The following is a 136,973-nucleotide window of genomic DNA, read 5'->3' as shown; positions in this document are numbered from 1 at the left end:
CTTCCAAAGGCCAACCCTGTGGGTCCACGAGGCACCCAAGGCCCGTTCTCCGCGGGTGGTCTCAGGACTTCTTCGCTTTGCTTCTGGGTCCCCTTCCCACCATCTGTGCCCTCCGCTTCTGTGGATTTACCAACCGGCTGTTCTTTCTCCCTGTGGCCTTCAAGTCCGGCTCAGAGAGCTCCTTCTGTGGGAAGTCCTTTCTGGTCACCCTGTCGTCGTTTCCAAGGTTTCTTTGGTTTCCCTGATGGCACGTTTCAAATGTTTATTCATTCCACAACTGTCTATCGGATGCCCACTGCACATCAGGCAGGGTTCTGGTTGCTGGAGACAAAACAATGTTTCCTCTCAACTTATACTGTAGTGAGAGGAGACGGGCAAGAAATACACAATAGGCAGGCTGTCTTTACCTGCGGGGAGGAGTATCAGTAAGGTCAAGGGCACAGGCAAGGTTGGGAGGAAACAGGGTGGTTTCCCATGAGACTGATGGGAGACAACCTTGCTGCCAGATTTTACTTGAGCAGAGTATAATTATATGAGGGAATGAGCCCAGCAGCTGTCCTGGGAAAGAAAGTTATAGGTAAAATAAACATAGGTTCAGAGGATGAGACTGGAGCTGGATCCCCATAGTCTTTAAGAATTCTCATTCTCTCTCTCTCTCTCTCTCTCTCTCTCTCTCTCTATATATATATATATATATATATATATATATATATATATATATATATGCAATAACATGTTTACTGTGTACATAGTGTGTGCCAGGGAACTGTGCATGAAGTGCCTATCTGCAGGATTTTATCTGTTTTCCAAATGCTATAATAACCCTCAATTATTACTATTCTTCATATCACTGATAGGGAAACTGAGGCTCTAGTGGATTAAGTAGCCTTAAACTAGGTTTTATTAGAAAAGCAGTACACAATCCCAGAAGCTGTCAGGCCTCCCAGAAGGGTATCCCTCCTCCTCCTGCACCAGGCCTCCTCCCTCTTGGTACTCTCCACCATTAACAATTTCTTCAGTGTCTTTTTGGTGTTTGCATTTGCAAGGATATTTATATAGGATCAAGGTCTTTTCCTTTTTATATAAATGAGACCATTCTTCAACATGTTTTATTGATTTAACAACATAGACCAAACTCCTTTGTACCACACATGTCTTGGGGCCTGGGACACAGTCATGAGGAGACAAAGCCCCTTGATTGAGGGACTTACCTGACATTGCCTCTATCAGACACAGATCCTTCTCACTCACTTTAACCCTAGGGAGTGTCCCACTGTATGAGCATCCCCCTTGATGATACAGAAAGTGATTTTCAAATTCTGCTGAGATCAGTACTCAGTAAATATCCTGTACTTTGCAACCAAGAGGCACTTTATATATGCTACCAGAATGCGAGGCAGCTTCAACATCCTCATGAGCAGCCTGCATTCTTGCTTTGCTGATTACCATTATTAAATGTTTTTTAAAACATAGGGAAGGATTCTGAGTTTGGGGGGTACCTCCCAACATATTTTGAGATAATTACATATTTTCATATGTTCGTTCTTCAACCTATCAATATGGGGTATTTTGTGACTAGATTCACAATGTGGAGCCTTGCTTGTATTTTTGTTATGAACCCCTGTGCAGATGGTGGGATCAAGGTCCTACTGAATCTGTGTCTGATTTTCTGTAGGATTTTTAAAAAGCAGACTTCTTTGCAACAGTCTCAGGTTCACAGGGAAATTGAGCAGAAGATGCAGAGACTTCCATTTGTCCTGGTCCACCCCTGACCTCCTGCATGGACACACCCTTACCTTACCGCCCATAGTTACCTTAGAGTGCACTCTTAGTACTGGGTCCATACAGTATCAAAAGAAGCTGTTTCACCACCCTATCACTCTCTGTGCTTTGCCTGTCTCCCCAGCTGCTAGCAAACTCTGATCTTGTTGCCATCTCCATAGTCCTGCCTTTTCCAGAATATTCTGTGGGATCTTCACATCGGTGTTTCTAAGGGATGTTATTTCACAGTTTTATTTGTGCTGTCTCTGTCTGGCTGGATGCCAGTGTCTTTCTGCCTTTGTGAAAAGCCTGGGAGCCTGGAGGTTCCTCTGTGCCGAGTTCTGTAAGTTCTGGACAAGTCCACCTAGAAGTCGTCTGGCCAGCGCTGCTGCTGGCTCTACGTCCTTTCTCCTTCTTCACCATCCGTGTCAGTCTTTCCCTTTCCTTACTTCTCCATCTCTGTCCCCCTCCCTTTCCCCTTCCCCTGCCTCCTTCCTTCTCTTACCCCTTTCTGTCTCTCCATCCATCCCCACCTTTGCCTTTCTCAGCCGGTCCCTCACCTCTGGACTTTCTTCTTCCCAGCCTCCTTCCCAGGGAGAGCAGGCCTGCTCCCTTGGCTACCTCCTGACCCTCTGGCACCCACAGAACCAGTGACTTCCTACCCTTGTTACCCCAGTGCAGGGTTTCAGCTCTTGCTGATCAGGGCGGTACCTTGGCCACCATATTCACCACGCTGAAAGAGGCCTGGGGACTGGGTCCCAGGAATGTGTCTGCCCACCAAGTGAGTGCTTTGGGGCAGCAAGCTGCAGCTGGGGAAGAACTTGGTAATGGGGGGGCTGGGGATGTGGCTCAAGTGGTAGCGCACTCGCCTGGCATGCGTGCGGCCCGGGTTCGATCCTCAGCACCACATACCAACAAAGATGTTGTGTCCGCTGAAAACTAAAAAACAAATATTAAAAAAAAAAAAAAAGAACCTGGTAATGGGAGCTGACCTTCCTGTTCTTCCCCCCCCCCCCCCCGCCAGTGCTTGCAGACAGCTCCTCCTGATCCTGCCTCTGGTAGTTGAAAAGGGACCACTCAGTTCACATAACTGAGAGCCAGTGGTGGACAGGGCTCTTGAATCAGCCTGGAGACTTCCTTAAAGGACCATTGGTATATTTGGGGATGCCAGGACAAAGCCAGGAGGGAGCAGTGCCTTGCCCAGTTGAACTGACTCGTGGGATGGAATGGAATAGCCACGGGGCTGGCCTTCTTCTATCTAAGGGTCTGGTGAGGACACCCAAGCCTGGAGAATTCCGCAGGAGCCAGCTGCTGTCTCCTTACCCAGAGTCCCCACAGGTCCTGAGGGCACCAGCCTCTTGCTTTATTCCTTTGGCTGTACCTTGGCTCAGACACTACCACATGGATGCCCTGAGACCTGGACTTTTAGGGCTCAGCTGTCAGTGTACTCTGTAAGAACAGAATAGGTGGGGGCCTCATTAGACCCTGCACAGCCTCTGTAGCCTTGGGAGGGGGAAGGCCAGGAAAGGAGGCACACCCTACTTAGGGACACTGAGAACAGATCCCTGCATCTTCTGTAACCAGGAGGAGTTTCAATAGGAAACACTTGGTGGAACAGAGCCTCTTTCTTTCTTTCTCTTTTTTTTTTTTTTGGGTACTGTGGATTGAACTTAGGGACATTTGACCACTGAGCCACATCCCCAGCCCTATTTTGTATTTTTTTAGAGAGAGGGTCTCACTGAGTTGTTTAGAGCATCACTGTTGCTCACGATCCTCCTGCCTCAGCCTCCCAAGCCACTGGGAGGTGCACACATTTGTGTGCACCACTGCACCCAACAGGGCCTCTCCTTTGAGAATTTAATTCCAGTTCACTCCCCAGTGCTTCAAAAACAAAATAATAGAAAATGTGAATTTAGAGAGTCCAACAGTTGCCGATCATTAGTGTATAGGGCATAAGGCTAAGACAGAAGAATGGTCAAAATGTCAGGGAGGCTGGAAAAACAGATGAGACTGAGACCCAAAGGCCCTGAGGAAGGTTTCCTGGGGAAGGTGGCATGTGAGTTCTGTAGGACAGAAGGAGCTTAGAAGGCAGGAGGGGACGTGCCTTTCAAACCCCAGAGGGTACCTGGCTCCCAACTTTGACTTGGGAATTTCCTGTAGGAATCTCTGATTAAGTAAAGTTCCTCAATACATCAGAACTGGCAGAGCCACCAGGAGGGTACAGAGGGTGTGAGTGAAGCTCAGCGTTCTCTTCCTTAGAGGGACTGGACTGTGTTTAGGGGTGGCCCTGGAGGGGAGGGGTGCTGCCCTGTGGCTCCACCTCTTTCCCTTCTCCCTCCTTCTTCCTATTGGGGGCAGAGCCTGCTCACTCTGGGTCTAGTTCCCCACCAGTTTCCTGGGTAGCAGCTTCCTAGAAATTGGAACTAGAAGGCTAATCAGACTCCATCACCCCCATCCAGACTCTGCCCTCCCTGAGCTGGGGCAGGGGGACAGTGAGAGGGGGCAAAAGGAATGGTGCCTGCATACCCTATAAAGGTGTGGCAGACCTGGCCAGCAGGGGCAACCAGGCCAGGCTCCCAAAATAGAAGAGTTAATATTGAAAATAGAGAGTTAGCTCTTGCTGACAAATAACCCCACAACCTAGCAGCTTAACACAAATGTCACTCACAGGTTCTGTGGATCAGGAATTGAGGCTGGAAGGCCCTCTGCCTCTAGGCATGGCACAGGTTCCTGAGAAGCAGAGAAGCTGTCGTGGTCTTCTCACCACAAGCTACAAGGTGGTGGGCAGGATTCAGATCCTCACAGGCAGATGGGCAGAGTGCCTCCTGTCCCTCATTCTCTTCTGCTTTATGGTTGTGATGCTGCCCGTTACCGTGACGAGTTCCGCTGCTCCCTCACATGTTGAGGTCTGAACATTAGAGAAGCATGCTGAGGCAAGCATATAAAGCAGGGTTTATTCAAAAAAGGGGCAACAAAGACTTCTCCTGGGAGAGAGAAGGGAGCCATAGCTGTTATCATGGTATTCCAAGAAGTGAGGCGTTCTGCCCTTTTTATATGTCCTAGGCTTTCTTTGTTCTTCTGCCCTCGTCCCCCTTATCTTTCTCCTTCCTGAATACTTGACTAGCCATTTGACTAGGCCTAGGAAACTGATGGGATGCCAAGAGGTGGGAAACAGGTGGGCTGAAGGGGCAAGGGCAGGATGGAGCAGCCCAGGACACACGGATTAACAACCTTATAGCTCCCAGTAGGGAGGGGCAATTCCTGGGACAGGTTACCTTGGCAACAGGTTGGAGCAGGGGCCGGTTCTTGATAAGGGTGGGAGAAGGGCTCTCAAGGAACTAACATTTCAATCCCTCAGGGGACAGTCTCCAACTTCCCTGACTCACTAAAAATTGGCCTCCTTATCCAACCTGACTCGATTTACCTATCTATACTGATGGCCTAATTTTGGCTTCATTTTCCCCAATTTTAGGAACTCCTTATTGCTATAAGGAAAAGGGGCAATGACCGCTCTGGCTGCTTCAGAGCTGAGAGGGGGCAATGTGAGGTGGGGCAAGCAGCTTTGGAGTCCCCTTTTTATTAGTCAGGTTGGAAGTATGGTTCGGGGAAAACAGGTTGTAAAGTCATGGGAGGATGGGTGATTCTAAGACAGAGAAACAAAAATATGAGTACTGAATAAATACTGGAGCATCTGGGTCATGTCAGTGTATACCATGAAGATGAGAGTAGTCAATAATCTCTCACCAGGAGGTGTGAGGGCTGAGAAGTTGTCCCCATAATAAGGCCAGAGTGAACAAGGCCTTCATTTGGGAATGTAGATCTTTAACATCCCCAGAGTTATCAGGAATGTAAACACAACATTTAACATGTTATAGATGTCCATAAGATGTAGTTAAGCTAGTTAATGTCATCTAATCTTGTAAAACCTTTCTATTGGTATGACCTCTGCGTCTAGTAGAGAACCCTTTATTTCTGTTACTAGGGGCTAGATAATCATGTTAGCAAATATTAATTCTACCTGTATAGGAGGTTAGAAAGATCTGTAGGCCTTCTGACTAAAAACTTCTGATTTTGCAGTTTCACTTGAAGTTATTGGGCATTGCTTCCTAAGAGTCTCTCTTTTGTAGCCTCCTGTCTCACTTATTTCGGGGGGCTAACACAAATGTATCCTAAGTTACATTAACTATTATTATTATTTCTAAATGCTCACGAATGGCTATGTTTTGTTTTAACTATTTTTACTAGGTGTTTCAGATGAAGCAGGTCAAGCTGACTTTTGTTTCTATTGTTAGGAGTAAGTGGAGTGTCCATGGGAGTCGCTCTTGGGGTAACTTGAGAGCAGCTTCTCAGTTCTGTTACTGCCATTTGTGCTATGATGGGTCCAGGTCTTGCTTGACCATGTGGTGTCCCTTGGAAGCATCAGGGATGTCTCCCTTCTCCAGTGACCCTCCTCTTCACAGCAAGTGCAGTGATTGGATTTCTGTTCTCAGGGGTCTCTTTAATCTCCCTGATTGGGAAGTTATGTGGCCCAGAGTTGCAAAGCTCTTTAGAGAAGTTTTCTGAAAAAAAAAAAAAGAAGAAGTTTTCTGTTCCCTAGATTCAGACTAATTCAGAGGGCAAGAGCCAAATATTGGTTTTCTTGGCCCTTTTAATAAAACTTTAATTTTTAGTCTTGATCTAAACATCTACAAATCAGTCTCACCAGTCTTGAATTAAGGAATATTGGGCTTTAAATTTTTTAATATTTATTTTTTAGTTGTAGTTGGACACAACATTTTTATTTTATTTATCTATTTCATGTGGTGCTGAGGATTGAACCCAGGGCCTTGCATGTGCTAGGCGAGCGCTCTACTGTTGAGCCACAATCCCAGCCCCATTAAACTTTAATGTCTATAACTTTATAATCATTTACCCTTTTATTAATTGGGGTTTATATTATCCTATCTGTTCTGTAGGTGATGGCTTATTATTTTAAATTAACCAGGTTGTGTGTTCTTGAAGCAATATCTCTGCAAAACATTAACAGGCAACATTTAGACAGTTTATAAGGAACATACAAAATAAAATTAACAAGAGTAAAAACGTATTTAGTTTATATAATAACTAGCTTGAATTTTTACTCAGTTATGTATTATATCCCCTGTTTGAGATCCTAGTAATCTTAACAACAAAAATCAATCTTTTGAACATAACATTTAATGAACTGCAGTCTGGCCTACATTGGAGTCATTCTGACTTGTAGAAAGGTGGCAGATAGAGCCTTATCTCAGGTAAGGTGGGGCTCTTTATAAATCTTAGGTAAAGTATTCTAGTTCTGAAGCTGATCTTTGTTCTTAAATATCATCTTACAAAATTTACTTGTATTGTTGCTTAAGGTCATATGAATATTAGCTAACACAATATGATATTACATTTAAAACATGAATTAAAGAAAGGCTGAGAGCTTTCAACCTTAAGTAGCAAAATGCTTTTGTGTTTTACAATATTTAAAAAATTTTTTTGTTGTAAATGGATCTTTTATTGTATTTATGTATTTATATGTGGTGCTGAGTATTGAACTCAGGGCCTCACACATGCCAGGCAAGTGCTCTGCCACTGAGCACAACCCCAGCCCCTGTGTTTTACAATATAAATCTTTACATAGATTAAGCTCTCTTTAACTTAAAAATGCATTTAAATTGTATCCCAGTTTAAGAAGTGACATAAAACTTTATGTATCTTATTGATAACAGGTCCCATTATAAAACATTAAATGATATAAATAAATCTTCAATATGTTATTCTTATAAGCCTAAAATTACCATACAACTTTAGTTTGGAGAACACCAGCTTAATATAATGCTCATTTAAAGCTTCTACCTTATCTATACCTGGAAGATATGAATACATTTAATATACAGAGAAGAGTAATAGCACCACAACTACATGGATGTTTTTATATTAACCAAGTTTAGCTTTTAAAGAAATAATAGTACAATGCTCTAAAATAACAGTTGCTGTTTAACCAGTTGTTGTTTAATTTTAAGATTACTTGCTCTAAAAAAACCCACAAAACTTAATAAACACAATGTTATGGGTAAATTAATGTTTCAAGAAATCTTTGTCCTTTTTACACATAGATTAAACTTCGATTTATATCAGTACATTAACATTTGACCTTAGGGATGAAACCTTAAATAGCTTTGATTGTTTCACCTACATATATAATCAACTTACAGAGGCTTTCTTTATTACTGAAACCCTCTTATTTACTTCATCACATAAAGACTTGCTTATCCAGAAACACTTTCTTTTCCTCCTATTAAATATGGTTTCCATACCTAGAGCCTTCTAATTCCTCCTTCCCATCTCTTAACCCCCTTTTCTGTTCATAGTCTGAAACAATCCTTGTAAATTTCTGAATACAGGCAAATTATTTTATTTTAATAAAAAGAAATACTTTATGTTATTTACCCTTTTGGGCCTTTGTGTATAGAAATCTTCTATAAACCTTTGAATATAGAACCACATCTCTTTACCATTTCATGAAAACACAATGTTTCAGTATATAGAATTATACCTGTTGGCACTTTAAATTCTTAGTAAACTTTTTCAGTGAAGACAAAGGAACTTTAAACCCTTTTTTCTTCACTTACCAATTTATGAAAACAATAATGTTACCCAATGGATTCAAGGACTGAAGAGTACTTGATGTTATATTTAACAGTTAGCATTTTAACCTTGTAAATTAACCAGATGTCTAACGAACAAAATTACTCATAAATATGAGTAATCCTATGTCAAATCTACTTATTTTACCAGACAAGTGTATTGAATAGTATTAGCCATTTCTTCCTTGTTGAAGAAAAGTCCTAAAACCAAGGGATCTTAGACATTTATAGTCATCAACATTTTATTAGTTCTTTGACCACCTAGAAACTTAAGTTTAATTTTAAAGACATCTTTATTTCCATGTGTTTACCCAATTTAAATTGAACCATTTTAAATCACATGAAAGGTATTTGGATATTTTTTTAATTTATGAGCACTCCCTATATATCTGCCAATTTTTATATCATGTATATGACATATGGACATATGCACATATAGACATACAACACATAACACAAGTGTGCACACATGACACAATAGCAAAGGCCTTGTAGCTTTTCGCAGGTGAATCTCCATCACAATGTTACACAAGTTTAAAACCTCCACAGTTGAATAAAAAATAGGACTGATCAGAAAAACATTAACCTAGATGCATAGGACCAAAATCATGAGCTAAATACAGAATCTAAGAAAAAGCAAGAGTCCTAGGAAAAAATGACTGGCCAGTAATTAGTAAAGTACCATACAATTTACTTTTTGGTTTAGTCTCCTTTGAGTTCCTGTGAAAGAAACTCTTACTTTTTTTTCTTGGGCAGGGGGATCAGTCTCTGGAGCTTGCAGGATTTTTTCCATTTGCATTTCAATGTAAGTCCTGGCTGAGGTGTAGAAGGAGCTGGGGAAACTGCTATTCTGAGCAGAAACCTCATGTCTAAGGTGCTTTAACCACTTTTTTTTCTAGTTGGTAATTGGACAGATTTGGATGTTGAAAATTTTGATGTTGAGAACAAAGCTACCATGTTAAGCTCCTTACTGAGATAAGCTGCTGGCTGTTGAACAGGTCCATTATCATGTATGGCCATTTCTAGGAGTACTTCTTCTCTCAGTGACAAACAGGTTAAATCATGAGGACAAGGGCTCAAAATAAGGCCCTGTTTTAATGTCTCGAAGACTTCCAAAACCTGTTCATAACTCAGAGGGGGAGTAAACTTTTTTGGTAAATTTATCCTGTAAAAGTAGGTGGCCCTTTATGGATTCAGGATTTAGGGTTGGGTTTTTATTGTCTTCCTGAATTTCTCCATGAAAATAGCAGGGCTTTCCTGGGGGCCCCGAGTAATTTCAGAGACCTTGGCGTTATGCCTGATTTTCCTAAGGGCTTCGAGGACCAACATTTGGAAATGTGTAATCTTCTAAGCATCTGTTCGTCATTGTGTCCCGGTCAGGATGGTTTCTGGGAATTGCCTGTGTTCTAGATGAATGATTAGGTTTGTTTCAGGTTTGTGATGCCGGGCATGGGCAAGATGTAGGTCCATCCCCAAATCCTGTAGCTGCTTGCTTTAGGGTGGCCTCCTTCTTATTGGAGGCTACAATTTGGCTAAGTAATAACATAATATCTTTCCAGGTGAGGCCAAACACCTGGCATAAGTTCTGAAACATCCCAATGTTTATTTAGGTCCCCTGAAAATCTTAAAACAAATAACAACAAATTCTTATTTGATTTGTTCTTATTTGTTTTAAGTTGGGGAGAGTCCCCTTGATTTCCCTTCCTCAGCAGGTGATCCCTTAAGGCCTTCTCTCCTGGTAGACACTGAGGTCAGGCTGACGACACATGAAAAGGAGGCACTTTCCTGATCATCTGTAATGTCCTGGTGTGCAGACTAGTGGTCAATCTACACACCGACTTGAGAGAGAAGCTCCCGCCTGAGTGATGGAAAAATTCAAGTTTTCTCCCTTATCAGAGAAAACTGTTTATCTGAAGTATTAGGAACGGCTCCCTAAACCTGAGCTTCATTGCAGTCCAGAAAACCCGTCTCTCATCACCTGGCTTTGCCAAAGTTACTTCTGGCCTCCTTTGGCAAAGTGCTAGCTAGGTCCCAGTTTACCCTGTGCTAGAGACCCTGGGAGGATTCAGGGCATTACTGCTCTCCTCCCTGCCACTATAACCCCTGATTATGGAAAACCCATGAAAAAGAGGATTCTTGTGTATGTCTTAACCTTTTGTGCCTGTTGTCCTGTAGACCAAAGGAATCTCCTGAGGGTAAGGGGAACAGGTACTGGCTGTTAGACACATAACACACACCCTTTTCTGGAGGAGTTTAATGGAGGGGTTAGTTAAAATAGAATGCCTCCCTCTTGCAGTATTAAATAAACATATTGAGTACATTTGAGCATAGGAACAGTAATGGGAGATTTTAAAGTGGCTTGTGGAGGCCAACTGTGCGAACAACAGGAACCCATGTCTTTCTCAGTCCTACAATCTGAATTGCTAGTGTTTCTGATCAGTGAAGGAAGGGGAGTATCCAGGAGGGAATGGATGCTGGGATGGGGAGTGTTGCGTAGCCCGCATGGAGGCAAATGTAACTGGGGCTTTCCCTCAATGCCATTCATCTACCCATCACTAGATACCCCTGAGGGTGGTCGGGAGGGGGTTCAAGAGAAGGAACTTAGGATTTTCACCTGCATGTTGCCCAGGTCAGAAATTCCAAAGTTGTTCCAAACTCCTTCTTCCATGTAAGGTCAGGCACCGGTGATCAAAAGGAGGCAGATTAAAAGCAGTTGAATAAGGCTTTATTGCAATTTGCTCCTGGGTGAGACCTTCCAGTCCAAAAGAGGGAGTCTGGGGATTCGCACCCAGGCTCAGCCGGATTGGAATTTTATTGGGCTTAGGGCGGAAAGGGAGGGCTTGGGACAGGAAAGGAGTTGATAGGGTGATTGATCTTGCTGAGATCAGTGTCCTTCCAGGATTGGTCAGGAGACCCTGCTGATTGACAGGTGGTTATGAGGTGCCTGATTGGTTGTTCTTTCACACGTGCACGAGTTGCCTGGTGCTTTGTTCCCTTAGCCACCTCAAACCTATCTAATACTCCAGCTCCTCACATCCAAGGCAGATCAGGACTAGGGACACTGTACTCACACCAATTGCTCTCTAGGCCTAGACAGAAAAGCAGGAAGCAGCTTCGGCAGAACCCAAAATGCCAGCTCTGTATTGAGCAGGTGATTGAGAGCTGCCTAGGCTGGGAAACCTCTCACCTGAGTCTTCAGGAGTGGCAGCTGCACTAACTGCATTTAAGTAGCCGACAGGTGCCCATTATCCTCCAAAATGAAAGAGACTGAAAGATGCACCTCAAACAGATGTGGGGTGCGTGGAGAGGAACTTACCTCAGTGTAGATTTTGGTGGAACCTCCAAATATGATACCTTTGGTTACCAGTGACAAGTTCTGCTCCTTCACATGTTGAAGTTGGAACATTAGAGAAGCATGCCAAGGCAGGCACATAAAGCAGGGTTTATTTTAAAGGGTGTAAGGATGGCCTGAGGCCTGAGCCTAAGCAACTCCAGTTTGAAACCTGCAGTCCCACCAGGCACACCTACGGGAGACCTCCACTGTGGCCCTCAGGCACAAGCAAGTCACCTGCCCACCACCCTGACAAGCTCAGAGTGAAGTCTCTGTCGTGTTGTCCTCACCCGATAAAGGGGGAGGCAAGAAAATCAGGGTGGGGACCACCAGACCAGATGCTTTAGCCCAGGGCAAATGACGTCACTGAGAAACCCCGTGGCAGCTGATAGGGGTTGAAAGCAGGGTCAGCAGACCCCAAATTTAGTTTAAGTGATGGAGCAGATGAACAGACCTTCAGCCAGCCGACACTGAGCCCTCACGCTGAGAGCCTGATGGGGACCTGGACTGGCCTCTGTGTCCTCCTCACCGCTCTCAAACTCTACAGCCACACCCCGACCCTGGTGAGAGCCAGGACTTCTCCCTACCTCCCTCTCCTCGGCCGGCCGTCAGCTCCACCCCAGGAGAAGCCTGCCTTGTCCCTGACCTGATCGCCGAGGTCTGGTGAGTGGGCACTGCTGGACTCAGAGCCTAAGGCTGAGACTTCTGACACTTGAGCTGAGCCTGCGGAGGGAATGTCTGAGCCTGTCATGAGGCAGGTGTTTGCAGTGCTCAGAATTAATCTAGAATTGTTTGCTGTGAGTTGATTATGTCTGTTGCAGTGCCCAGCATTAAGGATTGTCATTTTCTTGATAAGAACCTGTAGAGTGAAATTGTACTGGGCGATTTCAGTGAATAAAGCATTGACTAGGGCAGAAGCTGTGGGCATTCTTTATTTCTCCCCCTCGACTGCGTAAGTTGCACCTTTTGCCATCGTGACAAAGGGTAACATAGACTTCTCCCGGGAGGGAGAAGGAGGCCATAACTGGTGTCCTGGTATCCCGAGAAGCAAGGTGTTCAGCCCTTTTTATGTGTCCTGGCTCCCTTTGTTCTCCTCCTCTTCCCCTTACCTTTCTCCTTCCTGCGCACGTGACTAGGCCCAGGAACTGCTGGTGGGACGCCCAAAGGTGGGACACAGGTGGGCTGAAGGGGGAAGATGGGGCAGCCCAGGACACATTAACCACTTTAAAGCTCCCTGTAGGCAGGGGCAGTTCCTGGGACGGTCACCTTGGCAACAGGCTGGAGCAGGTTCTTGGTCAGGGAGGAGGAAGGGCTCTGAAGGACCTCACATTTCAGTCCCTCAGGGCACAGTCTCCAACTTCCCAGACTCACTCAAATTGGCCTCCTTAATCCACCTGACTGGATCCACCTGTCTACACTGCCTGCCTGTCTCATTCTGGCTTCAGCTGGGCCTCACTCATGGCCTGCCATGTGGGTCTTCCATAGTGCAGTTCCCAGCATGGTAGGTGGCCTCCATTTCAATGTGCAGCAAGAGAGGACAACAGTCTTTTAACCTGGTTTCAAAAATGATGTCCTGTTACTTTTTGCTAACTCTGCTTGTACAAGGAAGGGGGGACATGGAGGTCACCTCAGGCCACCTGCCCCTCTGCTCTTCCTCCTGTAGTCACCAGCCTCTCAGACCAGGCCTGCAGGGCTGCGTTCAGCATGTGTCACTCTGGGGTTCTCTGTGTAATTGTTGGACCCCAAGTTGGCCTCATTCTGAGATAGACTTACCCAGAGAGCCCCAGGCTCAGGGCAGACCATGTAGAGCACTGGCCACCTTTTCCTGTTGACCCCTTCCAGGGGCCTCTGATTATCCTGTCCCCCTACCCGAGTAACATGAGCCTCTTTTCTTAAGCTCCTGAGTTATCTTTCTTTCCCTCGGGGCTGGATTGGGCCCCAGTGTGTATTTCCAAAGTGCCTGGTGGTGTAGCCTTGGGAGAATGACACAGGAGTCGGGGAGAGCTTGCCCCTGGCACCCTCGCCTGTGTCCACATAGGCCGCACAGCCCCGGCGCAAGCCACGGTGGGATCTGCTTCTTAGCAGAGCACCCTTAGGTCCTCCCAGACAAGGCCAGTCCCACTCGCCCCCTTGTGTCCCCTCATGGCCTCCAGTCTCTGACCAGGTCCCTGGCTTCCTGCTCACCCCCTCCAGTGGCATTACTCCACTGCAGCAGGGTGCCCCGTCATGCACATGGCATAGTCTCTGGTCACTTTTTCAATGTCTCCCTGCTCAAGGTCCATGGGGAATGTAAGGTCAGGCAGTGGCAGAGTTAAAAGTCTGCTGAACGAGGCTTTATTGAGACTCAGTTCCTGGGGGAACTCCATCAGACCCACAGAGTGGACAGAGAGGGGCTGAGGAGAAACTGAGTGGGAGCTTGACCAGACTGGGATTTTACAGGGCTCACAGCAGGAAGGGAAGGGCTTGGGACGGGAAAAGGTGTTTTTAGAGTCTCTGGTCCCGCTGGAGTTGAAATCCAGGATTTGTCGGGAGACCTTGCTGATTGGCAGGCGTTTCCAATGGCGCCTGATTGATGTTTCTTTCACGCACGCTTGGTGCTTTATTCCTAAGTCACCGCCAGCGAGCTGGCCAGGGAGCTGGCCCTTTGACTACTCTTCCTGTTTGTGCAAGTAATAAACTGAATCTAAGAAGCACTTGTCTGTCTTCAGTGTGTGTGCATGCAAGAGCACTCTCTACCACTGAGCTGTGCCCAGCCCTGGACTCCTGTTTCTTTTCTGGTGAATCTGTCAGCCTCGGCCTTACCTTGCACTTGGCAGAGTGGAAGGAAAATGAGGAGAGAGGAAGAAGCCTAGGCCTCACCTGCTCTTGGTGTGTATTCTATATTCCCCTCTCCCAGTGCCAGATCTGCCCCTGATGTCCCACCTGGAGAGACTCAGCAGGCTAGTGGGAGCTGGTCCTGGACCTCACCAACTCTCAGATGGACCAGCCTTTAAGGCAGCCTGTGGAGGACCAGCACCACCCACCCCTCCGCCCCGCCCCACTCCACCACGAGAGCGTTGATGAGGAGCCCAGCCTAATTCTCTCTTAAGATTGGGAGCCATCTTGTCACAAAGTCATGAAAAGTTAATTTCTGCTTCACTATAAATTACTGCAATTTCTAAACTTGCTTGGAATGCCTGCCTGGGTGTGCCTTGAACTCCCCCATTCCTGACCAGATAACAGCCCTCTCTGAAACCTTAGTGGTGCCTCATAAATTCTGGTGTTGGGATCTAAATTAACTCCCTAACTTGAAATGTTGAATCATTTACATCATTAACATACTCTTTGCCTTTATCTGTAAGTTCTCAAGACACCCCCCTTTTTGCCACTTTTTGTGCTATAAAGCCATGCTCCTAGAGAGCCGGGGCACTGTCCTCTAACCCACGGATTTCAGGAGAGAGAATCCTAGCTGGTCAGAATTACAGTCTTGCTATAATTTGACTTATAATTGGAGTGGGTGGTCTTCTCCTGCGTTGTGGTGTAATAGGTGTGTGTACAGCAGGGTCCCCTGCCTCGCCCTTCTGTGGCTCACTTTTGGTGAGGCAGCACTTCATCACGTCATGAATCCATGTTGTTCTAAAAGCTTCCAAATATCTGTCCTTAACTGGAGGTCATTACTCCCAGTTTTTTTCTCATGTAAAATTTAACAATGAAATGCCTGGCTGGTAAGTGCACGTTGGCTGAGTTTTGACAAATGCAGACACCTTTGTGATTCAGACCTTTCTCAGGACACTGGACAGTACTGTCACCCCAAAGGTTCCCTCACTCTCCTTCCCAGTTATCTCAGTGTCACTACCCTGCTGAGCATCGCTGGGGCTTAAGCAAAGGAAAAATGTGTTTGGTTTTTTTAGCAGTACAGGGGACTGAACCCTGGGTTCTCTACCACTGAACTACATCTCCAGCTCTTCTTATTTTTCTGAAACCTCATTACCTAGGCTGGCCTAGGATGTAATCCTTCTGCCTCAGCCTCCTGATTTCCTACCTGGGATTACAGTTGTGTGCCACTGCACCTCGTAGAATTTTTTTTTTTAATTCTTTTTCTCTCTGAAGAAAAGTGGGCAAAAACCATTGGGGGAAAAGTGGAAAATTTGTGTAGGTTGGGCACGATAGCATGAATTTCCTGGGAGGCTGAGGCAGGAGGATCCAAAGTTCAAGGCAGTCCGGGAGAGCCTGTCTCTAAAAATAAAAAGAACTGGGGATGTAACTCAGTGAGCTCAGTCCCCAGGACCACCTATTTATGTTTGTTTTTAAAATTGGAATTTTATTTTCCTCACTCTAATGGAAACAAACTCATCAATTTTGGTAAAATTATTTTTGTGTGTGTGTGGATACATTTATTTTTTTTTTAATTTTTATGTGGTGCTGACGATTCAACCCAGTGCCTCACACAAGCTATGCAAGCACTCTTTTCTTTTTTCTAGTGCTGGGGATTGAAACCAGGGCCTGTGCATACTCGGCAAGTGCTCTGTCACTGAGCCACAGCCCCAGTCCTCATTTTCAACTGAGACAAATGTCATGTGAGTTTCTTTTGATCAAGGGATGATCCTGTTATGCTCGAATTCGAGACCTCCAAAAGATCACCAGAGACCAAGATCGATGTAAGCAGCAAAGAGGTGTTTATTGCGAGCTAGCTCGGTCCTCCCCACACACACAGCAACTGGTGACGCTGAGAGGCCTCGAGCCCAGGGTTTGCAGCATTTTTATACACTCTTTGGAGAAGGCAGGGATCCACATACATCATAGCATCTCTCAGCAAATCATCACACACTGCGGGAAAATCATAAAACAACATGATTAGCACATTCACTGGCAGGAACAAGTTGGGGAGGGGTGATTGGTTAGTACAAGAGGGGGATTCGTTTGAACTGATTGGTTTAAGCCATGAGGGGAGTAATGCTGAACTACATGGTTTCCCAATATGTTATCAACCACCATAAACTACTGGGGGTCACCTGGCATCCCAGGTATTTCCCTGTCTCATGCTGATTGGTGGCTGCTAGGGGGCTGCTATGGGTCCTCACCTAGCCTGACTGAGTCAGGGACACCTGGTGCAGCAGATCTCTCCTGTTATTTGTAGATAAACAACTTAGCAGGGTGGGTATGTGCCTAGGAGTGCTCTGTGGGTCTTTCCAAGGACAAGGTCACACCCCCTTCCTTGAACAGGCTTTGCTCTGAGGTAGAGGCTGGTTTCTCAATCTTAAATAATTTTCTATTAACTTCAGCTTGCTGAAATTCATTGTAAAGACGATGCTGTGACTGATAAGTGTTAAAAAAAAAAAAAGAAAAAAAACTTCTTAAGGCCATTTCTGAAGTTCAATAAGATTGCACTAGGCAAAATTTGTGAATTGGTACAAGATTCAAATAAGACATCCATTTTTTATTACAAATTACTGATTAAAACTATTTTGAATAAAATTGCTGCAGGACTTATATCATCAGAACACATGTCAAATAAGTGGTTGCCTTGTGGGAATCAGATATATTAAAAGGATATAAATTTTCCAATGAAAAATTCAAAATCTAAAGATATTCTAATTTTTTTATACCTCCATTTTAAATGTAAAATTAGGGAATTTACTTTTTAAAAAATATTTATTTTTAAGTTTTGGTTAGACATAATATCTTTATTTTACATTTATGTGGTGCTGAGGATTGAACCCAGTGCCTCATACTTGCTAGGCAAGCACTCTACCACTGAGCCACAACCCCATCCCAGGGCATCTACTTAATTGCTATTTGATAAGCACTTTTCCCATGAAATTAACATTATCATCCAATGATGGTTCACTTCCAATTTCTATACTTTTTAAATTTTAAAATTTAGGCAGCATATTAATATCTTTTGCTAAAATTTAACAGATAAACATACTTCCAAATTTACCTTTTATTTTTTTTTAGTTGTAGATGGACACAATACTTTTTATATTTTTTATGTGGTGCTGAGGGTCAAACCAGTGCCTCACACATGCTAGACAAGTGCTCCACCACTGAGCTACAGCCCCAGCCCTCAAGTTTACTTTTATTTGTTGTAAGCAAGGGGATGGGCCTACTAAGCATGCAGCTTTATAATTTTTTGCAGTATAGCTTTATTAACTTTTCTACTTTGTTCAAATCATCCTACACAGGTAGATTACATAATAATTTATTATCTGGTCACACCAAAATGCTTTCGCTATTCATGTATATTTATCCATTCTTTGTAAAGTACCTTGATTGTATTTGGCCTTGATTCCCATGGGGTCCATACGTATTTTTTGTTTTTAAAACAGAGAATAGTCTATCTGCTTACTGAATTCACATACACACAAACAAATATGTAATGTAAGAAAGATTATTCAATTTCATTTCGAAAAAGTAGCATTTGTATATATTGAGATAATGAGCTGAGGAAGGCACAAAGCTATTTCTGGGGGAAATAGCTTTCACTGGCTCAGTCATTTCAATAGCTTGAATACAGTTTTTCTAGCCAAACTGTTGTACAGCCTGTCCTGTTTGCTCCACCATCCTATACCTGGCCACAAGAAGTTTTCATGTCAGTATCTTCTCTAGCCCCTAACTTCATGTGCTAGACCTGCCTGTCTTTTCTGACATTTCGATCAAATCCATATACCTTTTATCATTATGACACCGTTCTCAGTATGAGTGTATCTTGTGTTCACATGGTCTGTACCTGGGGTACCATCAAAAAGTAATCAGGGTGGGGTTCCATGGTGCACGCCTGTAAGCCCTGCGGCTCAGGAGGCAGGAGAATCACGAGTTCAGAGCCAGCCTCAGCAACAGGGAGGTGCTAAACAACTCAGTGAGACCCTGTCTCTAAATAAAATACAAAATAGGGCTGGGGATGTGGCTCAGTGGTCGAGTGCCCCTGAGTTCAATCCCTGGTACCAAAAAAAAAATGTAATCAGAAGCATTTGTTTCTTTTTTTCTTGATAGTATTTCAGCTCTAAGGCAATTAAGTCATTTTACATTTGTTGTGAATTTTACTATACAAATAAGACATCCTCTTCTATGAATAGCTATAAAATCAGCTAAGGCTGGAAACATTGCACCACTTGGATTTCTAATGATTTCTTATGATTTCCAAGACGTTAATTATTATTTGTAACATTTAAACTACCCTCAATGGTGAACTTTTGTTTATCTAACTTTTTCATAATGCAAAGCATCATTTTTTAAACTATCAGTTGAATATTTTTAGAAAGATACTTTAATTTTAGAAAAGCATCACACCGAAACAAAGCGTTTATGGTCACAAATTCTGCTTAATTTTTCCAATCTTTGACACCTTTTTCAAATTGCAAGTAATTGATTCTGTTGTATTCCTGCAGAAAGGTATGCATGAAAAGGAAAAAAAATTACATGGAATTAATGAGTCAGTCACAATTAATTCACTCCGTCTTAAAACATTTAAAATAAATGTTGAGAAAATCTTTGCCCACCGTGGGACAGATATTCCAGAACCTGCTTCTTGCATTCACCAAGTTGCTGTTCTATCCAAGTCATTTTTACATTATCACAAAGTAGCCACAATGAAGAATCAAAAAATTAATTTCAAAGGCATTTCCTTAGGGGGCTGGGGTTGTGGCTCAGTGGTGGAGCACTTGCCTAGCATGTGTGAGGCACTGGGCTTAATCCTCAGCACCATATAAAAATAAATAATAAAGGTATTGTACCCATCTACATCTAAAAAAATATTTTCAAGAAAAATTCATTTCCTTAGTTTTTTGCTCATATTAATAATAACTTGTTTCTAAATTTTCTATTTATTTCTTTTCATTTTTTTGAAGAGGAGACTTCTTTAGCTCTGAATTGATGGCGAATTTTGCTCTAATGATTTCAGTGTCAAGAGGCTCAGTCATTTCAATAGCTAGAATACATTTTTTTCTAGCCAAACATAATTGTCTCCCACAATGGCAATTCAAGTCTGCATTGACTTTTCTTCTTTCCCTGAATATTGTACCACTTGGCTTTTTAGATACCATATTAATAACTTTTAATGAATTTTATGAATTTAACTATTTTTAATTATAGAAATTATAAAAATTGATTTACATGAATATGAATATAACCTTTAATGATTTTATATATATATACATATTTGTTACTGGGGATTGAACCCAGGGGCACTTAACAACTAAGCCACATCACCAGCTCTTTTATTTTTTATATTTTGAGACAGGGTCTTGCTAATTTGCTTAGAGGCCTTTAAGTTGCTAAGGCTGGCTTTGAACTCATGATCCTACTGCCTCAGCCTTCCAAGTAGCTGGGATAATAGGTGGGTCCCACTGTGCCCAGCAGTCATCAAAAATAAAACAATCAGTTGTTGGTGGGAACATAAAATGGTATAGTCATTGTAGAAAACAGGACAGTGGTTCTTACAAAAAACTACACATGGAATCCTCATGTGACCCAGCAATTCCACTTGTGGTTATATACCCCAAAGACTTGAAAGCAGGGATTCAAACAGATACTTGTACACCAAAATTCATAGCAACAGCCAAAAGGTGGAAACAAGTCAAGTGTTCATCAACAAATGAATGTTTAAACAAATGTGGTCTATCCATTCAATGGAATATCGTTCAGCCATTAAAAAGTAATTAAGTCCTGATACATGTGACAACATGGATGAATCTTGAAAACATTATGCTAGGAGAAAAGAACAAGTAGTGTAGGAATCCACGTTTGTGAGGTGCCTAAGACAGCAGAGGAAACAATGAAAGTTACAGGGCTGCAGGGAGGGAGAGTGAGCTTTTAATGAGGATGAAGTTTCATTAAAATCTGAGATGACAGGGCTACGTACAGCTCAGTTGGTAGGGTGCTTGCCTCACATGCACAAGGAACAATAACAACAAAAAGAGCTGATGAAAGGTTTTGGAGACAGATAGTGAAAGAAGAACTGATGAAAGGTTTTGGTAAAGCTTCTATTATGCATATTTTACCACAATAAAAACATATACTATAGAGAGCATTAAGCTGAACATAAACATACCTTATGATCCAATCATCCCACCCCTGGGCATATCCTAGCAGAAATAAGGATCTGTGCCAACCAAATTAGACAAATGTTCTTAGTAGCAGTACTTGTAACTGCCTGACTGGCCACAATTCAGATAAATGAGAATGGATAAATAAGTAGTGGTACATGCAAAAAAATGCTTATGTCATAGCAACAAGAGGGAGTGCACTATGACTCTTAACAATGAAGATCAATTTCATAAATGCAAAGTTGAGTGAAAAGATTTGAAAAGACACACTGTATGGTCTCGCTTCCATAAAGATCACACCCCAGCAAAACCCTTCTACGGCAGAGTGCTGATCTTGGGAGGTCACAACCACAAGTGGCTTCTGGGGTGCATGTTGTTTTTTAATCTAGGTCCTTGTTACACAGGTGTACTTACTTTGTGAAAATTCACCCAGGCCCAGCACAGTGGCACATACCCCTAATCCCAAATTGAGGCAAGAGGATCTCAAGTTCAAGACCAAGTTCAGCAACCTTAGCAACTTAGCCAGATGGTCTCAAAATAAAATATAAAAGGGGCTGGGGATGTAGCTCAGTGGTAAAGTGCCCTAGGTTCAATCCCTGGTACAAAAAGAAAAAAGAGAAAGAGAGGAGGGAGGGAGGGAATGAGGAAAGAAGGAAAGAAGGAAGAAAATTCATCCTTATAGGGATTCATCTCTTTTCAATAAAAAGCTAATTAATTATACACCTATTAGAATGGCCAAAATCCAGAACACTGACAACACCAAATGCTCATGAGAATATGGAACAAGAACTCTTATCCATTGCTGGTGGGAATGCAAGATGGGACAGCCACTTTGGAATGCCATCTGGTGATTCCTTGTGGCTTGGAGTGTCCTCCTTTTCCCAGGGTAAGTTCCCTTTGACCCTCAGATTTCAGCTGGGTCATCAGTTCCTCTGGACTCCTGTCCCATTGCCACTTTGTCATGGTTGCCATTTTACACTTATATGCAGTTAGTTCTATAATGACAGTCTTCGGTCAGAATGGAAGTTGCTGGAGGTCAGGAATCGTGCCTGGCTTTGCTCTGCTCGTTCTTGTACTCTCAGCACCTGACACCAAATATTGGATGAATGAACAAATAAATAAATGTCTGTTTTTGATGCTGTTATACAAGCCAAGGACCCCACAGGACAAGGGAAAGAAAGTGAAGCAGAAGGGATTGAGGGCGAGGGAGAAGGCTGAAAGGAGGCTGTTCTGTACACAGACTTGGCGGGGGTGGGCTGCAAGGCAAGGCGTTTGGGAGGTAAGCAGACAGAACCTGTGATGGAGAGTGTATTCATACTCACCGCTGCAGGGCACAGCACCACATCCCTCTGCCTGGAGTCCATGCACCAACTCCCCAATTTTCAGTCCCAGCTGAGCCCCTGCAAGGCTGCAACCAGGTCGGCTGGGACAGAAGCTTCCTCTGAGCCTCCTAGCAGGGTGGGTGTTACCAACATGGGTAAAGGAATCACACATTACCACAAACAAAGCAAGGGGTCTGCACTAAATCTGAGTATTAGGAGATGGGGGCATTGGGGGTACCTTTTAACCTGTCTTCTATGGAAGTGTCTGGAGTGGGAATTGAGGGTGGTGTCAACTCTGGAAGGGAATAGGTTGAAGGAAAGAGGGGGGAGCAGAGAAAGTGAATTCAGCTGGGGACAGGTTGAGGTACTTTTGAGTCATCCAGGAGAAATCACATGGATACTTACATGAACACAGATCTGGTATAGCAGTAAATGTAAATTAGCAAACTATGTTCATTTGGGTGGTAATTCAACCAGGCGAGCATGAGATTACCAAGGGACAGAGTATGGAATGAGGACTCAGATCAGGACTTAAAAGAATTTCATCTAATAGCAAGACAGAAGAGCCTGTAAAGGAGACAGAGATGGAGAAGCCAGAGAACAGAAATAAAAATAGAAGAGTGATGAATTCTACAAACCAAAGGGAAAGAGAGGCCAAGAGACAGACATTGCTGAGATGGGAGTAAGATGATGACCAAAAAGGTTGGTTCCACTTAGCTCAAGTGGGAAGTCCTGGTGAGTTTAGCAAGAGCCTCTTTTGGATAAGTGATGGGGAGAAACTAGATTGGGGTGGACTGAGAAGTGGGTAGGAGGCAAGGAAATGGAGACTGATTGTTGTTACTTCCAAGTATTTCTGCTGTAAGCGAGGAGGCATTTCATCTGCTGCAGGTAGATGAGCGGCATAGAAGTTTGGGGGACCCAGTCAATGTCCTACAGGCGGAGAGCAGCTGGGTCACATCTGGTCTTCTCACTCATTGCATCGGGGGAGAATACCTAACTGGGAAACTCAGATAAGAGGTTGTTGGGGGGCTACAGTTGTGGCTCAGTGGTTGAGTGCTCACCTAGCACATGCAAGGCCCTGGGTTCGATCCTCACTATTACATAAAAATAAAGTATATCTACAACTAAAATAAATAAATGTTTTTTTAAAAATGAGGTTGTTGGAAAGGACTTGTAAGGTTTGGGTCTGTGTCGGTTTGTTTGGGGTGGCCTTTAAGGACGTGGAGCTTTGCTCTGGACGGTGTCAGGAAGAGGTTACTTCCATGGGTATGGTAGTCTAATTGGAAGACCAGACAGAAGAACTGCCTCTCATCCGCCCAGGAGGGGGACACTGGGTCATTTTTGCGGCCTGGACTAAGTTCACATTTTCTGTTTGGACTTAGAGAGAGGTCTGGTTTACCCTATCACAGTCTGAAAACGACGTCGCACCAAGTGGCTTAGCTTCAACAGGACACGAAGGCCAGCACGTGCCAGGCCGTAGGGTGCAGGCGCTGCAGGGACGCACGGGGCGCTCCGGCCAAGCCCTGGCCTCCGGTCTCTAAAATCGGCCTGGAGCCCAGGCGGGCCGTGGCGGTGCCATTGAGGCAGCGCTGCGGCGACGCCGAAGATCCGGAAAGCCCTCCGGACATCAGGGGTCACGCACTCCACGCTGGACTGGCGTTCCCGGCCGAAAGAACGCCAGCAGGAAGCAGCAGGGTTCGCGCTTCGGACAGGCACCGGAGCACCGCGTCAAGCCAGGACCAGCTCGGCGGGACCCTGTGCGCGTGCGCCTGCGCGGGGGACGCCCCGCCTCCTCGCTGCGGTGCCCCGCCCCACTCGCGCGCGGCACTGTGGGACGGCCGGCCGCGCCGCGCGCCGATTGGTGGCGCCCCGCGCCGCCGCCGGGTGACTGACGGCGCCGCTGCCGCCGGGGTGTGGAGCGCGGCCGCTGCTCGGGCTGCGCGTCCGCCGCTGCCAGCCTCCGCCATGGACCTCTTCGGGGACCTACCCGAGCCCGAGCGCTCGCCGCGCCCGGCTGCCGGTAAGCGGCGCGGCGCGGGAGGGCGGCGGCGGCCGAGGCGGGCTGCACGGCCTGCCCTGACTGTCGACCCCGCGGAGCGGCCGGCGCGCCTGCGCCATCTTCGCTGCGCAGAAGGGACGGCGCCGCTGGTCCTGGCGGCGGAGGCCGCGCCTGGCCACCCGGCCTGCTGCCCCGGCGCGACGGCCGCAGCTGCCCGGGCCGGTGTGGCGCGGCGGACGCGCCGGCCCGAGTCGCAGCACCCGCGCCCACGCGCCGGGGCTGAGGGTGCGGAGGTTCGCGCCTTTGTTACCCGAGCCCGGCTCGAGCTCCTCTGCGGAGCCGGTGGGCATGCGGGCCTGGCCTCCTGCGCCCCGGGCGCCGGCTCGCAGGCCGCGGATCGCGGGCCCAGGTGCTCCGGAGCTGCGTCCCGCGCGCAGGTGGCTGTCGTTGAACGCGAGTGGCTGCGGGGGCGAGCGGGGTGCGGGGGCGGAGGGCGGCCGGCGGGCCTGGGTCCGGCTCCTCGCCGCGGCTGCGAGAAGTTGTCTGCTGTGGCACCTGGTAATGGCACCGTCCTTCCGGCCGGCCGTCCCGGAGATGCAGTGGAGTCTGAAGGACTGTTCCCTGCTGCTGCGGACCGCGCTCGGCGTCTGTTCTTGGGACAGCTGCAGTTACAGTGGAGGGCAGACCCTTGCCGTCGGTGGAGCGTGATTTGTATCCGAATGTGTTTGGGGCAGTCAGATGCATAGGTGTGGCTGTCAAGCTGGGACCTTTTTTAGTCTCTACTACTTTTTACCCGAAATTAGTTTGGGTCTGCTCTCAGAGGAAGGCCCCATGATGTGACAAAACCTGACCACTCGAAGTCTTACAAGTTGTCACTTAGCAGCCTGTAATAGTGAGGAGGGTGCATCCTGCCACTGATTTTTTTTTTCTTTCCCAAATTCTGCTTCTAGACCTTGCTGACAAGGTGGCAGAGGGGCTGCAGGTGTTTCAGCCTCCTCCCCTGGGAGTGCATTAGTGAAGTAGTCCCTTCTGCCAGGACACTGTCGCCGTCACAGACTCTGTGACTATTTTTACAAATAGCTTTAAAACCAAGAAGTCATACTTTCAGAATTCCTAGGTTGTAGGAATCTAGGGGATAAGTTTTAAAGTGAGTGACAGAATTGGAACCCAGTAATCTTGATGGTTAAAAACCTAAAGATGAGATTTGACCTTAAAAAAAAATCATTTGAGAACAGAATCAGATTTCACATTATTGGAAAAATACTTGTTTTTTCAAAATAAATTAATTACAAATCACACTTTGTTTCAGTAAATCATATTAACTGCTAATGTGGGTGAAGGATGAGGCTGTACTGTTTCATGACCTCACACCTGATATGTGGATGATGCAGGCAATGTGAAAAACCTGGTCATTTTCACAGTCCCCAGAAGTAATGTTCGGGAGGTGTAACCAGACTGGTTTCAAATCCCACTCTTCACTTACTAACCCTATGCTTTCTATGGCTGTTCCTGCATCTATAAAAGGGGGTGACACCTTCATTATTTTTTTTTATGTTAGTTGTTGATGGACCTTTATTTTATTTATTTATATGTGGTGCTGAGAATCAAATCTAATGCTTCATACATGCTAGGCAAGCACTGTACCACTGAGCTACAGCCCTAGCTCAGGAGTGACAACTTCTGTCATCATGTAGGTAAAAGTGTGTGGCACTCATGGTGCAGGATGGAGCTGAAAGTATTTTGCAGATGTTAGCCATTGTCACATGAGCTATTAACCTCAGCTGCTTAAAGCTGGGGGAGCAATCTTAAATGGCTTTTGTAAAAGCATTAAGTGTCCAAAGGTAGAATGTTATACACTGCTCAGGTCACACCAAGTGTGTTGTGTTCTTTTGATTTTTGGTTTTGTTTTCAGCATCGCTTCTAATGTTTCTACTACAAAATTTAAGTTTTAATGATCTTGAGAAAGAATGTAGAAAGAGTGCACTAAATGTTTCAGATAATGTACTAAATTAATAGTTTTCATCCCTGCCCTTAAAAGGTTTTGATTGCTCATTAAGTTTTTTAAAACTTGATCTGTTACCTAAGAGAAAGATATTTATGTGAAACAGAAATGGAATTTTTCTGTGCCATACTCATAAAAATGTTGATTTAAAATTGTTTTGGTAATAACTCAGTTTCAGTTTTATAGGAATGGAGGTTGACTTTGTTGTTACACCAGCAAGTTTGAAACTGATGGTCAGGCTAGAGGTGTAGCTCAGTGGTAGAGTTCATGTTTAGCATGCTGAGGCCCTGGGTTCCATCCCCAGCACCCAAAACAAAACTGAGGGTCATCTGTGGAGGACGAAGTATTTGCCTGGCAGACCATCTTAAAAATACTTCTTTAAAACAATTGGATATATCAATATAAAGGTGAAAATATTAGGGCTGGGGTTGTGGCTTAGAGGTAGAGTGCTCGTCTAGCATGCATGAGGCACTGGGTTTGATTCTCAGCACCATATAAAAATAGAATAAAGATATTGTCTCCATATAACTAAAAACTAATTTTTTTAAAAAAGTGAAGATATTAGAATAAAACAGATTAATTATAAAACTGCAGGGAAAAATTCAAGTTATAAAAAAATAAAATGAATTTGACAGAAAGTTAAAGTTTTTGCAGGACAGAATATACCACAAAGGCAAAAGGCAAAGTCAAGGAAATAACTATAGTGTACATTACAAAATCAATATACTCAATAAGTGAAAGGATTAAGAAGAAAAGGAGTTAAAGAAGACAAAGATATCCCATTACAAAAATAGTCAGAGGACATGTCCTTTTCCTATAAGAGTGCTGTTTCTCTGGGCACTGAGGAAGGAGAGGTCACATCGCTGATATGGTATATTTCTCCACCCACAGCTTAGCAAAAATTGGTAGCACTCATGCAGGTGTTAGTAAATGGCCTTTCTCATAAAATGTATTCTGGGAGTGGAAGTTACTGCAACTTTTTTGGGGACACACTTTGGTGGCTGTCAAATTTAAACTACTCAGCAAGGCATGGTGGCACATGCCTATAATTTCAGTGGCTCAGGAGGCTGAGGCAAAAGGATCACTGGTTCGAGGCTAGGTTCAGCAACTTAGTGAGACCCTGTCTCAAAATAAAAAGGGTTTGGGAATATAGCTCAATGATAGAGCACCCCTTGGTTCAATTCTCTTTGACTAGATTAAGTAAGTTTATATGTGTAAGATTGTGTGGCTTCCCTCCCCCCTCCCCCCGTACTGGGAATTGAACCCAGTGCCTATCACATGCTGTTGAAGAACCCTACCACTGAGTTGCATCCTCACCCCTATTTTAAAATTTTTGAGGCATGGTCTCACTACATTGTTCAGACTGGCCTAAAACTTGTGGTCCTCTTGCCTCAACCTCCCAAGTAGTTGGGACAGCAGGCATGTATCATGTTATTGGCACTGTCATGGCATCATTTGTCATGTGAAGAACTAGAAAATGGCCTGAATGCCCATCAGTAAGGGAACTTGACAAATGAATACAGCTACTTCCCATGTGGAATAGCATGCAGCTGTCAGAGTGAGTTAGACACAGGTGTGCTGGCTTCTGGGCGTTCCCTGATGGGTACCTGAGTGATCGATGTGGGGTGGAGCCCAGAGGAGTGGGAGTGAGCTCTGAGGCGTTGCTGTGGCTGGGATTGTGGTGGAGCCAGACCCTTACTCCCCACCTTTCCCTCCCCCTTTGGTAGTGCCTCTGTGGTATTTAGGAAACACACCTATGTTGCTTTTTGTAGTTGGAAAGAAAATTCAGATATATAAAGAGAAAAAACATACACACACACACACAATTTAGGCAAATTTTAAAAGATCTCTTTTTGTATATAGCAACCTTTAACTAACTGAATGTGACCAGCCCTAGAGTAGCTTTGCACAGCAGTGTCATATAACTTCCAGTAGACTTAGCATCAGAAAGTCAGTAACAAAAAATTAGGTGAGATTAATTGTAATGAAAAACATTTTCAGTTTTGTTTCATTCTTTATTAGGGTTTTTATATTCAGATCTAGGGGTGCTCTTTCAAAGTTTTGGGATAAGGTCACATTTTGTCCAATGATAGCATTCCCCAATTCTGTGTATCCAAAATAGAATGTAAGATTTTGACTAATCAGAAGTTCCCTTTATATATCTATAACAGATCTTTCTTTCTTTCTTTTAGATAGTCCAGATACTAACTTCTGGTTTGATCATTTTTATTTTATTTGTTTATTTATTTTTGGTACTTGGAATTGAACCCAGGGGTGCTTAACCACTGGGCCACATCCCCAGCCCTTTTTTATATTTTATTCAGAGACAGGGTCTCACTGAGTTGCTGATAGCCTCACTTAGTTTCTTATAGCCTCCCTAAGTTGCTGAGGCTGGGTTTGAACTCAAAATTCTCCTACCTCAGCCTCCTGAGCTTCTGGGATTATAGGCATGTACCACCTACCCAGCTGGTTTGACTATCTTGATGATACAAAAGATTTTGTAGAGCCTCCAGGTTATAATTTTGGATTGATGCATGGGTAAGATGAGAAGATCTTTGTACAATCCCTACAAAGGTCCTGGCGTGTAGTGCACCTCATGAAGAGCATGGGTTTGAATCCATGCATTTGATACTTATAACCTAAAGACCCCTTGAGAATTTTCCTTCCTTGGAGTTCAGAGAATTTTACTTGAAATTTTTGTTTTTAAAAAATAATTGACACTCAGTTGATTTCTGTTTGGAGGCAAAAAGATAATATGATGAAAATCTTGAATACAAACTTAGAGTGAATCAGTTTTAAATGAATGTGTTTTTATAATTCATCTCTGAAGATCAAGAAGCAAGACAAACCCTGTGTGTTTGGCCTGCATCTCAAACTTCATAGGAGGTCAGTGTGCTGTACTGAAGATCCCTCTTATCTAGGGAGTGTGTTCCAGGAGCCCCCGTTGATGCTTAAAACCTCAGGTGGTCCTGAACTGTGTACGTTGTTTTTCCCTATAATATGTATCTACAATACAGTTGAATTTATAAGTTAGGCACAGTAAGAGATTAACAACAACTTAAAATAAAATAGAACAATTATAACAATATATTGTAATAAAACTTTGTGCTTTGGAGACATTATTAAGTAAAATTAGGGTTACTTGAACACAAGCAGTGTGATACTGCAGCAGTCATTTATTTGATAACCAGGATGGCTACTATGTGACAATCATGACTAAGTAACTCATAGGCAGATAGCATATAGATCATGGAGACACTGGATAAAGGGATGAGTCATAACTCTGGTAGGAAAGAGCAGGGTGGCATAAGATTCCATTCTTCTACTCAGAATGGTACACAATTAAAAACAGAAATTGTTTACTTCTGTAATTTCTCATTTAATCCTTATGGACTGTGTTTGACTTCAGTTAATTGGAACTAGAAGGTGAGGCTGAGGATAGGGGGACTGCTCTTCTTCCATCTTATGCCCTCTGTTTCCCCCATGTTTTCATGTGCTAGTTCATATATGTAATAGCTTAAATAGAATTTTGGAGAAAAGCTGGAGAGAAAGCAGTGGCAGTTGGCTTTTATGTAGACAGGGATAGTGGGACATGAATATTTAGGACATACTTTTGGAGTGTAAATTTTCAGAGTTCAGATAAAACATTTTGCTTGCTTTCTCCTGAGGTCAGTTGTCTTCCACTGTCTAAAATGTCTAGGCTTCTCTGTAAATGTTTATTGACTCGGAGATTGTGTTGGGGCTGGTGGCCCCAAGTTGCAGGGATTTTCTTCTGTTGCAGTCTTGTTGTGATAGGTTATTAACACATGGAGCCTTTGAAAGCTTACTATTTCTGAAGTTCTTTCTTCTTGTTTTGGTCTAAAATCAGTTTTTTTTTTCTTCCCAAGATTCTTCTTTAGAGAAGGTGTTTTAAGTACTTGATGCTTTTAGTAATGAAATTATCAGGGGGAAAAAACCTTGTTTTCCTCAAATACCTAGTGGCCTTAAAGTGCCCTCTGGGGCATCATTCATTGCTTTTATGTTGACTGTAACTGCTGGAAACAAAGCTCTATGTTAAACAACTGTCCAGGAAGTATTTTTTAAAATAAGTTTGTCAAACAGAAAGGAGGAATTTGAACCTGACTCAAAGTGGGGGAGAGCACACTGCTGTCCCCTTTGAAAGTCCATCCTGGATGACCATCCTCTGCTCTAAACAGGTGTTCTGTGTTTCAGGGAAGGAAGCTCAGAAAGGATCCCTACTTTTTGAGGACCTCCCTCCGGCCAGCAGTACTGACTCAGGTACAGTCTTCAGGCTCTCCCAGGTGTGTGTCAACGTCTCTACTCATCCTGGGATTGTAGTTGTCTCAATCTTTCTCCCTTTCCCCCATTTTCAACACACAGATGTTTTAGGTGTTGGACTGTCTTAAGTTTTGAATCCATGGCATCAGGTAAGGCAGAAAAATCTGCTAGTCGCTAGCCCTGAGAAGTACTGCGTAAAAATGTTGCAGTTTCCTCTGGGTCATTTGAGTGCTTATTCTACTAGTTGAAAAAAGTTCAACGTTTTAAGGCAGAATTTTTATTTCCTTTGCAATGATAGGACTTTAAAATAGGTTCAAGATGTTATTTGTTGCAGTGAGTGGCCACTGGATTGACACGAGAGCTTTGAGTTTATTCCAGTACCTACATAGTGTCCTGGTGGGATGGATTCTGAAACTCAAGCCTGTCCACTTTGTGAGCTCACTGGGTGTTTTGCTGTGTTTCAGGACCAGGGGGACCTTTGCTCTTTGATGATCTCCCACCTGCCGGCAGTGGCGAGTCAGGTAAGGGTGATGTCCCGTGTAGGCGTGACTGGGGTTTGGGAGGGTGTGGCATTGCAGTGCAGCCCAGGTGTGGTAGAGTGCATAGCACCCTCACGTGGAGCAGCAACTAGGTGCTTCAGTGCTGTGTCACTGTGGGGACTAACTTATTGGGGCTCGGCCTGTTGGAGCTAACAGTTTACTCTTAACTTAGTTGTTAACCTTTTACACATTTTTTGAAGTCTGTTACTCTGGTTTGCCTATGTTCTTGCCAGACCCACATGTGTCGGGCCTGTTTGCACTGTTGTGTGGTCCCCCTCGCAGCAATGTTTCTTTTTGTCCCTGTTAAGTAGAAGGGAAGAGTCAACTCAGCTGTCTCTTAGTTGTTCATAGTGCAGAAGACCACGAACTAGTAAATTAATAAAAGACAACAAATTAGTAAGTAAATAAACTATTACTAGATTTAACCACCACCATTAACAAGCCTGATTTTTTGGGGAGAGAATCTTGCATCAAATATTTTGGATTTCTTGAGAAGACCACACATTCTTCTGAAGCAGCAAAGAACCATTTATGAAAATTGACCAAGTACTAGGCCATGAAATACACCCCATAAAGGATCTGTTTTGTGGTGCTGGGGTTGGGACCTGGGGCCTCACATGCTAGGCAAGCACTGTGCCACTGAGCTACATCCCCAGTCCTTTTTAATTTTTATTTTGACACATAGAGTCTCACTAAGTTACTAAAGGTGGCTTCAAAGTTGTGATCCTTCTGCCTCAGCCTCTTAAGTAGCTGGGATTATAGGTGTGCACCACCGTACCCAGCTAAGGATCTTTTTATTTTTCTTCAGGATTCAGTTATCTGGTAAAGCATATGCTGAATGAATGGCTGCACACCTTTAGACCTAAAGGCAGACCATTTACTTGGATAGCACTTTCTTGTGTTGGACATTTGGTATAGCAGGCTCGTGTACTTTGTCCTCATTGACTTTCAAACAGCCCTCTGAGGGGACAGAGTTCTCAGCCATGTAGTAGATGAGGAAACCTAGGCTAGAAGGTTAAGTACTGACCTAAAGGGACATGTCTCTGAACCTAGGTGTCCCTCATTCCTAGCACACAAGCACTGCAGGGGCCATTAGGTGTGGCTTCAAGCTCAGGTCCGTCCCCCTCAAGTGGGAAAAGCAGACTTTTATCTTGTAGCAAGGGTCTGGGGCATGTTACTCTGTGAGCTGATTCTGGATGTGGCAATGTGTTTACAGGTTTTGCAAAGACCCTATTTATCAGTATGGATCTGTGGATATAAAACATGTGTATGCTATAGGCCAAGAATATGTGCATTTTTGCTACCAAGAAGTCTCTTGTACAGCCTCTTTCAGGGCCAGGATGATTCGGGGCCTGGATATCACTTGGTGTTCTCCATTGTAGGTCCACAGCACCGCCTGTGCACCCCAGCTCCTCGAGGTCCTGGGCCTAACTACTTCTGACTGTCTTTGCTGGAGAGAGCATTCTGTCTCTAGGGTGGGGTGGAGCCTCGTCTGCAGGTGACTTTTTCTGATGGTCTACAGCTGTGTTTCTGTCTTGACTTCTGCTTTATTTCCAGGTTCTCTTGCTGTGTCAATCTCCCAGACCATAAAGAATGAAGGAAAAGGAGCAAAAAGGAAAACTTCTGAGGAGGAGAATGGCAATGAAGAGCTTGTGGAAAAGAAAGTTTGTAAAGGTTTTCAGACAGTTTGAAAACAAATGTATTAGACTTCATCTTTTAAACTAGCCCAGAGCAAAACCCATCTCGGCTTTCTAGTTAGAATACTTCCTTCTGCCTGTGCACTTGAGGAGTGGGTGGGGCTCCCTCTGTGGACAGCTCCCAGGAGGACCTTGCTTTCTCCTGGGACCCTGCCTTAGGTCCCAGGGGAACATCTGCTCCTCAGGAGTAAGGAGCACTGGTGCCCTGTTTCCTCTTCTGCTGGGATGGCTAGTGTGTTGGCCACTCGGGCTCCCGCTGACGCCCCAGTCTTTGTTTACAGCTGTTACTTAGCATAAACTAATGGGAAGTAGCTGTGGGCTTTCATTTCCTGTCCTGCTCTGTCCTTGGCACAAAAGTCCTCAGTCAGAGTTGTGGGATGCACATGGAGAGGCCGATGTGAGCCCACGGCCTCAACTCAGCCTGTAGCTTCCCAGAGGACAGCTTTTCTCAGTGCCAGTTTATTAGTTACCTGGCGCCAAGTGGCACATGTGAGCTTAAACCAGCCTAGCCTTTAAGGTAACCAGATTCTGTGCCTCTGGAAGCCTTGTTTCTCCCTGTGTCCTCTTTGAAGCAAAAGCAGCGAGCGATCTTATTACTCATTGACTTTCTTGACCAGCCTCACTTGGATACATATTTTCAAGGTATTTGGGGTGTACTCTACAGTTTTCCCAAACTGGGAGTTTTTATGTCCTCATTAAATTATCACAAGACTGGATTTGCGTAGGATCCCTTTCCCTGGTGCAGTTCCATCTCTGCAGTATAACAGTACTTCCCTTGACCTCCTGCTGCTCTCTCTCTGACCTCCTTAGGCAGAGTGTGTCTGTGCTTGCTGACCATCTCCCCACCCCCCGTCCCTGCTCCTGCCCCACGTGCAGCCTCTCAGCCCAGCCTAGCCAACAGTGCTCTGGTTGTGGTTAAGACGTGCAGCTGGGAGCAGTCTTGAGGACCGTCATTGGCTTGTTTGTGTCTTTAGGGCACTGCTGAGTAAAGCTGCTGAGCCTTCTCTCATTGCTCTGGGATGGGGGCTTCCAGAGGGCAGGGCACAGTTTTGTATTGGCTTTTTGTTCTCTTCCCCAGCCTCTTCGGTGATCTTTGGTCTCAAAGGCTATGTGGCTGAGCGGAAGGGTGAGAGGGAGGAGATGCAGGACGCGCACGTCATCCTGAATGACATCACTGACGAGTGTAGGCCCCCATCCTCCCTCATGTGAGTGCTGTGTTCCAGCAAGCCTGCTCATGTGAAGCTCTCCTCTGTTCTGCCTGGCATTTTGGACTGTATCCAGTTTCTTTCTGACGTGCAGTTTGGATTACTTGCTTCTATATCAGTGCTTCTTAGCTGGGGTTATTTTTTGTCCCCCAGGGGCATTTCTCAGAGTCTGGGGACATTTTTGTGGTCAGGGTTGGGGGAGGGGGTGCTACTGGCCTCATAGAGGCCAGGATGCTGATGAACATCTTATAGGCACAGGCCAGCCCTCAGCTGCCCAGGCTGCACCATCACAGGGCTACAGCCAGGTGCCACTGAGTGAGAAGTAACTCCCATGTTATGGACTGCAGGGTATGTTACTCTTACCAGAAGCTGAGTAGCTCTGGCAGAATATTTTTTTTTAACCGCAAATAAAAAGTTTAATTTCAGAAACTGAATTCATCATTTATAAATACACTAAAGCATAGTCCACTTGAATTGAGAGGGAGCGAAGGTACAGTATTCAACAGAAAGACAGCTTCCTAGGGGGCCATGGCAGAGGAGCGTGTCGCCTCACCCACAGCACCCAATGGTCTGAAGTGATGTAGAACAGGAACCTTTTTCAGATGTAAAAGCAAACACTGACAATTTCACTCTGATGTCCTGGGATTCTAAAATACCCCAGTGATGGCTGAACCTTCCCTACTATAAAAAAAAGAAAAATCTAAATGCCTAAGGCTAGCCTCACTGCTTTAGCCTGCCAGACAACCCCATTGGTCACCACTGCCTCCAGGGCCCCGGCTGTGGTCCCAGCACACAGAGCTCCACTGCTCGGGGATGCTCCGTCAGAGACCTGGCAGAATATTTTTATTCTGCATCCTGGAGGACAGAGCTGGGAGCCACTAATTTCTAATTGAATAGGATCAGGGAGAGGCAGTACAGATAACCAGGACCCAGAAAGACCATGTCCTTGAGGAGAAGAAAGACAATGAGACTTCCTGCAGCTGTGAAAACTGAAGGGAAGCCTTCTGATAAGCTCTCAGCAACCAGAAGTTTGGAGATAAGGGGCATTAACAACGTTTCACTACACATATAATGGTGTATTGAATAATCACAACTATGTATGTTACATGTGCAATTTCCATAATCCAGAATTACATGATGTGTGCACTTCATACTTTGATTAACACCAGATGGCCATCAACACACACTGCTTGGTGGTGAAGATGGGGGGATGTTTGCTGCAGGCGGCTGTCACGGGGGCAGGCCAGGTGCATGCTCACTACCGCTGCTCGCCTAGGTCATGGTGTGCTTGGGAGCATGCCAGGATTGCACCAGTGGGGCCTGTGGGATCCCTCCCACTCCCTTCCCCAGGAAGGAAGACCTGGGGGCAGCAAGCAGATCTTGTAGCCCTGCCGCCCAGAGACGCCAGCTGCATGGCAGCAGCCCCTAGCTATGAGCCAGACAGGCTAGTCTCTCATGGCTCGTGTCCCTGAGCAGAAATGGAACCCCAGACATGGAGAGAAGAGTGGCTGCACAGGCAGGCGGCTTTCTCACGGCATCTTTGTTCTCTCTCTGACGGTTTTCTTGATTTCTTGTGTTCCACGTGTGTGGGGTTTTGGTAAAACTTGAAAGGGAAGAAGGAATAATACTAGTATTATGCTTTTAAAGTTAGATATTAAATTTTTTTTATGATAGTTCTGGAATTTCCCTCAGTTCTCCCCAGACCCTCACTGGGATTGAAACCAGGGATGCACTATCACTGAGCTGCATCCCCAGCAATTTTTTTTTTTTTTTTTTTTTTGTGGTGCTGGGGATTGAACCCAGGGCCCTGTGCATGCAAGACAAGCACTCTATAAACTGAGCTATATCCCCAGTCTCCAGCCCTTTTTTTCCTTAGTTTTTTATTTATATATGACAGGGGAATGCATTACAGTTCTTAATTACACATATAGAGCACAATTTTTCATATCTCTGGTTGTATACAGTATATTCACACCAATTCGTGTCTTCATACCTGTACTTTGGATAATAATGATTCTCACATTCCACCATCATTAATAATCCCATGCCCCCACCCTTCCCCTCCAACCCCTCTGCCCTATCTAGAGTTCGTCTATTCCTCCCATGCTCCCGTTCCCTATCTCAATATGAATCAGCCTCCTTATATCAGAGAAAACATTCAGCATTTGTTTTTTTGGGATTGGCTAACTTCACTCAGCATTACTCCGTCCATTTACCTGCAATGCCATGTTTTTATTCTCTTTTATTGCTGAGTAATATTCCATTGTGCTTTTCATTTTCATTTGGAGATAGTCTTGCTCAGCTGCCCAGGCTGGCCTCACACCTGACTCTTCCCAGCTCTCGTAGACATGTTTGACTATTGGATCAGTGGAATAGTAATGCTTTATGCGTTAATGTTTAAAACCAAACCTCCTTAAACAGGAGTGGGTGCCTAGCATGTGTGTGGCCCTGGGTTTGATGCCTAGTACCAAAGAAAAAGAAAAGAGAAAAACAAGTCCAAGTTAAATAGGAAAGGAGTTGTGAGTTTTAATTTCATTGTCAATTCAATTTCATCAGTTAACAGATTTTGATTTTTTTTAAGCAAGTGTGGGTTTTTAACATTTAACTAAAATGCCATGAGTTACTTAAATGCCTGTCTTGGGTACTGTTTTCGCCTCATTCCTCTGGGTTGCCCAGCTTCCTTGTCTCTGTGCTCACTGTTGGAGACCAGATGTGGAGTTTCACTGAGGAGGTGCTATCTCTGCAGTGAGAACGCCTCTGATACTCGGTTTGTTCTTCCAGCACTCGGGTTTCGTATTTTGCTGTTTTTGATGGACATGGAGGAATTCGAGCCTCAAAATTTGCTGCACAGAATTTGCATCAGAACTTAATCAGGAAATTTCCTAAAGGTGAGATGAAAAAATAAATCAGTGTTTATTTTGGTTTTGCTGTCTGTTGGGTAGTCGGTGTGCTGGTTTGCTTTGGCAGAAAGTGATTAATGGCTCTTAAAATTAAGAGTGTGGGGGCTGGAGTTGTGGCTCAGTGGTAGAGCGCTTGCCTACCACTCATGAGGCACTGGGTTTGATCCCCAGCACCACATTAAAAAACTCAAAACAAAATGAAGGTTTTGTGTCTTATCTACAACTAAAATTTTTTTAAATTATTTATTTTATTTGTTTATTTTTTTAAAGAGAGAGTGAGAGACAGTGAGAAAGAGGGAGAGAGAATTTTTAATATTTATTTTTTTTAGTATTTGGCGGACACAACATCTTTGTTGGTATGTGGTGCTGAGGATCGAGCCCGGGCCTCACGCATGCCAGACGAGCGTGCTACCGCTTGAGCCACATCCCCAGCCTGATTTTATTTTTTTTTAAATACATGTCACTGCAATTCTTATTACACATATAGAGCACAGTTTTTCAAATCTTTGTACAATTAAAAATTTAAAAATTTTTTTAAAAGTGGGTTGAAGGCAAATGGGGGCACTGAGGCCACCCCCGGGAGCGGTTGTGCTCCTTGTGTCTTGAACTTCAAGGGTGTTGAGTGTCTCACCTGCCTTCACCTGGGGAACTGGCGAGCACATGTGGCGGGCACTGTTCCATAGGTGAGGACGTGGAGGTGGCTCTTTGTTATGGGAGGACGTCAGTCGATGTATGCAAAGGGGAGGCAGGCTTCACGCCTTGAGAGGTTGTTGCTTTCTTGGACCATCTGTAATAGGAGATGTGATCAGTGTGGAGAAGACCGTGAAGAGATGCCTTTTGGACACTTTCAAGCATACCGACGAGGAGTTCCTTAAACAGGCTTCGAGCCAGTAAGTATCACTCTGTGCAGAAGAACGGGGCACTGTTTGCCTGAACGTGCGTCAGACCTTCTGATACAGATTAATACAAGTGCTCATGTCCAAAAAGTGCCCAGCACCAAGCAAACCCTTACAACCACTAGATAAACTTGAAAAAATAAAAAAGCAATGGGTTACTTGGCTTTTTTGCATCCTATAATGAGATGCCTGACCCAGGCTTCTTATGAAGTAGAGAGATTTATTTTAGCTCACGGTTCTGGACTTCAAATCCAAGATCGAGTGGCCCCTTGGATTGGTCCTCTGGCCAGAGCAGCACATCAGGGTAGGAACATGTCAGAATCAATGCTGACATCTTGGACCAGGAAGCAAAGACGAGGAGCAACAGCAGGGTTCCACAGCCTCTTCAAGGGCATGCTTTGACAGTACCCTCAAGTGAATGCTTGCAGCAACGTACTGGCCCACCTTGCAAAGATCACTGTACCCCCAGTGGTGTCATCCTGGCTCAAGCCTTTGATGTGGCATTCGGGGGCCACTAACCCTGTTCAAACCATGCAGCATCATGAAAATGGTCGCTTTAGAGTCTGAGCAACTTCTCCTCCTTCTCTGGAACTTGACCTCTGGGTGCTTGCCTGTGGTGGTGACGGCATTTCTGATGTTTCTCCAGGAAGCCTGCCTGGAAGGACGGGTCCACTGCCACGTGTGTCCTGGCCGTAGACAACATCCTGTACATTGCCAACCTCGGAGATAGTCGGGTATGTGGCTCTGAGCCACCCACATCTTATGGGGGCCCTCAGCGAGCACTGGCTAAGTGAGGTCAAAGTGGCAGTGGCAGGCTGGGATTGTGGGTCAGGGGTAGAGCGCTCATCTAGCACATGTGAGGCCCTGGGTTTGATCCCCAGCACCACATGAAAATAAATAAAGGTATCCAACTATAACTACAAAATAAATTTTTTTTTTTTTTAAGTGGCAGTGGCTGGGTCAGACCTTCTGGTGGGGTTGCTGCAGCAGTCTCTGCCACAGTGTGACTCCTGGGAGAGGACCAGCAGCTAAAGTCAAGGCAGTCTGTTCCTTGGGGAGACTTGTGCCTCACAGCAGTTTTGCCTTTACACTGCCCTTCCTCCCCTCCCTCCCACCCACCTCCTGTGGGTGTGCATGCAGACAGCGCACTCTGATACCGTGGTTCAGAATTTCATCTGTTCGCAAATCCTTAAACATTTTTCTGACCTCAGGTGGTAATGAACGAAAGCATTAACCCCTGCATCTCTAAAGTCCTTGTGATTTTGGAATAACTTGAAGTTGTAGCTAAAGAAGTACCAGGTGAGGCTCTGCTCAGCCACAGTCCCAGTCTGCCTGGTGAGGGAAAGAAGCCAATGAGGTGAAGTTGTGGGATGGATGCAGGGCTCTGAGGGCTGCTGCAGTCCCTCCCTGCTCCATCAGGATCTGGTGTTTAGTTTCTGTTTTACAATACTGGGGATTGAAGCCAGGGCTTCGCTTGTGATAGGCAAGCCATCTACCAATGAGCTACGAACCTCTACGAGGTTCTCCCGAAGTTGCCTGGGCTGGCCTTGAACTTGGGATTCGCTGCCTCAGCCTCCCAAGTCACTGGGATTACAGCAGCTGCCATGCCCAGCCTGTGTGCAAGTTCATTGCCCCTTTGCCAGCCAGCCCCTGCACTTCTTCAGTTGTCACAGACTGACACACAGGCACCCACTTCATATCCATGTCCTGGTACTTCTGAGCTGGTTATTTATCAGTGGGGTGCCACAGGGAACATGGAAGTCCCTGCCTGGTGGGAATGTTCTGTGCCCCTTTGCTAGACTGGCTCTCTAGCATGCTCATATTTGTATCAGTTGACTCCAAATAACAGAAGGAAAAGCAGCTCCCAATTTTTTTTTTTTTTTTTTTTTGAGTTGGGCATGGTGGTGCATATGTATAATCCCAGCAGCTCAGGAGGCTGATGAGGCAGGAGGATCGCAAGTTCAAAGCCAGGCTCAGTAACTTAGCAAGACCCTGTCCCAAAAAATAAAATAAAAAGGGCTGGGGGTGTGGCTTAGTGGTTAAGCATCCTTGGATTCAATGGTACAAAAAAACCCAGTTCAAATCCTAGCTCTGTTACTTCTACTCCAAGCCTTAGCAGCACCCTCTGTAATGAAGCAAGAGAAGAGAACGTGGACTTTGATTGTAGCCTTAATACTGTTGCCTACCTTTGGTAACAGTGCTTCTCTTCTTTGTTGGTGACAGTGTCCACAGTGAGCATTCAGCTGTGGTCATCCAGCAAAGTCTGCACCAGAGCTGAAACCAAAGCTGGATGCTGCTCACCCTGACTGCTTTGCTTCCCCCATGAAGAGGCTGCTTGAGTCTGGCAGGGCTACTCTGTGACAACTGAAGGAGTGCAGGGGCTGGCTGAGAAAGGGCCAGGCGTTGTGGCACCCCCCAGGAATCCCAGATACTCAGGAGGTTAAAGCAACAGAGTCAGCATGGGCAACTTGGTGAAACCCAATCTCAAAATTTAAAAATAAAGAAAAGGCCTGGGGATGTGGCTCAGTGGTGCAGTGCCCCTAAGTTTAGCCTGCAGTTCTGTGACTTTTTTGTTTGACAATTTGTGGATGCTTGATTCTCTGAACTTCTGTTTGGCAGCTGGTAGATGAAAGTGAAATGCGATTGTTGATCTTCCTCTTCCACTGGTAACTCTAGATTCTCTCATAATCTCCATCTTCGCAGGCAATCCTGTGTCGTTATAACGAGGAAAGTCAAAGACATGCAGCCTTAAGCCTCAGCAAAGAGCATAACCCAACCCAGTATGAAGAGCGGATGAGAATACAGAAGGCTGGAGGCAACGTCAGGTAAGCAGGGACCTGAGTGCTAGCGAGAGCAGGCCACTGGTTGTACAAGAGCCGCCAGACCTTGGCGGGGGCCTTTCCACATCATGGTCCTCCACCATGACGAGACCTTCTCTCGGCTGCCCCTGGGGAGCATGTGGATGACTGCTGTGGGATTTCACGTGTCCAGGGGAAGCAGAGTGCATAGAAAACATGTCTCCCTACACTTGCAAAGGGACAGAGTGATGGTCATTATCTGCAGCATTCTCTCTCTGCCTGGGAAATACGTTTTAAATACTTAAAAAATATTTGTTATATTGAGTAAATTAACAGTTTTAGGTGAGTTCTCCAGAAAGAACATCTTAAGTGGTTAAGATAGGAGAATTCCAAGGCAGGGCCAGTGTGGAACCAGCACCTGTAGTGCTGGCTACCTGGGAAGCTAAAGGCAGGAGGATGGTTTTAAGTTCAGGAGGTTGAGACCACCCTGCGTAACATAGTGTGATCCATCTCAAAAACCCACCCATTGCCGCCTTCACACAGTTGCCATCGTCAGAGCTGCTGTCTCTGGGTTGCTGGGAACAACTTCTCAGGCACAGAGTACTACATGTTATCTGGCTCTGTCTTAAGCAATTCTTTTCAACCCTAAATCACTGAAGACCATGTATCTGATGGTTTCTCGTCTGCCATCCCTTCCAGGAGGCCAGAAGAAGGCTTTATAGTCTGCACTGTGTGCTAAGAGAACGCCACTTAAAGGACCCTGCGTTATGCATTGACGTCACATTTGCTTTCTGTTGTAGGCAAGAAAGAAGTAATCCTGTCAGTGTAGCCGGGAGCAGTTTGTCTCTTAATGCAGTTTTCTCTCTCGGCTCAGGAAGCCTGTGCTGCTCCGGCTGAGTGTGGCCAGTGCTGAGAGCCCTTGGAGGGGGTGGGAGCTCCTGCGGCGTGTTCAGCCTGCTGGGCTGTGAGGGGGAATTGTGGCCACCATCTCTGCAATTTTCAGGAGCCATGATGGGGTCACAGTCCTGGTTTTAGGCTTCAACATTGCTGTTTGCTTGATGTTTGCCACCACCACTGCTCTCCTAGTGCCTGTTGTGGAAGTTAACGCCTGAGGCTGTGACCCTAACATTGGTGTCCTCACCTCCTCCTCTGCACTTTCGTATGACTTCTATTCTTTTGGCTAGCTTCTTAAAAAGATTTTGATATTAGCAGTCCTGGGGCAGAATGTAAAGCCAGTTGTGAAGAGGAGCTTCCTGTTTTCCATCCCATTTAATTGAGCACAGATGTTCAGACACCTTAGCAGTACATTGATAGCATGGGCTTGAGTGAGCCCCTCATTTTAGAGAAGTGGGGTGAGAGGTCAGAGCCAGGCAGTAGCTCTGTCTCCAAGCAGTGGAGCTCCATGACCTGTTCGCCTGCCACCCATCCGGCATTTCCGTGCTGAACAAGACTTTACCACTTGGATTCAGCAGTTAGCATTTGGTTTTGGTTGTGTTTGTCTGTGTGCCAGGCTGAACTGTTGAAAGATAGTTGTAGATGTAATGATTTAACACCCTGAAACCCTTCTGGACATAATCACTGACCGGGTCACACCTAAGACAGTAGCACTCCCTTTGGTCATCTTGGTTGTCTGAATCCTCTCTGTATGCAGACCTCTCTAGATGTCCTAACTGCCTTGGCTTCCTGCTAGGACTTGGACCACGCTGGTCCAGGACAGCAGCTATGTGGGGGGAGTCACCTGTGTTCTGAACCTGCTTGTTTCATTTTTGTGTCATTTCTGGATTTTTTCTGGAAGTTAGATATAAAGCCTTTAGGTTCAAATTGAGTGTTTTTAGCAAAGGCATCTTATGGGGGTGCTCTGTACACAACAGCCCCTTCCTTCGCTGGGCATATGCTCTTCTCCAGTGAGGCCATGTCCCACACCTGGGTACATGCTGATAGCCAGTTCTGAGGCTCCAGGTTCCCATGCATGAGCAGCAAGAGGTCTGGGGGTACTGTTCTCTTTCCTGGGGGCCTTTCAGTTTTAGCTGTCCTTGGGGACCCCTGTGTGGGTCTGTGTTTCATTAGATGGCAGAGGTGACCCTGTCCTGTGACTCTTCCACTTTGTCGGCACACGTCTTATAAGGAAAGGCGCTCTCCCTCATCAGTAGGAGGTCATGCAGTGTCTTCTAAAGGGTGGGGTACAAGAAAGAAAGAAATTATAGTGCATGGGGAAAAAAGAGTGGGGTGAGTGGTTAATTCTGTCCTTGTTAACAGTTTTCAGAGTGAGACAGTGACTGCAGTCAGGGTGTCTTGCCTGTCCCTCTGCGTCTCACACCTCCCTCACCTTGTGGATCACTGTGTGCTGATGCCCGTGCTTAGTTCTGTGTGTTAAGTGGTGCTTTCTCCTGCTTTACCCGAGCACCACAGTGGAAGCTCCTTCAGGGGCTCCAAGTCCTCTTCACACATTGACTTTAGTCTTTTAAGAACCAAGGTCCACATTTCTGGGTAGTGTCACTTAAGTCTTGAGTCTGTTTAAGGACTGGCAGAGCTAGGAAGCAACACGTTTAAAATGAGGAGTTTAAGAGGCTGGGGACATAGCTTAGTTGGTAGAGTGCTTGCCTTGCATGCACAAGGCCCTGGGTTCAATCCCAGCACCAGAACCGAAAAAATGGAATAAATAAAATTAGGAGCTTACATTGCTGTTTCTTACTCAAATGTAACAAGGTAGGCTTTTCTCTTAACTTCTTTAATATTTACAGCTTGCTCTTTTATGCTGAAAATCTTGGTTCCTAATACTAGTGTATTTATTTGTCAAAACAACTTCAGAATCATAGTATGGAAGTTACCACTGTTATGAGGTTTCAGCGTCCCTGCTGTTCTCTTGTCCTGGGAATGACTTTGACTGCAGAGGAGCTGTCAGAACTCTGCCTACAAAGTGAAGTCATCATTCACTGTGGTTTTGTTATTTGGTTATTATAATCATTAATTTCAGTTTGTTTTTATTTGGGGGGCCTTTTCCCCCTTGTAAATGGAAAATTGGAACCTCTGTGCACCGCGGGTGGGAAGGTATGTGTGGTACTGAGGATGGAACCCAGGATCTTGTGCATGTAGGTGAGCAACTCCACCCAGGGGTGAAAGGTGGTGCAGCCACTGTGGAAAAGAGTGTGCACTTCCTTAGCAACTAAGGAGAGTCACCACAGGATCTAGCAACTTTGCATCTAGGCAAGTACCCCAAGGAATTACAAGCAGAGACTCAATCAGGTATTTGTACACTGTGTTCACAGCATCGTTCACAGTAGAAAGGAGAAGCAGTCCATGTGTCTGGGGACCAGTGAACAGATAAGCAAAACACAGTGTACAGGAAGGAGTGGTGTGCCGGCCACGTGGCAGCATGGATGAGCTTGAAGACACTGCACTGAGTGAAGCAAACCAGTCATAGGGACAAGCACTGTGATTCCATCAGGGTGCTTGGGGTCCACTCCAGAGATGGCAGAATGGGAGTATTGGGCTGGAGAGGTGCAGAAGCTAGTGTTTAATGGAGATGAGGTTCAGTTTAGGAAGACTGAGGAAGTTCTAGAGGTGGGTGTGGTGATGTTGAGGACAGTGTGAGTGTACTTCTATCAGACTGCACTTAAAAGTGGTTACTATGATCAACTTCATATGATATATATTTTACCATAGTAATAAAAGAGTGGGGCATGGTGGCACGCACCTGTATTCCCAGCAGCTTGGGCAGCTCAGACAGAAGATCATGAGTTCAAGGCCAAGCTCAGCAAGGGCGAGGCAATAAGCAACTCAGTGACCCAGTCTCTAAATAAAATATAAAAATAGGGTAGGGGATGTGGCTCAGTGGCTGAGTTCCCCTGAGTTCAATCCCCAGTACCAGAAAAAATAAGGAAAAGATTTCCTTTTTTTCCTCACCTGCATGCACAAGATCCTGGGTTCCATCCTCAACACACACACACCTTCCCACCCACAGTGCACAGAGGTTTCAATTTTCCATTAACAAGGGGGAAAAGGCCCCCAAAATAAAAAGTTTTCGTTTCCTGGTTCACAATCTACACTGAGTGAAAAGACATGTTCAAGAATGTCATGCTTTGGTCTCTGTTCCCTTCACTCTATTTCCCGTTTTTTCCTGGTGTTTACTACAAAAGTAAGCAAAACCTGTGCCTATGTTCTTAGTTCTCCTACTTCCTCACACTGAAGGTAGTTATGCAGCAGGGAGTTTTGAGACAGTGAAGACAGTGGTTTTCATCTCACAAGGAAGGCATCAGTACCATGTGCCCAGAATCCAGGCAAGTTCTGATCTTTCCTGATTGAAGAGACGATGCTGGAGCCAGGTTTGGTGGCACACTACTTGATCCCAGCTCAGGAGGCTGAGGCAGGAGGTCCCCAAGTTCAAGTCCTGTGTGGGCAACTTAGTGAGACCTCTCTTGGGAAAGATGAGAGAAATAGGCCTGCAGTGGAGACCTCATGGTGTCTGTGGCACTGGTCGTGTTAACCCTGGTCTTGGGCGTCTGCCATTCCTTGGATGGTGAGGAAGTGCAGCTGTCACCTCCCAGTGCTTTGCACTTGTCGGTCACAGATAGGCTGCGTTGAGACTGCTTGTGTCCCTGCGTTGGCACCCACGTAGAGGACCTGAGGTCGGAGCTGTCTCCAGTTTCCTTAGCCCAGTTAGTCTGAAGCCCACAAGGAGTAGAAGTCTCCTCTTTGGTTACGAAGAAAGAACTGGAACCTAGTCCAGCAGGCTCAGCTAAGATCCAAGGGCTGTTGAGCAGCCCCTCGCCTAATAGGAAGAGGCTTCTCTGGCTGGTTGGCAGGTGGGAAACAGAAAGGAAGCCACTTGAAGCAAAAGTTAGAAGTGTGTAAGGGCAGGGGACATGTCTCAGAACAGGTCTCCTAAGGAGGGGCGGGCACCAACGGACAGGCATGACGTGGTGGGTGAGACTTGGAAGCCACTCCCCGAAGCCTTGCAGACCTAGAGGGAGAAAGTTTTCCGCAGCTCCTGGAGGAGGACCTGCTAAGAAACTTAAGTGCCCTGAGCAGCACAGGCCTCCTGGGAACCGACACGTGGTCTGTGTCATGGTCTCAGTGAGGAGGAAGAAGCTGCTGGTGACTAGGACGCCTGTGGCCTGTTTGGCTGGATCTTGACAAAGCTGGTCAGCAGTGGTCTTGAGCTTGATCACAAGTTCATAAAGCATAAAGGGTGTGGGCTTCCCCAGGCACAGTGCAGTCTCCACCTGGGGAAGTACTGACCTGTCTCTGTGGGGTGGCTGGTATTTGCATATCGCATCCCACACAGGGGATTACAGTGGGTGCTGGCTGCGGGTCCCTCCTAGTGTTTCCTGGGATGCACAGGCTTCTCTGGAGCCATAGCTCATCTGTCGTTGCTCTCTGCCGTGGCGGCAGCACTTCAGGAGTGTACCACTGCAGCAGGCGGGGAGGAGAGGCGGCCGCCGCAGGCTCAGCTTCCTTAGATGGGCCTTGGTGCTGTGCACTGAGCTGTGCTGCACAGAAGCTGGCAAAGGTTGGGTCCTCTAGGAGCCTGTATTGCAGAGGTCATTGCACAGGATGGGTTTGTGATGGGGGAGGCCACACCAGGCACCTTGTCACTCAGTTACAGAAGCACTTTGTTGGCCTCTCACAGTTCTTGAACCTCTGAAGCACCTCTTCAGCTGGGGCTCTTAAGATTGTGGGTCCCCGCTGCACCTGCACTCTCAGCTGTGGGTCCTGCTCACTCGGGTTCCTCTGGCTCTGTTTTTTATTTTTTTTGTTTTTTTGTATCCCAGGAGATTGCCAGCAGAAGTCTTGGCTTTTGTATGGATGACCGGGCTGTGAGCCACTGGGCAGGGGTGACGGACACAGAGAGGGCCAGGGCTAGGCTGAGTTCTGCCTCCAAGAGACAGTGGCTGAGCCCAGGAAGAGTTTGCTGCATGTTCACACACACAGTTCTCCAGAGCTCGTTGGTGACTTGGGAGGCCTGGCACTGTGGTATTGACCACTGTCAAGCTCCTAGGAGGTCAGGCGCAGCACCATGAGCTGCGACAGGGGTCTGATCTGGGCTCTGCTTAGGGCCTCGGATGTTAATGACCCAGAGAACTGCATGTTAGTTGAGATCAAGAAGTGTCAGTACTTGGGCTGGGATTGTGACTCAGTGGTAGAGCGCTCGCCTAGCACATGTGAGGCACTGGGTTCGATCCTCAGCACCACATAAAAATAAAGTTAGTTAAAAAAAAAAAAAAGTGTCAGTACTATAATATGGATTCCATAGTCCGTAGTTTTCCCTTCTGTATTCTGCTTTTAGGATCAGATTCTCGGAAGGAGTCTGAAAATGTCTCTCTTGTTTTAGGGATGGACGTGTTTTGGGTGTCCTTGAGGTGTCCCGCTCCATTGGGGACGGGCAGTACAAGCGCTGCGGGGTTACCTCCGTGCCTGACATCAGACGCTGCCAGTTGACCCCCAACGACAGGTAAACTGCCCTGCAGGCACAGGTGTGCATGTGGGGCTGGGCCTCCCCGACTCCTTCCAGTTTGTATCCAGCCTTTGCTGGGGGAAGGGTATGAGTGACTGGCAAGGTCTCAGACACTGTGCTAGGCCTAAAGAGAGAGAGGGGTCCACAGCGGGCAGTTGTGCACAGTGTGTCATGGGCCTGTGGGGTGCTCTGGGAGGCTTTGGCAGTGGAGGACAGCAGCACACACAGGGCATTCAAGTGACAGTGTGGAAGCCTAGCCAGGCAGGTGCCGGCCATGACAGTGGGGATTTGGAGGACAGGAGGGTGGGAAGGTAAAGCAGTGCTGAAGATTCAGAATAGACCGCCTAGGGCCCTCAGTTCCACTGAGGTATTTGAATTTTGGTTCATAGTTGGTGGAGAATCATGGGACGTTTTTAAGCAGAACCAGGATCGATTGAGAAACACTACCAAATTGGGCACCTCCCATTGGAGGGCCTGCAGACAAGGCAGGTGCCCCTGAGGGAACCTCAAGTAGTTGTCAAGGCGATAGGAAAGAGGGTGGAATGAGATGGTCATCATTACCTAAGTGCATGTATGAAGACACGAATGGTGTGACTCTACTTTGTGTACAACCAGAGAAGTGAAAATTGTGTTCTGTATGTGTAATAAGAATTGTAATGCATTCTGCGGTCATATATAACAAATTCCAATAAATAAATTTTTAAGTAAAAAATAAAAGGTTCGGGGGGGAAAAAGAAAAATTGGATTCCAGAGCCAAGGAGCCTGGCATGATGGAGAGGCCGCAGTATGTCAGCAGGAAGGAATGGAGAGGAGCACAGGAAAATGGGACCCCCAGGCTGAGCCCACAAGCGTGACCCTAGGGAGAGGGGCCACTGCGACCCAACAGTCTTCGCAGGCACAGCCCGCGTCCCACTCAGGGCTGCAGAGGAAGAGCACGCACTGCCTCACTCTCCTCACAGCCTCTCCCGTTGCCCACGCCTGCCTTTGTGTGCCATGCTGTGACCACCCTAGGCCCTGGGGTGTGTTTCCAGCAGCCGCCTGTCTGCCTCCCCAGCCCTGCGTTGCTGTCGCAGCTTCCCTTTATCATGGGTGTGCATGGGTGATGGTTCCAGGTCTGACTCTCAGGACACTGGAAGGTGTCCTTAGCACAGACCAGGAGCTCAGAAAATACTGGATATGTGAGTGTCCAGTCAGAAGAGGAAAACAGACTGGACAGTACAGCAGCAGAGCAAGGTGGCGACCCACGCAGTGCCAGGAGAGTGAGCGCTGCCTGGCTGAGCCCAGGGGAGCTCAGAGACTGCTCTTGAGGAAGGGGTCCTGAAAGGGAGTGTGTGCTGCTTTCAAAACAAAACAGTGGGGTGGCCCTCTTTGAGATCTTGGGCCTTCTAGTGTGAAGGTCACACCCAGGATGTCCCTCAGGTCTGAGCTCACCCTTGGCTTCACATACTTGGTTAATCCCAGTGTGTACACCTCGTACCTGGTGCTGCAGGTGACAGTGCTTCTACAGAAGAGTGGCCCCTAGCATCAGGGTGTCGGTCACGGACAGAGAACGGCAGCTCCACTCTTGATGTACCACGTCCACCTCCAATTGTTTGTAAGTAGTTGGCTGCTAAAACCCATTTATGTTTCTTCCTGGTGTTGTAGGTTCATTTTACTGGCCTGTGATGGGCTCTTCAAGGTCTTTACCCCAGAAGAAGCCGTGAACTTCATCTTGTCCTGCCTGGAGGTGAGCAATTTCACAAGGGTGTGCCAGTTGTCCCAGCTGCACCTCCATTTCTAGAGAAGCAGAAGTCCCAAGGCCCTACGTCCGTGTCAGGGGCAGCCCTTGTGTTCCTTATTCAACGTGAGCTCTGCCTGGGGGACTCACTGGTCACTTTGCCCTGCACCCTGATAGGCACAGAGCAGTCTCAGGAGGATGACAGGGAGCAGACAGAGCCCCTGCTCACTCAGGCCCCTTTCTCATCTGGTAGGATGAGAAGATCCAGACCCGGGAAGGGAAGCCTGCTATAGATGCCCGCTACGAAGCTGCCTGTAACAGGCTGGCCAACAAGGCGGTGCAGCGGGGCTCGGCGGACAACGTCACAGTGATGGTGGTGCGGATAGGTCAATGAGGCGCTACCCGCAGGTGTTGGCTTGCAGGTTCATTCACGTGTGCACACTCTGTGTTTTGTGTACTCCTGTGGGGCTCCATGGTTGTAAATAAAGGTTTCTTTTTTTTTTCCTAGTCTTTTGAGTCCTCATATTACCCATCAGGCTGCGTGTGCTTGCCCCGGAGTACACTCTGCGTCTTTTCCTGGTAGGACCCCTTGTGGGCATCATAGGCTAGCTCTCCAAGACCACATGCTCTTTCAGCCTCATGATGGCCCCCACAGGGCCAGTTGTACCGGTTAGGGATGAGGCTAGGTCAGATCCAGGCTTTTGGAATCCTGTGGCTCCGTTCAATTTTCTGTTCAGAAGTAGCGTTAAAAATTGTTACAGGAGCCCAGGGCTTGGCCAGAGCTAGGCCCATATACCAGGCTCTCCCTCAGGGGCCTGCCCTGCCAGGCCCCAGCAACAGTTTGGCCCATTCCATCTCCTGTGCACTGCAGTCTGGCTGAAGGGTTCTGGAATGCTGGCTTAGCAGGTCTTAGTCTGGCTCCCCTGGGTCTTCAAAGTGCATGGCTCATCATGTGCCATCCAATACGACCTTGGCAGGCCCCTGGCAGGTCTGTTTGTAGCCAAGGTGGACCCTCAAAATATCAGCCCAGAGGGCCCTGCTGTGTAAGGTGAGGGATGGGTCAAATGTCAGCCTATGCTCACACAGAACTGTCATTTTTTATTTTTTTAATATTTTTTTAATATTTATATTTTGGTGTAGATGGACACAAAACAATGCATTTTATGCTGAGGATCGAACCCAGGTCCCGCCCATGCTAGGCAAACGTCCTACGGCTGAGCCACAATCCCAGTCCCCAGAACTGTCATTTTTTAAAAGCAGCTCTTGGCTCCTCTGAGTGTTGGGCCTAGGATGGTTTGCGTGGTCTGTGCTGCTCGCTGGCCCCATCCACTGCACACGGCTTATCAGCCATCAGTCCTGGTGGTGAGCTGGCTCTTCAATGTGAACCTTTCATGTAAACCTGGGGTCGGCCGTGGGAAGACCATAAAGAGAACAAAGAGCTGACGGAGCCACCCCTCCCCACAGTGTCAAAAGGTAGGTATCCATTTCTGCTTGGGGCCTGGGACACTAGATTGTGGCATCCAGGAAGAACAGAACTCCAGCACCTTGGAGTCTGTCAGTTTATTTGGTGGATGTCTTCCTACAGCGAACCAGGTGTCATTCTGTGTGTGTCTTGAAGGCTGTGGTTTGTGTGTCTCTTAAGTGCCCATTCCCTTCTGGGTGAGGCTTGGCCCTGGCACCCTTGGCAAGGTCCCCCCTGCCCATGCAGGGGGAGTCCCCTCCCGCCCTGCAGCTGGAGACTACCTGCATCTCCTTGGAGTTCAGCACTCCTGGTGGTTAGGGCTAAAGGGTCAAGATTCTGACTCTCAGATCCACCCCCTTTTTTAAATAGCTTTGTGTGGTCACATCACACGGTAACACATGTCAGTTATATAAATATCTCCTTTCTGGCAACATTATACTATGTAACATGCTTACATTGGGCAAAGATGTGCGTGTGCAGCTCTTTCAAGGGAAAAGATAACTGTTAACAAACTGAAATCCAGGATGGGTGTGGCCACATCACCCCTTTATCAAAGTGCACCGGAGTGGGACCCAGGCCAGCCTGGTGCTTCTTGGTAGGGTGGATACAAGTCCTACGGAGAATCAGACCAGGCCTGCCCATGGGGCCCATAGTGGTCAGTTCGCCTGTACCACTGCTTTGGCTGCCTGGCTTGGAGGTGTTTGAAGTGTGGGCAAGGAAGCTAGGGTCCTTCCACCCAGCTGCCCTTGAGTGACTGTGGCATTGTCACCTTCTCTCCTGGAGGCTTGGGCACCCCTGAAGTCCTGTGGCACCACGTCTCTTGCAGCCTGTGTTTTTTGGGCCAGCTCTTCCTTAGCAGGCAGTGGGGCCCTGGAGGGGACTGCTGGGGCCTTGTCCTCACTGCATACTCGTCAGTCTGCACTGAGGAGGAACTGGAAGGCTGTGTTTAAGCAAGCTGTGGGCTATTGGCCCTGCGTCTTCTCCACCCCACGTACCCACCCTCAGGACCATCTCCACCACCAGGTGAGCCCAGAGCTACATGGCCACCTGAGTGGGAAGGACCATCCCAGAGCCAGCTGGGCCCAGCAGGGCCACACCACCCTGGGGGCAGCAGCTGTCCACCTGCCCAGAACTTGGGCTGGCAGGCTGTCTCCCAACTGTCAACTGGTAGGGGATGGGAAAGGGTCTTATTGGCCAGCTGGCCTCTGGAGTGGGCCCAGGAGGCCTTGTCTGAAGGGTCACTGGGGGGAGTGTGGTTTCATTTGCCAAGGCACCTGCAAGGAGGACTTGGGAGTTGAGCTTGGCACACAGCAGAGAAACAGCTGCTGGGAGCCAGGCCTCTGGTTCCTGAAGCAGTTAGGCCAAGAGTCCACATCAGGTCTTGAGTTCAGTGGTCACGGGGGGCCATGCAGGTCCCTGAAGCTCACAGCAGGTAGAAGCAAGGCTGGGGAGAGGCACAGAGGCTTGGAAGCCCAAGTCAGCAGGTGAGTGGTGGGCAAGGCCGCTGCCCCAGACAGCCTGGCTCCCCAGTATGCGGTGAGGACGTGTGGCTGGCTTCTCGTTGGTGCCCATCAGCCCTGTGCAGAGGGCTCTCTGTAGCCCATGAGAAGGCCAAAAAAGATGGGCCCCGGGAAAGCTGAGCTGTGTGGGGCCATGTGGGAGCTGGCTCGCAGCCGAGGACACACAGTGCCACTGGGCATGCTGGGCGGTTCCAAGGTGAAGCCCAGAGGGATCTTGCACTCTCAAAACATCACTGCGGGTCCTGGAACCACTGGTGTGTGTCACCTCTGTAGGGCCACCTCTGGGCCCAACTGCAGTGACCAGTGTGGGCAGAGTTCCAGGTGGGCTTCCTTTTACCTGGGTGGCTGTCCTTCCAATTGTCTAGATGTTGCCTGGTGAAAGCAGGGCCTGTGGCCATTCACACACCCAGGAGGACAGCACTGAAGTGGGAGCCACCCCGCACTGTGAGGGAGGAGCCGCTGGCGTTGTCCAGGAAGACAGAAGCATACTGCCCCGTCTGCAGGAAGGGTGCCTGTCAGGTTGAGGCTGGCCCTGCACCGACAGCCTGCAGGATGCCTGGGGCCAGTGCCCTTGCCCCTGCCCACTCTGCCTGGGCAGCAAGAGGGCCCAGGCACAGAGCAAGCATTTGTAGGCCTTGGACTTGAACCCAGCACCTCTGGCACCTAGTCTAGAGCTCTCCCCAGTGTCCTACAGTTCAGTTCCTTTTGAATGAATCCACCTTCACCATAAATCCCTACCACTTGGCAGATCCCCTCAGGGCTCAGGGTTTTCTGGAGAAAACGGCCACATCCCAGGCTTCCGCTGTGGCAGTGGGCCAGGTGTCATGAAGCGCCATGCTCACACTTCACCAGGCCCCACACAGGGCCTAGTGGCTGGGAGTACCTACCCACCCACAGTACAGGACACCTATGGCTCCAGCCCAGGCAGCGCTCCCCACAGACCAGCTGGCCCCACGCACCTGCAGATACAGGACCCCGTTCACTGAGATGGTGAGAAGCTCACTGCTGCTCTCCAGGCCCACGACAGCCTCCAGGGAGCTGTGGCCAAGACAGACAGTCAGCCTGCTCCGAGGCCCCAGTGTCCCCACAGGACACAGTCACCCAGCAACTGTCACCATTCCCAGCAAAGTGCTCGGTCCTGGCCTGTTCACAGGGGGCAGGTTCTGAAGGGGTCTCGGGAGGAAAGCCAGCACCACATGCACACCCACCACCAAGGGCAGGGCTGGGCTGGCTGAGCAAGGGCAGCAGAGGCCTGGCTCTGAGGACAGACGGGACACTGCTGGTGCAGATGGAGGTGGGAGTGTGGCAGAGGTGATACACAGCCAGGTCAGGCCAGTCACTCCAGGGTTCCCAGAGCCATTCCTTCTCAGTGTCACCTGTTCATCTGCACCTTCTCCCCACATGCAGAGCACCTGTGGTGTGCCTGGGCTTAGTCCGGGTGCCAGGGAGGCAGGGAGCTGGTAGAGGCTGCCCTCATGGTCCAGATGCAGTACAGATGGGGACACTAGCCATAAGGAATGGATGTCATCATGGGAAAGAAAGTTCACAGGGTAGGGGTGGCCAGGAAATGCCACTCAGGAGGTGGCGCTATTGCCTCCCTCTGGCCCCTAGATGAGAGTTCCCTGTTAGGGGGCACAAGGAGGCAGAGGCTGGGAAGGACCAGGTCTCCCGGGTGTACCCTGAAGTGGGCAGGATAGAGTGGCAGTGGGTACGGAGGTAGGGGGCCCCCAGGTGGGCTGGGGAGGCCAAGTGTGCGCCCAGAGCTTGGGCAGGGCCCACTCACATGTTGTGCTGGCAGCGAGACTGGATGCAGATGAGCAGGCGCAAGCGGTCTCTGGGGCGCAGAGGCCCGTGCCTTGGCTGCTCAGCGAGTGCTGCGGGGAGGGCAGGTGGTGGTCACATGACAGCGGCAGGAGCCAGGGCGGTGGGCAGCCCCCCACGCCCCGGGCCTCACCCACGTGCAGTGTGGCAGCCAGAAGGTAGAAGCCAGCCACGGGCGCCGTGTATTGGCCGCTGGTCAGGTTCAGGCCCAGGCCGCGGCGGAAGGCACCCTCGGACTCAGGCTGTGGGGTGCAAGGTTGGTCATCCTGGGTGCTTGGTCCTGTGTACCCACTGGGCCCACGCACCTGACTCACCACGTAGTAGATGCCGAGCTCGTGCAGTGTGCGGCGCTCCACAGGTGCGTCCCCACGCAGGCGGCAGAGGAAGGCCGCCTCCACACGCCTAGCCAGTGGGCCTGGAGCCAGGGGCGCAGCCAGCAGCGCCAGCATGCCCCCGGCCGCCGCCTCATCCTCAATGGAGCCCGGGGCGGGGCTTGAGCCCGTGGTCTCAGCCAAACACCGAATGCAGGGCTCAGGCTTCGTGCGTTCATGCTGCTGCACTGCACCTGGCACAGAGTGAGGTGGGCATATGGGGGCTGCCTCACCTGCCCACCCCAAAGGTTGGAGTTCCCTACTCGACTGCAAGGCCTGGGGAGTCTTGGCTTCCCATCCTGCAGCTGCAGTTTCCCTCCAGCTCCTGGTCACAGGGGATACAGCCCTCTCTGGGGCAGGTGTGTCCTACACCAGCACCCTTTCCCCCAGCCAGGCCTCTTTTGGAAAGCAGATGCCTGTAAGTTACTACTGCAGCTATATTGGCAATCACGCAGAGTTCTCTAGCCACCGAGGTGGTATTAAAAAACAAATAGCACACAAGGTGCAGTGGCGCACGCCTGATATCCCGGCGTCTCCAGAGGCTGAGATGGGAGAATGGCAAGTTCAAAGCCAGCCTCAGCAACGGCAAGATGCTTGCTCAACGGCAAGACAGTGAGACCCTGTCTCTAAGTAAAATACAAAATAGGGCTGGGATGTAGCTCAGTGGTCAAGCGGTCCTGAGTACAATCCCTGGTACAAAAAAATAAAACCAGCACTCTGAACAGGAGGGGTCTGAAATGGCCCAGTTCATCATAACAAATCCAGAGCCGGTAAGTGATATGGGTCAGGCTGGCTGCAGCCCACAACCCGGGGCAGGACTCTGGACTCCCAGCTAGAGCACTTGGTGCTATGCCTCTCTTCCTCTGTGAAGCCTTTTCCTCACCATGCCCCCACCCCCAGACCCTACCTTTGGCATACCTAGGCTAGGCCAGTCAGTGCCACCTCAGGAACTAAGTTGCTAAGTTCTGCCCAAACATGGATGCCCAAACCCTGGTGCACAAGATAGCCAGGGTGGTAACCCTACCTTTCAGCAGCAGCTGGAACTCCTTCAGCAGTGTCTCGGGTAGGATGGGGGGCCCTGGGGGGCCCTGGGGGCCAGGTGGCCCCGGGGGCCCTGGCAGGCCAAGCTGGAAGGGAACCTTGGCTGTGAGGACATATGAAGAGGCAGCTGGGTGCCTGGGGCATTCCCTCTGCCAGCTCCTGCCACAGACAGGCAGGAGAGCACCCAGTAGCTGTGGGCTCTGACCTCCCAGGTGAGCCGTGGGATCTCAACCCCTTGCAGTCATTGAAAGCTGTTGGCCCTGGGCAGCTTCAAGGCTGGGATTGGACAGGAACTGTGGGACTGGCTGTGGGTAGCCCTGTGGCCGGCTGTGGCCTACCCCTCCCTGGTGTTCCTGGAGGGAGGGGGACTACAGGCAGCTTCTAGGGACTTGCACCTCAAGTCAGTCAAGACACTAGTACTGCATCTGGCTAGTACTAGTGTCCAGGGCCTTCCAGGAGCCCACACTGCCTGGGTCAGGACCCAACACAGAAGGGAGGAAGTCTGCTGCAAGGAACAGCTTGGGGCAGGGCCAGGCGGTTCAGAAGGAGACGGGTGGGCGAGCCACAGTAACAGCGCAGCACCTCTGCACACCAGGCTCAGAGCTGGCATTCCACACTTGGCACAGTGAGACTGGCTCTGCATGGATAGAGAAGCCCAGCGCTCAGTACGGGCAGCACAGCCCTGTCCCGAAGCTCCTGTCTCAGAGGACACAGCCCTCACTGGGGCTCAAAGCAGGAGTTAGCCACCAAGCCAAGCACCGAGTCCCAGCCTAGGCCAGGCCCAGGGCTGAGTGAGAGCAGGGCCCAGCAGAGGCCTCTCCAGCACGCTCCACACAGTTGGGCAAGGCCCCTCTCCAGGACACAGAGGGGAGAGAAGAGGGCCTGGCACACCAAGGGTGTGGGTGAGTGGTGAGGACCAGGCCCTAACTCAGGGCTCCCGGGCCTGGCCAGTTCCTCTGCATCCCTGCCCCAGGTGTGTGGTCTCAGAGCTGAGTGCGTACACCAGAGGCAAGGGGTCCAGGCTACTCACCTTCGGCCTCCTGGCCTTGCCCTTGCTCCTCCTCTTACCATTGATACCCTTGTCACTCTGCCTGACAAAGAGCATCCAGGCATCCCTGGGGTCGACACTGTGCGCTGGCTCCGTGGTGGGCTCCTGGAACACAGCCAGCCCGGCAGGTTGGTCCCCCTCACCTGGTGCCTGCTCGGGCGTGCCCTACAGGTGTGACCATGTGCAGCACTTCCTTCAGCACCCTGGCCCTGGACATGTGCTCTCAAAGGCAGCACAGCCCCTGCCCCTCTCCTTCTGGCCCATGGAGGACAACTCCTGGGGAACATGTCACACCACAGCCCAGACTGCACCGGTGCGAGAAGCAGGCCCTGCTGTGGAGAGAGGAAGGTGGGGCACAGGGTCTGCTGCACATGTGCATCAGCACTGCAGGCTGCCCCACCTGTCCAGGGCTTCCTCAGGATGCACCGGGACAATCATACTGTCCTCTTGACAGTCACCAGGAGGATCACAGCACCAGCACCCACTGGTGCTCAGGAAGAGGCAGCTGATAATGAGAGACCTCCACTGCCACAGACCCTGCTCTCTCTCCTCCACTGGCACAAGTTCCAGCAAACCAATGCCACCAGGGCTGCTGCCGGGCATGAGGCACAGGGGCAGGGGCTATCCTATCTGCCTCTGACCCAAGCAAGGACATGGCACTTCCAGAAATGTCCATTCCTGCAAGTGCAGCATCTGACAAGTCTCAGTGTGGAGCAGAGCTCTGGTGGAACCTGCTTTCTGGGAAAGGCTTCTGGCCTGCTGGGCAGCGAGCCTCGGGCAGTCTGGGTTCCAGCAGGGATGCCAGCTGGGAAGGAAATGGCCCAAGAAGGCTCAGATGAGGTCATGGGGCTCCAGTGGTTGGTGACAAGACCCCAGGTGTCAGAGTTGGCCAGGCCCTTTTGTCAAGGACAGACCCAGCCACCAAGTCCCAGCCTTATGGGTTCCCAATGCTCTGCAGGGACTCAGGGCCTTCCTCTGGGAGCTTGCCAACCAACCCACAGGCCAGGCTACTGTGCTGAGAAGATAGAGGCTCGGGGGTTGGAAGAAACTCAGGTGCACCCCCACCCACATCTTACAGGGCTGATGGTTGCTGGTGATTCTTCTGCATAGCCTCCTGGTATCCTGGGTGGCAGGAGGATTTCCCACACAGGCGGGGGGGGGGGGGATGTTGGGCTTACCCTCCCTGCTGGGCCAGTGGCCTGTGGATAGACTAGACTTGTGCTGGTTTGGAGGAAGAGCTGCAGTGTGTAGTCTGGGGCCCAAGGATTTGGGCCTGCAGCAGTTTTGGTGTGGGCTGGGCAGCTGTCCCGACCAGCCAAGTTCTCCAGCCATAAGGACTTGCTCAGAAAGAAGCCTTGGAATCTCAGCAGGGCAGGAGAGGAGGGTGGTCTGCTGACACCTAGACCCTCCAGAGATCCAAGGTCAAACCCACTTAGAAGCCCTGAGCCTCTCTCTGCCTCCCAGTGACCCTGAATCTGTCTGCCTGGCCCTTTGAGTTCTCGGCCCATGCCTAAGCATATGTGGTTCATCTGGGGATGAAGGGCTCTGCAGAGGGACCCCCCAGAGCTGGCTGCAGTCTCCGACCTTCCTTAGTTGACCCCTTCTTGGCTAAGCACAGTCCTAAGTGGATACTTAGGACTGAGGATTTGGCCTGAGGCTTCCCTGGGTGAGGCTCACAGCACCTTCAGTCCAGAGACCCTGGGTGCCCTCACTGCCCTGAATGAAAGGCCCCATCCACCCAGAGGACACCAGGGAAAGGCCATCAACCCTCCCTTCCAGGCCTCTGGCCGCGCCCTCCCGCACGGGCTCACCACCCCAGCATTTCAAGCCCTAAAGCTGGGAGAAAGGAGCAGGGCAGGGATTCCAGTCACCCCTCACCGGCCAGAAGTCATGGACAAGATGCCAACACAGGCACGAAGGAGATCATTCTGGGCCCCCGACCCTGCTGTCCCTTCCTCAGAGCAGGGGAAGCACTTCTGTCATTGCTCCCCCCTTTACAAAATGGTTTTCTTCCCACTTTCACCGGAAGCAAGTCTCTGCCGACGCCCTGCCCGGCCTGGTGGCTGGTGGGTGGTGCAGGTGGAACCCCAGAGCTCTGCCACCGAGCCACACCCCAGCCCTAACTAGGGGAACCCCGACACCGAGGTCGGGCCGGGCTGCACGTCTTACCGGGCGGGCGGGCGGCTCGGCCCCGGGCGGCGGGCGCGCGGGGCTCCCTGCGGGCGCGCGGGGCTCCGGGTGGCCGAGGCCGGCGGCGGTGGTCAGCAGGCCAGCGCACACGAGCAGCAGGCGCGCTCCGGCGGGGCGGCGGGACGGGGCCATGCGCGCGGCGGCGGGCGAGCGGAGGGCGGCTCCGGAGCGGCGTCGCGGGGCCGGGCCTGGGCCGCGCCTTATAACGCGGAGCCCCGCCGCTGCCCGCCCCGTCCCGCCCCGCCCCTGCTCCCGCCGGGCCGGTCCCTCTGGTCGCCCCCACCCTTAGGCCTCGGAGACCCCAGCTGAGCACGTCGAAGTGGACTCTTGGGCCCCTTTTCCCAGTCGGGAGCCCCTCCCTCCAGGACGCCTCCCAGATCGGGGGCGCCCTGAATTCAGGTGGTGCCCTCGTCGGATGCACCCGGAGGCCCAGGGTCATGGGGCCAGTCTGCCAAGCGGGCAGCTGCCCAGAACTGGTGGGGGCCCGGGCTGGGAGGAATGGCCCCATATTATGCTGCTATGGGCAGTGTGGGGGGCGGACCTGACCAAGCTGCCCTCTGTCCATCAGCCCCCAGGGTCAGTGCAGGGCACGGCACCCCGACAGGTGGAGCAGCCCTGCGCGCCTGGGATGGTTCCGTTCAGACCTTTTTGGCTGGGCGTAAGGAGGGGAGTGCGCACACCTGGATCTCTGTGCGCCTGGCAGGCACAGCTGGCATGCTCCCTCCGCCATCCACCCCAGGATGGTGGGAGCGTGGACCAAGAACCGCGGGACGCGGAGAACCAGGCAGGGGAAGGGCCCCTCCCGCCACATTCCACTTGGCTGGCTTAGTGCCAGGAGATGACAAGCAGGAAACACTGCCCTGCACTCAAAAATTATTTTGTTGCTGTTGTTGTTTTGTTTTTGTTTTTGTTTTAGTTATAGATGGACAAGATATCTCTGTTTTTGCGTATTTACATTTTTGAGTGGTGCTGAGGATGGAACTCAGTGCCTCACAGGTTTGAGGCAACTGCTCTGCCACTGAGCCACAAGCCCAGCCCACAAAGAGAGGCACGTTTAGTTGTAAATCATCCAAAAGAATTCTGCCTCTCTTCCCTGGGGAGATGCTCCAAGAAGACACCGGCCGGCCCTGAGCATGAGGGTCTCAGGTCCCTGGCAGGTTAGGACTGAAAACAGGGACACGGACACCCAATTTCTTTAAATATCACCATGGAATGAAAAAACATCGATTCCTGTGGAATTGCAGATCTCTAAGAACACATCTGAGAAGCATCGACCTATGAACGTGTGCTCAGCAAAATGCCTGAATTTATTTTATCTGGAGACTTGTGGTGGATCGATCCCAATGAGGACGTTGGCTCCCAAATCCACACAGAGGACGGAGGTGCTGCTGGGTGCCCTCGGAGCAGGGGGCACTGCCTGGCAGGTTTTCACTCCTGCTGGGGGTGGGACATGACGGCTGGCAGCCTGGCCAGTGGAACTCTGCCAGAGCAGGTCCGGGGGTGCTGGGGCCTGCGCCCCACTGTGAAGCAAGTCAGGCTGGTTCTGTTCCCTTGTTCAGGGAGCCTGTGGACCCCAGGACCCCAGGGGTTCCTGTCAGAACCTGCAATCTGCTGTGCAGGGCCCCGCCTGGGGGTGCAGCTCTGTGCGGCCAGGTACTTTCCTGTTTCTGAAAAGCTTTTCCCAGCTCATGGACTAGTCCAGAGAGGTGGCTGGCTTGCCCAGGGATGCACAGCCCCGAGGCAGTGCTGGGTTTTTGTGGGGGGGCAGGCCTACTTCCCCAGTGGGTAGTCAGTTCTTCACAGCCCTTTGGGGGTCTTCCTCCTCCAGCTGTAGGACGCTGAGTTCTCCTGCGGTGTGTCTGGGGCTGTGGAGGCCGGCGGCCCTGTCTTCTCCCTGTGCACCCCCTCCGTGCGCACTTCCTGCAGGGCCTTCCCGTAGTGGCCCAAGGTGGGCGGTTTGACTCAACCTGCTTGCTCCCAGCTCGGTCCCCTTGGGCAGCACAAGGGCTCTGTGGAAGAGGGGAAGCATGACTCTTCAGCTGCTGGGTGACTTCTTTCCCTTTCACAGTGTGGAGCCTGAGGGCACAAGAGCCAGCACTGGGGACAAGAGCCATTGCCCTGTGGAAAAAACCGTGGTTTTCCCAAACAGGGAAAGATCCTAGTGATGTCATGGGCTCTGCCCGAGGGCCCAAGTCCCATCGGTCATGGTGCTGGGACAGCCTGCTGGAACACTAGCCTGGGCGTGTGACGGGCCTGGCCTGGGCCTGGGCTCCCACCTCCCGGCAGCTGGCTCTCAGAGAAGGTGGGAGGCCAGGTGGCTCCTGCTGCCCACCCCACAGGCGCGGCCCTGGTTCAGAGGCGGGGGTGGCCCCTGGGGTGGAAGTCCTAGGTTGAATGCGTGGCCACAGGATGGGCCTGCAGAGCAGGAGGTGGCCCCCAGCCTGCCCGCCTGGCAGGAACCTCACCCTCCCTCTGGGGCCCTGGCCCTGGCCTCAGCCTGGCTGCCCGGCAGCCTAAGGCGGCCAAGTGATTCCCACTCCCCTCTCTTTCTCCAAAGGAAGGCCCTGGGCCGATGAGGTCATGGGAATAAAAGCTCCCTTTGCCCCCAAAACAGTGGGAGTCTGCAGTCAACTTGTGTGGCCCCCGCCACCCCCCCATCGGCGTGCACATGGGGCCACCAATGCTTGAATCCCAAGATCATCCCGTCACGTGGATGGGGAAACTCAGGCTCAGATCCTGGGACCCCAGGATCCTGGCTCCAGGTCATGAAGTCACCAAACAACACGGTGTCCAGGTCCAGCCCCCTGGCCTGTGGCCAGCAGCTGTGACGGACTCGCAGACTGAATTCAGTTCATGAACTGTTCCCTCTGTTCCTGCTCAAGTTTTGGGCACCAGGTGAGGGTGGGACCTTGTGTGTCTGGGCAGGGGCTAGGCTGTGGCAGGTCAAGGGAAGAGTTCTTCCTCCCTGGGGGCCTGTTGGGTTATAATCTGCTAATGGCCTCCATGTTTTCAATCGATTAAAAAATTAATTTAAAGAATTAGCTTTTAGCTCACAGTATAATGCAGAAGGGTAGATACCGGTCCTGTGGGCGTTCTGGTCAGGACTGATATCTATCACTTAGCCAGCACTGGGGACGGAACCCAGGAGCACGTTACCGCTGAGCTACGTTCCCAGCCCTTCTATCTGTTATTTTGAAACAGGGTCTTAGAAGTTGCCCAGGCTCACCTCAAACCTGGGATCCTCCTGCCTCAGCCTCACCAGTAGCTGGGAAGAGTCACTTTGTTGATGATGATGATGATGAACACCAGACCTTTAATTTATTTGTTTATTTTTTATTTTGGTGCCAGGAACTGAACCCAGTGCCTTGCTAGGCAAGGGCTTTACCACTGAGCCCCAGCCCCAGCCCAAAAAGTCCCATTCTTAAACGTGATTGTGATGGAAACCACCCCACCCCTGAGCCTGGCAGTCCCCGGGCAAGTCTGTGGGCACTGGGAGGCCACATTGCCTCCGCGTAGGAACCCTTCCTTCAGGAAGACCCCTTATCTCCTGGCTGGGGACCAGGAGTGGCTCACCCCCACTGCAGGCCCTCCAGAGGCTGGGCATCTGGTGCCACATTGGGCAGGGACTAGAAGATGTGACCAGAACCATCTTGGGGGAGGAGTGCAGGGTTTCAGCAGGCTCCATTCCTCAGGGCTCAAGGGGAGCAGAACATGATGGCGGCAGAGTGGCGGAGAGAAGCGCTCACAGATGGTCAGGAAGAGAGAGCAAGCTCCACTGTCCAGATGCAAACCTCGTGCCCAGCCAGGCACCCCAGTCAGTGCCTGCAGGGACAGTTCTCCGACTGGGCTAAGGCTCTCAGGCCCAGTCACTTCCCCTCGGAACCCTCACACCGTCTCACTCGGGAGCCTTTGGGGGACACCTCACATCCAGACCATGACAGGGACCATACGCAGGCCCTCGTGCGGGTTCGTGTCCTCGCCCCCCTAAGTCCTGACAGAGTGCAGGTGCATGCTCCCCCTAACAGGCCGAGGAGTGGGGGTTCCCTGACCACAGGGGCCTCCAGGCTGCCTGTCCCTGTGGCTCCTTCCATAAGGTGCCTGCAGCTGACCCCATGAAGAGGCTGGGTGACCAGGGGCGGTGTGGGCAGACCCGAGCCCAGTGGACATGGCTGCAGCCCTGGGCCTCGTGGTGCGGGGCCTGGCTACTGAGGCTCCCTGGGCACCCTGGGGGCTGGGCTGCTGCAGGGGCTCTCTCCCCCAGCCCCATCTGCCGGAGGACATGCTGCGCCCACTTGGCAGACGCTCCCTCCATGGTTGGAGGGAGCTGAGCAGGGTAGGGGGTGGTGCTTGGCTGGCACATGTTCTAACGTGCCCCGTGTCCCTTCTAGAAGCCCGCATGAGCCCCAGTCCTTCTGAGTCCTGTGTTCCTGAGGTCTCCAGTAACATGCTCAGGCTGCCCGTGGTCACCCCTGTCCTGTGTGAATGAGCATCACCCAGGGTTTGAGTCACATGCCCGAGAGTCCCCATGTGCCATCCCAGGGGCCTGTCCCCTTCCCCACCTGCTCCGCACAGAGTGGCCTTGGTGGACTGTGCCACAGCCTCTCTTCCTTCTCTTCTGGATTCTGGTTGGTTTGGCTGGTGTGTGGCACTAACAGGAGGGGACAGGAAAGTGAGAAGCACCTGTTCTTCCATGTCCTCCCTCAGGGCACTGCCCTCCCTCCTCAAGGCCCTCTCTGCACCACCACTGCATGTGTCCTGAACTGGGCAGCTCCGTGGACCAGCCAAGGTGTGGTTTGAAACTGCAGGTCGGGCACTGGTTGGCATGTGCCCAACCCCAGAACGGCCCCCATTCCCATGCACGCTGTGGCCAGCGCCCCACCTTTCCCACCAGCATAAGTCGGTCTCACTCTTCAAGGCGCGGTTTTTAAACAGCCTAGAAAGGGTTCCTGGAAACTTCTGTGCAGCAAGAGTCCAGGGTCCCAGAGACCCTTGCCCCATTTTCACCCTGTCCATCAGGCAGTTGGGTCCCTCAGGCCCTGGCTCTTTTTCTTGGAGGACCTGCTCTACCTGGGCCCAAGGTCCCAAAACTGGCATGGAAGTCAGGCCTGGGAGCAGAGTGGACCCTAACCCGAACTCAGAACCCAGGGGTAAAAGCCCAGGTGCCATGGGCTGGACCTGGAGGCCTTGGAGGGTCAGGGCAGGGCCAGTGCCAGGGCTGAGTCCTAACTTACAGCTCATCTTCTGATGGAGCCCGAGACAGAGAGGGTGTGGCACTCAGACCAGGTGAGAGCTCTTAAATACGTCCTTGGTTACAAACATGGCACCTGATTCAGGATGAGAGGGGGAGGGAGGGAGGGAGGGGGAGGCCAACCCTGCATGGGCCCCGGTGATACTCAAGGGCCCTGGGGCAGGCCTGAGCCAGCAGGAGGCCATCAATGTCCCAGAGCTTCCTCTCTCAGGAGGGTTCTGGAAGCAAGACCCCCTTCAGACTCCAGAGCCACAAAAGTCCCTACAGACTCCAGTGGGTCCCACCTGTGGGTAATCTCATTCCAGAGCCTTTTCTTTGATGAACACTGTCCCAAGAAGCAGGGCCATCCTGTCCTCAAGTGCCCTCTCCACCGCCCACTTCAGACCCTTCAGACCCTTCTGTGCCTCATGCCCCACCCCCTTCTTTCCTAGGGCATCCTGGAGTGGGCACAGAAAGGGCTGAGCAAGGCCTCCTTTGTCCCCAGAAGCAAATCTGGAAACACAGTGCTGCCACAGTCTGGCTGGGCACAAAATAACCAGCCGCCACCAGGCACTTGTAGGTCAAAACAGGAACTACTTTATTATCCGCACTCCCGCCAACGCCACCCACCGGGCTTCCAGGTACACCACACACCAACCGGAAATCCCTCCTTCGGAACTTCCCCAACCAACGAGAACTCTCCAGGAATCCCCGCCGGAACTCCAAAGTAGGGGCGCCCAAGGCGGACAGAGGGGTCTAATATACAACTGAATACACAGCTTCACATAACCCTCATCATCTCAATGCCTCTCAACCCTGCGTCATTCCCACTCGGCTGTGGCTCTCAGCACAGTGCCACCGTGGGGGGCGGGACTCGAAGCCCACCTTGTGGTCCTGTTGCAGTGAGCACAGGGCCCAAGGCCAGAGCTGGCAGGCTGCCAGGTGTGGACACACAGCAGTGGGTCAGAGCAAGCCAGAGAGGCCTGGTGCTGACCCATCCCAGGGCCCTGCTTCAGTGCCCACATTCACTCCTCATTTAGGCAACTTCCCCGAGGGCCGCAGGTGGGGCACAGAGGCCCTGGGAGTGACCCTGGGGGAGGCCTGAGTTCTGGGGCGTCCCGATCCCCCAGGGCCTTCCTCTGAGGTTGGCATCCCAGGTCAGCAAAGCCCTCCTCCCACACGGTGTCTGGAGATCAGGCCGTGCTGCCAGAACTGTGGACACAGGCCACGTCCTCCCAGTGTGCCTTCTGATGTCCCCTGTGGCCCAAAGCCCTGGGACAGCAGCTCCAGTGGACCGGTGAGAGCCCAGGGGACTCCGCAGGGTGACAAGGGCCTGATGGGGATGCCCGCCAGCTGCTCCCCACCTAGTGCTCCTGGGCTGGGCTGAAGGGTCGGGTCCACTTGGAGACATCCAGGAAGATGCTGGAAGCACTGTGGTAGAGCCAGAGGCGGGGCAGGGCCCCGTGGCGTGTCCAGGAGTCCCGCACCGTGTCGTAGGCCTCCATCTCCACCCGGTAGTCGCCGTCCATGCCCTGCCAGCGGCCACCTGTCACGTACAGGGCATCGCCCAGAGGCACCAGCGCACCGTTCTCATGCAGGCTGTGTTGGGACTGCACCTGTGGATGGTCAGTGGTCAGCATCCAGCCGGCCAGAGGCTCAGGGCCAACAGCGTCCTCACCAGGGTCAGCGGGGTGGGGGAGGGTGGCAGGGCAGTTTGTACCAGCTTCCAGGACCCCCCAGGCTTCCTCAGACCCCCTCTGGGGAGCCCCTGCGATTGCCCAGAGGATGACCTCTCCTGGGGTCAGAGGGGCTGAGGGGACCCTGAGGCCTAAGCCCAGGAGCCTCCAGGGAGGCTGGACTGAGCCTCCACTCACAGTGGCTGTCTCGAGGGCACGGGGGGCAGGTGTGCTCACCTGCAGACACCCCGGAGGGCGGGCCACCGCAGGACCCCTGCCCGCGCACACACTCCTTGCCCCTGCCTACGGCCTCAGGAGTGCCCTGGAGAGCGGTTGAGGGACAAGGTCGTAGCTTTCTCTCAGGACACAGCCTGAGAAACTGTGGGCACTCCTGGGAGAGCCAGTGGTGGGACCAGCCTGGCCCTTGAGCACGGCGGGAGAGGCCTGGTGCAGGACGGGCCCAGGAAGCAGTGCCCCTGGCAGGGCCCGTCCTGCACCTGTTTTGCCACTGTGGTGGGGGCCTCAGGTCCGCAGAGTGCTGACGCCCAGGGACAGCTGCAGGCAGCAGGAATGCAGAGGCCACTGTTGGCAGGACAGCGGCTGCAGCCTCCCAGGCTGCCTGCGGGAGGGGAGCCTCCGCTCAGCCTCTGGAGGGCAGGCCCAGTGTCCAGCGCGGGCTGAGACCCATCATGGCCTCCAATGAGGAGAAGACCGGGGCTCCGGTGGCCCCAGGCTGGCCTCTGGAATGACCACCTCCCATCCTCCCCTGGGCCAGTGGCAGAGTGGGGGTGCCTGGGGATCGAGGGAGCCCACAGGAGGGCACCCCAGGGGAGGCTCACTCCCTCGCGGCCGCGGGAGGAGCTGCTTCCTTTTAGTCTGTGGCTGCCTCTGAAACACCCACTGCCTGAGCCCGGACACTCCCCAGGGACAGAGGGCCGGTGGTGACCGGCTCACCCGTCCTCAGCGCTAGCGTGGCGGGGTGCGTCCAGGGGACAGTGAAGCCTGTCTGCACCTCCCTGCTGGCCTCTCTGTGCCCCCCGGGCCAGGAGTCCAGCAGGGCCCACCAGTGGAGAGGGGCCTGGGAGGCGGGAGCCCACCTTCTGCCACAGGTTGGCCCCCGGGTCGTACACGTAGACCTTCTTGGTGTTGTCACCGATGAGGTACAGCCCCCCCTGCAGCGCGGCACAGCGGGGCGAGGACAGGTACTTGGGCAGGAAGGGCGAGGCGATCATACTCCACGCATCTGCAGGCAACGGGCACCTTCACCAGAGGGGCCGGGCGCGGTCCACAGCCAAGGCCAGGCGCCGCTCGCAGCCTGCTGCTCTCTGCTGCGGACAGCGTGAGCCCCCTCCCTGAGGCTGGACACTTGTGGAGGGGCCGTCCCTGTACCCTGGAGGCCAAGTCCACTGACCCCCTGCTCGTCGTCCTCGAGCCTGTCTCCATGCTGCTCGCAGTGGCCTGTCCCCCAGGCCTTCCCGGGGGCCCCGTCCCCACCTGGAGTCTGGCTCTCACTGGTCGATGGTCCCTCTCATCTCCACTGTCCAGAGGATAAAGGGACCGGGACCAGGGCTGGGAAGGCCACCCTGCTGGAGAATACCCAGCTGAGACTCACTGGGTCTCGGAGGTCCAGGATCACTGCCCGTGAGGCCCCGTCCAGGTGCACAAAGCCACCAGGCAGCTTCAGGACAGGCGAGGGGCTGGGGCAGGACAGACAGGCTGCTGCCCTCTGCAAGGCGACCCGGCCCCGCACTGCCCACCGCCCTTCCCACCCCTCTCTAAAGGGGCCATGGCCCTTCATGAGAGCTCCAAGGCCACCTCTCCCCTCCTCTCGGCCCCACCTGCGCTAGAGGCCCCCCCTCGGCCCACTGAGCTGGGACTGGGTTGGGAGCCTTGCAGAGGGGGCCAGTAGTCCCTGCCCCTGCCCACCTGTGACGGGGTTGTAGCACTGCAGGGCCAGCGCGTTGTACTTGCAGGCGCTGGAGCCCACCAGGTAGAGCCGGCCCCGGCAGCCGGCCGCACAGAAGTTGCTGACGTACTTGAGGGCCGGGCTGACGGGCGTCCAGCTGTCCGTGTAGGGGTCGTAGCTCTCCACCTCCACCACGCCCAGGGCAGTGCCTGTGGGGCAGCTCAGCCACGTGAGGGGGGGCTGCAGGCCTCCAGAGGGCGCACCTGCACCCCAGGGTGGAGCTCTCAGGGGTGCACAGGGTTGGGGGCAAGAGGGGACTGTGGCCTCCAGGGGCAGCCAGCCTCCCACATCCAGGGAGGCCGGGGCTCCAAGAGCTGAGGCTGCCTGCCCGAGGCCATGCCACCAACGACTGGCAGGGAATGGACAGTCACTTGGACCCTGAAGGGTCCCCGGCCAGGCCTGAGAGGGTGGACGGCAAAGGAAAGACCCTATCGGCAGCCCGTGCCCAGTCCCCGGTGGGGTCTGGATGTGACAGAGAAGGGGAGCCCAGCTGTGGAGCAGGAGGTGTGCCTCGCGTTCCTCGTGGCCCAGTCTTGATGGCACCCGGGGTGACAGCATGTGACCCTGGGGGTTGAGATGCCCTGGGGATTCTGTGTGCTCTCTGCTTCCTGGCTAGGGACACAGCAGCCATTGAGGGAACAGGGGACAGGTGGGCATGAGGAATGGCTGTAGGGCCGGGCAGGTTACCTACAGAGCTCGAGGGTCACCTGCATCTCCTGTTCAACACTCGGATTGATAATTCCCGGGGGGCTGCTTGCTCTAGCACTGGGGGGCCTGCGTGACTCGTTGGACCTGTTCCAGGCTAGAGGCTCAGTGGGCCTGACGGCCATGAGAGAGTGGCCACAGCAGGGTCCCCACGCGGAGACTTCCCGGTGACCCTGAGCTAAAGGCTGAGTCCCAGCTTCAGGGGTGGCATGGTCACCCTGCTGGCAAATCAAGGCCTCCGTTTCTGCCGGCCCCTCCTGACTCATCGTCCTGCTTCCTCTGTCCCCAAAGGCATCCGAAGCACCGGGGCTGGCTTGAGGTCTCCCAGGCCATGGGTTTTGAGAGCCACCCACTGGAAGCCCTGTTGTGGACTTCCCTGACCTCTGGGCAGGAAGGAGGGGCCTCCTGCGGCTGCGGGGAGTGGGGAGGGAGGCCTCACCGCCAATGGCGTAGATCTCCCCGTTGAGCGCGGCGCTGGCGTGGTTGGTCCGGGCCTTCAGCATGGGTGCCACGGGCTTCCAGGCTGCCTCCTTCAGCGGGAAGCACCAGGCCTGGGTGGTTGACCAGGTGTCTGTCTTGGTGCCCCGGGAGCCACCTGCCAGGAGAGGGTCTATCTACACGGGTCCCACCAATGTGGGGTCTCTGGATCCCTGGGGTCTGGGTACCCACGTCCCACTAGTGACATTGGTAACCACTGGGTACAAACGCCCCTGCCCCGTGCCAGGCCATGGTCACGCATGTGTTGCGCCTCCAGGCCACCAGGCCACCAGGTCCTGGGCTGTGGGCGGCACTGTGGGCGGCACGGAGTTGTGGGCCTCCTTCCTCATGCACAAGGGGAGATGAGGATTCCCCACCCCCAACAGGGGAAGACTTCTCCCCAGACAAATCCTATCAGGAACCCCAGATCCTGTCACCAGCTCCTGGGGACACGCTGGCTGCAGGAGCACAGCAGGTTGGCCCTGGGCAGTCAGTGAACACTGCCCGGCTCCGGCGCCTCCCGGTCACCCCTGGACTTAAACTCCTTGCTTTCAGAGCTTGGCCGGCCGGAGGGACCCTGTGAGAGGGGAGAGCTGATCTGGGGCCAGTGCTAGGCCAGGCACCTCCTGGGCAGGGCTCTCTGGAAGGGGCTGGCTGGCTGCCCACCTGTGACGTAGACGTCGCTGTTGAGTGCTGCCAGGGAGAAGCCCCACTTGTGGTGGTCGGGGAAGTCCGGGAGAGCCATCCACCGCCCTGCGGGGAGAGGAGCATGCGGAGGAGCACCCCTCGCAGTAGACAAGGGGCACAGACGGCACCCAGCCTGGCCCTGCGTGCTCTGGCTCATCATGACCGCACTTCTCGCACCCCAGAGCCTGGCACCCAGCCTGGACACGGGCGGCACCCAGGGACGTAGCAAAGCCGTCAGGCTCTGCAGGCCAGGCCACGCGGTTCACCCCCTGACCCCAAGCGGCCATTCAGTCCCAGGTCCAGTCTCCCCTCAGTCAGATGGGGTGTGGGCTGTCACCTGATCTGTGGGTGTTAGTGGGTCATAAGAACATCACTCACCATCCAGCCACCCAACCCTCCCCCTGAGCCCCCTGTTGGCCCCAGGGGGCATCGGACCCTGGCCCTCGGGAAGCAGAACGGGTCCAAAGCCCAGCTCTCATGCGCCAGCGTGTGGATGAGCCCCGGCCCTGGTTCCCCTCTGTGTGTGTGGGGGTCCTCCTGCTTCCCTGGGGAGGGGTGGCATGGGAGGACGGTGGGGCCCGGGGACGGCCCCACCGTGGTGGGTGTGGGGAGGTCCTCACTGCTGGGAGAGCGGGTGATGTGCAAGTCAGACCTGCCTTCCTGGGGCTCTGGGGTAAACTGAGGCAAGAGACGAGAAGATGCTGAAAACAAGTCAGCAAGAGCCTGTCGGGGACTCGGGTCTAGGAAGGGCAGCGTCGGTGGGCGAGGCCAGCCCTGGGGAGGCACCTGGGAGTGCTCACTGTCTAGAGAGTCTCAGGACTTGGCATCAGGCCTCATGGTGAGCAGAGCTTGGCACCGTGGGCAGGGACCGAGTGTCCCCTGACTCATGCCTGTGTCACCCAGGGTGGGGACTGCCCAGTAGTCAGTGGGCCTTGGATGCCAGCACCCCACCCTGCCCTGCTGACCTCCTGGCCAGGTCTGAGGGACAGCTGCTCCCTCCTGACGTCAGCCCCAAATCCCCTCTCGTCAGCCTCTGACCTGGACAGCCGGCCTCGGACCTCCTCCAGCTGACCAGCCGCTGCCGCCCTGCGGGTGGCTGCCACCTGCCCCAGAACTTTCCCAGGAAGTGGCCAACAGAGCCACAAGGGGCCCTCAGAGCCCCTCACCCCCCAAACAGCAGGCCTGTCCCCGGTGTGCCCCCAGCTCCTGGCCTCCTGGTGACTGTGTGAGAGGCCCCAGGTCCCCTGGGCACAGGAGGAAGCTGAGGACCCTCAGGGAGGCAGAGCAGCCTGCTCACGGCTGGGGCCAGAGCCCCTGGGCCGAGCGCTCACCCAGGCAGCCTGCGCCCCTCTGTCCCTGTGCCAGGGAAGGGGCACCGAGAGGAAGCAGTGACCCAGGCCACCACCCCACACAGCTCTCCCTGGGCCGTGGGACCTGCACTCTGGCCACCAGAACCTGGTAAAGAGCAGAGGTGGGGATCTGGCTGCAGGGAGAGGGGACTGAATGTGTCCCCAAGAAGGCCGACGAGCGCCCCCAGTACATGGACTTGGGCAAGGGCCTATTCCCTGTGCCTCTGCAAGGTGACACCGGGGCCACCTGAAGGGGTGTGGGAGGTACTCACGGGCCTGGGGGTTGTAGAAGGCGAAGTTCCCAGGCTGAGGAGTGGGCTCCTCACCACCCTCGTCCTCCTCCAGTGCCCGCCCGCCCACTACCACCAGCACCTCCTCCATCTTCTGCGGGAGGCCCGGCATCACCTGTGGGCAGGAGCGGGGGCAGAGCATCTGGCCACCATCTCCCCACGCCAGGGGCCCATGGAGGTCCCTGTGTCAGGGCCACACCTGGGCCAGCCTCAGCAGGGGTGTACACGTGTGTGTGTGTGCTTACATGTGTGCACACGTATGCGGGTTGCCTTAGTGGCTGTGGGGTGCAGACGGCTGCGGAGGCAACGTGTGTGAGGGCCAGCACTGTGCCCAGTGCCGCTCAGCAGCCACGCACAGCCCCTGCCCCTGGCTGGGCTGCTCTGGGAGACACAGTCTCAGTCAGGAGCCACTGTCCAGGCTGCCAGGACCTTCTCCAGAATGTCCAGCCTCCCACCGCCAGGATCACTGTGATGGCCAGCCGGGCAGCTCCCAGGCGGCTGCAGCATGAGGCCAGGCCCACTGTGATTGGCCAGGGCCCGGCGGTGGCCGGGGTCAGGATTCTGCCCCCTGTACACTGCCGGGAGCCACCAGGCTGGGCCAAGCCTCCCCCAACGCCCCTCCAGGCTGTCTGGAGGCCGACCCACGTGGCTCCTTGTCTCAGCCACGTCCACGTCTGTCACTTCACCAGGACCTGCCTCGCCTGCAGTCAGCACAACACGAAGGGCATCCGTGAGGCCACTCGGCACCCTAGGGCAGATGCTGGTGGCTGCCAGGCTGCCTGTGCCCCTGCCTAGGAGCCACTGGGCCACCTTCCTGGACGAGCTCGACACCCCTCCCCCTTCCTTTCTGCTGAGCTCCTTCCTCGAGGACCCTGCTCTGATGCCCCCTCCTCCAGAGAGCTCCTGACGCCACCCCTGGAGGGTGCCTGAGCACCTGGCCCGCCCCCTCTGCCGGGGTCTGTTTCAGGCTCCTCCTGCGGAGCCACGGGGTCCTTGTGGATGGGGCCACTTCTAGGCTCCCCACTCTGATACCAGGGTGTGGCTCTCAGGGCACAATCTGTGCTTGAGGGGTGAGGAATGCCCTCACAGGTGACCAAACCAAGGCAGGAGCAGTGCAACGCTGGTGGCACCTTGGTGACCCCCCTTCCTTGCTCTTGCTCCCCGGGCAGGTGGCGTCTCGGCAGGAGGAGCCGCGGGCCCTCACTCACCCCACTGTGGCCCTGGTTCAGCGCCTCCTGGCAGGCTTCTGACTCCTGGATCAGCGGCTCTGTGGCCAGCAGCTGCTGCCTGCAGGGCCTGGGCACCGCGTCCAGGTGCACGAGGCTGAGCAGCTCGGGCAGGTGGACGGCCCGGGCCTGGGCGTCATGACGCACCCAGCGCAGCAGGGCCTCTAGCCGGCTCTGCTCCGGCTGCATCTGCAGCAGGTCACCGGCCAGACAGGTGGCCAGCCGTTCTCGGGATAGCTGCAGGAACTCGTCCTCCTGGGCCACGGCCTCAAAGTTCTCCCGCAGGAAGGCCCAGGCCTTGGCGGCCACCCCCAGCAGCCCCTGTTGCTCCCCGAACTCGCAGATTCCCAGGCAGTTGGTGGCATCCAGCTGCTGTTGGAGGTAGCGGCCACAGACCTTCTGCACGGCAGGGAAGTGGAGGCGGGAGGCCGTGCGCGTCAGGGCCTCCACGTTGGTCTGCGTGATGGTCAGCCGACCCGTGTACACGAAGTCCAGCAGCTGCCCCACCACGGCCGGCTCCACGTCTGGTAGCTCCACACGAGCAGAGAAGCTCTCCGCGAAGTCACCAGAAAACATGGCGTGGAAGTAGGGGCTGCTGAGCGCCAGCAGGCTGCGGTGGCAAGGCAGCTCCCGGCCGCCCACCAGCAGGGTGACGTCGGCCAGCTTGGGCAGAGAGCGAAGCTGCTGCAGGCCGTCCAGCATGTCCTGGGCGTGCGAGGGCAGCTGGAAGTCCAGGTCGTCCACATTCCGCACCATGATGCCAGAGTCCACCCTGTCACCGTAGAGGCACCTGGAGCCCACCTGAGTTCCTAGGAAGGGGAGAGAGCAGGGTCACCTGGGTGACAGGCTCACTGTCTCTGGGGACCGTCGGTGCACGCCCTCCCTGCCCAGCCAGCCCTGGCTGAGCCTGGCTGACATGGGGCCCCTGTCTGCCACCCGCCTTGACCCAGGCCACAGCCTTGGGGGGGAAAGCTCGGTTCCCATTTCACAGGGAGGAGGTGGCCAAGCCATTGGGGAAGGACAGGCCCCAGAGGACAGGACTCCTGTGCCCCTCGAGCTCCCCAAAGGCCGGCCCTACCCTACCCCTGCCTGAGGGCCGCGCTACTGATTGACTGTTGGGGGCATTTTAGGGTCTCCTGCCCCCTGATTCGCACCGCCGGCCAGGCCTTTCCTTGGTGGCCTGGGGTGGCTCTGCTCCTCTCTCTGGTCCCATTTCCTCATCTGCCAATGGAGAAGCTGGGGGTGAAGGGCCTGGATCCACCATCCTCCCAAGTCTACCCTGCCCAAATGGGGGTCTCCAGGTCCCACCTTGCTCTGCATTAGCCACTCAGCCCCACCATCCTGAAGGTGAGGGTGTCATTTTACAGCAGGGAAGCTGAGGCACAGAGAGCCTGACTCACTTGCCCCAGGTCACACAGAAACTGAGGCAGCCAACCCTGGAACCCAGCCAGGTTTGGGGCTATGGCCAAACTTGGGCCACTGAAGACCCTGTGGCTCAGCCAGAGGCTCCTCCTGGGCATATTGAAGGACGAGCCTGTTTATTTATGGGCTTCTGGTGTTTGGCCCTCAGAAAACATCCTAAAGCAAGAGTTTGCACCAAAGGTTTGCCCCCAGTCACCCCAAGGCAGAGGCCTGCACAGCAGAGAGGCATCCCATCCACCAGGGGGCGCCCACGCAGCCCCAGGGCCAGGCGGGGGCAGTGAATGCTCTAGAAATAAAACAAGATAAAACACGAGACAGACCCATAGAGTGAGTGGTCAACCTCAAGGCCTGAGCCAGAGACGCGGGGCAGGCGCTGGAGGCCTGTCCCCTCCGTGGCCTGCGCTGCCCTTCTTCTTCCTACTGAGCAGAATGCTCCCAAGGAGCCCACTTAGGCCTTCCAGGGGCCAGCCTGGGCTCATGCTGGGACAGGACAGCTCAGGAGGCCAGGGCCAGCACCCGGCCAGCCATCCAACACGCTTGACCCCGTCACCCCCTCGGGCAGGGTGAGCACAAGAGACCAGCGAGCCGCGGGCGCGGGGGTCTCCTGGGCCACCGCCCACAGGCTCTGCATTCCCGTCATTGCTGCCTTCCCTGGGCCAGCCGCTGCCACGGTGACACGTGGCTGTCAGACGGGAGCACCCAGCACGTCCCAGCCATCTCAGGGGTGCCTCTGAGCACATGCTGCTGCCTTCCCAGCATGGGACAGGGGTCCCAGGGCCTCGGAGCCTTATCCAGCACCTGCCCAGGGAGGAGGGAGGGTGAGCAGGCGGGCAGCGGGCCAGCGTGGCCCTGGCTGCAGTCCTGGGGTTCGGGGGCCTCCTGGCCCCCCGCCCACTGAGGAAGCCTGTTGGCTGAGCCCCCAGTTCACCCTGAGGAGCTGGGCTGGGCCTGTACAGGGGCCTCTGTCGCAAGCACTCAGCTCTGTGACCCGCAGGCTAACGGGACACCAGCACAACCTACCTGCTCACCCCCACTGCCCCCCGCCTGGCCCCTCCCTTGCTGCCCGCCCCCCTCAGAGCCCCTGCCCCTACCCTTCAGCCAGCCTTGGCGCCGGTCGCTGAGAACACAGAGCTGAGGGCAGGACTGCCCGGCCGCAGCGAGGGGCATGGAAGCCTCCCGGTCTGGGCTGGGTGGCCACGTGGGGATGACGGGATATTTTTAGTCTCTGTCTGCATAGAAGGGAGGGTGGGGAGGGACGGGCTGGAGGAAGAGGGGAGGTGATAGCTTTTCACAGACGTCTGCTGTGAAAGCCCAAACTGACCATGTCACATCAGAGGGCCTGAGGCCTCCAGGTGACCCCAGGGCAGGACAGACAGTGGGGAGCTTCCAGGGCACCCACGAACTTTCACCCCTCCAGGGGCCCTGGGGCTAACTTGATGGGTGGGAATGCAACCCCCTCCCCAGTTTGCTCCTCTGCAGCATGGGACAGTGGGCGCCTATGCTGGGGACCAGGGCCCACAAGGAGAGTCTCAGCTCATGGCTGGACCAGGGGAGGGGACGCTTTGGTTTACTTGACAGGGCCCAGGAGCCTCTGATTCTGCTGTAGAGTGGTGGAGTCTCTCCACAAACAAGCAGGGTCGGCCAGCCAGGCCTTTCAAAGGTTGGGGTCTGCAATGGCAGTGGGGAGGTTTTGGTGGCAAAGAGGGTGACAGGGCCCTGAGGAAGCCCCACCCAGCAGATGCAGGGCACCAGAGGCCAGGCTCCCTTCCTGCCATGCCATGACCTTGGCCTTGGGCTGCCTGGTCTCTTCCTTCATCCTGAGCACCCGGGAGAGCGAAGACATGGGGTGGGGTCATCTAAACACACAGGGGTCACGGGGAGCCCCTCACATCTGGGCCTGAATGAGGCTCAGGAGGTTGAGCCCAGGAGCTGGGGTCTCTGGAAGTCTCTCATGCCAGTGGTCAGAACCAGTCTTCCCAGCCAAGGGGCTTCCACGCACCAGAGAGAAGCCCTTGGCCCTGAGCCTGGCTGGTCAGGCTGGAGGCGCACTGGTCAGCTCTTCCTACTAAAATGACCATCTCTGGTGTGTTGGCAGTGCCGGAGTCAGGGAGTGCCAGAGCAGAGGGGCCAGGTGGCCCCGGTGACAGCCTCCCAGCAGAGCGAGGCAATCTCTCAAGGTAGTGGGGTGTCCGGGCACGAGAGGCACCTGCTCGGCCAGCCCAGCTGCTGTGGCCTGGTTTGAAGCTAAAGGCCACAGCCCCTGCTCCCAGGATGAGCGTGTTGAGGCAGGGGACAGCGGTCACAGAGCCTGGCATCAAGTCTGGACAGAACGTTCCCGGCTCCCGCGTGGGGTCCCTCCTTCCACGCGCCCCTCCTCAGCTAGCCTGCCCCGCCCCGCCCCTTCTCTGCTTCTGTTCCCCATTCTGTTCCTCCAGCCCTGCTCTGCACGCTCACGTGGGGTGAGAGAGCCCCGTGATGTCCCCAAGTGTCATATGTCCCGGCCATCGCGGGAGGGAGCTGGAGGGGGAGTGGAGAGGCTGGCTTTGCTCAGGGTGTCTGTCCCTGCTCAGGCTGGAGGGAAGGAGGACAGGAATCCTGATGACAGGCTGCTGTCACAGGGAGCTGGCTCAGGCTGGGGACAGTGCTGTGTGCCAAGTGTGCTGGCCTCACAGTGGGGATTGGAGGCCAGTCAGGGAGACTCAATGACGGGCCTCAAAAGGGATCCTCATCAACGGGGGTCCGCCTTTGGAAGTGCACTGCTCATCCCCCACCCTTTTATTTTGTACCAGGGAGCGAACCCAGGGGCGTTTAACCATGGAGACACATCCCCAGCCCTTTTTAAATTTTATTTGGAGACAGGATCTCGCTGAGTTGCTCAGCACCTCACTTTTGCCGAGGCTGGCTTTGAACTCATGATCCTCCTGCCTCGGCCTCCCGAGCCACTGGGATCTCAGGCGCGCACTCTCGTTTCCTTTTATGATGATAAAAACAAAGCATTCATTTTGGAAATCAGAAAAACATAAAGCAGAAGAGAGACTATGGCCTTCACACGCTGGTGGCCTCCCTTCAGGCCCCGCTGGTCTCACGGGGGTGTGTGTGTCTGTGTGGTCCTCGTCACTGGATGACACATGGCCAGCACCTCCGCTGAGATCAGTGTTGGAAACATGGTTTTGAGTTCCATCTCAGCAGGGCCAGGCCTCGCTGTAGGAAGTGGGAAGTGGGTGTCCGGTTCCCCCCACTGTCAGGAGGAGAGGGTGTGGCTCTGGTGACCTCCCAGAACGGATTCTGAGCGTGAACTCACAAGTTCTAGTGTGCGACCATCGTCAGCACCCGAGTGACCAGTGACCAGAGTGACCGGCCTGGCTGAGGCAGTGCCCTCTGTCCTCAAGTGCAGCTCTTTCCGTGGCGGCCCCGGCCAGGCCGCAGACTGTCTGGCTGGCCCGGGACAGGACCCTGCAGGCCGCACTGGCCAGTCCCCCTGGGTTTTGTGCCAGCCAGCTCGTGAGGTCTCTTCTTCCAGGCGAGACTTATGTTGTGCTTCGGGTGCCTTGAAGTCTTGCCTTCTTCTTCTTCCAAGATCCTTTTCTAAACAATCTCGGCACGGTTACCGACACTCCTTCCCCTGGGGATATGCCCCTTTCTCCCCAGCCAGGTTAAGTCAGCCCAGTCGGTTCTGATCTGCTTACCCGAGTGACCAGGCTCCTGGCTCAGGGCTACCTAGTGCAGTGGACTACTGCTCTGTGACCATGAGACCTTCAGATCTGAGCACCAGCATCTCCTCATCACTCCTGTTGTATCAGTCAGCTGTGGCTGCATGACAAATTGCCCCACGCCTAGTGTTTCAGGACCACAAACAAATCTGGCTTTATTCCAGGGTGGTTCTCTCAGAATGTCTAAATGAGGCTGCACTTAGGAGCTGGCCACACTGCAGTGACCTGAAGGCAGGTCTGGGGACCCTGCTGGGCTGTCCTGCACTCTTCCCTGGTCCGCAGTGGGCTTCCCGAGAGTCAGAGAGAACACAGGAGACAGAGCCACGGTGTCTTCTGTGGAGGGACACCATAGCTTCAGTGGTGTCCTGGGGGGCACCCGGGGCTGTGACTACCAGGTAGCCAGGGGACTTCTTGAAGGCTGGCCTCAGAGTTTATTTGCTCATTTTTTGTTTCAAACAAAACAAAAACAGAAGAAGAAGGAAAAGAAGAAAAAAGGAAAGGAAAGGAAAAGGAAAGCTTGACTCTGCACCAGCCCACGCAGCGGTGTGGAGCGCGTACGTCTCACCAAGCTCCACCCACCAGGGGGGAAGATGCGCTGCCCCTGCGCTGCCCTTGGTGCGACTGCTTCCTGCATCTCCCCTCCTGACCTTGCTCCTGTCTGGCCTCCTCCTGAGTCTGCACCCTCCAGGATTCCGAGAAGGGCCTTCGGGGTCTCCAGTGAGTTTCTGCCGACTGGAGACATTTATAGGCACCAAACAGAACTCCCCGCAGGTGAGCTGTGAGTGGCCAGGGATTCCCAGGCCCATGGTGTCAGAAACCCTGAGATGTCTTTAAAAGCCAGCTCCCCAGGCCCACACCAGGCCAAGGCCACTAGGATCTCTGGGGCAGCTCCCCCCAGAAGCAGGGAGTTTGCAGAAGGCCACTTGGGGGTCACCTTCTTCCGGGCGACAAGCCTGGCCCTGAGCCACCACTGCCTCCCTCGTCCAACAGCCCGCCTGACCCGAGGACCCCTGGGCTTGTCAGGTGCCCCCTAACAGCCTCAATCTGCCCCTTGGCTGAGAAACTGAGGTCCAGGGGCTACCAGAGGCTTTTCTGAGGCCACAGTACACAGGTACGATGCCCTGAGCCAGATGCACCAACCTCCTGCCCAGATGTGGCCTGAGGCCAGGCTCTGTCTTCTGCCCACCACCCAGCCCCCAGGCCCCCCTTTGTCAGGCCCTTGGACCAACAGCACCGGACACGTGGTCAGGAAGGAACTGCAGGAGGTAGGAGCACAGGACGTTTTCAGGCCCAGTCCCCCTCCTATCCTGGCCCTCTGTCAGCCTCGTCCACAGCTGTGGGGTGCGTGGGGTCCAGCACCAGGGCCTCACTGGCCAAGAAAGAGCACTTGGGTGCTTGGCTCAAGGTGCCCACAGCCCCTGCCTGTGAGAGCCCTCTATAGCACTGACCACAGACTGACGAGTGTGAGGCCATGGCCCTGGACAGAGGCCCTCCCCTGGCCTCAGTCTACCCCTCCAGAATGCCATCCCCTCTGGTGCAGTGGACACTCAGGTCCCAGTGGGACAGAGGACACAAGGGCGCTGCCCTGGTGTTGTGCCAGGCTTAGTGAGGGTTGGGCCTCAGTGCCCACTGGGGCCAGGTACCCTGTGGACAAGGAGGCGACAAGCCCAGGAAAAAGGCTGGCCAGGAGAGGGAGCTCTATTTAGCAAGCAGAGGTCCAGGGTCAGCGGCACAGTGAGGGTCCTGGCAGTAGGGGACACCACAGAAGGTGCAGCGGGCCCTGGGCAGCCAGACCTGAGGCTGGGGAGGGGGCTTCCGTCCCTCCCCCAGGGACCTTGCCTCTCTGGGGCTCTCCGCTCCGGCTCCACCCTCCAAACCCCGGGGTCCAAGGTGCCCTGCCCCCAGTGGCGAGGTGGAGGCACTGCAGGAGACCCCTGAAGGTGGCCAGGAAAGGACAGGAGAGGAAACGGCACTTCCCTCCCAGCCGCTCTGTCACTCAAAGTTGAACATCTCAGCCTCCTTCTCCTTCCAGAAGGCAAAGCTCCGGTCAATGTAGCCACAGATGTCCTCGCTGTTGAAGCTGCCCCGCTGGGAGCCAGGCCCCAGCCGCTGGGCAGGGGACTCTGGGCCACTGCTTGGGACGGTGGCAGAAGGCAGTGGCCCCAGGGGGGTCAGGCCTGACTTTCGACCAGGCTCCGTGTCCCGAGTGGCACCCTGGCTGGAGCCAAAGAAGCGAGCTTTGATGTCCTCAAAGCCATCAGTCCAGGTGCGGCGGCCAGCCGCCACCTCATCAGTCACGGCCTTGTGGAAGGCACGCACAGCCTCCCAGCCGTGGGCACCCAGGTGCTCAAAGACCTCGAAGCACAGCAGGTGACGCATCTTGCGCTCCTCGGCCGGCAGGTCGCACTCCAGGAGCTGGAAGTAGCCCAGCATGAAGAGGTCCAGCGGGAGGCTACTGTAGGGCACAGGAGCCCCATTCACGTGGGGCAGGAACTGCTCAGGGGACAGGGGACTGCGGGGCCGCCGGCTCAGCCGCCGCAGCTGCCGGGCCGGCACGTGGGCCATGATGGCCTTCCAGTTGCCCAGCAGCTGGGTGATGATGCTCCGCTGCTGCCACAGGTGGCTGAGCCGGGGGCCCTCACTGGGCAGCAGGGAGGGCGCCCGAGGGCTCCTGGCCACCTCCTGTCCCTGTGGCCCAGCTTTGCGGGCCTCCAGGGTCCTGCAGGCCGCCGTCTTGAGGGCGGGTGTATAGGCTGACTTCTTCCAGTGGCTGAGAAACAGCATGACGATGCGCTCCTTGCGCAGGCTGGCCGAGTCCAGGCTGGGCACGGCACCCGCCTCCGAAGGGGCCTCCTCACAGCTGATGCCTGAGTCACTGGCCTCCTCTGTGTCACCTGGCCTGGGCCCCCCTCCCGTTGTGCTGGCTCGGGGCTGCAGGGGAGCCGGGCAGCAGCCTCTTAGGCACTGCCCAGGCTGGGCAGCCAGTTCACAAGGGCTCAGGTCTGAGGCACAGGGCTGTCCAGGGGCCAACTCAAAGTTGCCACGCAGCACTCGCACAGACACCCCGCATTCCTGGATCTCACGCTGGGCCTCGCTGCAAGGGGGCCTGACTGCAGCACCCCCGCGGGGATCCTGCAGGGCCTGGGTGGCTGACTCCTCGCTCTGCACCAGCCCGTTCACACCCTTCAGCAGCAGGGACATGCTGCGCACCAGGCGGCTGATGTGGCTACACCAGAAGGGCAGAGGCTGCCCGCCAGGCATGGCCTCCCCAGTCTCTGCTGAGTCTGTGGGCTCAGCCACCAGGGCCAGGGCCTGATCTTCCTCCAGCCCAGGCGCCCGGGGCAGGAAGTGGCTGTTGACAGTGATGCTGACCAGGGGCTCAGGCAGCAGGGCCTGCAACTCCGCAGCCAGCCGGCCCAGCTCGCTCTCGTACTCCTGGCAGCGGCGCCGGAGCTGCAGGTCTTCGATCTGCTTCTCCAGGTAGACCAGGTCATCCTCGGTCAGCAGCTCCCCAAAGGGGCCCAGGACCGCTTGGTGGGCCTGCGAGTACCGCCAGGCCACCTGCTCCAGGAGGCCTGGGTTCCCACTGTCATCCTGGGCACAGGAAGGGGAGTCAGCAGGGCCACGGCCCATTCTGCCATGCACTGGGGAGCAGGTTTGCTCCTGTGGGTCACAAGTTCCCTGGCATGGCCCAGTTCCCAGACCCCTACAGACCCAGTCCAGCCCCTGGCCCTTATCTGACCTCAGAAAGTGAGCCAGGTGCTGGTTAGCACAGTTTGGGGTGCAGCTAGAGGTGCCCCTGCTCTGCGCCCTTCGGGGTCCTCCTAGTCTCTCCCACATCACCATGGTTCATGGCTGCAGCTCCCCAGACCCTTCCCAACAAACCCAGGAGCCTTCTGTATGTGGACAGCAGACAGGGCAGAGCAGGACGGGTGGCTGCAGTCTTCTGCTCTGTCCCCTCCTCATCCACTATCCTGAGTACTGTCCAGCCCACAAGGACCTGTGCAGGGACTCCTAGCCTTCAGTCAGGCTGGGACTAAGCCCCCAGCCCCTTCAGCCCACCCACCCTCCATTTCCCTGAGTTCTCTGCTCTGTGGAGCCCGTGGGGCCCAGCCCGGGGCCAGGACTTGGATGGGCTTCCTGGCTGTGATGGAAGGCCCCTGCCCCTGGCCCCCTTGCTCTGCCCTGCACCCTGACAGGCCAGGATGGGCTGGGCCTTAGACTCCACTCTCTTGGGCTCTGGTGAGGGAGCCGTGCTGGAGCCTGCACCTGTGGCAGGAGTGAAATGAGGGGCAACTGGGGGCAGGGCTTTTACGAATTTAGCTGCAAGTGGCTGCTGCACTGAAGGACAGTGCAGCCAGAGCCCCAGACAGCGTTCAGACAAAACTGTGGACTCAGCAAGACCCCAGAGCCACTGTCGGGGAGCCTGCAAAGATCCGGGGAGATCACAGCCCTCTGCTCCGACTCTCAGCAGGGCCCCAAACACCTTCCCAGGCCTGGAACATCTGCCCCTCGAGCCTCACTTCCACTGCCTCTCCGTCCCTCCCGGTGGACTAGCAGTGCCCCAGCCTCCTGCTGCTCCTCCCCTGAGCCAGCCTTTCCCACCCAGGGCTTCACTCGGGCTCCCATCGCCTAGAAAGCAGAATGCGCTTGACCCAGATTCCCTCAGCGCCCTCCCAGCCCCTGCTCAAGGTCACCTTCCCTGAGAGGACACCCACAGGCAGAGCTCCTCTTGCAGGGCTTGACTCTTTGGTGGGGGCATCACCCCATCCCGGCCACCGCGTGCACCTGCCTGTGACCTCCCTGAGAGTCCGGGCGGCAAGGATGGGGCAGGGCTTGCCCGTCCCTGCCAGGACAGGGCGGGCACTAAATCAAATGGGAGAGCAGGAAGCAAAGCCTGCCCCTGCTCCGCGTCCTCCGCCTGGAGCTGACTCTGAAGAGGAAGCTGAGTCCCAGACAGTTTGGAGGGGACACCCTGGTCTTGGCCTCCACATCTGGACAGGGCACCCGCCCTCCCCGTGCACTGGCCCCTCCCCGCCCCTTGGTGCGCACCTGGGCCTCGCGAGCACGGTCTGCGCCCAGGCGCGCCTGCAGCTTCCGCACCATCACCTGTCGCTTCCACTCGGGGATGGGCCGGCCATGCTCGTCCCGCGTGGGCACCAGCCCATCCAGGTCTCCTGATGGCACACCATCCAGCTGTAGCGCAGCCAGGCCATCGGGGGAGTCACCCACTGCCGACTCCACTCCCTGCAGACAGGAGGGCGCAGTCACGGTCACACAGGCCCTAAGGTGACCCTGAGTAAGGGGACAGGACTGTGGACACACTCAGCTTGCCCACCCAGGCACCCCTGGAGGACAGGCAGTGGGGGCCTCCGGCCATACCAGCATCCCACTCCCAGGACAGGAACCCGGGCAGTACAGGAGAGTCTGCTGGCTGCCAGCAGCTACCAGGGCCCCCCACCTCTGCAATGGCCGAGAGAAGATTGCCCAGAGCAGGCTGTGGGGTGGCGGGGCAACAGCTGAAGCCCACACTGCAGAACCTGCCTCATGTGCTGTGAGGGCTCTAGTGCTCAAGCCCAGCACAGGGGGTATCCCCAGTCCCACCAGGACCTGTTGGGACCCCAAGGACCCAGGAAAGAGCAGCAGGGAAGGGGGCTGGCCCAGGCCCTGAGGAGGGGCAGGTGCCAGGCTGCTGCTCTGTGCTGTGGTCGCAGCTTCCAAAGAGGGCACAGGCATCTGTGAGTTCAAAGGTCAGGTTGAGGGGCCTGGGCTACAGGACTCTGGGATGACAGCCAAGGGTCCCTATGCTTTGTATGTTGAGGTGGCAAGTCACTGCCACCCTGAAATTCCTCTCTCCTCAGAATTCCGTGCGCCCATAGCCAGCCAGAGTTGCACCTGGTGGCAGGTTGGGCATCTGCTCTTGGAGGAGCAGCCTGGCCACTCTGGGAGGACAGTGAGTTGGCTTGGGTTGGCTGGGGGCCTTGGGAGATGAGGATGCTGGGGGGAGGGACGCACCTCAGGAGCAGCCAGGGCACTGGTGGTGATCTGTGGGAGGACTGTGCGGGCCATCTGCTCACTGGGGACAGGCTGATTGTGCTGACCAGGCCAGGAAGGGCTGAGAGTCGCTGCTGCTGAGAAGGGAACAGAAAGGGCAGGGGCACAGGGAGTGGAGAGAAGCTCAGAGCCCCTGGACCTAGGGACAGGGCCAGTCCCCTGAGGGAGCAATGTGCTTGGAGCCAAGGACACCACCATCCCTGCCCCAAATGCCCCTTGGTCCTGGGCACACTGGTCATCACCGCTGGACTCCTCACTGGGACATCAATGGAGCATGATGCATGGAGGCCCAACAACCTAATGCAACCCGGCCAGACCCCAGAGCTGCCCGCTTACTGTCCCCAGTGCCCTGCCCCACTACACACACACACCAGTGCCCCAGCCCAGGGTAAGAAACACCTCTGCATGGTGGCCTAAGAGACACACAACACCCGCACACGCACACGCACACGCAGACACACTCGCAGACACACACGCACGCACACACGCACACACATGCATGCAACAGCTCCCATGCCCTCGAGGTCCTGAGGCAAGGTCACAGACCCCTCTACACTCAGGCCTGGTGGGTCCTGAGGTGGGTACTCACGTGTGTGGCTCCTGAGCCCCGAGCCACCTCTATTTCTATCCTCCAAGGAGAGCCTTGCAGCTGACAGTGGAGGAGGTGGGAATGGAGGTGGTGGGGGTGTCCTCAGGACTGGCACCTGGGGGTGGACAGGCCTGGTCAGTGGAGGCTCAGGTGGGTCTTGACTCGCACTCACCCAGATCTGCCAGGCAGGAATGCAACATCCAGTGGGCAGCCCTGGGCCTTCCTGGAGCCTATGCATCCCAGAGAAGTGTTAAGGAAGCGTGCAGGAGGGAGGGCCAGGAGCCTGCCCGCCCACCGCCCTCCACCTACTCTGTGCCAGGTGACCACCCTCCCCAAACACCCTGAGCTCTGTCTGGGAGCTGGGGTTCACTGTGCCCTCCACCTTGACTGTCCCCCACACCACCTCCACTGAGTGACCTTGCATCTCGAGGCCCGGCTCAGAGGCTCTGCCTAGAGCAGCTTACCTTGGGGCTTAGGGCACTGGGTCGGGCTTGGGTCCAGGAGCACACATGCACACACACACCCCTGTCTTGACCCACCTGAGACCACCTGGACCCTACCAACCGGTCTGTTGGTGTCTCAGGTGGGAGGCTGGGTCAGAGCTGGCAAGGGCTTGGGGAGGGCAGTGGGCCAGGAGGAGTCTCTGCTGTGCCCATCAGTCCATTTCTAGGCAAAGACTGGTTCTTGGAGCACAGGCTATGCGGCAGGGTGGCCAGCAGAGCCTGACTCCAACCCCAATTCTTGGCCCTGGGCCCAGCTGCCCTCTCAAGGAGACTAGCCTGGGGGCGGCCCTGCCTCCCGTGTCCTCCCAGGACCTCCAGCCAGCTTTGCTGCCCTTTGGTTTAAAGCTGAGAGTTGAAGACGCGTGGTCTTGGCGCCATGGTGGGCCCAGTTCTAGCCCTTAGTCACAGGCCATCCAGGACCTTAGCTCACAAGTCATGGGGAAGGGGACGAAGCCTGAGACCCTCTCTGCCCAGCCCCCACGCACCTTGCTCTCTCCAGGAATTTGTGCAGGGAGCCCAGGAGCCTCCACACGTGTGGCTGGGGAGTCTGCCAGCCCCGGCCTGGGAGCGACTCAGAAGGAGGAGCTGGGCTGTGAAGCCCAGGAAGCTGCAGCCACCCTGGCCTGTCGGGGCCGGCGCAGCCGCTGCCCCCAGGAGTGGGAGGTGGCACATGAATATTTGAAAGCCGAGGTGTCAGGTGGCCAGGAGGGCTGGGGCTGGGTGGGGATCTCTTACCAGAGGGCCTTAACCCTCCAAATGGCAGGGGCTGGGGAGTGGACCCTCTGGGGAAATGGGAGGGGACACTGAAATCCTGGAGCCCAGGAGAAGAGAGACCACCCACGGTCCCACAGCTGGGACACAGCAGAGGGTCAAGTTTTCCTGGAGAGCCCAGCCTTTGCTCCTGCAGGCCCAGAGCTCCCTTGGTGTGGAAGTTCCGGCTGTGGAGGAAGAGGCGGGGGCCAGCTCTGGGGAGAGTGGCATTAGGGTCTAGGCAAAGCCCTGGCTGCCCTCCTCTGCACCTCTCAGGCTGTTTGCAGGGAGCAACCCCGAGGGACAGGGGCAGGTTGCTCATTGCTCGCTCTAACATGGTGGAGGGGGCGGGGTCCTGGACACAGGCATCCTCAGCTGAGACTCAAGCCCACTGTGGCACCGCAGGCTGCTTCCTCTGGGGCCTGGAGGGACCAGGGGACCCTGCTGTCAGTGGGAAGGCAAGAAAGCACCTCCCTACCTCACCCACAGAAGAGCGAGGGTTCAGCTGGGCTGGCAGCAGCCCCTCGTGCTGGAAGATGGAGAGACTGGCCGTTGGCCTGACAGGGGCATTGCCTGGCTCCAGTGCATTCCCTGCAGCCTGGGGACCTTGGGGTCCTTGGGCTGCACCCTACTGCACTCCTTACCACCCAGAAGCCCTGGGAAGACACACAGGGCCTCATGTCACCTGTGAGTCCGCCATTGGAAGGAGAGGAACTCGGTGCTTCTGGCAGGGTCCTGGCCCATGGGCCTTCCTGCGTCCTATCAGTCCTCTGAATGTCAGCTGAGACAAAGTCAGTGGTGGTGTCCCCAGTGACAAGAGTCACCACACCTCTCTTTTAAGGCCCTGACACAGAAAATCCCAAAGGATTGGAAGGAGGGAAAAGGTCAGTGTCCCATCCTTTGGGGTCCTGAGAGTTGGGCACATGCTGCCCCTGAGCCCCAGCGTTGAACTTTGCCCCTGAGGTTGGGGTCACCCTGGCCCCAGGCCCTGCACCTCTCTTCTGGGTTTCTGGAGAGGATTGAGTGCTGCTGAGCTGGCCATGCATTATACATGGAGGCAGTGTGGTGAGCTGGGTTACAGGCTTGTAACGCCACCCAGGCCGAGAAAATCATGACCTGCAGATGGACGCTGGACACCAATCGCCACAGCCGAGATTCGATTACTGGCCAGGCACCCAGGCCCCACTGTTTCCTGGACAAAACACTGCCCAGAGGAGTCTCGCCCTCTCTGGGCCTTGGTCTTCCCATCTGTAAAATGAAGGGGTTCTGGGCCTTCTGGACCTGGGCGGGTCGGCCTGTGCCAAGGTGACCTCAGCAGAGAGGAGCACCACCTCTGCCCTCCAGCAGGCCTTGAGCCTGTTACACGGCGAGGAACTCGAGGCTCAGACACTCAGATTCTGGAGTGGCCATGCCCAGGAAGAGCTGCTCCAGCCCTGAGGGCGTGAGACAGGAGAGAGTAGGCTGGCCTGGCCCACCTGGACGCTGGGCTCTGCCTCCAGCTCGTGGAGGGCCACACGCACTGTCCAGGTTGCTCCTGACTGCAGCTCCCAGAAGGAACGACTCTCCGGCTCCCACGGCCAGGCTGCCCAACTGAGGGGATGGGGACGGAGAGCAGGGATGTCCCTCCAAGCCTCCCCAGCCTCTGCCCCTCCAGGTGAGTGAGATCAACCCTCCTGTGCAGAGGGGCTTCTGAGTGCCACGAGCCAGCCTTGCACTGGGCAGCAGGTACGCCAAGGCCCTGTGGACCCCGCAGAAGGGGCCCTGAAGGGGGTGTCTGCCATGGGGCAGGTCTCACCACTGACAGGCAGCCTTGCCCAAGCTGCCTGTCTGGGACTGTGAGTCCCTGGGAGGAAGACTGGGGCTGTCCCTCAGGGGAAAATGAAAGATTTCACCAGCTGCTCCTGGCCAGCAGGACAGCGGGCAGGCCACCTCTCATATCGCGTTTCCATCAATATTGCATCAGGCACAGCTCCCGCCCCACAGCTGCCGGCCTGCCCCCCAGTGAGCAGAGATAGCGCTGCCAAGGTGAAGTGGGAACCCTGGGGACGTCCCTGCCGGCGGCAGAGCCTGGCTCTCTGCTGTGGCCACCACTCTCCAGGGGAGAGGACAGGGATGGAGCTTGAGTCCTGATCCTGAGCTCCCAGATGCTCTGGTTACACACAGAGACCCCCAAGGCCACGGGTCTTGGAGTGCAGGAGCCAGGAAGGTGTGGGCAGGATGGGGCTGCAGGTGGACATGCCAGACACGGCAATGTCCTCCAGCTCCATGATGGGGACATGCAGGGGGCTCAGGGGCTCTGGGCACTGTTGCTGCCTTGAATCCCATAATACAGCCAGGACCAGAAGAAACCCCTAGGAAACCTGAGAGGGACTGAGCTCCATGGGCCCAGGTGTCAGGAGAGCAGGCAGGACCCCTCCCCTGAGCACTGGGGCAGGGGGTCTAGGAGGGGTGGCCAGTGTGACAAGGGGCCTAGGGGTGGAAGGCTGAGACCTTGCTTGGACAGAGATCTCAGGCCATGGGCTCCACAGTGTGGCAGGGGTGGGGACAGGTGCAGGAAGCCCGGAGGCCAGGCAGGGCCTGCCCTTTACAGCAGATGCTGTGCAGGGTGGGGGGCACCGCGGAGTGGCTGCCCTCCCACCTCCTACCTCTACTGCCGTCCAGGTGGGGCTAGGGGGCAGAACCCAGGGAGGGTGCAGAAGCCAGGACAGACCACCATGGGCCTGTGAACATGCAGCCCTGACCACGCCCTAGGCCAGCTGAGCCCCCGACTCTCCACCCATGCCAGAAGGAGGACCTCCTCCAAGCAACAGCAGGGAGACACTTCGCCCCAATTATCTCTCAGGATCTGAATTCTCGACTCTGAAACTACTACCTCGGGACCAAACCAGGGCAGGCAATCCCTGCAGCCTGTCCCAGCTGCCCTGGGGTGGCAGGCAGGGCAGGTTTCAGGTGGTGGCCACGTGAGGACTGCCTGGCAGGCCTGGAGGCTGGGAGGACACTGCCATGGTTGGGCCTAGATGCTCGGAGGTGATGCCCTCAAGGGAGGAGGAGGCACTAAACCTCTTGATGAGACCCCAGTTAGGGGACCTCAATGCCCTCCTCTGACAGTGCGGTCAGGTGACCCTAGGGCACCTTCCTGGAGCACTGGCCACAACAGAAAACTGGCCAGCTGGGACTCGGTCATCATAGTGTCTGCCCTAGGCCTGGACAGGGAGGTGCCGGGGAAGAGCCTGCAGCTCCGTGCTCTCGAGTCCCTGGTCCTCCTCAGCCCAGCCCTCGCCACTGCCCACCAGCCTGTCTGCGCCTGAGGGACCCACTGATCAGCCCCTCTGCTCCTCCTCCCTGTCATGGGCTGGGGCCGGGCTCAGCAGGACAACAAGTTCCCTGTCCTTGTGAACGGGGAAACTGGCTCTGGAAGGTGGGAGACGGAGCGTCACACATGAGCAGGCACTGGGATGGGGCATGCTGCTTCTGGGCTGCTTCAGGGCCACCTTGGCCAGGACTTGGGCCCTGGTCCCACCCTGGTGTCCTCAGGCTGACAGAACATCCCCTGAGCAGAGCCCAGCCAGGAGGCCCCACCTCACAGGCGTGGTTTCTATGGCTCCCAGGGAAGGCACAGCTGGCTGAGTTCCAGCCCTCACTGAAGCCTGGTTGCTGTCACAGTCCCTGTCCCAGCTGGCTGTGTTTTGTACCAGCCCTGTCCTGATAAAACCATGGGCTGTGAGGTATGTGCAGTGAGATCCAGGTAGGTAACCAGGGTTCTGGAGGCCTAGGCCCACCCCCAGGCCTCCAGGACAGGCCTCTAGGACAGATCCCCAGGACAGATCTCCAAGGACTTACTGGCCGGGCCATCTCCCGCAAGTACTGGGCGCAATCCTGGTGTCCATGGTACTCCGCCAGGTCTGCTGCCGTGTACCCGTCTTCATCCCGCAGGGAGGGGTCCGCGCGGTGGGAGAGCAGGGTCTGGCAGCACTGAAGGAAATGGGGCACCTTGGCTGGCACAGCTCCTGGGGCCAGCTCACCGGCTCGACGCACAGCCACAGCGGGAGGAGCTCTGAGCCTCGCCCCACAGCTGCCCTGGCCTGAGCTAAGTGCTGGGGCCCACAGGGATCAGAGGCTTGGGCTGCAGGCAGTAGTTGCCCCTGCCAGGGCAAGAGAGGAAACTAAGGTGCAGAGGCCGCTCTTCTGGGGCACAGCTGTGAGCAGGCCAAGCTGGACTCAAGCCAGGTGGCCAGCCCAAATGCAGCCCAAAGCCACTGTGCCCCAGGCTGAGATGCAACCTCAGAGGTGTGTCCCATTTATACGTAAAGACACTGGGGCTCAGGAGCCTAGAACCGGCCACCTGGAACTCAGGGCCTTCATCTCAGCTAGCTCCTTTCTGGAGGTGAGGGAGGTGCCTTCCCCAGGTGGCCTTGCACTTTCCAGAGCCCTTGCCCAGCCCCAGGCCCTGGCCAGCACCTCCAGTGCCAACCTTGACCCTCAGGCTCTGAGCAGGGCTCGGGCCTGAACCAAGGCCATGCTACCTCACCCAGCCAGCCCAGGAGCCTGGGCCTGCATCCCCTGGGGCCCCCACTGGAGGGAAGCAGGAGAGGTTTGAAGCAGCAGAAGGCTACAGGAAGCTTGGGCTTGTGAAGGACTCAGATGGGAGCCTCAAGAAATAGTTGGCATTTATTCTGTCCATATTAATTCTGCAAGTATTTGTCCTCTTTGTGTGTGAAAGAAATACAGAATGTCACTTGACTGATTGACGTTTTTGGTTTCCTACACTGTGTGCTCTTGACCTAGAGTCTGCTTTATGACTACCCAATCAGGGCCTCATCTTCCTTAGTTCATCTTAAACTGGATTGGACTAAAAAGGCAAAATCCCAAAGGAACCGCTCCTCTGGGGACTGCAGAGGGTCCCCGTGAGCTATGATGGAGGGTAGGCCTTGGGTGCACCATGCTGGGAATAAATGCTGACGTTAGGTGGGCATGAAGAGGTGCCTGGCAGAAGGGCCAGTGGAACTTGACCTCGTCCTGGCTCTACCACTTGCTGGTCAGTGAAAACGGACACAATACTGGGCCTCTGAACATCACCAGCCTCCCTGGCCCCACCATGCCAATGGCAGCCGGCCAGCAGCTGAGGGTCACTGTGGCCCCAGGGAGAAAGCCTGCTCCCCAAGACACATTAGCTGAGCCAGCCCAGAAGGCACGAGGCGGCCAGTGTGCTGGCAGAGGAGGACAGGCAGGGTGGGAAGAGCTGGGCCCAGTGACCCTGCCTGTCCACAAGAGCAACACAGGCACCGGCACCTCTGCAGATTCCCAGGCGGCAAGAGCAGTGGATGCCGTGTGGAGGCCCTGAGTCGGGCTCTGGTCCCGCTGCGGGGTACACTCCTCCATGACAGCTGTGCAGCCTCCCCCTGACTCCGGCAGGACTTCTCCATTCTCATTGTGGGGCAAAGGTGACCTCAGCTGACAGCCAATGTGTGACCATGCCCGTGGACCTTTACTAGTGACTGCTGAGATGGTGACTGCGTGTAACTCTCCTGTACCACGAGATGTTCTTCATCTGTCCCTAGCCATTTAAAAACACGAGAGCCGATTTGTTAGCTTGTGGACCATAGGAAATCAGGCAGTGGGCCAGGATTGGTCAGTAGGTGTGGTCTGTCCCCAGCCTGCAGGGTTGCTAGGGCAGGGATGAGAGGATGTCCTGAAGGCTCTCTGGCCTGTGGCCTGATGTGGCCAAGGGGACAGGAATGGAAAGCTGGCTAACTGATACAACAAGGCCCAACATGCACGTAATGCGAATCCCAGGAGAGGAGAGACCGCGGGCAGAGGCGGTAGCTGAGAGCAGGGCACACACCAAAGCACAAATTCAAGAATTCCAAAAACCTAAAGTGGGATAAACCAAGAGCAATCCATCTCCAGACCTCTTCCACTGAAACCGAGGAAAACCAACAGGAGAAGAGAAAGGGTGGCCTCGGGAGGGAGATGGCTGGCGGCAGCCTCAGCACAGTGCTGGACCCGGGAGGCAGGCGTGGTGGGCTCAGGCACGAGAGGAAGCGACGGGAAATCACCCACTATCACCTGAACTCAGCACAGAGGCTCCTCGGTACTGGAGGTGAAAGGAAGATATTTTGAGGCAAACCATAAGAAGACAAATGGTTGTTGAGAAGGCTGAGCGGAAGGGCTTCCGTGGGCAAAGCCTGCAAGAAGGAAGAGGGAAGGAGTAAATTTGCAGAAGACTCAGACAAAGTGTTGTATTCACTGACTGACGGAAGATGATAATGCCTCAGGATTCTAAAAGCTGTAGACATAAGACCCATCAAGGACACCACCCACACCTGTTAGGCCTCCTGTCATCCTGCCCTCTCCCTCCTGCCCTCCCACCCGGCCCTTGGCCTTGTTGTGGAAAGCCAAAGGCCTCTGGCGGGCATCTGGAGCTGCTGGGACCAGTGTGTCCACATCTGGAACAAGTTTCCATGCTGAGAAACGAGACCTTCCCACGAGACCTGCAGTCACCCGGTTCCAGGGAGAGACCTGTCTGGTCCTCACGTCACTCTGGGAATCTATTATTGTACAGTTTCGTACCAGATGATAAAGATGTGTAAAGAAGGTCCCAAGGTCACAATGCCAGGCAGTGGTGCAGCCCCCACCTCCTGGGGCTCCCAGGAGCCATGTTTTCCAAGGCACCCTGGACAGAGAGGAGCCGCAGACCCACGGAGGTGAGTCGAGGCAGGGCCCTCAGCCCCACCTGCACACCACAATTTCCACACCTGTGTACCATTCCAACACAGATTCCACAGGAGGTCACGTCTACCTGTGCACACAATTTTAAAATACTTACAGTTCTACCCTAGGAACAAAGATGGCTGCGTCAGGATCAGCTGGGAAAGAGAAATGGTCAGACAGGTGGACCCTGGGCATCCTGTTCAGCTCCGTCCACTGCCTCTAAGCCACCAACTCTGTAGGTTGTAGAGACCAAAGCCCTGCACAGGGCTCCTGCCCACAGGAAGGCAAGAGAAAAAGCGTGGAGGGCCACCATGAGGTGTCCCATGGCCGCCTGTGCACAGGGCCCATGCTGCGTCCAGTCAGCACTCCTCTCAGCACCCGGCTCGGCCACTTCGGACCCGGGTTCCTCGTTAGCTGATGGGTCCAGTAGCAATCTTTGCCACCATCTCATTTTGTAGTTGGAAGGGCACTATTCCCAACACTTTAGATGTCACTCTTTGACATTCTGACTTGCAGAATTGCTGCTGGCGCAACAGACAGGGAACTGCTGCAGGCCCGGGCAGCAGGCTGGCACCACCGTGGCTGACGTCACTTTCAGGGGGCAGAAAGAAACAAAATACCATTTTCTCTCAATATTTACTTAGGAGAGGCTACAGTATCTCACACCTACCTGGGAGGACGCACTGGGGTGTGTTAGGTTCTAAACTTAGGAGATTAAATGTATTTGAAGTAGGTTTTGTACTCAGCTCAGATGATTAAAGGTTTTCACCCTCCCTGCTGAAAGAGCCATTAGGGACCCGTGTGGGGTGAGGGAACAGTCTTCACCGGGCAGGACTGGCCTGGGAGTGCTGGTCCCTGACACTCCTGGCCACCACCACAAACCAGGAGTACACCCAGGCAATGCCACAGCCTGAGGGAACCCCCAGATTCCAAGAGCCCTGCGCATCGCCCCGTGAGAACACTGATCCACGGCAGGCACTCTTGGGCCCTTGAGTCTCTGTAGGATCCTAAGCACGTGCTCGGTGACACTGTTGGGTGGATCTGAAGGAGGGAAAGCAGGGAAGAGCCGTGGGAGTCAGGGACTCTGAGGAGGGGCTGACCCTGGGGGACGAGAACTTCATGGTCCTGGGACGCTCACCGTGGACAGTGGTCATGGGCCCCGAATGAGCGGTACATGCCCTTCCTTGGATTGATGGGTAGAGAGCTGCCAGTGGGTCAGAACCACACACCAAACCCGGAGGCACTGGCTCCACCTGTGTTCCCACACTTCCATTTAAACCTTGTCCATGAAGGACCTTGGGGGACCATGCCCTGTCCCTTAGCAGCTTCTGGCTCTGTGGTGGCCTCCTCAACAAGGTCAAAGTCACCTGCTCAGGATCCCACAGCAGCTTCCAGTGGCCATTTTACACCACAGTCAAGCCAGTGTTGGGCTCCAAGACCTCCGCCCAGGTTCCTCTCCTGTCCCCCAGCCCCGTCTGCTCAGCCCGGCAGGCCTGGCACCCCCACCCTCTGCAGAAAGCTGTGGGCTCAGCTCGCTCCCCGCACTCACAGCTGCCTCTGTCCAGCTCTGTGAAGTCACTAGAGTCATCGAGCTAATGCTCTTCACACTCTCCAAACCCACCCTGAGAAACGACCCTGAGAAACGGCCCTGAATTGGGTGAGAACCGTGTGGAGTCTGGCAAGTCCTTCTCAGGCTCCACCAAGGGCCCCTGCCGCCGGGCTCTCTGGAGGTGGCAGAGCTCTCCTGGAGCACTCAGCTGCTCCTGGGCCTGTTGCACCCGTGGGCTCTGGTGGACTCACTCTCCGCCCCTGAGGTGCAAGCACTGTGCTCTTTGTCACCTTCAGCTGCCTCCAGATCTCCTGGGGACCTTGTGTCAGCGGTGCATGGCGCACGACGCAGCAGGTCCCGGTGGGCCTGAGACTCACTCCTGAGAGGCTCAGCTGACCTCGTCCCTGTTACTGACACGTGCCTCTGAACTACAGGTACCAAGAAGGGGGAGATGGCCTTGAACTGGTTCTTGGACACGTTTGGCCTCAGGCAAATATTTTTTACTGAGTTCTGTCTTAATACATGATTTTATTGAAAATATATTATAATGCAACGAGGTACAACCTCCCAGCTACCAAGGGGCTCAATAATAAACAGATAAAACGTGCAGTCGAGACCGAGAAATAGGAGCCCTTCTACGGCACTGTGGGGATGTAAGATGGCACAGCTGCATGGAGATCACTCAAAAATGACTGCGTGATCCAGCAATTCTGCTCCTCCCGCATACCCCAAAGAACTGAGAACAGGCAAACTGTGTAACTTCAAGATTCAAGCAATAGCTTGCACGTGAATATTCATAGCAGTAGTATTGTCATCAGTCAAAAAGAGGAAGCACCTAAAATTCCACCAGGAGATGAATGGAACCCCGTGTGGAGCTCGGCTCAGGAGGCCAAGGCACAAAGACAGCAAGTTCAAGGCCAGCCTCAGTAACTCAGCAAGCACCTGTCTCAAAATAAGAAATAAAAAGGGCTGAGGGATGTGGCTCAGTGGTCGAGTGTCCCTGGGTTCAATCCCCAGTACCAGAGAGAGAGAGAGAGAGAGAGAGAGAGAGAGAGAGAGAGAGATGAATGGGTAACAAAAATAGGGTATTATTTAGCCCCCCAAAAAGAAAGATGTTCTGACACCTGCTGTGATGTGGGTGAACCTTGAAAACACGCCACGCGACAGCCAGGCGTGGTGGGATCCCCTTTGTGGGAGACATCACAAGTCAGTCCACACACGGAAGCAGAGCAGGGCAGCAGGGCAGCAGGGCAGCAGGGCTGCAGGGCAGCAGTGCTGCAGGGCAGCAGGGCAGCAGGGCAGCAGGGCAGCAGGGCAGCAGGGCAGCAGGGCAGCAGGGCAGCAGCGCTGCAGGGCAGCAGGGCAGCAGGGCAGCAGCGCTGCAGGGCAGCAGGGCAGCAGGGCAGCAGGGCAGCAGGGCAGCAGGGCTGCGGGGGAGGGAAGCCTGCTTCCCGGACACAGGAGTTCCTTTTGGGTGAAGATGTTTGGGGACTAGGTAGAGGCGCTGGCTGCACAAGTGTCCCTGTGCAAAGGGCCGTGGAACTGTCACTTTAAATGGTGAGTTCCCTGGCATGAACTTGACCTCAAGTATGTATTTAACCCCGCTCCAGGCAAAGCCTGCGGTTCTCGCCAGCCCGACTGCGAGGAGCCTGGTGTGGAGACGGCCGCAGAGCCCTCACCTCAGATTCAGTTGGCGGTCACGAAAAGCACAAAGAGATTCAGTGTCAGTGTGCTGGAGGGAAATAGCAGGAGATGGTCTTTTAAATCCAGAGAAGACGGAGCGGCGGGTCCTACCTGCAGGATCACAACCAAGGACGTCCTGCTGACCTCGCTTGCCCCTGGAGCCCCAACCCCGGGCTCCCCTCCCAGTGCCTTCTCCAAATTCACACAGAAGGAAAAGGACCATCAATGAGAAAGGAGAAAGGAGAGAACAAAATTAACCCCTAAATATCAACAACTCACTGACTGTGAGTGGGCCAGATGAACAGGAGCTGGATGTCAGAACCGCAAGCAGCTCAGAGAAGGCTGCCCATGTCCAGCCCGGGCACAGGCGCCAGACACTTAGAGAAGAAGAGGAAGGCCCAGAGGAAAGGCTGGAACGAGGCTCACCAGGCCAGTGAGGGACAGAGAAGCCCACAGAGCCATAGCAGGAGGGCAGATGAGATGGGCTTCAGGAAATGGCCAACACAGGGCAGGTTCCGGGGACCCAGACAAACCCACAATCCAGACTTCAACACATCTCCCTCAACCCATTGGAGATCCAACACACACGAGTTTTTGTGTACACAGATTTGAAGAACACCCTTAACAGATGGCCGTAGAGTACACCTTCTGACCACAGTGCAACCGAATGAATTCCATAGCAGGGGCTGGGCTGTGGTTCAGTGGTAGAGCGCTGGCCTAGCGTGTGTGAGGCCCTGGGTTTGATTCTCAGCACCACATAAAAACAGATAAAATAAAGGTATTGTGTCCATCTGCAACTAAAAAAGAAGAAATCCATAGCAAACCACTAGCTGGAAAGCCCTTATGGTTGGGAATTAAGAAAGAGTGGTGGGTAATTCCTGGGGACAAAGAGTCAAAAGGGGATCAATTAGAAAACACTCTTAACCAAGCAACTACGAAACCGTGGGGTGCAGCCAAGCAGGACTTAGAGCAAGGTCCCCATCCTTAAGCAGGCACATAGAAAAGGGGGATCTGGAGACACAAGGAGCACCCAGCCCCAGCCCTGGGGGCAGTGCTGAAGGTGAGCGTGGGTGTCAGCCAGGCAGAGGACAGATGCACAGGGGAGGGAGCGGTGCCTTAGGGGCTCAGAACCGGCCAAATCTGGCTGTTTGAAGAACTAAACACTGATTAGTCTCTGGGTGAGGCTGACCAAGACAGAAATGAGAAAAGCAGTAACTCAGATCATCGGGAAGGAAAAAAAAGAACCCGCAGCCCCTCCCGCAGTAGAGGATGAGGAGGGTCATCGCAAACAGCTCTGTCCTCTGCATCGGACAACTTAGATGAAATTAGTTCCCAGAAAAATTTCTAGGAATAAAACCAAAAAATATATAATTTACTGAAACAAAACACACACACACACACACACACACACACGCACGCACACACACACACACACACACACGCACACACACACACACACACACACACGCAAAACCCAGGATTTTGTAATTAATACAAAGAATTATTTAAAACCTTCTTTCAAAGAAAATGCTGATCCAAATAGCTTCACTAGCGAGTTTTACCAGACATTTAAAGAAGAAATAAGTCTAATAAAACCCAAATTTCCCAAAGACTAAAATCCTAAAGAAAACGCCAGCAAAGGAAAGCCAGCTGTGAGTCAAGCCACCATCACGACCAGTGGACGTACCACTGGAGCAAGGGATGGCCTCGCTGAGGAAGCAGTCAGTGCGCCCCGCTCCAGCACGGATCCCCAGGAGACCCTGCACCCCAGGTCCACAGCAGCCAGAAGGGGGCTCCGGCTCGACCATGGCTGACCAAGGGAAAGCAGAGCCACACAGAGGAGTACTGCTCAGCCTTGAAAAGGACACTCTGACCTACGATCCACAGTAGGGACCTCGAGGACATTATGCTGGGTGAAGCACACCAGACACCAGGATGAGCACCAGGAAGGGAGACGGGCCTGCCGGGCAGGGGCTTCACGGGACAGAGCCTCGGTCATGCGGGGGGAGGAGGCCCTGGCCATCTGCTGCACTGCCCCGGAGCATGTTTTGTGTCCCTGGACTTCCAGATGGTAGACGATAGTATTTTTAAATTGCAATTAAAAATTTTTTAAAGAATAGTCAGGGTAACTGCAGCACTCAAAGGAAAAAGACAGCGACATAGTGAAACATCAAAAAGACCACCGTCCCCAGCATGGTCGCAGGGACATTAGCTCGTTATTTTGAAGTCTTGTTTTTTGTTTTAAATGGAAAAAAATCAGTCACAGTTGACCGGGGGGATAAGGAGGCTTGACTCAATGTCCTTCGTCCTGGGTGAGGTGCTGGTACAGAAAAGGGACATTAGATAAAAACTGAGGGGAAACCTGGGAGTGGACTTTGCTAATAATACCATATGAATTTCAGTTCACTAGTTGTGACCAGTGTCCTGTGTGGATGGAAGTCAGTGGCACTGGGGAATGGCCTGGGCGCAGGCACTCTGTGCTGTCTCTGCATGTCCTGCGTACGCCTGAAACTGCTGAGCTGCTCTAAGGTAGGAACCTGCTTTACCTGGCAGGTGGGGGAGGAGCATGACCCCCCATCCTGGACAGAGGGTCCAGGGAGCAAAGAGAGACCACCCACACACGCCACCCTGTGTAGGCCCTGCTGTACAGTCAGGGAGCGGGCACGAGATGCTGGACTGGGCAGTAGATGATACTAGAATCATTGTTAGATTTTAGACAGAATAATGGTTCCAGGTTGTGATTTTTAAACAAGAGGTACACGTGGCTCAGGGCCCTGTGAGGTCCCTGATTTGCTCTCAGATAATGCCGGAGCGGGAGGGACCTTGGTGGGCTGAGGACCCTGGCTTGTGTGCCACCATGAAGGTCTTAGGAAGGAGAGCTCTGCTCTGAGCCTGGGTTTCTCCTCTCCCCCAGGAGCTGCAGGGCTCCTGGCCTCCCCGTGACTATTTCATTGGCAGAAAGATCAGCTGCTTGGGAAATAATTGGACACTAGTATCCTGGTCACCTTCCCTTGGTGAGCAGCCGGGTTTGTGGGGGCTGCGGCCACACAGCAGAGCTCAGTCAGAGCCCTTCCTGCTTCAGCTGCCTGAAGGGGACACGTGGCCCTCCCCAGCAGATCTGAGTGGAGACCCTTGCCACAGAGCCTCTACTTCCCCCAGCCTCTAAGCTGGCCCTTCCCTCCTGCAGAGTCTTCTCAGGTGGAGAAGGAGGATTGCTGCAGGTGCAGGCTTCTTCTCAGGCCAGGGCTGCCCTGCTTCCTGTCCCTGCTTAGTAGGGACAGAGCTGAGAGACTGTCAGCTGTGTGTGAGTCGGGAAGGGCTGAGGAGTGAGAGGAGGCCTGGGGCCCAAGGGGTGGAGAGCAGTGCTGCTGGGAGCTGGGAAGAGGGAGGGCTGGAGGGGAGGGCTGGAGGGGACTGGAGGGGGGCTGAAGGGAGGGCTGGAGGGGAGGGGCTGGATGGGGGGGCAGAGAGGAGGGCCTGGAGGGGGGAGCTGGAGGGGAAGGTTGGAGGGGGGGTTGGAGGGGGGAGAAAGGGAGGGCTGGAGGGGAGGGCTGGAGGGGAGGGCTGGAGGGCCGGAAGGGGGACTGGAGGGGAGGGCTGGAGGGGGAACTGGAGGGGGGACTGGAGGGGAGGGCTGGAGGGGGGACTGGAGGGGAGGGCTGGAGAGGGGACTGGAGGGGAGGGCTGGAGGGGGATGGCTGGAGAGGAGGGCTGGAGGGGAGGGCTGGAGGGGGAACTGGAGGGGAGGGCTAGAGGGGAGAGCTGGAGGGGAGGGCTGGAGGGGGAACTGGAGGGGAGGGCTGGAGGGGAGGGCTGGAGGGGAGGGCTGGAGGGGGAGGGCTGGAGAGGAGGGCTGGAGGGAAGGGCTGGAGGGGAGGGCTGGAGGGGGGACTGGAGGGGAGAGCTGGAGGGGAGGGCTGGAGGGGAGGGCTGGAGGGGGGACTGGAGGGGAGAGCTGGAGGGGAGGGCTGGAGGGGAGGGCTGGAGGGGGGACTGGAGAGGAGGGCTGGGGGGGAGGGCTGGAGGGGGGACTGGAGGGGAGGGCTGGAGGGGAGGGCTGGAGAGGAGGGCTGGGGGGAAGGGCTGGAGGGGAGGGCTGGAGGGGGGACTGGAGGGGAGGGCTGGAGGGAAGGGCTGGAGGGGAGGGCTGGAGGGGGGACTGGAGGGGAGGGCTGGAGGGGAGGGCTGGAGGGGAGGGCTGGAGAGGGGACTGGAGAGGAGGGCTGGAGGGGAGGGCTGGAGGGGGAACTGGAGGGGAGGGCTGGAGGGGGAGGGCTGGAGAGGAGGGCTGGAGGGAAGGGCTGGAGGGGAGGGCTGGAGGGGGGACTGGAGGGGAGGGCTGGAGGGAAGGGCTGGAGGGGAGGGCTGGAGGGAAGGGCTGGAGGGGAGGGCTGGAGGGGGGACTGGAGGGGAGAGCTGGAGGGGAGGCCTGGAGGGGAGGGCTGGAGAGGGGACTGGAGAGGAAGGCTGGAGGGGAGGGCTGGAGGGGGAACTGGAAGGGAGGGCTGGAGGGGAGGGCTGGAGGGGGGGACTGGAGGGGAGGGCTGGAGGGGGGAACTGGAGGATCTGACACTTCTCCACTCAGCTGCCCCAGCCACAGGGCTTCAGAATGACCAGGAAGCCAGGTGACGCCATGGCAGTGATCAGGTATGAGTAGGCAATGGTGTGGCTGGGTCCCGATGGAGCCAGGAGGGAGCTGTGCTTTGCCCTGGGTGTGGACTTGTGCAATGCAGCAGGTACCAGTGCAGGGACATTATGACCCCTCTGCCACACTGGATTCCCCAGGTGGTTTTCTTGTGACCCAGCCAGGGAAGCAGTTGGCTTCAGGCTTCTAACCACTCACAACCTGGTGTGGGCCAAGGGCTGCCCTGGGCAGGCCACCAAGCAGCCTGGGACAGGCAGCAGGGGACTTCTGTGTAAGGGGCAGGGCACATGTGCAGGAGGTGTGGAGACCAGGGCATGTGGCTTTGCACGCATGCTCTATACCTGAACCTCGGTTTACCCATGTGCAAAAGGCCAAGGATGACACTTCCGCAGGACTCAGAGGGCTCTGTGACACACTCAGGAAGGTGTCAGCAAGCCCTCCTGAGTGCTCGCTGCACCGCCCCAGCCCCAGCTACTGCCACACGCGGTACCTCCATCTGCCCATTCTCTGCTGCGTCGTGCAGGGGCGTCCCACCCCAGGAGTCTCTTGTGATCGGGGCACCCATCAGCAGGAGCCGGTCTAGGATGGGTGTGTGGCCTCCGCGGGCAGCGAAGTGCAGGGCAGTGGCCCCCTCATTATCCCGTGTGGTCAGGCTGATGTCTGTGAATGTGACCTGCAGAGAAGTGCCATAGGCAATAGGCTGGTCAGAGAGGCCAGCCTGGAGTGACCACTTCCAGAGAGGAGGGACATGGGGTAGCTCAGAGCAAAAGTGGGAGCTGACCTTCAGCTATGCCTGGAGGTGGGGGCAATACTTCCCAGGAAGCCCTGGGACGAGCTGGCTTATGTCACATGCCCACAACCCTAGGGCAGCATGGAGTCCAGGGTGAGGTGGGGACACGCGCTGCAGTGGTTTTATCTGGTCATGAAAAAGTGCCACATCTGGCCCCTAGGGGACAGACAATGTGTGAACAGCTGCTGGTGAAGGAAGCAGTGAGGAAGGGCGTCCTTGGGTAAGGGCAGCACCACATCCTCCGGGCTTCGCAGCCCCAGGCACAGCCCAACACGAGGATGCTGCTGGGTGAGCCGGTGCTGGGACCCATCCCTGCCTGGTGACAAGCACACGGGTGACTTGAGGCCAGGCCTGCTCTGGAGCCTCGCCTGCCCCCTGAAAGGGTGTTGTGGGTTCTGGTCCACAGCACCAACCAGGCGCCTCCCAGGGTTGTCCCAGCAGACAGCCATGCCCAGACCTTTACAGGGTGACATGCTGAATGTATGTCTGGCATGGGAGATGCAGGGAGAGGGTGGGCCGCAGGAGGTTCTGCCTCGTTAGGCCATGGTGCCGCCTTCCACCCTCCTCCTGCCTTGAACCTGGCCAACTTCCCCAGGAGGAAAGGGCCAAGAAGGGCCGCCAGTCCCCGCCCTGCTTCCCCCTGTGGGGTGGGAGGCCTGCAGCCCAGGTGTTCCTGGCGGACCCCACAATCCACTGTGTGTTAGAGAAGGCCGTCCCCGCAACCCAGGGAGAGCGTGCGAGGCGGAGCCCAGCCACTCTCCCACCTGAGAACCCCACGGCCCTGGCCACTGCTTACCCAGGACCGGCTGCTCCAGTAGCACAGTCTGCGAGCCTCTGCGGTGTCCCCTTCCTGCCCCTATGGCACCCACCACCCCGACCACAGCTGCTTCTCCCCCTGTGCCCTGCGGGTCACGTCCATGTGGCAGCCCCAAGGCTTGCTGCGGGAGCCTGGAGCAGGCCCAGGGAGGGGACTGCATATTGGGGCTCTTCATATGGAGTGAGGCCACAGGCGAACCCGGGTCCCACCCCCGCTCCCCAGGGTGACACTCCCTCAGGGAGGCACCAGGGCTGCCTCAGGCTGCCAGGGAGGCTGGGGCCATCCTTGCTCCTTCCCGAGTCTGTCCACTGTTCAGTACACATTCCCCAGCCCTCCTGCGCCAAGCACAGGGGATGAGGGGATGGACAAAGACCTGGCCCTCCAGGACTCCCGGAGTGGACTCTCCAGGGAGTAGAAGGTCCCTGACATTACATGTGATCAGGCTTGATGACCTGGGGGACACGTGGCCAACTTGAACAAGCACAAGGTGCAGCCTGGTCAAAGGCCCCCAGCTGGGTAGCTGGGGCAGGAGCAGCAGAGGAGGAGGGTGGGAGGAACGAGCGTGGGAAGTCTTAGCAGCAGGCTCTCCCCTCTCCACCAGCAGCCAGAGTGGCCTTCCGGAACACCAGTAGACCAACTCAGAGGCCTCAGTGTTCTCTGGCACCCTCAGTGGGGAGCCCAGGCTGCCCTCCCAGTCCATCTCCAGGCCATGGGTGAGGTGCTCCCTTCTCCAGGAAACTGCTTTGGGCCCTGCCCAGCCCAGCTGCCTCCTGCTCTGCCCCCACTGCCACCTCCCTGGTGAGGCCCTCCCTCCTCCGAGACCCATCATGTCTCCCATAGACCCTCAGAACTCCCAGACAACCCTGCCAGGCTGTTTTTCTGTTGTGGCACGGAGGTCCCCGCCCACCCTTCAGGAGTCATCCCCACTGTCTCCATGCTGTGGGGCTCAGGGCTCCCTTCTAGGAAGGGGAACTGGCCTAGGGCTTGGAGGTAGTGGGCCTGAACTAACAGCTAAGGTGCCCAGGCCAGACACTGTCTGTGGCACTGGTGACAGAGCACCTGGGGTGCCACCAACCCCAGCGCACCCTGGAGACCCACTGCTGGGTCTGGAGGCCTCTGTGGTCAGAGCTGTGGAAGCTGTGTGATGCCCCGCTGCCCTGTGGAGCCTCATGCCCTGCTTATTCCAGGCCCGTGGACTTGGACGTCCTCCTCCCCAGCCCTGCACCCTCTTACCAGCCAGACAACGAGCGAGTAGTGGCCGCGGGCAGCAGCGGCATGCAGCGCACTCATGCCATCGAGGGCACGCAGGTGCACGTCGGCTCCGCAATCCTTCACCAGGAACTGGGCCAGGTGCAGGTGGCCCTCCTGGCAGGCCAGGTAGAGCGGGGAGGCACCGCTGCGAGTCCTGTGGTTCACGCTGCTGCAGGGAGGGAGGGTTCGGAGGGAGGGTTCAGAGGGAGCTTGGCTAGGGGCTGTGGGCAGGGCAAGATGGAGAGGAGGCGAGGCCCAGCCCCTGACCTGCTTGTGTCCACCTCCTCCCTATCACCTGTAGGGCTGCAAGGTTGTGCTGTCCAAGATGGGGAGGGCCGGGAGCTGGTTCATGGGGTACAGCTGAGCCCACTCCCCGCTGCACTCCTCACCCCTGGCAGGGGCGATACTGGCCTGGCCAGCACAGTGGGGCCTAAGGCTGGCAGCCCTTAACCATGAGCTGCCATGGGCCACCACAGGAGCCAAGGGCCATCATGAGTAGCACAGGAGCCTTGCATACCCAGGGTTGGCACCAACATTTGTCCCCAGTGAGGATGGGCCGAGCAGCATCTTAGAATCCGCCTAAACCCACTCTGCCCACACACTGCCATTGGGCCAGGCACGGCCCCCCCAGCCAGCTGCAGGTGACACGCTGCACCCCTGGACCTCTGGCCCTAGCCATTACATACTGAGTTTCCACACTCCTTCCAGCTGCTGCCCCAGGGTTTTGGGGTCCTTGCCCCTGGCTGGGCTCCCCAGGTGGCTGGGCTCCCCAGGTGGCTGGGCATGGCTGTCCCCTTCCCTTCTTTCCTCACCTGGGGGCAGGTTACAAAATCAATCTTTTTAGACTTGAGGAGGTCAAGTCTTAGATGGAATCAACCCTCAGTCAACCCCCGAACCCCCAAGGGCTCCCCTCTGCTTCTGAGCACCTGCGCCCTGCACTGCACAGCCCTGAGGGTGAGGCAGCTGGGCTGAGCCTGAGCTGGGGGCCTCGCGCTGCCCTGGGAGTGTGCTTGCCAGGGCCACAGTGGTTGGTGGAGGGCAGGAGACCTGGACGTGGGACTCTGGGCTCCTCTGTTCTCCCTCTGTTTCTCTCACCCAAGCCCCAGCTCTGTCCCAGCCTGGCTCTGTCCTAGGTCCTCCACCTCTAGGGCCTTGAGCCGGGCGCTTGCTGGACAGGGGGCGCTTTCAAGAGTGCCCACCATCAGCCCCATGCAGAATGGATGAGTCTGAGCAATTTGGGATCCACCCCAGAGGGCTACTTCCCCCTGATTGGCAGAGGGTCTGGTCACAGCCTTCAGCTGTGTGAAAAGCCTAGGGATCTGAACCTCCTTCCCCTAGTAAAGTTCCTGCCAGGACTAGCCCAGCTCCTAGCAAGGTGCCCAGGACCCTGGGCACAGCCCTGGTCTTGGACCCACTGTGTACCTGCTCAGCCCATCCAGGGCTCCTTCCTTGGACTACAGAGCCTGAGGGTGACTTGAGGAGAGTTCCAAAGGGCCGAGTATGCCCTGGTGCCCTCCTGGGGCAAGCTCTCCCACCAGGGCTGAACAGGCCAGTATCCAGCATGGTGGCTGAGGAGCAGGCAGGTGGTGCAGAAAGTGGGTCTGGGGCTGCCGGAGTGTGCACATGGCCTGGTTCTGCAAATCTGCCCCCGCAGTCAGTGCCCAGTGGGAGTGCCCGGTGAGACAGGATGCTCCCAGTTGTGTGTGCATGTGGTGATGTGTGTGCAAGCATGCTGGTGTGCGTGTGTGTGCTGATGTGAAGTCACCCAGCTCAATATTGGAAGCTGCTTTAAAAGCTGCGCAGGCCTGGGGCAATGTGGGTGCTCCGAAGAATAGCTGGAAGCCTACCAGACTCTCCAGGTTGTTCACAATGGGACAGAAACAGGACACTGTTCTCAGTTGCGCTATCCTGGCTTGTCCCAGAACAAATATGGGTCCCTGGGAAACAAAATGGACAAGCAGAAAGCTCCTGGTGGGGGTGGGGGCACAGGCAGAGGGCAGGCTTCTTGGTTGGGAAGGAAGGGACACACTGGGTGCCTCTTTCCTGCCCCGTCACCATGACAACTGTGACCCTTCATGCTGGGCAAAGATGAGCAAAGGGTCATCACCAACTAGTCACCAATCCTGGCAGGTGGGCACAAGTCTCTGAGGTGGCCAGGCTGGCCACCAGCAGGAGAGGTTCCTAGTGTCTGGCTTGGACAGTATAGAGGCAAACCCAGGCCAGCCTGGCTGGGGTCTTGCCACTCTGAGCCTCCTAGTTAAACAACCTCTGCTCCCTTCAGGTGCCCACAAAGGTGCCCAGCTGCCCACACCAGTTGCTTGTTTTCTGCTCAGGCAACTGGCTGTCTTCACTGACCTCAGCGCTGCTGACCTGCTGTGCCCAGGATGAAGGTCCTGCCCACGCCCTGTTGAGCCCCCTGTGCTCTCTCTGCTCATCTCCAGTCCCAGGCCCTCACCTGCGGTGGATGGCCACCAGGAGCTTCAGGCAGGTCAGGTCCCCGCTGACAGCGGCATGGTGCAGCGGCAAGGCACCCTCCAGAGTCTCCAGCGTGGCTTCGTGGCCCTCCTGCAACAGCCACTCCACCAGCGCCGGGTGTCCAAAGCGGGCAGCCAGGTGCAGCGGGGAGACACCCGAGGCATCTTGGTCCTACCAGAGGCACAGGCAGGGAGCAGGCTGGTGGCAAGTCCCAACCCAACCCTGCCAGGCAGTGCCACACGGCCAGTCAGCTGCTCAAGGCTGGACTTGCTAGGACCCCACACCACCCACAGCCCTGGCCCAGGAGCCCGTTTCCTCCCACCTTCCTCCCTTCCCCTCCATGGAGGGGTCCCCTGCTGGGACTGAGGGGGTCCTACTCCCAGAGAGGCAGGGTTCAGACTCAAGTCAAGGCTCGAGGGTCACATCCTGGGATCCTGCCCAGTCCAGGCCCTACGCCTTTTGGCTGTTGAGCCCACAGCTCAAGGTCAGGAAGCAGCCTGCTTGCCCGGGATGCCTGCTGGGAGTGTCCAGGACCCCTGTCTCTGGGCCTCTGCTCCTCCCTCCCTGCCCTGCCATAGGTCTCCAAGGCCAAGGAGCCTTTCCACCTCAGGTGCGGCACGTTCAGCAGCCCTGGGTGTCCCGGGGTGCCGTGAGCAGAAGTGAATCTGGAATCGACACGGCTCCTGCCTGCTGCCCGTGGGCTATCAGAAGCTGAGGAGAATCTGTGCTGAGGCTGGAGCAGACTTGGGTGCCGAGAGGAGCCCTGACACGTCTTCCTCCCCCAGGTCCTAGGAGCTCCCGGCCGCCCACTGCCGCCCACTGCGTGGGGCACTAAGGCTTGCTCCCAAGAACCCAGCCAGGGCTGGTGCATGCTCTCAGGTCCTTCCCCTGCACAGAGGAGGGCAGGGCGGGCAGGGAAGGGGTGGGGCCCTGGTGGAAGTGCCTGGACAGGATGGTCCCTGAGACTTGAGAGCCCTCTCCTCACCATGACAGCTTCAAACTGCCCCTATAGCCTGGCAGATGCCACCAGAGCCTGAAGCTCTGAGCCCAAGTTTCTGCCGTGCCTCTTCATGGATCCGTTTCTGGCCCTCTGAGAAACAGCCCAGCAGCTCAGTCCTGATCAGACAGGGGTCCTGCTCACTGGGGAGCCTCCCCTGCCAGGCCAAATGCTCCAGACACGGCCAGGAGAGCCTGAGCAGCTGCTCTGAGCTGGTACAGTTTAGGAGGTGGCCTTGTCTTCGAGGGCTCTCTGCTGTTTTGGGGGATGGGCACAGGGCAGACAGATGCCACTGGTTGAGAAAGAACCCAGGGCCACAGAGCCTGGTGAACAGGGCCTTCTGGGCTCTTGTTCTTCTTCCACCCCGGCAAGGTTCCTGGAGACGGGCTGCCGGCTGTCCCCTTCCTGCTCACCTGCAGCCCGCAGCCTCCATTTCGGACCAGCCAGCGCAGCTCAGCCAGGCCGCCCGTGGCAGCCGCATCGTGTGCCGGTGTGGCCCCGTTGTGGGCCCGCTGGTTACTGGGCAGCTGGGCCCGCTGCACCAGGAACTTGACGCAGTCCAGATGGCCTGTCCGGCTGGCATGGTGCACCAGCCCAGCCCCTAGAGCATCAGTGATGCCTGGGCCCAGGGCGCCAGCCTCCAGCAGCCGCTCCAAGGTGGCCACATCCCCTTCCTTGGCGGCCACTATTGCCTGCTGCTCCTCCATCCTCTGGCCCGGCTCTTGGGGCAGCTCCTGAACAGGCCCAGCGGGGCTTCCTGTTTCAGGCGTGGATGAGGCTGCCGGCTCTGGTTACATGATAAGCAGAGCACAGGGCAGATGGGAGGCGGCAACAGGCTGGTGCAGGGATGGGGGCAGGCCCAGGGGACCAGCTCTTTCCAAGCCACTCCTACAGTCCCCCAGGGCCAGGTGCCTGGGGCTGCAGAGCGTGGAAGGCATACAGAGTGGGAGAAGGGCTGCACAGGCTGGGCGCCATCCAGCAAGGGGAAGCCTGGCCCTGGCCCAGACATTGTCCTGCCCAGCAGCCGGAACCTCCTCCTCCTGCCAGGGCCTTCATCTCACCTGCAGTGAGGCAGGAGGAAGTCTCTCTGCAGGACGAGTCTCAGCATCTAGAGGTGTTTCCAGTTACAGACAGCACGGGCTCCCGAGCACCTGCTGTGCCCTGCCCTCCAGGCCCCCTGGCACTTCCAATTCTCCTGGAAGGGTGATTTGCCCCCGGGGTCTACGTGTCTGTGCTATGCCATCACTACAGACAGGTCCTGCCCTTGGCCGTGACACTCAGTGGGAGTCCAGGTGGTTGTGCGATGGGAGGGTCTCCAAAGTGAGAATGAGGGACTCACAGCCCCTGTCCAGTTTCAGGGGCAGCAGTCTTAATTATGAGCACCTCTTTCCAGATTGTTCTCATCAAGGGTCTAGACATTACATGGGTCTTTGACGGAGGTCAGGACAAGCGAGGCCTCTTCCTGGCAGGGCTGCTGGCAGGCACTGGTCAGGAATCTACTTTCTAGCGCTCCCAGAGGCAGGATCCCAAGCTGCATTTCTTAGACTAAAGCACAACTTTAAGATGATAGGTTGGGATGACGCCCCTGCTGTCGGCTCAGACAGACACCCTCGGCCGCTGAGAATGGCACAGGCAGAGGGTAGGCAGAGGACGGGTCACAGACACAGGAAGCCACAGACGTCCAGGTAGGCATGGAAATCTTTAATTAGTTCATTTAATTTCTGAAAATCCTTTCCTCAATATCATCCTATAGTTCTTTGGACCTTAAAAGCACATTAAAAATGTTACTCTCTGAAAATCATTCCTATGTAAATATTGGCATTTGATGTGTATACCATACATTCTGTGAGGATAAACAAATCTTTTGAAAACAGTAAGGAGAGTCAGGGATGACCTGGCCCCCACCGCGGGGTGACCTGGAATTGCACACACTCACAGCAGTGACGCTGGAGTTGAATCCTGAGTAAGAAAGCAGAGGGGAAGCGGGCACGATGGGGGGCAGGGCAGGGCAGTGGACAGTGTGGCCCACAGAACCATGAGGGCAGACCATGCTTGTCTGCCAGGAAGGTGTCCCAAGGGGACAAGGCATCGTCAGGATGATGGTGGGGCCAGGGAGGCGAGAGCAGCAGCTACCACCCATCTGGGGGTCACTGCACACGGAGGTCAGGGGAGGCCACATCACATGGTGCAGGTGCCACAGTTTCCTATCTTTGACAGCAGCTTACTGACAGTGGATTTTATCTTCTGGATAAAGCCAGCCTTTGGAGGGCGGGAGCTCTGAGTGCCCAGAGCGGCGAGGGGAGAAGCGTTTCCATTTCCACACAGCCTCTGGCAGTGCCATGGGACAGTCCTACGTGGGTGCTGGTGTCCTGGGCCTGTCAGGAGCTGGGCTGGGCAGGACATCTGTGCATCAGCCCACATTCAGGGGAGGAGGCACACGGACACCCCCGTGCCTGGGTACTCCATGACAGCGAGGATCAAAGGAAGTAAGGGTGGCCCTGGCGCGGCTGAGAGGCACAGTCAGACACCAAGCGCTCAGCAACAGGCTTCCTATGGGCACAGTGACCACAACCTTGTCCTGGCCACCGAGGGCAAGGGCGGCCCTAGCACTAGGCCTGGCCTTCCAGCCGGGCCACGGCCTGCTTCAGGTCCTGCACAACGAGGTCCACCTCGGCCCTGGTGGTGCTGCGGCCCACGCTGAGCCGGAGTGCGTTCCTGGCCACATCGAAGGGGACGCCACAGCTGAGCAGCACTGGGGACGGCCTGGGGAGGAGGACAGCGTCAGCGGCCCCTGAGGACAGTCTCCTGCTCATGCCACTCAGGGAAGACACACTGCCCTTTACTCTTAGCCAAGCCCCCAGGTCGGGCTGGGTAAACCCCATGCCCACTCCATGGCCTGGCTGTTCCCCCCGCCCCTTGCCCCTCAGCGTCGTCTGCTAGGGACACCCTGGACCAAGCCCACCCCAGCCTCCTGTGGCGACGGTCACCTCAGGAGCCTCCCTGCAGCCCTCACGGCAGGAGGGTGGTGCTGCCCCTCACGCTGGCTCCCCTTGAGCAGCCCAGGGCCCCAGGCTTCCCTGTCCCGTACTGACAGAGACTGCAAAGGCCTCGCCCGCGCGCCTGGGCCAAGGCGCTGCTCTGCACACACCAGAGCCCGCCAGTGCTCCAGGGTGCAGTGCCTCAAGACCACCGAGGGGCACTGAGGGCCGCCCCATGGGTCGCACACAGCAGGACAGCGCCAGCCAGTGCCCCAGGAACAAGGTTCTCACACGCAGGCCCAGGCGAGGGCTGCCTCTCCGTGCACCACACTGAGGACAGTGACAGGACCAGAGTCCCTCTGTGTGCTGGGCTCCTGCCTCCTGTCAGCCAAGGACAGTGCCAGCCCCTCAGCCACCTCCACAGCTATCCCCGCAGCATCCCCGCCCTGACCCTCGAGGCCCTGGCGGGCTGTGGGGCTCCCAGTCAGTCCACCCCTTTCCCCACCTCACCCACTGCCTCCTGGGGGATGCCCTCAATTCCTGAGCCAGGACAGAAGCCACCAGAGGGGGGACCCTACTTCTTGCCTTCTCTCAGGAACCACTGGCACTTGTTCCTTCTGAGCTTGTCCCCGCCTCTGGCCTCAGTTGCCTCATTTGAGAAACAGGCTCCCACAGTTCTCAGCACAGGGCTGTGGTGAGCACCCAGAGCAAGGCCGCCTCAGGGCTCCACCAGTGGCAGCCCCTGCGCCTGCCCTCTCACTTGCACCTCTCTGATCTGGAGGCTCTGGACTGCTGCACCCCAGCCTCCTGGCCATGCCAGCCCTCTGTAGCCCTTCCCGCTGCTGGGTGCTAACCCGATTCCTGTCCTCATCCTCCTCTGCCAGTTGGGGCAGGGCTGCTTCTCTACTACTGTCCCACTAGCTCCAGACCTGAATGGCCACCTGTGGCCACCACAGGGCTGTTCTCCTGAAAGTCCGGGCTCTTCATGCAGCTCCGCCCACCTACAGGCACCACAGCAAGCCAGGGATGGGCTTTCTCCCTGCAGGTCTGCTGCTCAGGTGACCAGAGCCCTCGGTCCCCTCTGCCTCCACCCGAGCACTGGACGTGGCCACGAGCACTCACCGGTCTCCTTGGTCTGAGTGGCAGGAAGCCCCCACACTGGCCAGCAGCGTCCGGCACTGTGCAAGCACCACATAGCCTGCAAAGACAGCACGTGCCTGAGACCCAGGGCTTGGGCCACCCCTCCCCACTCCTCCCACTCAGGCCCGGTCCCTCCAGGCACCCACCAGACCTCCGGTGGTGGGAGTTTAGCAGCACCCAGTGAAAACATTTCCCCTCTCTCCTGGCTGCAGGAGGGCAGGCTCCTGCCCCATCAGCCTGGCTTTGGAAATGGCCTTTCACACCCTCACCTCCAGGACCCCTGGGATTCTGACCTCTCTTTACGGCTTGTTCTGGGTTGTCACCTGTTCACCTCCCTGCTGGGTAGAAGCCCCCTGATGAGGTGGCAGGTGCCTCCCTCTGTTCCACAGCACGGGACTTCAGAGCCACCAGCTACTGGGTGGCTGCAGGAGAGTCGCTGCACAAAGTACCCCAGAGGTGGCCAGGAACAGCACTCTCCCGGGTAAGGGGTGTGGCAGAGGGTGAGTGGCTTCCTGCGTCCTTGCTTGTGGGAATGCCAAGTTCTCAGTCACGCTGCCACACTGATGGCACCCAGGGGAGTCTGCGAGTCCAACAGGAGGGCCAGTTTCTCTGTGTGATCCGGGGAGACCCACAGCCCTTCTGTGAAGTCCAACTGAGTGTGCAGGTGTGATCGGGTGTGCTCTCTGGGACACATACGAAACACGGCAGGTCAGGCCCTGGACTGGGACCTCAGGGAATTGAGGCCAGGCTGTACACACCTCTGGGAGGCAGGGACACTACCCGCTTCCTGGCTGGGGGAGAAGGTTGGAGGAATAAACAAATCCCATAGAGGGGCACTTTGCCCTCACTTAGCCAGGTGTTAAAAACGACTGCCTCTATTTTCTCTTCTTCTCAAATTATTTTATAAATTGCTAACAAAACAGACGAGCTTTCTAAGCAATGGATGATTTTATTTGCTTCCCTGACCGCTAATGGCTGATGTGAGAACTGAGAGTATCCACACCCAGTGTTCCTAAAATGCGCAAGGTCAGCAACGAAGCTGCCAATGGCTGGAGCCATAGGAAGCCACCAACCAGCTGACCCAGGGGACAGGCTGGTTCTCAGCTCCTGGCCCCATGATAGTCACACCCCTGGCAATCTGCTAACAGCACGAGCTGCGGTACCCAGGCATACAGCAAGAGGGGAGGCACTGTCCCGGATCCAAAACCATGTAGCCCCACTGTACGGGAGCCACACACACCCAAGAGGGCCAGGGCAAGACAGGTAGTCACCTTGAAGCTGGTGTCCCTGGATGGAAAAGTTACAGGTGTTGGGAAGACGTTCGACTCCTGGAAACCGGCTGTTGAAATGAATTCTCTTACCAAATTCAGCCTGAAAGAAAAAGGAATCTAGCATTTGGTGATGGCTTAAAGACTCCTCCAACGGCAGCAGCTGTCTCAGCGAGTGACCACTCACCTCATCGGGGAACACCACCGTGAGAGCCGAGGGTCTGGTCCCGGCTCAGAGCACCTGCCTAGCACGCGCAGGGCCTGGGTTCCACCCCCAGGACCACAGGGGAGGCAAGACGAGGGGCAGTCCACGGGAAGCCAAGGTGGAGGCCGCACTACTCTGAGCACGTGTGAGTGCCTCTGCCTAAGGACAGTCTGCTTGGCCAGGGTCCTTCTTTGGGGACCTCTGCTTGGAGCTCGCTTTCTGCTTCTGAGTCCTCTCTCCATGTGACCTGCTGTGCTCCCCTCCCGCAGCCCCCGGCACTGTGCGTGGCCCCACTCGCCTGCAGTCTCTCCTCCAGGTAGTCGCGGATGTCTCTCATGTGCGCCTCGTAAGCTTCGCAGTTCTCAGTCACCATCTCAGCAGCCTGGAGACACAGACAGGTGACACTGAGGAGAAGCCCAGTCACTGCAAAGCCAAGGACAGCAGGAAGGCTTAAAGAGCTCAGCAACAGTTCCCAGCCCAAGGGCACAGAAGCTCCACAGTGTCCACCACACTGGCCTCCTGAGAGGGTGCTGCCCCACTCCCTCCATAGCCCCCCCCCACCGCTGGTGCCAGGCACCATACGCCCCAGCAGACAGGTCACGAAGGGTCCCCACCCCAAGGAATATGTGTTCCTGAGAGGAACAGAACGGGAAAGACCTGTGTGGAGGCAACCTAGGAGGGACTGCGCAACCTTTGGGGTGCAAGGGGATGGCTGTGAGGGCAGCACCCCAGCCACAGCCCCACTGGGAGCAGGAGTGTGCCCTGGGGTAGGAGGGCTGTTGTGCCAAAGGAGAGGGCAGCAGTGGACAAGGAGACAGGCTCCACGGGCCCCTAAGAGCCGGATCCAGTGAAGTGCTGCAGGCAAATGCTGTCACGGGCAGGGATGAGGTGACCTGGCCGATGGCCACATCTCTCCTGCTGCTGTACAGGGACAGCAGGCAGGACCTGGCCAGGGCCAGGGGGCCATGAGATTGGACCAGGGCAGCACTGGATGTTCTATTAGATGCAGAAGATGAGGACAGGAAAGGCCCAAGGGGTCTTCCAGGCTTTTAAAGTGAGGATGGGGATGGCAGGAGGTGCCTCATGGTGAGAGGGGACAGGAGGGACCCAGGAAGATTCTGGATCCTGAGAAAATGTGCAGCAAGCAGCAGGGGACATGGGTGTTCCTGGAGAAAGGTGAGGACCCGCCCTGAGCTATGGTCATTGGACAGGTGAGGCCCACCAGGGCATGTGTGGAGTGGACCCAGCAGCGGACAATGCAGGGGGCGGGGCTGTGGTGTGGTGTCACTGGCTGGGGGTGGTGTCATGCTGCCAAGGGCCTGGGGACAGCCCTGTGGCTGGAACAACACAGCAGAGGCCACGGTCCCTTCAGCAAGGCACAGGGAAGAGGAGCAAGAAGCTGAGTGTCGTGAGGAGGAGAGGCTGGCAGAGTAGAGGCTGCTCCCAGGACCCTGCTGGCCAGGCGAGTGGAGGCCAGACCCTGGACAAGACCCGAGGAGGGAGATGGACCCGAGACCAAGCTGGGCACCTCTGCAGCTGCGAGTGCAATGAACCTTAGGCGTGAGGTCACAGGCTGGGGGGCCGCGAGCTGAGGCTTCACATATGGAGCTACCACACCTCGCGGTTGGTAGCTTGTGATCTGACCCCAGGTACTTCTGTACCTGGGCACTTCTCAGCCACAGGCCTCCTTGCGTCACTGGGATCAACGAGCAGGTGCCAGGCCTCTAGCTCTTACTCCTCCCGCCAACAGCTGTGGTTACCATAGCACAACACAAGGAAGGGCAGGACTGGGGGCCGGGTGCAGCTCAAAGGTGGGCACTTGCCTGCTGTGTGAGGAGCCTGGAGTCAACCCCCAGCATCACAGACACATCTTACAGTTTTTTTAGAAAAGATGAGTGCTGGATATGGTGGTACACACCTGTGATCCCAGTGACTCAGAGGCTGCTGGAGGGTCTCAAGGTGAAGGTCAACCTCAACAATTCAGTGAGGCCCCAAGCAATGTAGTGAGACCCTGCCTCAAAATAAAAAATAAAAAGGCTGGGACTGGGGCTCAGTAGTTAGGCACTCCTGGGTTCAATACCCATGGCCAAAAAAGAAGAAAAAAATGATGACTTTGAGTATTCGGAGTTACAGCCAATTCTTTTACTCTTCCCGACCTTTTCTTCTGTCTGAGGATAATGAGGCAGACAGGCAGGGAAAGGCAAGATACACAAATAATCTAAAATGCAGGGGACACACGGCAGGATAAGGGGACAGAGGGGCAGTGAGGGGATGTGGCTCAAGGAGGGCTGCTCAAAGTGGCAGCTGGGCAGAGCCTCAGTGCAATGAGGGACAGCCATACACCTGCCGGACAGGTAGACTGGGGCCTCACTGTTGGTGGCAAGGACATCATTGCTATATCAGAAGAACTTTTTGAAACACTAAGCAGGCTAGGCATGGTGGTGCACACCTGTAATTCCAGAGACTCGGGAGGCTGAGATAGAGGATCACAAGTTTGAGGCCAGACTCAGCAAAGACCTGAGCAACTCAGTGAGACCCTGTCTCAAAATAAAAAATAAAAAGGGTTGGGGATGTGCTCAGTGGTTAAGTGCCTCTAGTTTAATCCCTTGAACCAAACCAAAACAAAACGAACAAAAAAACCCCTAAGCAGGTGCAGCCCACCCTACAGATCTCCAAAGGCACAGTTCTCCAGGCTGAGGAATGAAATCTAGGCTTTTTTCTTATCAGTCCATTCATGGGGTCCTGAACCTCATCCCCCTGAAGCCTTGGTTCCAAATACTGCTGAGGTGAGGCAGTATGACCCCTCTGGCCAAGGGCACCAGGCTTACCTTGCCGAGGCCGGCGATCATGGGAGTGTTCTCTGTCCTGTAGGAGACAAGAGATCATGCAGAATCAGCCAAAGTCCTGGGAAGGAGTCCTTCTCCAAGAACATCATTGAATTCAAACAAAACCTAAATGATCTTCCTAAACATGGGCCACATGGGTGCTCAGTACCAGTAGCAGGTCCCAGCCTCCAGGCCAAGTTTCCACTTATCCTGCCCACATAGACCACGGTAGGCACTGAGCCAATTGGGCGGGTGTGCGTGCACAGGATCGGGGCAGGGGCCCGAGGAGCAGTGGCTCGCATGCTCAGAACTCAGAACTCTGCCCTGCTTGCAAGAAAAACAGAACATCATACTTTCCTTAATTTAAAGTTTTGTCCCTAACCCTTTGTGGCAGGCTGCTGCTGGCCTGCCAACACGATGCGCCCTGAACCCACAGCGCCTGTGTCTGGTAGGTGTGTGGCGACGGCATCTCATATGGCTTTGATGGGCATCTGAAGTTACTAAAGCCTGGACCACCACTCGTTACTAAGGCCGTGACCACCTTTTCATGGGCTTCTTTGCTGTGTGTCCTCTGGGGAAATGTCCTTTTAGGTCTTCCGTCCATTTTCCATGGCTTTTTGCTGTGGAGTCTGGTGAGTGATTTATGGACTCTGGATACTAGTGCTCTGTCAGGTCAGTTCACTTGAAAAGACATTCTGCAAGCACACTGACTTTTGGCCTCTTAATAAGGTCTTTCACAAAGAAAACCATGAAGTATTTTTACTCTTCCTAATCCTTTTCTTTTCCTGAGCATACTTAAATTTTTGTAAAGTCCAATTTATATAAACTTTCTCTTATGGGTACTTTTGTTGCTGTCAAGCCCAAGAATCTTCTACCTAGCCTAGATCCCGATTTTCATGTTTTTTTCCTTAAAGTTTTATCTATATATAAATATAATACATATTATGGCAAAATGATGTCTAAATTATTATTTTTTCTTTTGCATGGTATTGGTGATTGAACCCAGGGCCTGATGCTTGCTAGGTAAGCCCTCTACCACTGAGCTATATCCCTAGCTTTTATTTATTTATTAAAATAATTTTGAGTGAGGGTCTAAGTTGCCCAGGCTGGCCTCAAATTTGCTACCCTCCTGCCTCAGCCTCCCAAGTGTCTGGGAAGTGTGTGCTACCACGTCACCTGGCTTAAAAGTTTTATATCTTTATGTTACATTTCATCATCTATTTTGAGTTGATATTTCGTCAGGTGTGAGGCTTAGGTCAAGGTTCATTTATTGCCTGTGGACACCTAATTGTTTTGACTATTTGTTGAAAAGGTGTATTTCCTACATTAAACTGTGTGTGTTATAGATCACTTAGAGCTGGCTGCAGTGGCATACACCTGTCATTCTAACAATTTAGGAGGCTGAAGCAGGAGGATGGCAAGTTTGAGACCAGTCTAGACAACTTAGCAAGACAGTGTGTCAAAATAAAAAAATAAATAAAAGGGCTGGGGATGTAGCTCAGTGATCCTCTGGGTTGGATCTCCAGGACAAACAACTATGAACCTCCTGCGGCACCCGTGTGACTGTCTCTTCTCTGTTCTGATCGACTTTCTGCCGTGCTCATGAAAGCTGTTCTGACACTATTTGTTGAGAAGCTGTATTCCCTTGTCCATCAAGCTGGGTAGGACTGACATCTTCACTAGGTTGCATCTTCCCAAAGAAACATGGCGTCTCTCTGTTCTGTACATTTCCTTTGATATCTTTCATCCTCCCCCAAGTCCTATAAACTTTGTTAGACATATATCTGAATATATTTTATCGTACATGGTATTTTAAAATTCAAACACAGATTTTTAAAATGGACGTCTTGTGTCCTGTGATTTAGCTGTGTCAGTTCTGGAAGTTTTCTAGTCCCTCTCAGGATTTTCTACATAATCCTGTGACATGATTGGGAACAGTTTTGCCTCCTCCTTTCTGGTCTGTTCATCTTTGACTTCCTTTTCTTGCACTGATGAGAACTTCCCGAGCTAGTTGAATCAGCAGCAGGTGTCACTGCTCTGCTCCCAGGCATGGGAGTGGACATCAGGTTTGGGTGCTGGATTATGACAAAAGTTTTTTTCTGCATAAAATATGACCATGTTATTTTTCTTTCCCCATCCCATGTTAATGTGGTGGATTGCACTGGTTGGGTTTGGACACGGGAAGCTGCTGTAGGGCTCTGGTATAACCTTGCCTTGGTCACAATCCAGGACTCTGCCTGTGTACTGCTGAGCCCTACTTGTTAACGTTTTGTCAAAGGTTTGTACACATGAATTCACAAGAGATAAAGGTCTGGAGTCTTGTTATGTTGTGTGCTGTTTTGGGTCTTGGTATCCAGGTAATGCTAGCTTCGGAAAATGAATTGGGAAGTGTTCCTTCTTTTATTTTCTGGAAGGCAGTATATTAAAATGGTATTAGTTCTTCTTTAAACATTTGGTAGAATTCTCTGGTAAACCATGTGGGTCTAAAGATTTCCTGTTTTGTCATGTAGCCTTTGTAGATTCCCAAGCAGTTACAGAGCGACCTGAATGACCTAGTTCCCTGTGAGCGCGGGTGGACCTAGTCTGTGAGGAGGCGGTCGGTGTGACTGTCAGTGTCCCTGTGCAGGGCTGTCTGCGACATCCCTCACTGTCGTTGGTGCGGGGGCTGTGGTGAGGCCTCTACTCCATTCCTTTTGCCTTTCTTAGTCTTGCTGGAGGTTTACCAACCTTTTGCTTTTTATTTTCGAAGAGCTAGCTTCCTGTCTCCCTGACCTGCTTTCTCGTCACTATCTTCAGTTTCAGGGATTTCTCTCCTTTACCTCCTTCTTCCGCCTGCTCTTGGTCCTGCTGCTCAGCTGCCCACTGGAGGTTCTCCCTCTCATCCTCACGTGCCTCAGCACCACCATTGGCCTCTCAGCCCTGCTTCAGCTGTGTCCTGCAAGTTTTCTTTTTTTTTTTTTTTTTTTGGTACCAGGTATTGAACCCAGGGACACTCAGCCACTGAGCCACACCCCAGCCCTATCTTATATTTTATTTAGAGACAGGGTCTCACTGAGTTGCTTAGTGCTTCACTTTTGCTGAGGCTGGCTTTGAACTCACAACCTCCTGCCTCAGCCTCCCGAGCCACTGGGATTACAGGCATGTGTCCGGCTCTTCAATTTTTGCTTGACATTTTGCAGCCTGTCATCCAGCCCCCAGATTCCAATCGCTGTCTTCTTGGTGGACTGACCCCTTCATGGTACATCTTCCCTGTCTCTGGTCACTTTCTTTGCTCTGGAGCCCACAGTACTGGACAGCCACCTGCTGTCCTTGGACTCTTTACCTAATAAACCCTTTCCCACCCTTGACTTTCCGGCTGTCTGTTGCTGTGTTGGTGTGAGTTTAACAGGTGTGTTTCACATCTGCATTAACCCGGTCACTGATGTGCTTTCACTTGGTCCGTCGCCCCTCTTCCCTTTTCTGCAGGGCCGGGGAGCACACTCGGGCCTCACTCTTCTGCCCCAGTGCTCCACCCCTGAGCCACATCTCCAGCCCCATTTAAAAAATTATTTTCTTTTCCTTGTCCTCCTGTGGGCACTTAACATTTTTTAAAATTGGATTTTTGCTGCTATCTCTCCATCTCTCGGTCGTGTTCTCAGTGGCTGAAAACCACGTTGGTAAGACTTGTCAGTCTACTGGTGTTGTCCTCTTACCAGTTCAAATGAAGTAGAGACACTTTGCTTTTTGTCTTTATGTAATTGTCTTAAACCTTTTCTCCATATGCATTTACAACCGTGAGAAATCGCTATGACTTTTACTGAAGCCATCACACACCGCGTAGGAGAGGCCAGAGGAGGAGGAACGCGACTGGCCTGTGGGGATGTTCTTCTCCTGTGCCTGCCTGATTCCCCTCCGTACCTGCCGCTCTCTTCCCTGGGCATGAGGTTCTGAGCAGACAGTTCTGAGTACCCGAAAAATATTGTCCACTTTCTTCTGCCTCCATGGCTCCTGGGAGAAGCCCACTGCCCCTCCGACGTGCTCCTCCTCACAGGGAGCTGCCATGGTGCTCTGATTGCTGCCAGGTGTTTCTGTCTTTCCCTTGTGGAAGCTTCCTCATGTGCCTTGGTGGGTGAGTCCTGGGGCTCACCCTATTGGGTGCTTTCCAGCAGCCTGAGTCTGTGCCTGTCTTTGGCGAACGTAAGAAATTCTTTGGACATGACTACCTCAAGTTACTTTCCCAGCCCTGTTGACTTTTCTTCCCCATGATAAAATAAACGTTCTTCACTTGGTGGAGTCTCCAGGGTAACCGGTGCTTCACCTGCCGTTACTCCCAGTCGATTTCCTCTCTCCTCCAGTTTGTGATCCTCTCCTTTGTCCCCCTGTTCTATGGCTGAATGCATCAACTTGAGGTTTTTATTTGGGTTACTGCAGTTTTTAGTTTCGAAATTTCCATTTTGGTTCTTCTTTACGTCTTTCTCTTTCGTCTACTTCTTCTGCTCAAGGGTGTCCAAAATTTCTCACTGGAGCATTTTTACTGTGTCTGCTATAAATATTTGTTGGGTGATTCTAATATTTTTGTCATCTCAGTGGAGGAATCTATCCATTGTCTTTTCGTACAATTTAAGATCTTTCTGGTTCTTGGCATGATGAATGATCTTCAAATGAAACATGGACATTTCTATACATGAAAGAGTCTCAATTTCATTCTGAGACTCTGCTAGTCAGGGAAGGAGTGGCTGCCTGTCACTGCCGGGTAGAGGTGGAGGCCCCGGTCCTTTGTGTGGCCTGTGCTGACACCCAGACAAAAGACACTTGCTACTGATGTATGGGTGGAGGTCCAGGGTCCCACACTGTCTCTCCAGCACCGCAGAGAAAGGGCCTCGTTACTGGTGGGAGGGATCAGATCCTGGCTCCCTGCCGGCCCTCCCTGACACACTGTGGGCTGGGGGCTTCTTGGCTCGGCAGCGAGTGGCAGTCTGGCTTCCTCACACACTCTGCTGGTGTGAGCTGGGGAGGGCAGGCTTCTCTTGATGCTTGGCTAGATTGACACAGGCACGGTTTCAGTTTTCTCTTCTTTCTAGAAAGCAGACCTAGAGGGGGCATGTTTCTTCTGTCATCACTGCTGTTTCCAGACGGCCGGCTTTTCAGCTCTAAGTGTGGGATATACGAGGCAAAAAGGAAGCCCAGGGAACCCATCACGTTGTTCTCGTTCTCTCTCGTTATGAAGCTTCTAACGAAGTGTGGTGCTGGCACCAACTGGTTCCCTGGTACAACGTCACCATACATAATCAGACACAGCAGCCACCAGCCAGGGAACCAGGGCACTTCTTTGTGGCCCGCTAACCCAATCCCCACAGTGAGGAGAGGAGCATCAGACACAGCAGCCACCAGCCAGGGAACCAGGGCACCTCTTTGTGGCCCGCTAACCCAATCCCCACAGTGAGGAGAGGAGCCGTACTTCCCGTCCACAAGGGCCAGGCAGCGTCTCCTTAGTGGCTGGGCCAAGATAACAAGGGGAAGTGGATGCTTTGAAGCAGCTGAGAGAAAGAGCTGGGCTTGGTGGTGCCTGCCTAGGTTGCCAGAACTCAGGAAGCTGAGGCAAGGGGATTGCAACTTTGAGGGTCAGCAACTTAGGGCGCCCTCTCTCAAATAAAATAAAAGTAAAAAGACCTGGGGATGTGGGGCTGGGATTGTGGCTCAGCGGTAGAGCGCTCACCTAGCACAGGCGGGACCCGGGTTCGATCCTTAGCACCACATAAAAATAAAGGCATTGTGTTGTGTCCATCTACGTCTAAAAAATAAATAAATACATTTAAAAAAAAAAAAAAAAAAAGACCTGGGGATGTAGCTCAGTGGTAGAGCACCCCAGGTTCAATCCCCAGTACCAAAAAATAAAAAAGGGAAAGAGAGGAGAGACTTCCTTCATGTTCTCTGAATCATCCCTGAGCAGTGCTCCAAGTACCAGTCGGTGACTACCGCCACCCGGATCCCACAGTGACGGGGACAGTGCTAGTGCAGAGCTTGCAAGAGACAGAGACACGGCAAAATGCCACTGCTCTACGGACGACGGCACAGCAGCAGCTCGGAGATGTGGCCGACCTCCTACCTTACCCTGGCCTGAAATTGCGCTCCTGTCCACCTCCAAACAGCATAGGGTGCAGCGGGGTCAGTTTACCGAGCCCTCGGACATAAAGTGCTCCGATCCTGGGGCCATAGAACTGGAAGGAAAAGGCAGTCTTTCACCCAGTGAGCACCGTCCAGGGCGTGCACTGTCCTGTGGCTTCGTGGTGGCCCCGTGGCTGTGCTGCCACCACTTCTAACATGCCTTTGGGGACAGGGCAGAGCCCCAGCCTGAAAGGCAGGGTGGACCTCCCTGCACTTCACACCAGAGTTCGTAAAAGGAGACTAGCAACTGGAACTAGAGATCACCATGGCTTTCCCTGCACAGGACTCCGCATCTTCAAGTGCGAGGCGCCAGGTTGAAGTGCGCTGTTTGGCTGCATACGCACTGCTCTGGGGAGCACAGCAGCACTTCAGGTCCTCATCAGCACTGGGAAGACCAGACCCCCAGGGCCTTCACTATGAACTCTTCCCCACACTCCACCTCAAAGACAAGGATGCTAGGTGAACCTTCGTGGGCAGCAGCCACATTTTAATCAGATTAGAGAAAGCTGCAGGGTCTGCAGCCCCACATTTGAGCTGGGAGTCCTACATGAGGGCACATGAAGACCCCGCAGCTGCTACCTCCTGCCCCTGCTCCCATAGGCTGGGATACCTGTCATTCTTGTCACGGCACTTGCCAAATGGCATCTTAGGGGAAGATGGCACTCCCTTCTTAAAATCCCTGAGGACGGAGACCATGAGCTGCTCGTCACAGCAAGTGGATAACCCACACACAGTGCTGTGGGCTCTGCCGCACAGTGGGCCTCTAAATCAACAGGGAACCTCCCCCAGGAGAGGGGGCGGCCTCAGCCGTACCTTGTGCCCCACGATCGTCAGGAAGTCCACACCTAGGTCCTCGACGTCCACGCGTCTTTTCCCCAGCGCCTGGGCGGCATCCGTGTGCACCAGAATGTGCGGCAGGCCGGAAGCTACCCGCCTCTGGTTCAGGGCTTTGATGCGCTGGCTGATTTCAGGCACAGGCTGCAGGGGGAGGCAGACAGCTGAGTATGTGGCTTTGGGACAACAGAGACCAGAGAAAGAAGTGAGTCGAGGAGCACAGACAGTTATGAAATGAAAGAACGGTCCAGCCCAGACGCAGGAGAACACCATTGGCCTGGGCACCTTCCCCCGGGACTCCCTGAGGAGGGGAGCGGGTGGCTCACCATGACAACGCCAGTCTCATTATTGGCCAGCATGATGGTCACAAGGCACGTGGTTGGGCGGACAGCTGCCAGGACTTCGTCAACCTCTGCCTGCCCATTCGCCTGGGACACCGGGACGAAGGTGACCTCTGAAGTATAGAGCACAGTACCAAGGCTGACCACCATGGAGACTGCATGATTCCCAAAGTTATGAAAGTCACTTACTGTCAAAGTTCAGACAGCTAAAAAGAAGGAATAAGAGCCTCTGTTGGCTGTGGGGATGCTCGAGTCTAAGGTTCTCTGAAATTAACAGACTCGGCTGGTAAGAAACTACGAGGGAAGGGTGGTAGCTCCGTGGCAGCACCAGCTAAGCCACAGGCCAACTAGACGACCTGATAGACTAGGAAACAGAGCTAAAGGCCCTCCCAGTGCCAACACAAATTTCAAAGACTTCAAAGAATCAAAATTGCAGCCAGGTGCAGTGGTGTACACCTGTAACCCTGAAACTTTGGAGGCTGAGGCAAGAGGATCACAAGTTTGAGACCAGCCTCAGCTACAGGGCCTTTAGTGAAGCCCTGTCTCAAGCTAAAAAGTGAAAAGGGCTGGGGGCCAGGTGCGGTGGCACATGCATGTGATCCCAGCTGCTCAGGAACCTGAGGCAGGCAGATCGAGAGTTCAAAGCCAGCCTCAGCAAGAGTGAGGCAGTAAGCAACTCAGTGAGACCCTGTCTCTAAATAAAATACAAAATAGGGCTGGGGGTGGGCTCAGTGGTCGAGTGCCCCTGAGTTCAATTCCAGATACCAAAAAAAAAAAAAAAAAAAAAAAAGTCTGGGATGGCTGTGGCCCTGCCCAGGGCTGGGCCTGAGTTGTGAAGCAGGAGCTGCACGGTGTGGGGAAGAGGACTTTGCAGGAAGCTCACTGAGCCACACCAGCAACAAGGGTGACAACGCATTTGATAAAATTCAACACCTTCTTGATGACAGCACCCAACCAACCGAGAGAGGAAGGGAGCTTCTTCGGCCTGATGAAGGGCATTTGTGAAATGACCTCACACAAAGTTAACTTAAGATGCATCAGAGACGTACGTGTGAGGCAGAGCCTGCTCAGATACAACACAGGGAACACCCCCCACACACAATTAGATCACAACTTAAAACTTCCATTCTTCAAAGGAAAACATGAAGAGAAAGGAGAAAAACAGGATGAATACCAAAACAATGTGCAATTCATGTATCTGATAAGGGACATGTGTCAAGTACATAGGAAAAATTCTTATAACTCAAAAAACGAAATCCAATTAAAATATGGGCAAGGAGCTGAATAGACTTTCCCTCGATGAAGACATATACAAATAAGACCTGAGAAGATTCTCGACACTGGTCCTCAGGGAGTGTCACCACTAGGACATTCGATAACAAACGTTGGCAAGGGTGGGGAACTGGGACCTCGACTTGCTGCTGATGGGAAACGTCAGGGCTAGTTAGAGGGACTTCAGAGCTTGTCAGATGTCATCACCATATGGCCCAGAAATTCTGCTCCTTGACATAATCCAAGAGAAGCAAGCACAGTGTTCACATAATTTCTATAGTAGAGCATGGTGGACACTCCTGGAGTCCATCTACCCGGGAGGCCAAGGAAGAAAGACTGTGTGAACCCAGGAATTCAGGACCAGCATGGGCAACACAGTGAGATGCCACCTCAAAGATGAAACTCCTCGTAACTTCTATACCAACGCTCGTAGCAGCATTATAAATCATAGCCCAAAAGCTGCCAATGGACGGACCATGTTCATCCTGATGAGTAAATAAAGTGCGGCAGCTCACACAGCGGAGCATCGTCCTTCACACCAAGAAGCAAGTTTGTGCTCTGCTGTGTCCCACCCCACCAGTGTGGCAGGGTGGGCCAGCCGTGGGGTTCACCTACCGGCCACCTGTCCTTCCACCAGGTGCTCCAGGGGCAGGCGGATCGAGTCGTGCTCCACGGTGCAAGTGACAAAGTGGGGCCTGGCCCCTTCCTCGGGGCTGTGCTGCTCCACCACGCCCCCAGGTGGCGTCTGGCTCTCCTGGAAGCACTTCACCATGGAGTGGATGACGAGATTATTCGACTGCAGAGAGAGAGCCGGAAAAGCATTTACAAACGCTGTCCTCAGGGAAGAGTGAGGGTGACCATCTCTCCCACTTGTTATTGTTCTTGTGTGTCTAACATTTAAAAGAAAAAAAAAAAAACAGCTTCAAACTACAACAACAACCTCCTGAGCTGTAGCTTTTGCAAGATTTATGAGTTCCAAACTTACAAAAACTTGAGGATTCATTTAGAGTCGGCACGTCTGTTTTGTCGTTAAGCAACATGATAAATTCTATAATTTTTTTTTTTTTGGTAGCAATTGAACCCAGAGGTACTTGACCACTGGGCCATATCCCCAGCCCTTTTTTATATTTTATTTTGAGACATAAAATATAAAAAATATAAAATTTTTTATATTTTATTTTATTTTCCCTCCTGAGCAGCTGGGATTACAGGTGTGCCCCACTGTGCCCGGCGTGAATCTTGTAATTTTATAAAGCTGTCAGAAGAGCTGCCCAGGCAGAGTCTGCTGATGAAGTCTGAGTAGCACAGCCTCCATACAGGGCCACTGGCTTTGCTATCAAACGAGCCCAGCAATGCAACGGATTCTGCCTCTTGGGCTTTCTTCTACAGCTAGCTACACTTGCACAGAATAGTCAAAGGTGCTTTGCTTCTTGGCTTTATAATGCAGACTCTCTCTGGAGGGTTTAAGAGAAATGCTGGTCTCCCAAAGGGAGAGGACGTGGATGACGATAGGAAGGAGTGTGGTGGGGGAACGTTTTTTCTTTTTTAATTCTTATTGTTAAATGTAGCAGAAAAGGTACCCCCCTCTCCAAAAAAAGTTTGTAAAGGACAATGTCATGAAAACATCTGAGTGTCAGAGATTGCTGCCCGCACCTGGGAAGGCCTCCCCTTGCGAACCCCCGAGGCTGCCACGGGACTCAGCGCCTTGCTCCTCCTGGCACCTTCCCCCCTTCAGAGCATCCTGAAATGGGATCGCCTGGCCTCTTCTGACCTTCATAGGAAGGGAACAGAAGCTTCTGGTCCTTTAGAAATTCAGTCTATTCGGGCTGGGATGTAGCTCAGTGGCAAAGCATCTGCCTGGCATTCGCAAAGCCCTGGGTTCGACCCCCAGTTCCAAAAATGACAAAAAAAAAAGAACCCCACCAAAAAAAAAAAAAAAGATTAAAAAAAAAAGAAAAGAAAGAAATTCAATGTATTCAAGTTCCAGAAAAGAAACCCCACAGCAGACCCTTATCAGACATTGCACCTTACAGTCCCTCACACCCTACCAGGCAATGCCCCCAAGACTCTGAAGGCCACTGTAGCTCCACAGCCACACTGGGGAGAGCCGAGGATGTGCTCAGGCTGCCACCAGAGGAGCGGCCTCCAACTACACACAGTGAGGACATGGCTGGGATGGCGAGGCACAAGGTGGCTCCTTAGCCCAGGTCCCCTGCGGAGGACACTGACACCCAACACAGCAGCCCTGGGTCCAGAAAGAAGAGTCTTCAAGGCTCTAAGTGGCTGCATGGCCCTGTAATCCCAAGTAAAGTGGTCCTTGATGACCTTGAGGGCCAGAGATCCAGAGGGTGAATCAAATGATGGTGGTGTCCTGAGCCCTGCATCCATCTACCCCAGGGGGATGCCATGATGAGGCCCTGGACTCCACCTAGGCCAGGCACACTCTTGCCACCCCAAGAAACCTGGTCGAAGTGACACTGCCTGCAGGCACCCAGAGCACATCAGTGAGCTGTTCAAACAGTGAGTCACGTCAAAAAATGCACAAGGGATGTGACCACATCACTCCAGATGGAGACCTGGGGCCCCCTGGCAGCTGAGGCCCAGGTGGCTCCTCCTGGTGAGCCAGGGAATCCAGGCCAGGGGTTGAGTCACAGTGCCCAGGCCGAAGGTGGCACCCTCAGATGCCCTTTGCTCCCTGAGGCCCGGCTCTGCAGGAGACACTCATTTGATTTCCTCAGCACCTGAAGATTCGTCCACACTGCCGCAGAGCCTGTGCTATCACCCCGCCCGACCTGGCCACAGGGCGTGCTTTCTGATTCAGAAGTTTCCAGTGGTCAGACAGCACTGCTACAAGCATCCTCGTCCTGGCTCACTGCCTTGTTTTCCAGGGTGTGAGCCTCTATGCGGACTCTGGCTGGGAGGACACTCATGCCTGCCCTCTTATGGTAACTCCTGTGGCTCACAGTGGCCCTCAGTCCACACTCCTGCAGCTGCATTCCCCATCAACACTCGGCATCAGAGGACTGTCCTCCTAGTGGGCAAGCAGAGGCTCTGTTCTCCTATACTCTCACGGAAGTCACCCTTGAGGCCGAGGACTGCTCCATGTGCAGATGTCACCAAGGTCCTCCAGGGAGTGCGTAGTCCAGATTCTTGCCCATTTTCCAGCTGGGCTTTCTGCCGGCGCATGAGGTCCTGCTCCGTGGATGCTGGCCAGCTCCCGTGGAGATGTTTCCCTGAGCTGTCCAGCTGTCTTTTCACTTTCTTCAAAGTGTTCTTGAATGAACCAAAGTTTATTGTTTCTGTGATAGAATTGGTCAATATTTTCCTTTAGGTTGACACTGTCTGTGGTTCATTTGAGAAATCCAGCGCAAAGATACTAATTTTCACCTAAAAGCTTGATAAATCTTCACAATTGGGTCCTTATTCCACCTAGAGCAAGACCTCCTACTGTGTTCTTAATCTCCAGAACTCCCAACTACCACTCTTTTGTATTTTTATATACATTAGTTTGTGAGATTTCACCAAAAAGGAGTCAGAATTTCACCTGAGGTTGTACTGAAGCTATAGATTAATTTGGAAAGAATGGAAATGTTTATAATAACACTGAGTCTTCAGGCTATGACGTGATGCACTCCCCTTTATTCAGAACTTCTTTGAAGGCTCTTAGTAATATTCTAACTTTCCTGGTTCTTTTTTTTACTAGATTTCCTAAGTACTCAGTATTTTTCATGTCTAGTAAATATCTCTTTGCTGCTGGCATATAAAAATCCAATTGATATTTGGATTTAAAAGCTTGGCATTAATTCTGATCATCGAGTTGTAGATTCTTGTGGATTTTCTATGTGGACAGCTGTTGCCTCTTTCTTTCAGTAAGAAACTGAGCAGAGGCCATGCTGGATGTTCTCTGCAGGTCCTGGAAGGTCTTTATCAATGTGAAAACAAGTTCCATTGGACTCACCAAACCTCAAACTCAATAAGGCAAACAACTTCAGCAGGACTCACAGGAGTGTGACTCCAGGGCAAAGCCAAGGGGGCCCTCTGGAGCCCAGCAGCAAGACAATGCAAGCCACTTTACACTTTGTACTACAAACACCCAACAGCCACTGGAAGTTACTTATAGGGTAAATGCTCACTGATTATGTCAAGCTTATTTGTAAGACAGCAACACCAAGTACAACTCTTCCTAAAAACCAAACAAACCAAACATAAGATAAACCCAGAGCAAACTGCTCTCTATTCTATTGCCACTTATGGCTAAGAGGGTGGGTCATCAAACATTACCTCAGTGCCCCCAGAAGTGAAGACGATGTCTTGAGGCTTGCCACCTATCATGTTCGCAAGGCTTTCCCGAGCTGCATTGATAATATCCTTGGCCTTTTTACCTGGAGAAACCAAAAAGGAAGTTCATTACCATTGTAGCCCCAAGTCTGATCAACACATTCAACAGAACCACCACACACAAAGAAGCAAGAGACCTGAGTGGGTGACCGAGGAGGAAAGAGGTCCTCTGTGTGGTCACAGGGTGCTACTGCCGAGCAGTGCCTGGGCAAGGGGACAGCAGGAAAACACTAGCGATCCAGTGGCAACCACTGGGGTCTAAGGAATTTAGAGCCAGAGACAAATACAGGGCACACCTGGGAACTCCACGCTCCCTGTGACACGGCTTTCTTCTTACCGGATGCTAGAGGGCAGGGGAAGCTGTGGCCATCTGCCTGGCTTCCCATTCATCAAGACAGGAGAATGAAAGGGTGGAATAATTTGCTTAAGATCATGCTGCAAAACAACAAAAATAAGCAAAAACAGAACTCATGATTCCACATACAATGTCAAATCAAATATGCAGGGCAGCCTCGTGTGTGACAAGGGCATCTGCTTCCACACAGGCTGCGCATCCAGCTACTGCCCAGGTTCCCTGGACAGGGGGGCCGAAGCCATGCTTCCTGTGGCAGAGAAGGGGGGCTCTGGAGGAGTGGTGAGAACTTCAGGGACCATTCTCAGTCAGCTGAGCCGCAGCCCTCAAACTCCAACGAGCTAGTCTTAATTGTAAAAACAAGTTCAGCAGGCACTATTAAAAACTATACACCGGAAAACACCATAAAAAATAGAAATATAAAAAGCCAAGATGAATTTACAAAGCAATTCTCACACTCCTCTACTCTACTGCAGAGATTTCAATGTGAAGTGTGAGGATTAACAGGGTCTTCACTCTGAACTGTCCACAGGTGTGGGCAGGCCTCCTGTCTGCCACACGCTCTTGGCTCTCCTTGGAGTGTCCCTCTAGTCCTCCCCACCAGAGGCATCCCACTTCCCCCCAAGAGCTGGCTGAAGAGCATATGGCGGACTTCAAAGTGGGAGGGTCCACCCTGCTCCTTGCTCCTGGAGGGTTGCTGCTGCAGGCAGGGTCTGAGCTCCCTGACTGCGGAGCCCCAGGGAGTGCTGTCCCCAGGGAATGCTGTCAGGGCATCTGACTGTAGTAAGGGTGGTTATGGTGGGAAAGGCCCAGGACTCAACTTGCAAGAGCTGGGTTCCATACGGGGTCTGCCATATGTCCATGTACTGCTCAGGGACCTCAACTGTAAACCTGGGATAATAAAGGCGCCCACCTCACAGTCCTCACTAGCATGCAAGCCAAAGCAGCCTGAGCACACTCACTGTCAACTCAAGGCTCCCTTCCAGCTGTCATCCACAGTCTAAGGGCTTTGCTTAGACTGAGATGGAAGAGCAGCGCACGGCAGACAGAAGCACATGCTTGTTACCATTTTAGGACAGGAACAGGAAGGCAGGAAAGAGGGGTGTTAGAAAGGACCCAGTTTGGGCCTTAAAAGGTTAACAGTTTCCTTCAGAGCCTGAAGAGGTGCCTCTCTCTGTGTTGGTACTGCAAAGCTGCTCATCACACTATGTGTGTCAGTTGTGGATAAATTTAGATGACAAGTGCTGTGCAGGTATTAACACCTGAGTATCCAACACATGAGCACCTCATCTCTACTGGCTGCCCACCATCCTCATGACCCAGGCCCCAACCAACCAGGTGGATGGCCCATTTTTCCAGCTGGCACGTGGCTGCCCAGAATTAAGAACACAATTCCCAACTCATATAACAATTACATGTGGCCATGCGACCAATTTCTGGGCAAAGTGGTCACATGCTATTTCTAGAAGTGTCCTTGAAGGACTCGGGGATACCTTTATCCTCCTCTTTTTCTCCTTTTGATAGGCAGAACAGTTGATACGATGGCTTGAGCTGGAGCAGCCATCTTGACCTTAAGAGTCGAGATGCATGTTGATGCCTAGCAGACACAAGGCCCTGGGTTTGAGCCCCAGTACAACAACAACAGCAGCAACAACAAGAAGTGCATATGGAGGACAGAGGAGGTGTAAGAAAGGAGGAGCCAATCCCTAATGAGGGAGCTCTACATGGGACCAGACTGTGTGTGAGAAATAAACTGCAAGCTGTATAGGCTGCTGTTATTTTGGGTGTTTATTTCTTACAACAAAACTACATACCATAATTTCCACACTTGCTCAGACACTGATTTTTCTTTGGTGGGGAAAGGGAAACAATGAAATCATGCTGAACTGTGTGCGAATATAATTCTTCTGGGTCATGGATACAGCCCACACCTCACTTCAACAGGGTCCAGAGGTCCACTCTGGGCAGCACCATGTTTCAAAATCAGGTCTCAGCTGATGAACAGAGGTCACACCCAGTTATTGTGAGGCTGTGGTACATGTCTTGGTCTACAGAGCTTACCACACGTGCTCACTGCTTCCCTAAATTGCCCGCAAAGATCTTGAATCCAGAGATTGTGAAAACGGAAGCAGTCTATGATAAAGTAATTTTTCCTTTCTTCTCCTTCTATTTGCATTTCTACCTGAATATCAACAGAAAGTGGGCTAAAATCCACTTTTTATTAACTTGTGGAAACAAAAGCTGTTGAAGCAACCTACCAGTCTACAGCATATATTATTCAGGCTAAGAGTACTCTCCCGAGAGCTCCCCAAACTCCTTCTTTTATTAGCATTTGATCATTTTCCATATTCTCAACTTTAACGCTTCAGAAAGTGCAATTTTATCAAAGGAGAGGTTAGACACAAGGCAATGTCCAGATCAGCCAACAAACAAGTTAATAAATTACTAGTATCTGATTTGAAGAAGCTTTTAGTTACTAAGTTGCAGTAAAACTTGAATAAGCAAAAGGCATAAAAGCACTGGGTCCCCCTGAAGCTGCCCACAGGCATTTCTGAACCGTGAGACTAGGCGATATCCTGTTTGAAGAGTTATTTTAGTTCATCATAATCCAGGGAAGATGGTTTCTCTTTTTTTTTTGGCTGGGGGTACCAGGAATTGGTCTCAGGGGTATTTGACCACTGAGCCACATCACTAGCCCTATTTTGTCTTTTATTTAGAGACAGGGTCTCACTGAGTTGCTTAGTGTCTTGCTTTTGGCGAGGCTGGCTTTGAACTCATGATCCTCCTGCCCTAGCCTCCCAAGCCACCGGGATTATAGGCGTGACACTGCACCAGGCTAAAGATAGTTTATCAATAAACATTCGCTACAAAAGGCTAGACTACAGCCTGCCTGTCTGAATGAAAATACAATGTAATGCTGCCAGGTAACCACTGACTTGAAGCAAATTACTTTCCCAAATCTCCAATTTAAAGCTCTACAGAAAAAAAATCAGAAAGAAATAGAATATTCATAATTGTAACATGTAACAAAAGTAACAAAATTTAGAGCAACTCCCTGCACTCCCGCCTCAAGTGCTCTATCACAAAGTTACATCCCCAGCCCAAGTGACTTTCATTTTTAAAAAAGGCCGGGATTCTATATGCTCTTAATGATTTAAAAGACATATTTTGCAAATTCTGTAGGGTATGTGAAAGGATTTTAGTAGACACTGGCATTGCCAATAGCTCCTGACGAGACCTCTTTTTTATGTGAGAAAAAGCAAAGGAGAGCGTGTGACAGTGAACAGCAAAGGCGAAGGCCGTGGCTTCAACAAGGCTCCACTTACAAAGCTGAACTTTTCAGAAAAAAATACAGCTAAAGATTGAGAGCTAGACAGAAAATCTTTTGCAAACAAAGCCATCACTGGGGTGAGTGCCCCTTAGGAGGCCTCTGCCCCACCCCACCCCTGCCCAAGCCCCTTGCCTCTTCTAGAATCACCTGCTGTGTAGGGGCTGCTAGGGTTCCCCCAGGCTTCCCACATGGCCTCAGTCATGACCTGGATAACTTCTGGCTCCAGGGGAGTGGTCGCATTATAGTCCATGTAAATTTTCCTGGAGGAAAGGAAGATACACCAGGTTAGGAAAAGGAGGTAAAAATGAGAAGCAGCTGCTCTCGGGGGACTAGGTCAGTAGAAGCAAATAATGTCCAGGGCAGTGGACTCCCCTGCATACTCCAACAGTCTTCCACAAACTGCTCCAGAGGACCTCCACATCCCCCTTGCTGATGGAACATGCAAGGATAATATCTAGTAATTTACAGTTTCCAACTTCTTTATATCAATAGACCATCCATTCAGATGTTCACAATTTCCTACTACTGGTTGGCAAGATTAAAAGTCTGTGGGCCTGGATCACCCAGCTGACTGCACGTTCCCCAGGCTTCTTCCCATTTGCTTTTTTAACTCCACCAGTAGTTTCTCTTTATTATGGGATGGTCTCTGGACTCCAGGGAATCTGGGTGCCCATTTCCTGCCACTCTCTCCTTGCTGGGCTTCTCCCCCACTCCCACAGGGCCTCCTCCCCTAGGGCAGGGCTTGTACTTTCAGTTTTCTTTGAATTACAATGACCCTGGCCCCACCCCATCTTCATATTTTTAAGTGTCTGCTTTAACTTGTCCTTCCGGGTGAGTTCAACAGCAGTATTTAAAACTGTAGGCCAGCCTGGACTTCCTTCCTGGCATCAGTGCTTGTCATGTGACCCACACATGACATGTGTTCCTTGTTTAGTGTCCATTTCAACCGAGTAATAAAAGTGCACCTTCCAGAGCCTGTGGGTTTCATCTGTTTCTTCCTGCTCTATCACCAGTGCCAAAGACAACAGCTGCCACACGGCATGATCTTGCTTTGTAAGATGATAAAATAAATGCCAAAGAAAATCCAAGTCCTCTGAAAGATCCCTAAGATTATCTGTGCATCTTTTTACCAGTACCAGAAATTTTCAAAAATCCATAGAGAATCCTGCCTGATACTAGTAATTATATTACTTGACTACATCCCCAGCTTATTTTGAAACAGGGTCTCACTAACGTGCCAAGGCTGGTCTCAAACTTGCCATCCTCCTGCCTCAGCTTTCCAAGTGCTTTGGATTACAGTACCACCGTGCCTGGCTGAATGTGCATTAGTTTTTCACACACCACCTTTTCTATAAACTGTGTGAAATCATCCAATAGGCTTTGGGGCTTTGGAAAGCTGGACTAGTCATAGATTGAGAATCTCAGGAGTCTCCCTGTATTGCAGGGACTTTCCACACACCCTTAAGTGTGTTCTTTTCTGTAAGTATCCCAAAGTGTCCCAGGTTTGCTAGTTTGCTGAATGTGACTGCAGCTTTTCAATCTGTTGCTTGGCTGAACTAATTTAAACCTTGTATCTCAAATTAGTATCTTACAGATAATCTGCTCAGATATTCCCTAAAGCACTGTTGAAGGAGGGCCTGGTTGCTGATATAACTCCATTTTGCCTTTCCTTTTCCGCTCCTAAGTTCTCCAAAGCCATTCTCTTCAGTGACCTGGGATTCCTGAAACAAGAGGTCTGAAGGATAAACATCTATGACATGAGTCAAAACTGTGCCCAAGGCAAGAGCAATTTTCTTTACTTTGTTTCTTTCTTTTTTTAAAAAATATATATATTAGTTGTACATGGACACAGTGTCTTTATTTATTTTTATGTGGTGCTGAGGCTCCAATCCAGTGCCTCACACGGGAGAGGTGGGCGCTCTACCACTGAGATACAGCCTCAGCCAGAGCAATTTTCTTATTCTGACAAAGACCCATAAAATCCTAAACCCTGAGATAATGATCGACCAGACAGGGCTTGACAAAATCACCTGCTGTGGCAGCTGTGCAATGCGTTCAGCTACACAAACCCCCAACCTTTGCCCCATTCCCCTTTCCAAAAAAACCAGAAGTCACTGCCAGCCCCTGAGAGCCTGGGCTAAGGTCCCCTTGTCTTCCCAGTGTAGCTACACAGATGAAAGCTCCTTTACTGGTCTTCATCATAACTTTTCCAGTTTGTTTTTGGGGGCAATTGGCTAGACCTGATTACTTGGTCCCCCAGAGTCAGACCTCTGGCCTAGGACTCCAGTGGCAAGAGCCTAACTCAGGCTTCCCCTGAAAACACCCGGGCAAGAGAACCCTGACCCTCCACCTGGAGAGTGAGCTCCAGCTGGCCGAGGCACCCCAACCCCCAGAATGACCACACCTCCCGCTGGCGCCCCCCCCCCACACCCCGGGAGTGACCCTGGCCTGTCGAGCCCCAGCTCCGCAGCGCCTCCAAGGCTTCCTGGAGGGGGGCACGGGCGCTTCCTCTGCTGCCGCTCACCGCGCGCACCTCTCCTGCGGACTCTTCTCTCGCAGGCAGCCGGGTGGACTCATCGCCCGTCCCCGCGCAGCCCTCCTCGGCGTCGGGACAGCCTCCATCCAGCCGCACGCCGACCCGAGGCGCAGACGAGCGCTCCGGGCGCCGGGGAAGGCGGGGCCGCCGGACGAGGCGCGTCTGTACTGGCCAATCCGCGCGCTGCTGAGGGGCTGGGGAGGGCGGGCGGGCTGATTGGCTGACCGGGGTCAGGTGACGGATAGGGGCGGGCCCTCGAACACCACAAGCGCGGGAGAATGCTGTGGCCTCCCCAGGCCTTGGGCTCCCGCCGCAGCGCCGCCCGCCTCTGGAGGCGGTGAGCGCCGCTCCGTTAGGTGGGGCCCAAGTGCGGGCCTCGAGCCGGGAGGAGCCCGGCCTGGGAGCCTGCCGGCTGAGCAGGCTCCGCGAGAGCAGGGCCGTGCAGCTTCACTCGCGTTGCAAACTTGGGTGGGAAGGAAGGGCGGGGCGCACGGTGCTACGTCGGGCGTTGACAGCCGCAGGCTCTGCGCGAGGCAGCGTCGGTCGGCAGGGCTTCCCCGACTACAGAAGCGCCCCGACCCCGACGCCCGTAATTTGACCCGTTCTTGGGTGATTTTGTTTGAAATTAGAAGCCCATTCATTGAGGATGGAGTTTCGGGGTTCTGGAGTGGAGGCTGTTAGCTGGGCGGTGGGCACAGAAATGTAGGAAGGGCGGATTCAAGGTAGCCTTAGGCTATAAGATAGAACTAGGAACAGCCTTAGTAAGGGGACTGCCCAGGTGACCCGGTAAGACTTCAGAGCCTCCTTCTGGTGGAGGAAGGAGCAAGGGAGGGGAGACGGTGGGGTTGGTTGTGAGCCACGAAGGTGGTAAGTTGCAAAGGACAAAGATCCAGATTCTTGATTCTAATAAAACATCCCTCACCCCTGGCCTTTTTGGCATCATAATAGTTTCTAACTTTACCCCTGAACATATGCCAGGCACTGTTCTCCCTGTTTTTCAGGTATCCACTAATTTAATCTCTGTAAGTGTCCTATCAGGTAGGTAGTGTGGCCCCATTTTACCTATGAGGAAACAGGTTTGGAAAAGTTCAGTGTCGTGTCCAAGTCCACTTGGGTAGTGGTGGGAAGCAGGATCTGAGTTCAGGCCAGCTTTACCAAGAGGTGGAACCTGAATTGGCTTTCCCATAACTGCCAATTTCAACTCCTGCTGGGGTTCCAGAAAAACTTGATTTTATCAGCATGGCTAGTCCCACGTGCGAACGCTTCATTTTCTTTCATTCTTGCCTGCAAACTGAGCTCTCTTCTTGCCATATGCAGCCAATAGCAAATGACATACCAAGGATTGAGAGGCAAATGACTTCATGAGAACCTAAAGCCAGTGTGTGGGGGTGTGTGTGTGTGGGGGGGGTGACTGGGAAAGAGTCAGAAAAGAGTGCAGCTAATGGTCCACAGTGTCTGCTGAAGGTGGGACTGTTAGAGGCCCTGTTGGATTTAGCCAGAGGCATCTCAATAGTGAAAGAGGGTGAAAGAAGAATGCCAAGAGTTGAGGAACAGATGGGACATGGAAGAATGGAGAATATGGTCATGCTGAAAAGGCCAAGATGCAAAAAAAACATCCAGGACTCAGGAAGCACATGAGCCTCACTGTCAGATGAAGGGGATGCTGAAAGGAGACTGCAAACAGGAAGAGTTGAAGCCCTGCAGAGGAGGTGAAGGGGAGATTAAGAGCATGGGCAGGAGAGCAAGGGCGGGCTGGGCAGTCGAAAGTTAAGGGCGAGTGTCATCCTCTAAATGTATGTGTAAGGCCGTAGGGATGGGAGCTGGAGAAGCTGGGGGGCGGGGTGATGCATCTCCAGGGCTCCTTGGACCAGCTGGGCAGCAATAAGAGTGTTTGTGTTCCCAGATGCAGGAGTGTAGTGGTGGAGTCAGAAGAGAAGAGGTGTCAGGAAGAACTGTGTCCACATGAACACCAGCTGAGGTCACATACTAGCAGTGCATTCTGCCCCTCCACTCTACCAAATACAGCACGTGGTGCAACAGGAATGGCAGGCACCATGCTTGAGCTGATTGACAGGACATCTCTGTTACAGAGATAAGTATCCAGTAATGACCCAACACTGGAGGAATAGCACAAAGTTAACACAGTGCCAGAACAAGCTCTAGAGAGATCTGCCAAGAAATAAGTGCATAGTTATTGCAAAAAGAAAAGAAGGAGGGTCTGGGCTTGTGGCTCAGCGGTAGAGCACTTGCCTAGCACATGTGAGGCCCTGGGTTTGATCCCAGCAACACATAAAAAATAAATAAGTAAAATAAAGATATGTGACCAACTACAACTAAAAAATTAATATTTAAAAAAAGAAGGAACAGTTATGAAACAATTTAAAAAGATATTGGGATTAGGGACAAAGCTCAGGGGTAGAACAATCCCCAGGACCCCTCCCTCACATACACAAAGATTGAACTTTATAATGGTAATAACTGAAGTTTTAAAAACTTGAGTTAAAGAAGGCGACGTAGAACACAGGATTTTTAGGACAATGAAGGTATTTTGGATGATGCTTCAACGGCAGGCACATGTTTGTCAGGAGGAAGAATGCACACCACCACGAGTGACTCCAAATGTGAACAGTAGACCTCAGGTGATGAGGGTCACAGGTTCATCCGCTGTCCCAGATGGATCACTGTGGATGTCAACAGTGCGGGGGGGGGGGGGCTATTCACGTACAGGGAAGGGGGTGTTATGGTAACTGATCAATTTTCATGTGAACCTAATATTGCTCTAAAAAAGTCTTCATTAAAAAAGAAAATAGTCGTTAGGCTGAATAGCATAGGCCTAGCTGAGCGGTGGACTGGTGACCTAGGTGCCTGAACTGAGGACTGCTCTCAGAGCATGTAGCTCAAAAGGGTAGAGATGGAAAAGGACAAAAGAAACATTCATCTAAGGCAGTGGTTCTCAGCCAGGATGACTGCCTCTGGGGGTTTCCGGCAGTGCAGGAGAGAATTTTGGCTATTTTGTACCTGGAGTGGGGGGTTCTTTGGGGTCATGGTGAATGGAGGCTAATTTATGTTATTGAACATCCTCCAGTGTGTAAGATGGCCCCCACATGAAATTATTGCCCAAAATGTCAATATTGCCATGGTTGGGCATTCTTGATATGGCTCCACATTTTCATCTGGTACCATTTCTTCTTCTTCTTTTTTTTTTTTTTGGTACCATTTCTTCTGCCTAAACAGCTAGAACTTCTTAGGTTGGTGCTAGTTGCTGGATTATGCTTTCAACTGTTTTACTCGTGGAGTCTTTGCTTTGCTTTCATCTTTGAGATTTTCCTTGGAAAACAGAGGATTTTCCCCATACTCTAATAAGGATGTCTCTCCCGGGCCAGCATGCTCACATTATCTGCAGGGAGAAATCTGCCGTTGCACTTCTCTTTATTCCTCTTTGTTTTTATTTATTTTTTGCCTACTGTTTTTGTTCTGTCACTAATTTAAAGCAATTATGATGTGATTTGGTGTGGGAAGCCATTCTAACACGTGATTGGGCGACTCCTGTTAAGGGCCTGGTTTTCCCGACCCTTTCCCGATGAGAGAGCCCATCCGTGTGGGGGTGTGCCTGACCACTGACCCGGGGGACCCAATCACTGACCCTGACCTTGGAGTGCAGCCCCCCCTCAACCATCATTGGATGGAATTCTCCCCTGAATCTCTTGTTCCCCAATAAAAGGCTGGTCCCCGGCATGCTCGCTCTCTCTCTCCTGCTAGCCTGGAGTAATCCCTGCTGCCCTGCTGGGCAGTTTAGAGGAGCAAACCAGAGAGGGGAGCCGTCTCGGACCTAGCA

General features: G+C 53.6%; 5 protein-coding genes and 1 long non-coding RNA gene across 24 annotated transcripts; 1 reads left to right on the top strand and 5 right to left on the bottom strand.

Moving 5' to 3' along the window:
• Positions 1–16,380: 16,380 nt before the first annotated feature.
• Positions 16,381–23,918, bottom strand: LOC144365690 (uncharacterized). Of its 2 annotated transcripts, none has more exons than XR_013424450.1 (3): positions 22,088–23,918; positions 19,012–21,850; positions 16,381–16,548 (listed from the first exon to the last, which is right to left on the bottom strand). It is a non-coding gene; the product is annotated as an uncharacterized LOC144365690 (long non-coding RNA). The 2 variants fall into 2 exon arrangements; XR_013424451.1 differs by lacking the exon at positions 19,012–21,850 and adding an exon at positions 16,803–17,037.
• Positions 23,919–23,949: 31 nt separating this feature from the next.
• On the top strand, positions 23,950–49,079 carry Ilkap (ILK associated serine/threonine phosphatase). 3 transcript variants are annotated; one of them, XM_078018343.1, is made up of 12 exons: positions 23,950–24,107; positions 30,301–30,366; positions 30,831–30,887; positions 32,463–32,579; positions 33,681–33,807; positions 36,589–36,695; positions 37,504–37,597; positions 38,250–38,337; positions 40,307–40,428; positions 46,733–46,852; positions 48,500–48,581; positions 48,826–49,079. In XM_078018343.1, the coding sequence occupies exons 1-12, from the start codon at positions 24,053–24,055 to the stop codon at positions 48,964–48,966; spliced, it is 1,176 nt and encodes a 391-aa protein (XP_077874469.1). In that variant the 5' UTR covers positions 23,950–24,052; the 3' UTR covers positions 48,967–49,079. The 3 variants fall into 3 exon arrangements, with proteins under 3 accessions (XP_077874469.1, XP_077874471.1, XP_077874470.1); XM_078018345.1 differs by lacking the exon at positions 23,950–24,107 and adding an exon at positions 24,403–24,523; XM_078018344.1 differs by lacking the exons at positions 23,950–24,107; positions 30,301–30,366 and adding an exon at positions 30,476–30,515.
• Positions 35,558–58,201, bottom strand: Erfe (erythroferrone). 10 transcript variants are annotated; one of them, XM_078018355.1, is made up of 8 exons: positions 58,005–58,201; positions 55,818–55,973; positions 54,771–54,873; positions 53,690–53,940; positions 53,509–53,617; positions 53,338–53,428; positions 52,514–52,592; positions 49,662–52,051 (listed from the first exon to the last, which is right to left on the bottom strand). In XM_078018355.1, the coding sequence occupies exons 1-8, from the start codon at positions 58,155–58,157 to the stop codon at positions 51,953–51,955; spliced, it is 1,041 nt and encodes a 346-aa protein (XP_077874481.1). In that variant the 5' UTR covers positions 58,158–58,201; the 3' UTR covers positions 49,662–51,952. The 10 variants fall into 10 exon arrangements, with proteins under 10 accessions (XP_077874478.1, XP_077874476.1, XP_077874481.1 ...); XM_078018351.1 differs by having other exon boundaries at positions 55,818–55,940; XM_078018352.1 differs by lacking the exon at positions 49,662–52,051 and adding an exon at positions 35,558–36,689 and having other exon boundaries at positions 53,509–53,940; positions 55,818–55,940.
• Positions 58,202–63,826: 5,625 nt separating this feature from the next.
• Klhl30 (kelch like family member 30) lies at positions 63,827–74,247 on the bottom strand. Of its 3 annotated transcripts, none has more exons than XM_040268095.2 (8): positions 74,142–74,247; positions 71,611–72,437; positions 70,385–70,517; positions 68,743–68,829; positions 68,039–68,194; positions 66,855–67,097; positions 66,026–66,171; positions 63,827–64,868 (listed from the first exon to the last, which is right to left on the bottom strand). In XM_040268095.2, the coding sequence occupies exons 1-8, from the start codon at positions 74,215–74,217 to the stop codon at positions 64,617–64,619; spliced, it is 1,920 nt and encodes a 639-aa protein (XP_040124029.2). In that variant the 5' UTR covers positions 74,218–74,247; the 3' UTR covers positions 63,827–64,616. The 3 variants fall into 3 exon arrangements, 2 of the variants coding, with proteins under 2 accessions (XP_040124029.2, XP_005326432.2); XM_005326375.5 differs by having other exon boundaries at positions 66,855–67,043; XR_005725934.2 differs by lacking the exon at positions 63,827–64,868 and adding an exon at positions 66,541–66,625 and having other exon boundaries at positions 66,031–66,171.
• A 1,633-nt stretch (positions 74,248–75,880) lies between these two features.
• Positions 75,881–107,151, bottom strand: Espnl (espin like). The gene is made up of 9 exons (XM_005326476.3): positions 105,988–107,151; positions 104,558–104,748; positions 102,085–102,271; positions 99,735–99,917; positions 88,497–88,628; positions 83,404–83,518; positions 82,776–82,888; positions 81,813–82,007; positions 75,881–80,354 (listed from the first exon to the last, which is right to left on the bottom strand). Exons 1-9 carry the CDS (start codon positions 106,279–106,281, stop codon positions 78,753–78,755), a joined length of 3,012 nt encoding a protein of 1,003 aa, XP_005326533.2. The 5' UTR covers positions 106,282–107,151; the 3' UTR covers positions 75,881–78,752.
• Positions 107,152–107,254: 103 nt separating this feature from the next.
• On the bottom strand, positions 107,255–133,294 carry Scly (selenocysteine lyase). 5 transcript variants are annotated; one of them, XM_040268093.2, is made up of 13 exons: positions 133,127–133,294; positions 130,750–130,862; positions 127,257–127,354; positions 126,863–126,963; positions 123,197–123,377; positions 121,295–121,422; positions 120,948–121,112; positions 120,081–120,187; positions 113,994–114,030; positions 111,464–111,547; positions 110,964–111,063; positions 109,675–109,750; positions 107,255–108,337 (listed from the first exon to the last, which is right to left on the bottom strand). In XM_040268093.2, the coding sequence occupies exons 3-13, from the start codon at positions 127,303–127,305 to the stop codon at positions 108,184–108,186; spliced, it is 1,182 nt and encodes a 393-aa protein (XP_040124027.2). In that variant the 5' UTR covers positions 127,306–127,354; positions 130,750–130,862; positions 133,127–133,294; the 3' UTR covers positions 107,255–108,183. The 5 variants fall into 5 exon arrangements, with proteins under 5 accessions (XP_040124027.2, XP_013214641.2, XP_040124028.2 ...); XM_013359187.4 differs by having other exon boundaries at positions 133,136–133,294; XM_040268094.2 differs by having other exon boundaries at positions 127,216–127,354; positions 133,136–133,293.
• Between the last annotated feature and the right edge of the window lie 3,679 nt (positions 133,295–136,973).

This window comes from Ictidomys tridecemlineatus, chromosome 7 (assembly GCF_052094955.1).
Source record: "Ictidomys tridecemlineatus isolate mIctTri1 chromosome 7, mIctTri1.hap1, whole genome shotgun sequence".
Lineage (NCBI taxonomy): Eukaryota > Metazoa > Chordata > Mammalia > Rodentia > Sciuridae > Ictidomys > Ictidomys tridecemlineatus.
Note: the sequence above shows the minus strand (reverse complement) of the source record. Positions and strands in the feature narration are given on the sequence as shown.

Coding starts and splice junctions, on each gene's coding strand:
- Ilkap (XM_078018343.1), top strand. CDS start 24,053: ATGGACCTCTTCGGGGACCTACCCGAGCCCGAGCGCTCGCCGCGCCCG. Junction 32,580..33,680: donor GGAAAAGAAAGTTTGTAAAG/GTTTTCAGACAG, acceptor TCTCTTCCCCAG/CCTCTTCGGTGATCTTTGGT. Junction 48,582..48,825: donor TCATCTTGTCCTGCCTGGAG/GTGAGCAATTTC, acceptor CTCATCTGGTAG/GATGAGAAGATCCAGACCCG.
- Erfe (XM_078018346.1), bottom strand. CDS start 58,157: ATGGCCCCGTCCCGCCGCCCCGCCGGAGCGCGCCTGCTGCTCGTGTGC. Junction 54,874..55,817: donor GCAAGGCCAGGAGGCCGAAG/GTGAGTAGCCTG, acceptor GTTCCCTTCCAG/CTTGGCCTGCCAGGGCCCCC. Junction 53,941..54,770: donor GTTCCAGCTGCTGCTGAAAG/GTAGGGTTACCA, acceptor ACTCTGTGCCAG/GTGCAGTGCAGCAGCATGAA.
- Espnl (XM_005326476.3), bottom strand. CDS start 106,281: ATGGAGGAGCAGCAGGCAATAGTGGCCGCCAAGGAAGGGGATGTGGCC. Junction 82,889..83,403: donor GGGGCTCAGGAGCCACACAC/GTGAGTACCCAC, acceptor CCTTCTCAGCAG/CAGCGACTCTCAGCCCTTCC. Junction 82,008..82,775: donor GTGCCCTGGCTGCTCCTGAG/GTGCGTCCCTCC, acceptor TCCTGTCTGCAG/GGAGTGGAGTCGGCAGTGGG.
- Scly (XM_005326376.5), bottom strand. CDS start 133,224: ATGGAGGCTGTCCCGACGCCGAGGAGGGCTGCGCGGGGACGGGCGATG. Junction 120,188..120,947: donor TGACGATCGTGGGGCACAAG/GTACGGCTGAGG, acceptor TTTTCCTTCCAG/TTCTATGGCCCCAGGATCGG. Junction 114,031..120,080: donor GAGCGCAATTTCAGGCCAGG/GTAAGGTAGGAG, acceptor TGTCTCCTACAG/GACAGAGAACACTCCCATGA.
- Klhl30 (XM_040268095.2), bottom strand. CDS start 74,217: ATGCCCCTCGCTGCGGCCGGGCAGTCCTGCCCTCAGCTCTGTGTTCTC. Junction 72,438..74,141: donor GCGCCAAGGCTGGCTGAAGG/GTAGGGGCAGGG, acceptor TCCCCTTCCTAG/GAACTCAGGTGGGCTCCAGG. Junction 67,098..68,038: donor GGAGATCTACGCCATTGGCG/GTGAGGCCTCCC, acceptor CCTGGGGTGCAG/GTGCGCCCTCTGGAGGCCTG.